General features: G+C 47.4%; 12 protein-coding genes, 2 long non-coding RNA genes and 1 pseudogene across 43 annotated transcripts in view; 8 read left to right on the plus strand and 7 right to left on the minus strand.

Annotated features, from left to right (window-relative positions):
* Nucleotides 1-6,511: 6,511 nt before the first annotated feature.
* LOC120605723 (40S ribosomal protein S26-like) lies at nucleotides 6,512-6,870 on the minus strand (annotated as a pseudogene).
* A 1,485-nt stretch (nucleotides 6,871-8,355) lies between these two features.
* HYOU1 (hypoxia up-regulated 1) lies at nucleotides 8,356-19,871 on the minus strand. Of its 4 annotated transcripts, none has more exons than XM_039866604.1 (27): nucleotides 19,776-19,868; nucleotides 19,117-19,238; nucleotides 18,710-18,807; nucleotides 18,373-18,466; nucleotides 18,112-18,190; nucleotides 17,805-17,959; nucleotides 17,650-17,726; nucleotides 17,189-17,370; nucleotides 16,848-16,963; nucleotides 15,557-15,749; nucleotides 15,210-15,344; nucleotides 14,966-15,048; nucleotides 14,724-14,856; nucleotides 14,376-14,563; nucleotides 13,993-14,131; nucleotides 13,412-13,472; nucleotides 13,151-13,230; nucleotides 12,596-12,781; nucleotides 12,286-12,458; nucleotides 12,045-12,132; nucleotides 11,807-11,929; nucleotides 11,506-11,639; nucleotides 11,287-11,371; nucleotides 10,410-10,644; nucleotides 10,268-10,315; nucleotides 9,952-10,002; nucleotides 8,356-9,822 (listed from the first exon to the last, which is right to left on the minus strand). In XM_039866604.1, the coding sequence occupies exons 3-27, from the start codon at nucleotides 18,798-18,800 to the stop codon at nucleotides 9,761-9,763; spliced, it is 2,991 nt and encodes a 996-aa protein (XP_039722538.1). In that variant the 5' UTR covers nucleotides 18,801-18,807; nucleotides 19,117-19,238; nucleotides 19,776-19,868; the 3' UTR covers nucleotides 8,356-9,760. The 4 variants fall into 4 exon arrangements, with proteins under 4 accessions (XP_039722538.1, XP_039722537.1, XP_039722535.1 ...); XM_039866603.1 differs by having other exon boundaries at nucleotides 19,639-19,778; XM_039866601.1 differs by lacking the exon at nucleotides 19,117-19,238 and having other exon boundaries at nucleotides 19,776-19,871.
* Nucleotides 19,872-20,004: 133 nt separating this feature from the next.
* LOC120605698 (uncharacterized) lies at nucleotides 20,005-26,580 on the minus strand. Its single transcript, XR_005653683.1, has 3 exons — nucleotides 26,458-26,580; nucleotides 22,520-22,676; nucleotides 20,005-20,254 (listed from the first exon to the last, which is right to left on the minus strand). It is a non-coding gene; the product is annotated as an uncharacterized LOC120605698 (long non-coding RNA).
* On the plus strand, nucleotides 26,553-35,580 carry VPS11 (VPS11 core subunit of CORVET and HOPS complexes). 2 transcript variants are annotated; one of them, XM_039866607.1, is made up of 16 exons: nucleotides 26,554-26,780; nucleotides 27,376-27,524; nucleotides 27,622-27,757; nucleotides 28,072-28,235; nucleotides 28,808-29,055; nucleotides 29,771-29,972; nucleotides 30,369-30,520; nucleotides 31,150-31,336; nucleotides 31,802-31,948; nucleotides 32,069-32,257; nucleotides 32,365-32,526; nucleotides 32,989-33,128; nucleotides 33,218-33,420; nucleotides 33,547-33,718; nucleotides 34,708-34,930; nucleotides 35,052-35,580. In XM_039866607.1, exons 1-16 carry the CDS (start codon nucleotides 26,594-26,596, stop codon nucleotides 35,214-35,216), a joined length of 2,826 nt encoding a protein of 941 aa, XP_039722541.1. In that variant the 5' UTR covers nucleotides 26,554-26,593; the 3' UTR covers nucleotides 35,217-35,580. The 2 variants fall into 2 exon arrangements, with proteins under 2 accessions (XP_039722540.1, XP_039722541.1); XM_039866606.1 differs by having other exon boundaries at nucleotides 26,553-26,780; nucleotides 33,218-33,718.
* Nucleotides 35,581-37,107: 1,527 nt separating this feature from the next.
* HMBS (hydroxymethylbilane synthase) lies at nucleotides 37,108-43,977 on the plus strand. Of its 5 annotated transcripts, none has more exons than XM_039866610.1 (14): nucleotides 37,108-37,320; nucleotides 39,501-39,554; nucleotides 39,910-39,982; nucleotides 40,360-40,409; nucleotides 40,496-40,551; nucleotides 40,936-41,013; nucleotides 41,239-41,316; nucleotides 41,437-41,512; nucleotides 42,306-42,419; nucleotides 42,659-42,697; nucleotides 42,892-43,011; nucleotides 43,255-43,308; nucleotides 43,417-43,503; nucleotides 43,595-43,977. In XM_039866610.1, the coding sequence occupies exons 1-14, from the start codon at nucleotides 37,288-37,290 to the stop codon at nucleotides 43,766-43,768; spliced, it is 1,086 nt and encodes a 361-aa protein (XP_039722544.1). In that variant the 5' UTR covers nucleotides 37,108-37,287; the 3' UTR covers nucleotides 43,769-43,977. The 5 variants fall into 5 exon arrangements, with proteins under 5 accessions (XP_039722544.1, XP_039722549.1, XP_039722548.1 ...); XM_039866612.1 differs by having other exon boundaries at nucleotides 37,182-37,388; XM_039866613.1 differs by lacking the exon at nucleotides 37,108-37,320 and adding an exon at nucleotides 37,847-38,067.
* Nucleotides 43,978-44,280: 303 nt separating this feature from the next.
* On the minus strand, nucleotides 44,281-45,772 carry H2AX (H2A.X variant histone). The gene has a single exon (XM_039866616.1). The coding sequence runs from the start codon at nucleotides 45,684-45,686 to the stop codon at nucleotides 45,255-45,257; it is 432 nt and encodes a 143-aa protein (XP_039722550.1). The 5' UTR covers nucleotides 45,687-45,772; the 3' UTR covers nucleotides 44,281-45,254.
* A 687-nt stretch (nucleotides 45,773-46,459) lies between these two features.
* On the minus strand, nucleotides 46,460-51,123 carry DPAGT1 (dolichyl-phosphate N-acetylglucosaminephosphotransferase 1). Of its 2 annotated transcripts, none has more exons than XM_039866609.1 (9): nucleotides 50,744-51,123; nucleotides 50,311-50,431; nucleotides 49,959-50,172; nucleotides 49,558-49,635; nucleotides 48,383-48,467; nucleotides 47,824-48,012; nucleotides 47,409-47,496; nucleotides 47,087-47,242; nucleotides 46,460-47,005 (listed from the first exon to the last, which is right to left on the minus strand). In XM_039866609.1, exons 1-9 carry the CDS (start codon nucleotides 50,902-50,904, stop codon nucleotides 46,940-46,942), a joined length of 1,158 nt encoding a protein of 385 aa, XP_039722543.1. In that variant the 5' UTR covers nucleotides 50,905-51,123; the 3' UTR covers nucleotides 46,460-46,939. The 2 variants fall into 2 exon arrangements, with proteins under 2 accessions (XP_039722543.1, XP_039722542.1); XM_039866608.1 differs by having other exon boundaries at nucleotides 49,558-49,704.
* A 4,358-nt stretch (nucleotides 51,124-55,481) lies between these two features.
* C2CD2L (C2CD2 like) lies at nucleotides 55,482-65,372 on the plus strand. 5 transcript variants are annotated; one of them, XM_039866626.1, is made up of 15 exons: nucleotides 55,484-55,778; nucleotides 55,840-56,253; nucleotides 58,247-58,342; nucleotides 58,699-58,818; nucleotides 58,987-59,097; nucleotides 59,194-59,310; nucleotides 59,405-59,516; nucleotides 59,659-59,767; nucleotides 60,474-60,538; nucleotides 60,628-60,755; nucleotides 60,846-61,020; nucleotides 61,700-61,801; nucleotides 61,941-62,077; nucleotides 62,167-62,452; nucleotides 63,486-64,574. In XM_039866626.1, the coding sequence occupies exons 2-15, from the start codon at nucleotides 55,900-55,902 to the stop codon at nucleotides 63,695-63,697; spliced, it is 2,124 nt and encodes a 707-aa protein (XP_039722560.1). In that variant the 5' UTR covers nucleotides 55,484-55,778; nucleotides 55,840-55,899; the 3' UTR covers nucleotides 63,698-64,574. The 5 variants fall into 5 exon arrangements, with proteins under 5 accessions (XP_039722563.1, XP_039722562.1, XP_039722560.1 ...); XM_039866629.1 differs by having other exon boundaries at nucleotides 55,482-56,253; nucleotides 61,944-62,077; nucleotides 63,466-64,565; XM_039866628.1 differs by having other exon boundaries at nucleotides 55,482-56,253; nucleotides 63,466-63,598.
* A 318-nt stretch (nucleotides 65,373-65,690) lies between these two features.
* LOC120605711 (uncharacterized) lies at nucleotides 65,691-67,997 on the minus strand. The gene is made up of 2 exons (XR_005653687.1): nucleotides 67,824-67,997; nucleotides 65,691-67,638 (listed from the first exon to the last, which is right to left on the minus strand). It is a non-coding gene; the product is annotated as an uncharacterized LOC120605711 (long non-coding RNA).
* On the plus strand, nucleotides 66,939-77,824 carry HINFP (histone H4 transcription factor). 8 transcript variants are annotated; one of them, XM_039866646.1, is made up of 10 exons: nucleotides 66,939-67,083; nucleotides 72,597-72,778; nucleotides 74,150-74,379; nucleotides 74,624-74,735; nucleotides 74,916-75,068; nucleotides 75,589-75,666; nucleotides 75,748-75,868; nucleotides 75,952-76,014; nucleotides 76,184-76,308; nucleotides 76,851-77,140. In XM_039866646.1, coding segments are annotated over exons 1-10 (1,125 nt in total). In that variant the 5' UTR covers nucleotides 66,939-67,081; the 3' UTR covers nucleotides 76,910-77,140. The 8 variants fall into 8 exon arrangements, with proteins under 8 accessions (XP_039722580.1, XP_039722577.1, XP_039722579.1 ...); XM_039866638.1 differs by having other exon boundaries at nucleotides 66,943-67,083; nucleotides 75,952-76,090; nucleotides 76,851-77,824; XM_039866641.1 differs by lacking the exon at nucleotides 66,939-67,083 and adding an exon at nucleotides 67,596-67,734 and having other exon boundaries at nucleotides 75,952-76,090; nucleotides 76,851-77,820.
* Nucleotides 77,825-77,949: 125 nt separating this feature from the next.
* ABCG4 (ATP binding cassette subfamily G member 4) lies at nucleotides 77,950-97,695 on the plus strand. 2 transcript variants are annotated; one of them, XM_039866631.1, is made up of 16 exons: nucleotides 77,950-84,641; nucleotides 85,232-85,481; nucleotides 89,904-90,021; nucleotides 90,138-90,270; nucleotides 90,405-90,455; nucleotides 90,673-90,818; nucleotides 91,968-92,091; nucleotides 92,215-92,329; nucleotides 92,524-92,666; nucleotides 93,318-93,383; nucleotides 93,531-93,629; nucleotides 93,855-94,023; nucleotides 94,120-94,220; nucleotides 95,342-95,500; nucleotides 95,655-95,773; nucleotides 95,911-97,695. In XM_039866631.1, exons 2-16 carry the CDS (start codon nucleotides 85,244-85,246, stop codon nucleotides 96,134-96,136), a joined length of 2,007 nt encoding a protein of 668 aa, XP_039722565.1. In that variant the 5' UTR covers nucleotides 77,950-84,641; nucleotides 85,232-85,243; the 3' UTR covers nucleotides 96,137-97,695. The 2 variants fall into 2 exon arrangements, with proteins under 2 accessions (XP_039722565.1, XP_039722566.1); XM_039866632.1 differs by lacking the exon at nucleotides 93,318-93,383.
* Nucleotides 97,696-100,657: 2,962 nt separating this feature from the next.
* On the plus strand, nucleotides 100,658-112,079 carry NLRX1 (NLR family member X1). 2 transcript variants are annotated; one of them, XM_039866617.1, is made up of 10 exons: nucleotides 100,658-100,921; nucleotides 102,528-102,655; nucleotides 103,214-103,283; nucleotides 103,725-103,813; nucleotides 104,374-104,993; nucleotides 105,387-106,208; nucleotides 108,779-109,374; nucleotides 109,646-109,732; nucleotides 110,507-110,758; nucleotides 111,220-112,079. In XM_039866617.1, exons 2-10 carry the CDS (start codon nucleotides 102,586-102,588, stop codon nucleotides 111,539-111,541), a joined length of 2,928 nt encoding a protein of 975 aa, XP_039722551.1. In that variant the 5' UTR covers nucleotides 100,658-100,921; nucleotides 102,528-102,585; the 3' UTR covers nucleotides 111,542-112,079. The 2 variants fall into 2 exon arrangements, with proteins under 2 accessions (XP_039722551.1, XP_039722552.1); XM_039866618.1 differs by having other exon boundaries at nucleotides 110,507-110,694; nucleotides 111,220-111,373.
* On the plus strand, nucleotides 111,365-117,072 carry NHERF4 (NHERF family PDZ scaffold protein 4). Of its 4 annotated transcripts, XM_039866647.1 has the most exons (11): nucleotides 112,232-112,567; nucleotides 112,935-112,962; nucleotides 113,072-113,145; nucleotides 113,464-113,675; nucleotides 113,934-114,123; nucleotides 114,217-114,353; nucleotides 114,619-114,823; nucleotides 115,067-115,263; nucleotides 115,362-115,589; nucleotides 115,756-115,956; nucleotides 116,205-117,072. In XM_039866647.1, exons 1-11 carry the CDS (start codon nucleotides 112,552-112,554, stop codon nucleotides 116,232-116,234), a joined length of 1,518 nt encoding a protein of 505 aa, XP_039722581.1. In that variant the 5' UTR covers nucleotides 112,232-112,551; the 3' UTR covers nucleotides 116,235-117,072. The 4 variants fall into 4 exon arrangements, 1 of the variants encoding a protein (XP_039722581.1); XR_005653686.1 differs by lacking the exon at nucleotides 112,232-112,567 and adding an exon at nucleotides 111,365-111,499 and having other exon boundaries at nucleotides 115,362-115,956; XR_005653684.1 differs by having other exon boundaries at nucleotides 112,932-112,962; nucleotides 115,362-115,956.
* Nucleotides 117,073-117,720: 648 nt separating this feature from the next.
* DRC12 (dynein regulatory complex subunit 12 homolog) lies at nucleotides 117,721-121,587 on the minus strand. Its single transcript, XM_039866651.1, is given in 8 exon segments — nucleotides 117,721-117,869; nucleotides 117,872-117,980; nucleotides 118,251-118,381; nucleotides 119,506-119,598; nucleotides 120,122-120,241; nucleotides 120,638-120,703; nucleotides 121,132-121,208; nucleotides 121,513-121,587. Coding segments are annotated over 7 exon segments (615 nt in total). The 5' UTR covers nucleotides 121,202-121,208; nucleotides 121,513-121,587; the 3' UTR covers nucleotides 117,721-117,843.
* Nucleotides 121,588-125,176: 3,589 nt separating this feature from the next.
* CBL (Cbl proto-oncogene) overlaps nucleotides 125,177-125,724 on the plus strand; it is a 94,673-nt gene continuing 94,125 nt past the window's right edge. For 3 of the 5 annotated variants that reach the window (XM_039866619.1, XM_039866622.1, XM_039866621.1), the window contains exon 1: nucleotides 125,177-125,651. In XM_039866619.1, coding sequence (XP_039722553.1) covers nucleotides 125,454-125,651 — 198 coding nt within the window. In that variant the 5' untranslated portion in view covers nucleotides 125,177-125,453. The remainder of the gene's footprint in view (nucleotides 125,652-125,724) is intronic. The other 2 variants (XM_039866623.1, XM_039866624.1) reach the window with 2 other exon arrangements.

The raw sequence follows: 125,724 nt of genomic DNA on the forward strand, positions 1-125,724 counted from the left end.
CATGGAGGGTTTTACCCCTTTCATTTTGGGACAGCTTCTGCAAGTCCTGGAAGATGGCAGCCGGACTGGTTTTGTATCTTCGAGAGATTCTCAGTGTCCTTTCACCTCTCACAGAAGTGGCCTACACCCTCCAGAGTCACACCATTGTTCTAGAAATAGAAGTCAAAAGAAGGGTAGGCATCGGAGGCTGGCAGATGCAGGTTGACCAAGTCAGTTGACAGTGGCCTTCATCTCGATGGAATATTTCTGATGAATCTGGGAACTCACAGTTGGTCAGCAACAAGGGTCTAACCACAAACGCAGTGTTGTCTGGTCCCAGAGGCCCAGGATAGCTGAGAAGATGGTCCTAGAGGTTGCAACTGGTGAGGAGACTGGAAGATGGGGAGTCGCCTGGTCTTTTCCGTTCAAACACTGTTGAAGTAAGAGACAGACCTGCCAGGAATACTAGGTGGGCTCTGAAAAAGAAATTAAGAAAAGACTCCCTTTTATAATCGCACCAAAAATAATACAATAATTTAGAATATATTTAACCAGGTAGGTGAAAGATCTGTACACTGAAAACTATAAAACATTGACAAAAGAAATGGAAGAAGACACCAGTAAATGGAAAGATATTCTGTGTTATGGATGGGAAGAATTAATATCGTTTAAATGTCCACACTACCCAAAGCTATCTACAGATTCAATGCAATTCCTATCAAAATCCAATGGCATTTTTTAACAGAAATAGAAAAACAATCCTAAAATTCATATGGAACCACAAAAGACCCTGAATAGCTAAAGCAATCTTGAGCGAGAAGAGCAAAGCTGGAGGCATCACATTTTCTGATTTCAAACTATATTACAAAGCTATAATTGGAGTATGGTATTGGCATAAAAACAGACATATAGATGAATGGAACAGAATAGAGGACACAAAATTATAAATCCACGCATATGTAGTCAACTAATTTTCGAGAAAGATGCCAGGAATACTCAACAGGGAAAGTCCCTTCAATAAACGGTGTTGGGAAAATAGGATATCCACATGAAAAGAATAAAATTGGATTCTTTTCTTAAACCATATTGGATTAAAGTCGCCAGAATGAAAGAAAGCTCTATACAAGATAAAAAATGGATTAAAGACTTAAACATAAGACCTGAAACTATAAAACTCCTAGAAAAAATTATAGGGGAAAAGCTCCTTGACATTTGTCTTGGCGATGATTTTTTGGATTTGACACCGAAAGCAACAAAAGTAAAAATGAACAAGTGGGACTGAATCAAACTAAAAATTCCTTCACAGCAAAGGAAACAGGCAACAAAATGAAAAAGACAATGTACAGAATGGGAGAAAATACTTGCATATTACAAATCTAATAAGGAGTTAATATCCAAAATACATAAGGAATTTATACAACTCAATAGCAAAAAAAAAGAAAAGAAAACAAGCAAAAAACAAGAAACAAAACCAATTTTAGAAATGGGCAAAGGACCTGAAAAGAAATTTTTTTCGAAAGAAGATATACAAATGGCTAAGATGTGTACTAAAAGATTCTCACATCGCTAATTATTAGGGAAATGCAAATCAAAACCACAATGAGATAGTGCCTCCCACCTCTTAGGATGTCGATTATCAAAAAGACAAGAAATAACAAATAATGGTGAGGATGCGGAGTAAAGAGAATGTTTGTACACTTATGGTGGCAATGTAAATTGGTACAGCCATTATGGAAAACAGTATGGAGGTTCCTCAAAAAATTAAAAATAGAACTACCATATGATCCAGCAATCCCACTTCTGGGTATATATCCAAAGAAAATAAAGTCATATCTTGAAGAAATATCTATACTCTTGTATTTATTGCAGGATTGTTCACAATAGCCAAGAAACAATCTAAGTGTCAAATGACAGATCATGAATAAAGAAAATGTGAATATAAATATATACATATATATGTGTATGTGTGTGTATGTAATGGAATAACGTTTAGCCATAAAAAAGAAGAAAATCCTACCATTTGTGACAACATGGATTTATCTTGAGGGCATTATGCTAAGTGAAATACGCCAGACAGAGAAAGACAAATCCTGTATGATATCAGTTACACGAGGAATCTAAAAAAAAAAAAAAGTCAAACTCAGAAACAGAGAGTAGAATGGTATAGTTGTCAGGGTCTTGAGGGATAGGTGAAATGGGAAGAGGTTGGTCAAATGGTAAAAACTTTCAGTTGTAAGATGAATCAGTTCTGAGGATCTAATGATGCACAGCATGGTAACTATAGTTAATAATAAATAATACATTGTATACATGACATTTGCTAAGACAGTAGATCTTGTTTTCACATATACGAAAAAGAGTAACTGTGAGGTGATGGACGTGTTAATTAACATGATTGTGGGAATCATTTCACAAAGTATATATATATCAAATCATCACTTTGTACACTTTAAATATATTACAATTGTTTTTGTCAGTTACACCTTAATAAAGCCAAGGGAAATCTTTTTTTTTTTTTAAGATGATTTTTCTTTACCCTAACTGCCTACCGTAAGAAAAAGCAATGTCTCTCTGAAGGAAGATAACATCATCCAAAGGTCAAATTATCTCTACAATTCTAGATAAGCGCAGAAGTTAATGAAATAGAAAACAAACTACCATATAGTGTATCAAAGGCAGACTAAAAAGCTAAAAATAGAAAATACTCTGAAAATACTGATTAAAAATGGAAATAAATTGCTACTCTGCCCCACAAACTTATGTATATTAGTGTCCCCCTTTATCATATGACCATAGCTATAAACATAGAACAAATTTTAAAAATAAGAATACTATACACACTTTTTAAAAATTGAGATATAGTTCACATAGCATTACAGCTCAGTGGTTTTAGTATATTTACAAGGTTGTACAATCATCACTGCTATTTAAATCAAGAACATTTGCAGGGACCCAAAACACCCAGATAAGTAAGTCTTCCATAAGAAAACTACACTGGTCATTACTCAAGACTCCTGAGACCCAGGCACAGGGTTTCCTGCCAGAGAAAGTCGAGACCCCTTTCCTCCCTCATCCTCTGGGGGGGAAAAAAAATGCCCCACAGCATGGAACTTGTCTTTATCTCCACTCTCCCATCCCTCTATACAGATGCTCACTGCAGGTGTTCTTTATGTACTCTGGATACTAAACTCTTATTAGATGTATGATTTGTAAATATTTTCTCCCATTCCATGGGTTGCCTTTTCACTCTCTTGATAGTATGCTTTGACACCTTAAAGTTTTAATTTTGGTGAAGTCTAGTTTATCTATTTTTCTTTTATTGCTTGTGCTTGCGGTGGAATATTTATGAAACTATTGCCAAATCCAAATTCTCCTATGTTTTCCTCCATGTGTTTTATAATTTTAGCTCTTAAATTTAGGTTTTTGATCTATTTTGAGTTAATTTTGTATATGGCATAAGGTAACGTTCCAATTTTATTCTTTCGCATATGGCTATCCAGCACCTTTTGTTGAAAAGACTGTTCTTTTCCTATTGAATGCTCTTGACACCTTTGTCAAAACTCAATTGACTATATTTGAGGTTTATTTCTGAGTTCTCAATTCTATTCCATTATTCTATATGTGTATCCATATACCAGTATTACACTGTTTTGATTACTGTAGCTTTGTAGTAAGTTTTAAAACTGGAAAGTGTTGGTCCTCCAACTTTGTTCTTTTTGAAGACTGCTTTGGTTATTTGTAGCTTCTTGGATTCCCATACGAATTTTAAGATTATATTATCAATTTCTGCAAAGAAACCTAATGTGATTTTGATAGGTATTGCATTGAATATCAAGATCACATTGGGGAGTATTGTCATTTTAGCATTATTAAGTCTTGCAATTCATGAGCATGGATGTCTTTCCATTTATGTAGGTCTTCTCTAATTTCCTTCAGCAGTGTTTTGTAGTTTTCAGTACATAAGTCTTGTGTTTCCTCAGTTAAATTTTTTCCTAAGTATTTTATTCTTTTCGATGCTATTGTAAATGGAATTGTTGATTTCCTTTTTGGTTTGTTCGTTGTCAGTATATAGAAATACAACTGATCTTCGAGTGTTGATTTTGTATTTTGCAACTTTGCTGAATTTGTTTATTAGCTCTAACAGATTTTCTGTGGATACTTTAGGGTTTCTACATATAAGATCAAGTCATCTGAGAACAGAGGTAATTTTATTTCTTCCTTTCAAATCTGAATGCCTTTTTTTCCCCTTGCCTTATTGCTCTGGATAGAATTTCTACTGCTGTTAAATAGAAATGGTAAAAATAAACATCGTGTTATCTTCCCAATCTTAGAGAAAAGTCTTTCAATCTTTTATCATTGAGTATAATGTTTGCGGTGTGTTTTTCATATATGGCCTTTATCAAAATGAGATAATTTCTTCTATTTTTTGAGTGCTTTTATCATGTAAGAGTGATTAATTTTTTCAGGTGCTTTTTCTGCATCAATTGAGAAGATCATGGTTTTTTCCCTTCATCTTATTAATGTGGTGTATCGATTGACTTTCATGTATTAAATCACCTTTGCACTCCTGAGATAAGTCTCATTTGGTTATGGTATATAATTCTTTTAATATGCTGCTTAATTCAGTTTGCTGGTTTGGTTTTGTTTTTTAGACTTTTGCCTCTTTATTCAAAAGGGATTTTTAACTATAGTTTTCTCTTCTTGTAATGTCTTGTTCTGGCTTCTGTATTAGGCTAATGCTCACTTCATATAATGTGTTAAGAAGTATTCCCTCCTGTTAAGTTTTTGGGAAGAGTTTGAGAAGAATTGGTGTTAATTCTTGTTAAAGTGTTTGATAGAATTCACTAGTGAAGACATCTGGTCCCAAGGTTTTCTTCGTTAGAGGTTTTTGATTACTAATTAAGTCTCCTTATGTCTATTAATATGTCTATTAAGATTTTCTGTTTCTTATTGAGTCAGTTTTGGTAGTTTTTGTATTTTTAGTAATTTGTCCTTTTATCTAGATTATCCACTTTGTTGGCCTACAGTTATTTGTGGTATTCTCTTACACTACTTTTTGTTTTTATAAAGTTAGCAATGATGTCCCCACCTCTTTCGTTTCTGATTTTAGTAATTTCAGTCTTCTCTCTCTTCTATTTTAGTCAGTTTATCTAAAGATTTGTCAATTTTGTTGATCTTTTCAAAGAACTAATTTTTGTTTCATTGATTCTCTCAATTTTTCAATTTTCTATTTTATTTAACTCTGCTTTAATCTTTATAATTTCCTTCCATCTGTTACATTTGGGCTTAGTTTGCTTTTGTTTTTCTACTTCCTTAAGATGTGAGTTAGATAGTTGACTTGAGATATTTCTTCTTTTTATATGTAGGCATTTACTGCTATAAATTTCCCTCTGTGCACTGTTTTCACTGAATCCCACAAGTTTTGATATACTGTGTGTTTGTGCATGTGTGTGTTTAATAGCTTTTATTTATTACAGCACCTTTTCGTTCACAGAAAAATTGAGTGGAAAGTACAGAGAGTTCTCATATATCCCCCAGCCTCACACATGCACAGCCTCCCCCACTATCAACATCCCACATCAGAGTGGTATAGTTGTTACAACTGATAAACCTACATTGACAATATTATTATCATCTAAAGTCTACAGTTTAAATTAGGGTTCACTCTTGGCATACATTTTTGGAGTTTTGACAAATGTATAAGGACATGTATCCACCATTATAATATCATACAGAATAGTTCCACTGGCCTGAAAAACCCTGTCCTAATTATTCATCCCTCCCTGACCACCACCCTGATCCTTTTACTGCTTCCATTTTTATTTTAATTTGTCTCAAGGTATTTTCTAATTTCCCTTGTGATTTCTTCTTTGATCCACTGGTTATTTAAGAGTGCATTATTTAATTTTCATATATTTGTGAATTTTCCAGTCTTCCTTCTTCTATTTCTAGCTTCCTTCCGTTGTGTCAGTGAAGATACTTTGCATGATTTCAGTCTTTTAAAACTTATTGAGACTTGTTTTGTGGCCTAAAATATGGTCTATCCTAGAAAATGTTCTGTGAATACTAGAGAAGAATGTATATTCTACTGCAGTTATGTGGAATGTTCGATTATTGGGTGAGTCTGTTAGGCCTAATAGATTTATAGTAGTTTAAGTTCTTGATTTCCTCATCAATCTTTTATCTAGATGTTTTATCTATATTGAAAGTGGGTATTGAAGTCTCAACTGTTATTATGGAGTTGTCTATTTTTCCCTTCAATCTGTCATTGTATGCTTTATACATTTGAGGTCTCTTTTGTTTGATGCATATAGCTGGTTTATAATTGGTTGCATACTTGGTTTATAATTGTTGATTCTTCTTGATTAATCGACTCTTTTATTAATGTATAATGTTTTTCTTTATTATAACAGCTTTGACTTAGTCTGTTTCATCTGAAATTGGTAGAGCCACCAGCTCTCTTTTGGGTTACTATTTTTTTTTAAGTATAATTTCCATTTTATTTTTTCCCAGAGAATATTTTTTTCAGCCCCTAAGGATTTAGTTCCTTAGGTGGAGGTCGTGGGGCAGCATGCACAAGTCTAAATTGGTGTGGGGTGTTAGGTGCTTCCGGGCTTCAGGAGAGTGATTCCTGACTACTTTGCTGTGCATGGCACAACTCTCACAGTAATATAGTTTCATACACAGCTTGGGAAGCACATAGGTGTCAAAGACACTTGCTTCAGAAATATCCTTGATGGCTGTGGCCTCTACTATGTTTCAAATGACGAAATTCTTAATGGCCTTGCCTTGTCCTTGGACACACATCAGGTGCAGGCGGTACAGTCAATAGGCTTGCACATGGTCATGGCCCTTTTTGGCATGACAATTGTTCCTTCTTTTCTTGGTCATTTTGGAAGCGAGGACCCAAGAGAGCTCTTTTGGCTATTATTTACATGGGATATCATTTTCCATATTTTCACTTTCAATCTATTTTTGTCTTTTATCTGAATTGAGTCTCTTGCAGGCAGCATATCCTTATTAAGAGCCATACTTGTTTATTTTTTTCTCTATCAATTCCTTAAGCTTTTCAAAATTGATATCATCCCCTTAACGAAATAAATTCCTTAGTCTTAATTCCTCTACTTGTCATCCTCATATTCTATCATCTATAATTTTGTTTCAGGATTCTTAAACTGGTTAATAATAGTAAACATTTAGATAGTGTTAATTATGCTCCTGGCATTGTCCTAAGAGTTTTTCTATATCATTTCAGTTAATTCTTACAACAACTCTGTCAGGTAGGTACAATTTTTATGAGAAAATTGAGGCACAGAGGTTAAGGAACTTGCCCAAGTTATAGGGCTAACAAGCGGCAGTCAGGGTTTAAGTCCAGGTAGTCTTGCTACCTCTCAGATAAGCCAATTCTAGAGTCATCAGGTAAAAATAATCAAGAACACCTAAGAAAATTTCTTAAAGATAATAAAGCTATTAAAAGTTATAAAACTACAGAGAATTTTTAGGGAAGTGAAAGTACTCTTATGACGTCTAATGATGAATACATCACTAAACATTTGTCCAAATTCAAAGAATGTACAATATCTAGAGTGAACCCCAATGTAAACTATGGACTTCAGGTAATAATGACATATAGGTTCATCAATTTTAAATGTCCCACTCTCAGTGGATGATGATAGTGGGAGGCTGTGGGTATGGAATCAGAGGGCATATTCTCTGTACTGTCTGCTCAATTTTGCTGTGAACCTAAAACTGCTCTAAAAGTGTTACCAAAAAAAAAAAAAAAAAAAAAAAGCTTTCAGGTTCAAAACTTGTCTGACCTGTTCAACCTTTATAGAAAAATATGACCTTAATAATAATCATTACTCAACTGCTTAGACACATAAATGACTAGTGATCTTCCTTTGGTAAAATATGGCTCCATCACTACTGATGGAAAATCCAAATTAATTGTGCTATGAATGGTGACTCTCTGGCAACATATTCTCTGTCAGAGTAGTAGCAGCAAGAGCTAATGAGTCAGAATTAAAGTCAAACCTAGCTGAGACACTTAATATCTAATTCCTTGGACAAATTACTGAACCTTTATGGGCTATTGATTTATTTGTAAAATGGGGTTGTTACTTTAAAAATGGAAGTTACCTAAAAATAACATAGGGGTCCAAATAATGTTGGGAGAAAAATAAAACCGCAATTTTGTTTTCATGAAAAAAATGTCCATATATGATTCTCAACTAAGTCAAGAATGTTAATAATGTATTGGTGATAATACTATAGGTAATTTTAATTTATTATTCAAACTTCTATTTTCCAAACTTTCTACAATAAACATCCATTATTTATATTCAGAAAATAAAGTTTTTAAAGCCACATCACAGAAACTGTAGAAAATAATATTTTATTGAAAGTTTTTCAATTAACCATGGAACAAAGTACAATTTGACTCAAATTTGTCCAACCAGCCTCAACTGCTAATGAAAGAAATTCTAATACATACAGGACAGGGTGGGTCCCTTAGGTCTCATTTCTGCCAATATGGCAAAAAAAAAAAAAAAAAAAAAAAAGGTGGGGAAAGGGAATAAAAGATGGACATAACCAGGTTCCTCCTTGCCCTGCCCTGGCTCCTGCTACAGACACGTACTGGAGAACACACTCCCCAACATCAGCATAGTGGGTAAAAGGGCCCCATCTTAGCAGAGCAATGCATAGAAAGCCAGCCTCTTCCTTTACCCACAAGGCCTCAGAGAGCTAGGTGGCGTTTTTTACATTCATACCATGTTCTTTCCTTCCCCCAGGGTCTTAGGCTAGGGGCTCACAGTAGAAAGCACATTTTGGTCAGCCTAAGGGACCAGGGGGTGAGGGAAAGGCTATGTCTGGGAAGGCAGAACAGCAGGAGAGAAAGTGGGGTAGACAGCTGAAGGGACATGGAATATCAGGCTACTGGGAAGATGCAGATTTTGAGAAGGCTTACAGGATGCTGGCATCCCATGCCAGCCACTCCACATGAAATTCCTGGGCCGAAGAGTCCACAAGTGAGAGCTACAGGGTTTTCACATGGCTTACTCCCTGGAAAGGTGGCTGGATTCCCTTGTTCACTTTCTCCCTGTCTACTCCAGCCACTACGGGTTGTACATGTGGGTGGGAATCCACCCATATTTACTTCAGCCAGTCTAGATGGAAGGGCTCTGGGCAAGAGGCTGCCTTCTTGCAATAAGAAGTCAAGGAAACCCATAGGAAGAGGAGTCAATGGGGAGAGAGAGCTTTTTAGGAAAAGAGAAGAACTTAGAGGAGAAAAGAACATGGATAGGCACTCAGTAACCAAACCTGGTAACCAAGGCTCTGTAGACACTGGCTCCATGTGACACTAATTTTGTGGTAGAAGAGAAAAGAAAGGAAGATGACCAGAGAAGACTGGAGACTCTAATAACCCAGGACATCCTTTCCACTATCAGGTCTGCCAACCACTGACAGCTATTCTCTCACCTACCCACAGGCAAAGAATTAAGACATAATAGTGATTTTTCCCAAATTAGGGCCTGGATAGGTAGGGAACCAGAGAGGGGATTGAAGAATAGAACAATTTCAGTTTTAACCACAGAACTACTCTGGAAGGAACTGGTGAGCTGTCCCTTCCTTCCCCTTCTCCACACCTCCAATCACAGGTGAGAGAAAAGGAACTTAAACCTCTGAGGGCTGGACCAACCCCTCCCCCAACCCTCAATGTTTAATAAATAGAGGTGGTAGAGAAGGGGATGGGGATGAATGGGAAGCTGGAAGGCGGGGGTTATAGTTCATCATTCTTCAAAGTTCGCTTCTGTTCTGTTGGCTGTTCCTTCTGTTCAGATTCTGTTAGGAGTTGGGGAAACAAAGGAATGACAACATGAAGTGAAATGGAGATAACTAGCTCCAGTTCTGTGCAGATATTTCCCCCAGACCCTGCCAGGCTTCCCGGCATACCCCCGGCTCCACCCTCACCTGCTCCAGGACCTTCTAACTCCAGAGGTTCAGTGTCTGCTGGTTCAGATCCTGCTTTGGGGAAGGAATAGTTTAGTGTCTGTAGAAGGGAGGAATGGGCTAATGGAGGGGTGGGCAAATTTCTTCTGTAAAGAGCTAGATAGTAAATATTTTAGGATTTGAGGGCCACACTCAGTCTCTTTGCATTTTTTTTTTTTTTAATATCCTTAAAAAAGATCATTCACAGCTTATGGGCTGTCCAGAAAACAGGCTATGCCTGCCAGTTTGCCAACCACTAGGCTAAGCAATATCCATGTTCCCAGTTTCCCCAACTCACGAGTCTCTTTCTCAGGTTCTGAAGTGGGCTTTGCATCTTCAGTATGGCCTGGAAGAAAACCAGGAATAAAATGTAATCCCAGGAGGGAAATGAAGCCTTTTTCTTGCCTAGTAGCACCTGGTGCCTGGCACCTTGCCCTTACCTGGTGGACGGATGACCTTCTCTCCCTGCTCACTGGCATTGAGTGGAGGTTCTGCCCGGGTCCCATTCTTGTCCTTGGGCCGGGGCCGCGGCTTAGTAAACTTGGCCTTATTGAGCAGATACTGCACCTCACGGTCCAAGGCCATCATCTTGGCCTCGATGTCTTTTGAGAGTAACACAGGCTTCTCTGTGGCAGAAAGCTTGGCCTGCTCGGCCATTGTTGCATTCTTCCAGGCCTGTGGGTGAGGCCAGCACAGGCTCAGTTAACCATGGAAATAGCAGACATCTCTGTCCCACATAAAATACACCCCAACCAGCCTCAGAGTCTTCCCTTGGACCTCGGATCACTCTGCCACCTCTGTCCGTCAGCCTCACAGGGGTACACAGTGCTCAGAATGGCAATCAAGGCTTTCCACAAGGGAGTCTCAAACTATACATTTCTGGCTTACATCTTATTACTTTGGACTAACTACAGTTGAACTTCCTGGTTATTCCCTTCTTGTCTCTCTACTTCTGAGCTCTGGTTCAAAAAAAGTCCCCACACAACCAAAAGTTTCTATTTCACATGACAAACCATTCTCAACTATCTAAACCCTGGCCTACTTTCTGAGTCCAGCTCAAGTCCCAGCTCCTCAAAGCAGCTTTCTCTAACCTCACAGGGAATGGTTCTGTTGTTCCTCCAGTCTGATCACTAATGGCTCTGACCCTTAATTGGGACTAAATGAGGCCTCAAATGCAAACATCTTTTGCCACCCAAGTTAGCTGCTAAGCTAGGAGGCAGAAGCTGCTGAGTACCTACTTCTCTGTATCTCCCGTGCTGCTTAAGATGGCACACTTTGCCAGGTAAGTATCTAGTTAAGTATTTACACAGGGATTACCCAGGTCTCATTGATGACTTTCTCTAACGTTGTCATCTCCACCTCAGTGAAGATCTGGTCCATCTCTGGGATAAGCCGGGCCCCCCTGGAAGCCAGAGGGGAGACAATTAGCCCAGGAGTAAGTAATGTGTGGATGTCGGGAATGGGAAGATAATGGGAATGAGGGTCAGTGGGCTTGGCAGGACTCAATAAGGAAGAAAGGGCAAAGGGTCTGCTCACTTGAGAAACATGCTGGAATGGTTGAGGAGACTGTCGAGGGCAGATAGCCGTTCAGGCCACTTTTTACGTTCTTCCACCCGAAAAAACAACCCTTGGCACAGCTTCCTCAGCTCGGCCAGCTTCTCCTTCAACATCTGATGGATGTGCAATAGGAGTGGGTAGAGGGGTTGAAAGAACAGTATAGCCCTGGAGGCAGCCCTGCAACCTTCTTTATGGTCTTATACCCCAATTTTCTCACTTTCTTTGACCCTGGAAGGAGAGAGTTCCCATCCCATCTGTCGTATCCCAAGAGGCCCCTCACCACTGTGGTAGCCCCAAAGCCCTCATCCTCCAGCCAGGTGGAAGCAGTGCTGAGTCTCCCAGAGATCTCTTCACGCTGTTCCTCGGTGGACACTTCCTGGTATTCAGGCTGGTACAGCTTGTCCTAGGGAGGTGCACATAAGCGCAGGCATGCAGCGAGCTCCTAAGGGCAAGGCTCGCAGAGCCAGGGCCTCCACAGACATAGGTCCCAGGACAAGTGTGCCTCCCAGCCTACCAACCTGGGTCTCAAAGATGAAAGCTTCCAAGCTGTTGGCAGCTTTCTCCCGTTCCTGTTTCTCTAGGTCTCGGACTGTCAAGTCCTGAAGTCTGTGGGACAAAAGGGAAAACAGGCATGAGAAAGACAGCATGTTGAACTTGAGCCTTGATCAGACAACCGGTCCTCCCAGAGGCACCATTGCACACCCTGACCACCATACACGTACACACGTTCTGTCTCTGTCTCTCTCAGTCTTTACTCACTTCTGTGCTGATTGGGCCAGTTCATCCTCAGACAAGTCAGGCAGGTCGAGAACAACCAGTTCTACCCCGACCTCCTCTATCATTCTCTGCTTCCGGGCAGGCTTCTGTTTCTTTTCTTCCTCCGGGGCTGGAGGGACACCCTCAGACCCTGCCTCCCCCTTCTCATTTGGTTTCTATGGGGGAAAGAGATAAAGATGTCAGGAAAAGCTTAGGCCCTTCTATTCTCCACAGGCAGGGCTTGAGAAATAAGGCAGGCATCTGTTCCCTTAGTCTCTGGGTCCAGCGTGGCCTTACACTGCCTGCAGCTTACCTGGGCCTCAGACTTTCCTCCATTTTCTTTGTCTGTGGCTTTTTCTCCGTCAGGGGCGGCATCCCCCTTAGGCTCAGGGGGTGAGGGCTGAGAGGTGTCCTCCACTGGGGCCTCAGTTTCCTCCTTGAGCTCCACTTGCTCTCCAGGCTCATCCTTGCTCCCCTCAGCAGGGTTTTCCTCTTCCTCCTGAGACACAATCACAGACACACCACAGAGGACAGTCGAGATCCATGAAGCAGGACCAGCTCAGCAATACCAGGTCCCCCCGCTCTACTCTGAAAGAGCTCACAGCTTGGGGATAGACAGAGGACAACTTCATGGAAATGGGCAGTGGGCTGTTTGGACTGCAGCAGTCTAGACAAAGAAGGACCTGGAGATGAGGGGAATGGTCTTGGATTTCAAGCATAGCTCAGAGTGCAGAGAAGGGTATGGTTACTCAGCATAGGCTAAGAGGAAGGAGAGAGCTATTAAATCCTAGGCAGCTGAAATGCCCACCCCAACTCCCTTCCCCCACACACCATCTTTCATGCTCTCCTGGCTCCATCCTAGCCTTACCTGGATTGTATCGGTACCATTCTCTTTGGTGTCTGGTGTGGTGCCACCTCCAAACAAGCTGGAGATGGTGTTGCCAAGTTCTAGAGGGAAGAAAGCCCAGACTCAAAGGGAACCACAACAGTGACTCTACCTCTTAACCCAAGGGCAAGGCCTGCCCACCTCCCCAAAACACAAGTATATTCTCTCTCATATTCTGTGTCTGTGTCTGTGTCTGTGTCTGTCTGTCTCGGTCTCTGTCTCATGTGCACACGCGCCTCTTACTGGTCAGAGTCGATTCTTCTTCTGGGCTGTCCTCCACCAGAGTCTCAAACACAGACTCCACCTGAAAATAGGAATTCAAGATAAAAAAATGCACACATGAACCCACCATGTCTCCGCAAAGCTCCTGCCATGGTGGGGGTCTGCTTATGCACATCCATACAACTCCCAGCTGTGTTGGTCTATTCTCTCACCTGTGTTCTTCTAAAGCTCTTGGATCAAGTCACCCTCCCCACTCTGATTATGAGCTGTCGAAGACAGGATTACAGATCCTTTTTGGCCCCAGAGCCTTGTATTTCTCCACTCAACAGAATGAATCATTATTTCTCACAGTATGTTTGCCCTCAGATATTAACCCTCAAAATCATTCTTTGAAAATGAACAAAATTTCAGAATTGTAGATTCTAAAATTTATAATGCCCATAAGTATTTATACACTACATGAAGGCCCACATCAGATCACTACTTAGCTTCATTTCAAGTCAACATTTACCCAATCTCAAAATCCTTTTTGTTTCTCATGTTCTAAAAGGCTGGTGGGGCTGGGCCCTGACCCTGTACACAGGGTCTCCCTCTGAGCTCACCCTGTCTAGGCTGAGCACACCACTCTCATCCAGGTTGAAGTGAGCCTTGATGCCCTTGGACTCGTAGTCGGGATACTTCTTGAAGCTCTCACCCACACCTTTTAGCTTTACCATGGTCAGATTCTGGGAGCCAAATACCCTGGTTGGGAGGAGAGAGCAATTTAGCAGAACCCACCTGATCTGCCTCCAGCCCTAGATTATACAGCCTCCTGGAACAAAATGCTGAGGCCCTCCCCAAGGACATACTTAGGAGGAAGGCAGCACTCTCCAGAGGAGACACTTGACCTAACCCCAATACCACAATCTGCTTCCCATGGGTTAGCCCTTAGACTCCAAGTCCTCCCTCCCTGGAGCTCCCATCCTACCCCACCCTACCCTCTCACCGAAGATCCTTGGGCCCCAGGAAGCCCAGGTCACCATAGTTGACGTGGAAGTTGAAATCATGGCTATAGCGGTTAAAAGTGATGACTTTGCGTTGAGGGTAGGGCCCCATCCGGGAGAAGAGAACACGCTTATTGTGCTTCAGGCTGTGAACCCCAGGTTCCTCCTCCACCTCCCTTGTGAACTCCACCTACACAGCAGGCAGAGGAGGCACACTGGGGAACCAGAGCAGGTTCTGGGGTAAGGGTGGGTGGCAGGAAGACAGAGGGACAAGCTAGAACAGATAAAAGAAGAGATCATATTTGAAGAGGTAAAGAGAGCTTGTCACTTGATCACACAGGCTAACTCACCAGGATGGGATAGATGACCGCATCTCGAACTACAAATGGCTTCACCTTGAAGGCTTTGCTGAGCGCAGCTGCCTGGTACACAGCCCCCATAGCAGCTGCTTCATCTGCATTGATGTTCTTCCCCAGCTCCTCCCTGTCAAAGTCCCAAGCTTCAGCACTATCTATTCTGCAGCTCCCAGCCTGGCCTCCCTCCCCTCAGCCCTCCAGCTGCTCAGTTCTGGAGTCTTAACCCCCAAACTCACTTGCCCACAGCCTTCAGCAGAGCCTCCTGAACTTTGGGGACCCGAGTGGCGCCCCCCACCAGGATCACCTGCTCAATCTCATCCTGCAGAGAGAGAAAGAATATGAGATTATGACAGCACGTTGTTGACCCTCCTCCTCAGCATCGACTCCTACCTTAACGTTCCTGCTCCCGTCTCCCCGCATCTAATCACTTTCTATCTCACTTGTCTCCTAGCCCAGGCCCACCTCTGACTACCCCCTCACCAAGTTCATTTCAGCACTCTGGAGGGCCTGCTGCACAGGCCTAGGCACCCGCTCAAATAAGTCAGCACACAACTCTTCGAACTCCACTCGAGTCACTTTTGCCTTGAAGTCCACGTCATCCATGAGGCCCTCGATCTGGGGGAGGATAAGGAGTGTCAGAGGTCTCACCCAGGTCTTACTTTCTGAGTGGACATGCCAGAAACAATGGGAACAGGACTTTGGAATGACGGCAGAAGGCATGAGAAGAACAGATGGGCCACACCAGGCACAAGCAGCCTAGCTCAGGATAGGGGGGTCCTCTACCCTCTGGGTGAGGAATACTGCCCTCAACCAGCCAATGTGGACACCTGTGCCATGTGGTCAGCATTGGCACTCAGGACAGTTTTGAGTCGATTGGCCTCACGTAGCAGCTTGGCCATGGCGCGGGGGTTCTCTCGCACGTCCTTCACTCTCTGACCCTTGCGCTGCTCGTTGAAAAGCCCAGCCAGGTGCTCACGCAGCCGAAGCTCCATTTCCAGGCCCCCAAGGGTACGGTCAAACCTGTTCAAGAAAAAGAACAGAGAAAAGTGTGAATAACATGTGGGGTCCCTTCATCTACATAGGAACCTGACTCTCATCCCACATGGTGACACCCCATAGTGACAATTCATTCATTCATTCAACCACAGCATCAACTATGTATTTGTCTTTGGGAGTGCAATTATGAGAAGAAAAAAAAAGACAGGGTTCCCACTGTCAAGAAATTTACAAACTAGCAATCAAATAAGCATATAAATGTGAAATTTATATGACACATACCATGTGTTATAAAGGAAAGGCAAATAATGCTATTAGAACACATACATGAGAAATCTCAGCTATTTAGAAGTGTCAAAGAAAGTTTTGTGAAGACGCTTGAGCCGAAACCTAAAGGATGAGTTGGGGTTAACTACATGAAAATGAGAGAAAATAATATTTTAGATAGAAGGAACAATATGCATAAACACCCTGAGGTGAGAGAGGGTATGATAAATTCCAAAAGAGGGAAAGTATGGCTGAAGCTCAAAGAGCAAGAGGCTCAGGGTTAGAGACAGGCATAGCCTTACAGGACAAGGTAATAGTTCAGAGGTCCTGAAGAGTTTTTAAAGAAACAGGTTATAATCACGTTGGCATTTTGAAAACAACCCTCCAGTTGCAACTTAGAGAGAAAGAACTGGAAGGAACCCACACTGAGAGCAGGAGATGTCTGGAATTCTTCAGGTAAGAAGCGATGGTAGCATGAATTATGGTGGCAGTGATAGAGATGGATGGAAAAGGGTAGGTTCAAAAAATAAGACAATGTCAGTGATAAGTTATTTAAGTAAACTGGAAACGATAAGAGCAAAAAAGAGACTGAATCTGAGATCCTACATATGGCCTATAGCATCATGTATTTTCTTAGAAGTAGTTCAGTAAGTTCCCTGCCTTTCAATCTTCTCAAACCATCCTCCCCTTCTACATCTTTCCCTTGCTCTTTGGGAGAGGTATCTCACGATGACTGACACTTTAAGCAGTAGAACATTCCTGCAGGGAGCAGGAGTGAGGCAGCTGCCCCTCCAAGAAGATACTCCCAACCTGAGGGTCTTTCAGCAAGCAGCCCTTCTCCTAGCACCCACTTACCCCACTCCCCGGATTTGCAGCTGTGGCTGCATCCCCGCTTCCTTAGTCTTCACTGTCTGGTAGGTCACGATGGTGCACACAGTGCTGCCTGAGCCCATGTCATAGAACATGATATTCTGTAGAGACATCAAGGCAACTGTTACAGAAACCTTATCCAAGTCCAAGGTCCCTGCCTGCTTCCAAGTTGTTGCATCAACTCTCAATTGAAAGCCCAACAGTTCTAGCGGAGGCCCAGAGGAGACTGTCTCTGCCAACAAGATAGATGCAAAACAAGCCAAGTGGCCTCCATCCTCAGAACAAGCCACCCTGCAAGTCTGGTCAGAAGTTCCTCCTTGGCTCACCTGAGCAGTGGTGTTGATATCTTTCCGGCGGAAGACACCATAGCTGAGGGCAGTGGCAGTGTTGTCATTGATGAGCTGCAGCACTTTGAGGCCAGCCATGCGAGCAGCTTGCAGCACAGCTCTGCGCTCAGCCTGATTGAAGAAGGCTGGCACAGTGATCACCGCATCCTTGATGGGCTGTTCTACAGAGAATAACAGAACAGAGTTAGATGAGGGTTTCCCAGTCTTGGCACTACTGACATTTTGGGTCAGATAATTCTTTGTCGTGGGGGCTGTCTTGTGCATTGTAGGATGTTTGACAGCATATATGGCCTCTACTCACTAAGTGCCAGTAGCAGCTCCTCACTTGTGACAACCAAAAATGTCTTCAGACACTGCCAAACATTTCTTGGGAGGCAAAGCTGCCCCCATTTGAGACCCTAGGGAACCTGGCCACCACTGGCCCCACTCTGGTCACTCACCTGCAAAATCTTCAGCCAGGGAACGGGAGTAATTGAGAACCATACCCAGTACTTCTTCAGGTGAGAACTGCAGCTGCCTAGAGGGACAGGGGAGTAGTTAGATGCAAGGAAAGCCAGGCATTAAGGCAAGGCCACTTCTCTGGTAGAGCACTCACGGGCTAATTTGGAAGTACACAGTCTGTCTCTGTGGGTCGAAGCCTAACTCATGCTCTGGGAAACGGGCTCTGTAAAGGGCCACATGGGGGTTGTCCTCCTGCTTCCCCAGGAGATGCTGAAAGTAACGCAGTGTAGCCTTTGGACTCTTGATGGCCTGAGAGGAGGGAAGGAACAGAATGTTAGGCTCCCAAGCCCACCATATCCTATCTCTTACATCAAGAGATTGATAAGGTAACAGACTCTGGGGTCTGTCACCTCCTCTCCTCTGCTCACCACTTCTGGAAAGGGGGTGGGCTGCTAGCTCACCATGCTTGCTGCACTGTCTCCAAAGAATCTTTCATTTTCTTTCAGGGTCACAATCACTGGAGTTTTCCTCCGGGATTCCCTGAGGAAAAGAGACATTGGGACTAGGTGCCTATACCAGGGTGTGGACCCAGGAGCCTGAACACCACACATACAATCATTCACCCAGACACTAAAGTCTGTCATGGGCACTTCAAAGAACACACAGTGGCTTAGAACCCAGACTCCCTCTCTCCCCACTCCTGGCACTGGGGCTGCCCTCACTTGTTCAAGACAATTTCCATGGGCACTCCAGGTTTGACGATGGCCACTTTCATGGACTCACTGCCCAGGTCCACAGACATCACTGCCAGCATGTCTAAAGGAGAAACAGATTTGCCAGTTAGTCCCTCTTCCCCCACTTTCCTGAGGCTCCTCTAATCAAAACACACCATCTTCCATGGAGAAGGTAAGATAGCAAAAAACATAAAGGAAAGGCCTGGGTTCAGCAACTCAAGAGTCTGGAGGCTTTCGACCAAGAGCCTCATGGCCCCTTCTCACCATATATCATTCATCATTCACTCATTTATTCCTCCCTTCATCCTTCTACTGGGGTACCCACCACTTAGTGCCAACAGGTCTGCCAAGAGCACAGCCATCAATGCCCAACAGGCTAGCCTCCTTGGCCTCTGCCTCCTGACAGTGACTGTCATTGTGCCCCTGGGGAGGAGAAAAACAACACTTGTAACTGGATGCCCTAAGTGAAAGAAACAGAACCTCATCCTAGAACAGGGAAGCTTTAAGATTCATACCTACTCCATTCTCACCCAAGGCAGAACAGCCTACATCCCCTACCCTGCCTCCTGACAGAGGACCAAACACTCTAATCATCCCCGGAAGTGCCCACAAAGGCCAAGGTGAAATAGCATGAGTCCTAGGCTCCACCCTCCACATCCCTAAACAAGGAAGATAACTGGACAGCAGAAAGGGACCACAACCTTCCTATTCCATAGGCAGTAACTGGCGCACCTTAGCACTGGTCCTGCTGTCAGACACCTGGGGTGCGGCCTGGCTCGCCCAGGGTCCAACCACCTCCCCAGACCTGGAGCTCCCCGGCCAGCGCAGAAAGCCAGGCCGGGCCTGGAGAGGAACTGAGAGGTGGTGACGTTGGGGTAGGCTGGGATGGGAAAAGGGCCCGTCTTCTCCTCCGTATCCCTTCGGGTTGTTCCCCGCGCCCGACACACACACACCACCACCCCCTTTCTCCATTCCACTTCCCGGCCCCGCTACCTATACAGACGCTGTGCCCGGAACGTAAGGTTCCTCGAGTACCGAGTGCCCCAAGTTCACATAAGCTTCATCTGAGTAAGGCGACAGTTCCCACTCCCGGAAACAAGTCCCAGCCCACCCGTATGGCGTGGGGCGCCCTAGGTCCAAGCGCCCGGGTGACCGTGCGGCCCTCACTCCCGCTACCGACCCGCCCCCAGAGCTAGCACATTGCCTCCTCTAGAAGGGGTGGCGGGTCCCCATTGCCATCCCTACTCCCTCTACCTCTAGCCTCCGATCCTGTGGCCCCAGTTCTAGGACAAACGCAGCGTCAGACGGACCCACGAGACCAGCAGCGTGTCCCCCAGCCCGCGCCCTTCACAACTACCCTCGGTTTGCAAACTGTTACATTAGCCACCAACCTCTCAGCGGCTTCTCGCGCACTAGCCGGCCCCGGACGCGGCGCGCGCTCATTGGAGCCTCTGCCTTCCGACCCTGCGCCGCACGGATGGCCCCGCCCCTGCCGCCCAGCGCGCGCTTCCATTGGGCCACGTCGTAGGCCCGCCCCTCCTCCGTCTACGGCTGAACTCGAGAGGGTCTGTCTACCAGTTGGGGGAAAACCGAAGGCACAAGCCACGGATTGGACCGCATCATGGGGCCAAGTGCCCGCCCTGGGGCGCTCGCGGGACCTTTACGGCCTCAGCGCTGGATACCTAATTGCTGGGGTCGGGAGTGACGAGTACCTGGAGCGCGTGGGCGCCCTCTTCTTCCGGTTACCTAGGGAGCCCCTGGCGAGGAGTGGGAGTGACCAGCATCCTTTCCGCCTCCGCGCCATAGAGGTGCTCCCTTGCTGGTTGATATTGAACTGCCCCGGGCTTTGGATAGAAATCAGAGTTGTTCGCTGACGGGTCGGAGATAACACTTGTATTAGTGACAGAATTAGGCCTGGACTCCTTACTCTAGCCCCATTTGTATGAGAGAATATTCCAAACTGCAAAGTGCTACACACAAAAGACACTTTTATTTGGAAGGCTGTAACTGGTTGGGCATATATATACACCACCTCATGTTTTATTAAATCTTGTACGTTAAAGGACGTCGGACAGGTATTTCGCCCTCCTTACTCCCTTCTCTGTACCATACAACCCCATCGAAATGTGCATTCCCTGGCCAGTGCACTTTTATCCATTTTTTCTTTTTTCCAGTTTTATTGAGATGAACGCGCTTTTCTTAAATGTAGAAATGAGTCTCCCCATTCCTCTACCCCCCAACCCACCGCCCCCCCCTCCGCCCCGCTTGACACCTGGCTTCCTTCAAAGAAGGCTCTCTTGAAAATCCCAGTTGTGACAGCCAGAGCTTTCTAAAGGTACTCTTCTGTTCCTTTCCCTACGTTTTTTATGATGTTTAGAGAGAGAGAGAGTAGTCTGGTGTCTATGCTTAGATAAACCTGGCAGTACTAGAGAGAGGTCTATTTTTCTCCCTTTAAAAATAGTTCAGTCTTAGTCTACAGCCATGCTACCCTGAACAAGCCCCATCCGTCTGATCTCAGAAGCTGAGCAGGGTCGGGCCTGGTTAGCACTTGGATGGGAGACCACCTAGGAAGACCAGGTGCTGTATGCATAAAAAAAAGTTTTTTTAAAAAAAATAAGGGATTGTAAACTGACAAGGTCCTTGCAATCTGTGAAGTCAACCAAGGGTTGTTTGCCTCTCGTAAGAAAAAAAAAATAGTTCAGTCTTCATGTCTTAGACAAATTGGTAGAAATAAAATTTGCTTAATTTTTAACACAGTTTAGAACTAATGACTTACAGCCACTGAATAAGCTATGAAGTTTTGTTTTATTTTAAGTAGTTTTCCTTTAAATTATATAGTAAGTAGATAATACAAGATATAGTTCTGCTTTCACACAGCGGATCCTAACCTTCCAACGGAGAATCCCACCATCACAGATAAGCTCTTGTATTAGTTTCTTGTTTAACGTTCTAAAGTATTTTTAAATAACAAACATTTATGTTTGTTATTTAAAGCATAAAACAGTATACCCTTTGTTGGACATATTGCTTTTTTCACTTAACATATTTTGGTGGTCTTTACCTATCTGTACCATAAGAGCCTCCTTAATCTTCACATATTTGTGTATTTGTATTTAATGTTTTAAAAATTATTTGATTTTAAAGATGTGGTACAATTTATTTAACAGGTACCTACTGGTGTGCATTTAAGTTGATTCCAGGATTTAATTATTTTGAACAATAGTGTGATGAATAAACGTGTCCATTGGTCATTTCAAAAAAAAATTAACAGTTTAATTATACAAATAAAACACGAATGTAATCTTCAAAAAATTCAAATATTCTAGATAAAGCTAAATGCCTTTTATACGATCTGCAACCTCATTCTCTCCTCTGGAGGTATGTACCTGTTATCAGTGTAGTGTGTAACCTTCCAGGCCTTTTCCTTTGCTTTTACATACATATATGTCTCTTGAAACATGTAGCTATTGTCTTTTTATAAATGATAAAATGTTATACAATTAGATTGTTTGCAATTTGCTATTTTTTGGTAGATAATTATATATCCGTGTAAAGATTCACTTTGTTTATTGCTGTAGAACATACTAAAGCATGGGGCTGTTTAGCTATAATGATGGACATATAAATTGTCATTTCATTTCCACAGAGAAAGATTTTGCTTCTCAATAATTGACTTCTTTTGGCCAACTATCCTGTAGGGTAGATTCTTTCCATCCATTTCAAACAGTGTATGCATTTTAACATTTATTGGGTCTCTGTCATATGTAAGCACTGAGCTAGGTGCTGGGTTTCCAAAGGTGGGAATGGCCTTGTCCATTCTTTTAGTCAGTCTGTTGAGAAATGAATACTGTATGTTTATGGTTTCATGCACTTATTAAAAACTTACTGAAGGGCTGCAAATTGGGAGGCTAAGAAAGTCTCCCCTGCTCCTAAGTGAGCTCTCACCCCAGAATACCCTTGGTGGGAGCACAGTCTTGCTGCAGCTACCGTTTTCAAACTGCATATCTGTCCCCCGGGAGGTGCAGCAGGTGCAAGTACTCCGGGGAGTCACCTGTTTTGTTCTCTGACCAGAGAGGAGAATAGTGTTTCACAAGAACAAGTTGTACAACAATGGTAAATTTTTAATGTAAAACACCTGATTTAGATTGACCAAGGCAGCTGAATCCACTAGTCCTTGTCCAGAATAACTTAGTAACATTAGTAACTAAGTAACATTTGAGGACTACATTCCTTCCCCGACACTGCAGAAATCCAAGGGAAGAACGTTGCTGTCTTGCAGGCCATGCGCCAAACTGACAGAAGAATAAAATGAACTCATTAGTAAAAGCATGTACATTCATTATTAACCATGAACATTATGTCATGGGCTGAAAGCAATGTTGATCAGGGCAAACATCCTGGTCCAGGAGAACTTTAAAAATTAGTTATCACATGGCAACCTCATTCTTAGGTTTATATCTAACAAATGTATACGTATGTCCACCGAGAGACTATAACGGCTCTATTCATAATGATCCCAAACTGAATACTAACCTAATGCCCATCAATAGCTGAATGGATAGTTTCACACAATGTAATTCTATACAGCAATGTAATTCTATACAGCAATGTAATTCTATATTACATTCGACAACTTAAATGAATCTCACAAACATAATAATGAATGAAAGAAACCAGAAACCAAAGAGTACATACTTTATGTTTCACTTATAAAAAGTTTAAAAACAGGCAAAATGAAGCTGTAGTGATAGAAGTTGAGATGGTGCTTACCTTTGCCCTCCAGAAAGGTATAGCAACCAACATGCACTCCCCAAAAGCAGTAAATGACAGCCCCTGTATCCTTATCACTAGAGTATTTTAGAACATTTTAAAAGTCTTGGTATTATGAATTTGAATAGGATACGGGGCGGGGGTGAGTAGACAAAGGATTGGAACATTTCCCAGCTTGCATTGGGATAGGGATTATTTTGTTTCAAGAAGAGAAAGCAAGACTTGGTGTTCTTAAATTCTGTGACTTCATGATCACATAGAAAATCATTCAGACTTATGAACAAACTTATGGACCTGAGTGTTCTAAAATAAATGGAGCACCCAGAATATGGGGCTTTGGAATTTGACATACCTGGATTTGTCTGTGAACTTCACCACTTCCTACCTATGTGACTCCAGGCAAGTTTAGCTTTCCTGAGCCTGTTTCAACATTATGAAAAGAGGCATGCTGGTACTTCACAGGGTTGGTGTAAAAATTAAAGAAGGGTAATAGGCTTAGCACAGTGCTTGAGACAGCCTAAGCACCAAATGCATGTTAGTTATACTTTTTGATATTAGCCTAGAGAAATAAAACTAAAAGGGGCCTATTGTAGTGTTAAAAGCTTGGTTAAATGCTTTCCCAAGTTCATGGAGAATTTCATTTCCCTTTTGTAGTCCATATTTTCACAATCAAAAACCAGCGAATTGCTTCTTTCTCCTTTTTTCACTGTAGCTTTGGAGCCTTGGGCTGTCTTGCACTATAAGACCTCTGGGTTTATTTTAGGTTGACTTTCTTGCTCCTAAAGTGGAAACTGCTGTAGCCTTTTTAGGAGCTAAAAGGAAAAAACCCAGACTTTTCAGTCATTCAGAAAATCATTTCTACCCAGAGAGCCAAATGAGAAAAAAAAAAAAAAAACTGATAGAAAATAAAAGTTTACAGCTGGAACAAGAATGGAACAAGAAGTGTTCCTGTTTTGCTCCAGTGGATAAGACTGTTGTACATCGTGGGGGACTAGTTTGCTGAAGGGGAAAAGGGGATTACTAGGCAATTCTTGATTCTGAGTTGTGATCTCTTTAATTTCAAATTAGACTTGAATTGCTTCTTTATTTTCAGTCCCTTCAGAATTCAAGTTCTCAGTGTACAGAACTTTACGTGAATTTGTATACATAATCGTTTTCTGTGCAGTCTGCCTGCTTATCTTCCTTTCCTAAAGTTCCTAGATTCAGACAAATATAACTAAAAGACAAACCCTGGTGTATGTTCTGACAAGTATAGCTTAGCTTCACATCCCAGCAAAACCATCTAATTAAAGGTTAGGGAACTGAAGAACTTTTTATTTCCAAAGAACTTCAGTTTTTTTGCCCAGCGAGAGTCCCTTGAACCTCTTGAGACACCATTTCTCATCAGAGAGAATGATCTTTCTGCAAATGATTGCTATGAAGAGTACATGAAAAGTGAAAGCACTTTGTTAGGTATAATTCACTACATGAAATTAAGGGCCTATTACTGTCAGTCCATTTTATGTCTTTCCCCTACAGTGGTTGCCAAGCTCCTAAAGGGCAAGAACCATGTCTTGTTCACATTTATAGTCTCAACATTTACTACAGTTCCAGCAATAGTGAATACTCAGCACATATTTGTCAAAGGAGGAAAGGAAGGAAGGCAGTAAGTCTGAAGAGAAGTTATAGGTCACACTTGCAGGTCAATCTCTGCCTTTATACCTTCATCAATAAGAAGACCCAACTGGCATAGTCCTAACCAGGTTCAGATACCAGAGGAAGACTCTTGGCCTCTGCCATTGGACAGTAGGGGGGGAGCACTGAAGTCAACAAAGATGCCATTCTGTCTGCTGTTCACATTTCTCGGTTTTCATACTGCTTCTTTTAACATATTCAAAGTCTTAAAAACTGAGAGACTACCTAAGAATTCTAATGAGTAGTACAGAATAGGCTCAGCAGGTGAAAGTGGGTCCAATCAACTTCCCATTTGTACTTCTGCCCATGGGTTGATGCCCTGAAACAATTCCAATACCTGTGTGACAAGGAGGGAGAAATCTGAGCTGGCTCTTTAGACAAATGAGCACTACCTTTCCCATCAACCAGATTGAGGAGAGGAGGGGATAAGAGGAAAATCATCCAAATTCATTCCTTCAGCCAAACATAGAGCATCTACCAGGCTCTGTTAGGCCTGGTTCATGGTAAACAAGATATAACCCCTGCTCTCTGAAACTAAGGCTGGTGGGAACAAAGAGTAAAATGTTCTGAAACTAAAAAACAGTGTGTGGAGGTGGGGCGGGGGAGAGTATAAAAATAAACTTCACAAATACTAGCCACATGGCCACTTTTTTGGATGTAAATATTCTCTAAAAATGACTGTCACTCCTGTACATAGCTCTTTGTGATACACAAACACCTAGTTTTCCACGTGGACAGTTGGTTTAGCCAGAGTTGGAACTGCGTGTGGCCATGGGATATCTCAGATACTTGCCACTTGTTAAATCACTCAGCTCTCCAGGTGAAATCATCAAAGAATTGGGTCACCATGTTACCAATTTGTATAAGATAGGGTCTCCCAGAATATGGCATGGCAGGGCATCTCTTTGACAAGCTTACTCTGGGAGACAGTGATGAGAGCTAAGTCTTTGGCTGGCTTCCAGTAGCCAACGGGGTGACTGCCCTGGTCACCAAAGGAATACATGCAGGTTGGGTTTACCTTTACCTTTTCTATAAGTTGCACCAAACCATCTACTTATGTTCTTTTATTTGTACCATTCCTTCAAATAATTTGGTACCCCTCCCCTCACAAAAAATCACTCAGCTCTCAGAGCTTTCACTTCCAGACTTTTTGCTGTTCTCCTTATGGGAGTTCTCACCCTATCAGTATTTATCAACTTAGATAAGAAACATGTTTTAAGTGTCTTTTACAAGCCACACACTCTGACAGAGAGACACAGAAAACGAACATGAGACACTATGGTTCAGTCTCTCTGTGGTGGCAGACCCAAACTTCTAATTTTATTTCTCCTCTCCTACAGCTGGAAAACCAGTTTCATACCATTAGTTTATTTAAGCATCAAAACAGTGCTGTGCTATCAGAACATAGCTCACTTAGGCACAGTAGGTTACAATTCACAAAGCGCGTGACATTCCTCATCTTGATCCCTCAATGCCCGCGCATTTAATAAAGGATGAAACCGATACTCAAAGAGGTGAAGGGCCCAGCTCTTAAAAGCATTTTAACCAGCGCAGTTACAAAACCGGCAAAATCGCAAACCGCGGAGCAAGCGGCGGGCGAGGGAACCCACTTCACGAGGCCTCACTTACTCTCCCAGCAGCCGGAAGAAGCCACCCTCACTCAAGAGCGCCTGTGCACCCAGGCACCAGGAAATCGCCAGGTCACATGACCCACAGGCTCTTCTCACGTGACCTCTGTCCCAGAGGCTCGGGGCCTTTGGCCAAGATGGCAGCCTACCTGCAGTGGCGGCGCTTCGTTTTCTTCGACAAGGAGCTGGTGAAGGAACCGTTGGGCAACGATGGGGCCACTCCCGGGGCCACGCCTACCTCTGGACCCGCTGCTTCCAAGTTCCTTTGTCTCCCTCCTGGCATCACTGTTTGCGACTCAGGCCGAGGGAGCGTAGTCTTTGGCGATATCCTTCCTCTGGAGCTGTCTCTTCCCTCCCTGGATCCCTGAAGAGACCCAGCTGGGATAGAATCAGTCCGTCAGAGGGGTTGGTGTTACGTGCCACTTTTCTTTAGATGGGCGCCTAGTGTTCCTTCTGTCTGAGGGGAGAAAGAAGGAAGTCAGTTCTCTAACTTGTTGCCAATTGAGTAATCCTGGGCAAGTCATTTAACCTCTCCGGGCTTCAAATTTTTTTTTTTTTAAATCTGTAAATGGGGTATAAAATACCAATTTGGCAGGGCTATTTTAAGATCTTTTAAGATCAAAAGAAAGAATGCAAGTTGGCTTTAAAAGAAGACTATATAAGGTAAGGTCTCATTATCTTCCCTGCCCAATACTATGGGTGAGGAGGTAAATGAGACCAGGAGTTTGTTGCATTGTTCTTATTACTGCCACTAATCTCTGGCCTTTTCACTCTTTATAAGATGGGGAGTTCCAGGAGATAATATGTGGGAAAATCCTTGAAAAATTTAAAGAGCTGTCTGTATGTTAGTTGTTATCTGGGTTCTGGTCTAAATGCAAGTATCTCTCCTTGGAAAAGAGGCTCCTTGACTACTCTGCACATATGGAAGGCCAAATCTGGTTCTTGCCCCGCTCTCTGCAGCTTACAGGCTTCCAAGCCTACAAGCTACGGGTGACACACCTGTACCAACTGAAGCAGCACAATATTCTGGCATCTGTTGGTGAGGATGAAGAGGGCATCAACCCTCTGGTGAGTTCTAGAAAGGAAACAGGAAAGACCCAGAAGCTTGAGAATGGTTGTTTGTTGGAGGGTGACTAGCATTCACACATTTGAGGTATGCCCACAGGTAAAGATCTGGAACCTGGAGAAGAGAGATGGTGGCAATCCACTCTGTACTCGAATCTTTCCTGCTATTCCAGGAACGGAGCCAACTGTTGTGTCTTGTTTGACTGTCCACGAAAATCTCAATTTTATGGCCATTGGTAAGCAGAAAGAAGGCAAAGCTAAAACTCCAAGATTCTTTCTAGATATTCTTCATAGTTGCTTCTGCAGCTCGTCTTCATTGTTTTAATGAGACCACTTTATTCTGAGATAGTAAAAGTTTGGAATGGGAAAGCATTTAGTATTTTTCTTTGAATATGAGTCATGAATACTTGTCTTCATGTTAACCATCAGAGAAGTTAGATGTGAAAAGAAAGCTTGTCACTTCTAATGAGTGCTTCAAATGGTCTTTTTCTCCCTCCGTGCTTCCTGACCTTCCATCCTCAATGAAGTGCTATTTTCTGCTGTCCTACAGGTTTCACAGATGGCAGCGTTACATTGAACAAAGGAGACATCACTCGGGACCGGCATAGCAAGACCCAGATTTTACACAAGGGCAACTATCCTATTACTGGACTGGCCTTTCGCCAAGCCGGAAAGACCACTCACTTGTTTGTTGTGACAACAGAGAACGTTCAGGTATGACCAGAGCCTCCACTGTTAGGGGCAAACAGAAGAGGCTTCTCTATTGCTCAGAGGGCTAGGGTAAGGAACTAACTGACGAGAGAAGTAGGATTCTTACATTTTTCATCATAAAGGCTTGAATCATTTGCTCAGCTTAATACTTTATTTCTTCACTTAAGAGACTGAGTTAGAGTTATGAAAGGGACTCTGGCTTGTAGTAAAAGATTTGAATTTTTTTCCCAGCTAACTTGTTAAATGACATTGGACAAGTTGCTTTACTTCTCTGGGTCCTGGTGATCCTAATTTATAACAGCCTACTCTCAGGAACAAACAGTAAAAGGTTATTGCATTTCTCGTACTTGGAGAATTCCTGTAGTAGGTAGTATGTACAGAGGAGGGAAATGTGGTCCTTGCTTTTATATTTAGTAGATGGGTGATGATTAATGGAGAAGGCAAACAGCCAGGGAAACTCTTGAGAGTGCTAAGAGTTAAAAAGAAAGTTAGTGTGAGAATGAGAATATCTTTGGGAAAGTTTAAATGCCACCTCTTCAAAGGGAGCCTGTTAACCCCTTTCTTACTTCTTACAGTCCTATATAGTTTCTGGAAAGGACTACCCTCGTGTGGAGTTGGATACCCATGGTTGTGGCCTGCGTTGCTCAGCCCTAAGCGACCCTTCTCAAGACCTGCAGTTCATAGTGGCGGGGGATGAGTGTGTCTACTTGTACCAGCCTGATGAACGTGGGCCCTGCTTTGCCTTCGAGGGCCATAAACTTATTGCTCACTGGTTTAGAGGATACCTTGTCATTGTGTCCCGTGACCGGAAGCTTTCTCCCAAGTAAGGACTCCAGGGAGAAGGGAAAAGGAGAGGGCTGGACTTGTTCCCTAGAATTAACCTGATTTTAAAACCCTAATGTCTGGATCCTGTCGATTTCCTACTTTGGTTTTATGTAAATTGTGCTTACATCTAGACTCAGTTATAATGTTTTTACTGAAAAATGTGTTTTTGCTGGAGACATTTACTGAGCAGCACTGGTACACTAGAATGCTCCAGGAAATTTTGGACCTGGTATTGGTTTTGTACCCTTCAGTCAAAAATAACTGGGGCATAAGAACAAAGGAGTGAGTAGTAGAGAAATTGGGACATGCAGGACCCAGCATTTTTACTCTGAGCCACCTGAGAGGGGCTGCAGGGTCTTCTGCATAATGGAATTAATTCCTGTTAGATGTTAGCTTATTTTCATTTAGTACTAAGCATAGTGATTTATATATACCAGAAGCTAATTATTTGTTAAACGAGTGGATGTTTGAACTTAATTTTCTAATCTGTTGCCTGTGTTAAGTATAGGATCTTAAAGAGTAAGATCAGCTCTATATGTTCTCTTCCTACAACTGCCAGCACAATGCTGCATGTTATGGGATGAGCTGCTAGAGATGCCAAAGAGGTAATTTGTTCTGGGTGGAATGGGCAGCACCAAAGTTGTCATGAGAAAGGAAAGGGGAGCTTAGGCAGTGGGGGTACAAATATCGGGTGCTTTTTCTTTCCCACACAGGTCAGAGTTTACCAGCAGGGACTCACAGAGCTCCGACAAGCAGATTCTCAACATCTATGACCTATGCAACAAGTTCATAGCCTATAGTGCTGTCTTTGAGGATGTAGTGGATGTGCTTGCTGAGTGGGGCTCTCTGTACGTGCTGACGCGGGATGGGCGGGTCCACGCACTGCAGGAGAAGGACACACAGACCAAATTGGAGGCAAGGCCACCAGGTTCCCAGAGCTGGCCACAGCATGCAGATATAGCTATAAACAGGCTCCCCAAGTCACCTTGGCTAGAGTGTTTCCTTCCCTTTGGGTCATAGCGTTACTCAGCTCCCTTAGGGTAGAATTACAAGATAAATGGCTTGGGATGAGGCTTTAGAGGGAAGTAATGTCAGGAAGCCTGAGCCCACTTTCAGTTCCCTGTCTGTCTGCAGAGAACCTTATGAGGTGAGGTGATGTTGATCTTGGGGGTATCTGAGAGGTCTTACCCTGTCTAGGATCTAGGCAATCGAAACTTCAGGACTGTCTGGCTTTTGTGTTGTGGGTGCATTCTGGGAAGTTGTCTACTTAGGACTACTTCTCCCAACTTTCTAATCTCTCTTCCTTTCCAGATGCTGTTTAGGAAGAACCTATTTGAGATGGCGATTAACCTGGCCAAGAGCCAGCATCTGGACAGTGATGGGTTGGCCCAGATCTTCATGCAGTACGGGGACCATCTCTACAGCAAGGGCAACCATGATGGGGCTGTCCAGCAGTATATTCGGTCAGTCTGGAGGCACTGTAAGATGTAGCTCTGAATGCAGGGACAGGCAGCCAGATAGCTTAAAATCTGTGCTTGGGGGACAGGGTAGACTCCACCAGGAACCATCCTTTTTATTTGTAGAAACTGTGATGCCTTGAGTGAGAAGGCAATATACCTTACTGGAAAGGGAATGTTTAGGGTCAAATATTACATAACTAGTATTCGATTGAGGATGAATACCTATTATTTTAAACTTTAGCTTGATCTTTGTTAACATTCATTTTGAACTGTCTTTAAAGGGAAAGGTATTCATCTCTTGCTTCCACTTTTTTTTCCTTGGTATTAATTCTTGGGATTTTCTGCCCTAATAAAGGATTATAGGAACCTGTCTACCTTCTTTCTCAACCTCTCTCGAATTCCCGTGTTCAACTAGCTTTAAGAACCAGTGCTCTGGAGCCTTGATATTCATGTGGTCCACAGTCTAGTAACATAAGTATCACCTGGGACTTTGTTAGACATGCAGACTCTCAGGCCTCACTCCAGACCTACTGAAACAGTTTCCATTTTAAGATCTGCAAGTGATTCCTACATATGTTAAAGTTTGAGAAGTACACTGATCCAGATGCTACTTGATACATGTGTCTCCCTAGAACCATTGGAAAGTTGGAGCCATCATATGTGATCCGCAAGTTTCTGGATGCCCAGCGTATCCACAACCTGACTGCCTACTTGCAGACCTTGCACCGGCAATCCCTGGCCAATGCTGACCACACCACCCTGCTACTCAACTGCTATACCAAGCTCAAGGACAGCTCGAAGCTAGAGGAGTTCATCAAGGTGCAGCGTGGTGTTGGTAGTAGGGGATTTCTTGAGGGCCCCACTGAGCATGAGGTGGCTCTACTAGGGCTTGCCCTTCTTCATTCAGCAGGATGTAGAGAGAGGAAAGAGCTGACCTTACCTGGGACTAGGACCCTCTGGTCTATAAACTGAGAAAGATGAGTAGCCTTTCCCACTAGTTCTCTCCTGTCTCCCCTCTTGTTTTATGATGCCAGAACTTCCCATGGTATCTAAGCTCAAGGAAGTAACATTGGGGGAGCCATTTGTCCCAGAGGAATCCCTCTAATAGTAGGGGCAAAGGAAGACTTTGGTTCTTAGAAACTTTCTGAGAGACAGGATAACATATTTTAAAAGCATGGACTTTATTATTATCTTAAGAATCTAGTCTTAGAATTAGATGCATGTTTCCTTTCTCTTCCCCAACCACAGCCTCTCTGAATAATTCTATCTAATGTTCCCTGGCAGACAAAGAGTGAGAGTGAAGTCCACTTTGATGTGGAGATAGCCATCAAGGTCCTCCGGCAAGCTGGCTACTACTCTCATGCCCTCTATTTGGCCGAGAACCATGCACATCATGAGTGGTACTTGAAGATTCAGCTAGAAGATATCAAGGTAAGGGAGACTCTTGACTCAGAGTTCTGTTCTTTTTCTAGGACACCTCAGAATGATGACAGTGCTTCCTAGTGGGCGAGTCAGGAGCATGTGCTTAATCTACCCTTTACCTCCTCACAGAATTATCAGGAAGCCCTTAGATACATTGGCAAGCTGCCTTTTGAGCAGGCAGAGAGCAACATGAAACGCTATGGCAAGATCCTCATGCACCATATACCAGAGCAGATGACCCAGTTGCTGAAGGGACTTTGTACCGACTATCAACCCAGCCTCGAAGGCCGAGGTGACAGAGAGGCTTCAGGCTGCAGGGTGAGGCCTCAGGGAGAATGGCTATAGGACAGCAGGGATCACCTTAGGGGTCTTATGGGTATCAAGCCCACTTACTTGGCCTCCTCTCTCATCCCTTGCTAAGTTAGGCCAACTCGGAGGAGTTCATCCCCATCTTTGCCAACAACCCTCGAGAGTTGAAAGCTTTCCTAGAGCACATGAGTGAAGTACAGCCTGACTCACCACAGGGCATCTATGATACGCTCCTTGAGCTACGACTTCAGAACTGGGCCCATGAGAAGGATCCACAGGTGAGGCCTGGCAAAAACTGTAGGAGGTGCTGGAGAAAAAACAGTTCTTCCATCTTTTGTGGTTACTTTTTGCTGCATTCTTTACCAGTGGTCCCCAACATTTTTGGCACCAGGGACAGGTGCTCCTATGAGAATCCAATAGCTGTTGATCTGAGATGGAGCTGAGGATGTGATGCTAGTGCTGGGGAGTGGCTGCAAATACAGATGAAGCTTCGCTCCCTCCCCCACCACTCATCTCCTGCTATGTGACCCATTTCCTAACAGGCCATGAACCGGTACTGGTCTGTGGTTCAGGGGTTGGGGACCCCTGCTTTATACCATTAACACCTCACTGTTGGGGGCTAAATGGTCCTTAATGAAGAGGCATTTGGACTGAGGGGAAGAGACAGCTGACTTGCCTTGTCCCAAGAGGCCTTGTGACTTTTTCCCCTTATGTCCAACAGCTCTACTCTCCTTCCCTAGGTAAAAGAGAAACTTCATGCAGAGGCCATCTCCCTGCTGAAGAGTGGCCGCTTCTGCGACGTCTTTGACAAGGCCTTGGTCCTTTGCCAGATGCACGACTTCCAGGATGGGGTCCTTTACCTCTATGAGCAGGGGAAGCTGTAAGAGTTTGGGGAATTTCAGGGAAGGGGGAAAAATCCAAGTATTTTTCCAGGGACAGCCACTGAGTTGTGCCTTTCCTTGGCCGCAGGTATCAGCAGATTATGCACTACCACATGCAGCATGAGCAGTATCGGCAGGTGATCGCTGTGTGTGAGCGCCATGGGGAGCAGGAGCCCTCCCTGTGGGAACAAGCACTCAGCTACTTTGCCCGCAAGGAAGAGGACTGCAAGGAGTATGTGGCAGCTGTGCTCAAGCATATTGAGAACAAGAACCTCATGCCACCCCTTCTAGGTGCTTGGGAGGACAGGGTGGGTAGGCGGGTGCCAGCCGCTGACAGTCAGGGGCCCTGGGATGGGCCCTTCGACTGTGTCCAGAGGATGGTTCATTGTTTTGTTTCCTCTTGGCTCCCAATCTCAGTGGTGCAGACCCTGGCCCACAACTCCACAGCCACTTTGTCTGTTATCCGAGACTACCTGGTCCAAAAACTGCAGAAACAGAGCCAGCAGATTGCACAGGATGAGCTCCGGGTGCGGCGGTACCGAGAGGAGACCACCCGCATCCGCCAGGAGATCCAGGAGCTCAAGGAGAGGTACTTGGCGTCTTGATATGTGGAGGGGTCCAAGGGCTAACTCTGTTCTTCACAGGATGTCATTAAATACTTTTTATAGACAAAAGATAATATGGAGTATGTTTGAGCATTTCATGCTTAAAGATCTGTTTTAATGGAGGAATTCCAAAGAATGATTTATTACATTGATCATTATTTATTAGGCTTTGGAGGATATTGTAGCAGGTACTTTTCTTTCTGTACATGCCTATGTTTTAAATTTTCTAAATACATCTAAGTTGTGGTTAGAAACTATTCAGAAGTAAAAACTTTGCTTTAGAAAATACAGAAAGTGGGTACTTTATAAGTATGTATGTAGACATTAATGCCTGCTCTTAAGTCTTATCTGCCCTTAACATTGTAAAATACTTTAATTAAAGAACAGTTCATTCCACAAATATTTACTGAGCCCCTATTATGTCCCAAGCACTATTCTTAACAACACAAAGAGCCCTGCCTTCATGGAGCTTACATTGTAAAGGTAGATAAAGACAGTGAACACATTAAATGGGCAAAATATTGTAGTATGTTAGATGGTGGTAAGTTCTCAGGAGAAAATTGAGGAAGGGGAGTAGGATGAGTGTGTGTGTGTGAGAGAGAGAGAGACAGACAGACAGACAGATAGATAGATAGACAGAGACACAGAATATTTATAAGGTATTCCGGAAAGGCTTCAATGAAAGGGTCATATCTGAGTAAAAATCTGAAAGACAATTTTGTGGCAATTGTAAAAGCTGAAAGAGAAAAATATCCCCTTGGGTTAATTGGACTTACAGTGAGCATAATGAGACTTACTGCAGGCCTAATGCTGTTGTCCTCATTTGACCCCTTGTAGGTAGGAAGAAGAGCAGGGCCTTATAGTCCCTTAAGAGGGACTTCTCTCTCCTTATTGACACCCAACCCTTTCTCCACTTTGCTCTTGGCCCTGCCCTCACTGTTTGCCACTCTTTTCTGGTCTCCCTTGCCTGTAGTCCGAAGATTTTCCAGAAGACCAAGTGCAGCATCTGTAATAGTGCCTTGGAGTTGCCCTCAGTCCACTTTCTCTGTGGCCACTCCTTTCACCAACACTGCTTTGAAAGTTACTCAGAAAGTGATGCCGACTGCCCCACCTGTCTCCCTGAAAACAGAAAGGTCATGGATATGATCCGAGCCCAGGAACAGAAACGAGATCTCCATGATCAGTTCCAGCACCAGGTGGGAAAGACTGGGGTAGATGACTACCCACTCACAGAGAGTACTGCAGGGCTTTTCTGTTTTCATTTGAGGAAATGAGCACTTCAGTTCTAATTCCTACTTCTCTCCTCTTTTCCTGCAGCTCAAGTGCTCCAATGACAGCTTCTCTGTGATTGCTGACTATTTTGGCCGAGGTGTTTTCAACAAATTAACTCTGCTGACTGACCCTCCCACAGCCCGACTGTCTGCGAGCCTGGAGTCTGGGCTGCAGCGGGACCTGCTCATGCACTCCAGGAGGGGCACTTAAGCAGCTTGTGGAAGGGGTGCAATAGTAGAGGCACAGCAGTAGGGATACAGGAGGACAGAGGCAGGGCTGTTGCACAGGAATCAGGCAGACATGCCCAGGACTCCACTCTCATCTGATGCCATAGCCTTTGGGACAAAAGAGGACTTTCTTTTCCTGCCTCCTCCTTTGGCCAGCCTGCTATTCTTCCTGTTGACTTTTTGAGCAGTGTGGATCATTTCAGACCATCGGGGGAGGGCACCTCAGCAATCTCTTGAGTTTGGACAGTAGCTGCTCTATTCTCTATCCAAGAGCACCAGGCTGTGCTTGGGTCCTTGCTCCCAGAGTCTATAAATAAAAGAATATAATTTCAGGGTTGAAGGATTTACTCTGGGGACTTCTTGGTGATTTGTAACTGTAAAAAAAATGTATTTCTCTTCCTCTGCGCTCTTAGAGTTCCATGTAACCTCCTTACAAAGCTTCTTAAAAGTCGTATTGATCTGACTTCATTCCAGTAGTGGGTAGAGCCTGTGGCATCTAGTAGAGTTCACTCTACTGAAGAACCTTAAAAGACCTAATGCCTGAGCTCCAAGAGCAGCCTGGACTGAGGCCCTCAGACAGTTCCTGCTCTTTAGTCTGGCTAGTCTCTGTGGCTCTCATTTGTACAAAGTATTCAGGCAGAAGGCAGCTTCTGATGGGGAGCCTTGGGCTTAACTCTGCCTTCGTAATGGGTAGGCTGGCGTCTTGCTGTATTCAGTACCAGATGATAAGTGGGATAAAAGGGCATTTATTGAAACATTTTTTTCCCTCTTTCAAGTTGCTGGTGGCTGCATGTAGTTTGGGTTATATTGCCTGTCAGAAAGTGCTCCTATGGGGTTAATTGAAGAAAGCAACTTGGACGTTGTGGTTTAGATAATATTTAGAAGAGGCAAAGTACACTAGTTTGGTAGTGGCTAAGAGTGCAAACTTTGGATCAGCTGACCTGAATTTGAATCCTTGACTTAGAACAACTCTTACCTTCTCAGAAACTCAGTTTATCTATATATTAGGAATTATGACACCTTTCTTCTATGGCTATTATGAAGGCCTAAGGAACCAATGGGTGTCCAGTTCTTTGTATAGTGATTAGTCCACAAGTGCTCAATACATGGTTATTAGTAGTGTTAGTGGGTAAAGCACTTTTTCCATGTGTTTGGCACTCCTGCTCATAGTTATGTTTTTAGGCATGACCTTTAATCTCTGAACCAGTTAACACATTTTAAAAATAGAAATATTGCCTACTTCAGGTTTGTAGCAGAGCTAAATTCGAACTAGCTTGTGCCACAGCTAAGGAGGTAAAGATGTAGAATTCTGGATGATTAGCTTCCTGAGCACTCATTTGTTGATGTTGATTCCAGCCTAGGGGGCATGGTAAGTTGTTTAAGGATCATTTACTTTCAACGCAGCATTTTAGGGTTAATGTGTTTTTCCTTCTTGAGGCTAACTTTAGCTTAATGACCATCTCTTTTGGATCAGCTGACCTGAATTTGAATCCCTGACTTAAAACAACTCTTACCTTCTCAGAACCTCAGTTTATCTATCTGTACATTAGGAATTATGACACCTTTCTTCTATGGCTATTATGAAGGCATAAGGAACCAATGGGTGTCCAGTTCTTTGTATAGGGGACTGCAAAGTTTACTTTGCGAGTTAATTTGGGGACCATGTTTTAGCCACTGATAAGATCAGTATTCCTGGCTCAGAACTAGGTGTAGGTGAAAGTAGAGATGAGTAGGTAATAAGTCTGGGTCTCAAACCAGAAAGACAAGGACAAGCATTGCCATCTCCGACAATGGCCTGATGGAGTAGGGGCGGTAATCCAAGGGCTACATCTCTGTCGCGATCTAATTCCTGGCGGGAGAGAGGCACCTCCCCTGTGGGGGCGTGCACCGGAAGTGACGAAGGGCCCAACCCCGAGTCGGGAGTCTGAAGCCGCTGCAGGAGCTCAATCTCGCGTGGCCCTGGTGCCCGCCAGCGGGTGCCCCCGGCTTCCCCAGATCCTGGGGCCTTGGCGGCAGCCGCCCCCGCTCCCCAATCCCTGGATTTCCAAACAGCCATGTCTAGTAACGACAACGCGGCCGCAGCGGCGGTGAGTCCTGCGCTGGTGACCCTCGCAATTTCGGTTTTCCGGACTAGCGGTACAACAATTGGCCCCAGGTTACCACCTTCTGTTGTCTATTGGTCAGAGAGCGACTGTCCGTCTTTTTATTATTTATTTATTTATTTACTTACTTACTAACTTACTTGTTTGTTTGTGTCCGAACAGTTTTTAAAGGGCCAGTATCAGGGTTGCTCTTAGGAAGGACAGGGTACATCACCTCTCATGGGTGAGGACAGGGTTAAGAGTGGAGGGATTGTCTTGAACGGAGCCCCCACCCTTGCGGGAATCTGGGTGGGATACCGCCAAAACTGGCGTCCACAGCTCTAGATTTAGTGACCCAGCCCAGGAAAGTTGTCTACAGAAGTCAGGGTGCTATTCCCCGGGATCTTTTCACACGAGGCAGGATTCAGCCAGCTTGGGAAGATGTTCCACTTCAGATCCAGAGAGCTTGCCAAGTCTCTGAACTATACGCAAACATCTTAGAAGGGCTCCTTCTCCCCTTTTTTCATTTTAGCGGTCATCCAGCCCCAGCCTACTCTCGAAATCCCGTCCCCAGCTGAAGCACAACACTGGGTTACTACTGTGGGGGTGGGACCACCCTTGAGTCTTCCTAGTCCTAGCCTGCCACCGGGCTCTGGGCTTGTGCAGTTGCAAATTACAGAGCCGTTGGAGGCCACTGCCAGCCTGAGATAAAGAGATGTGGCAGCTGCTTATCTCCCCTTGTCCAGCCTGCTGGTAAGAAGAGAGATTCTTTGCCATTGTAGACATTCCTGAATACTAGACTAGCAGTAGGAAGATCTGGATTCTAGCTCCAGCTCTATGCCTATTATTAGCTGTATCACCCCTCAGAGCCAGCCTTTGCTTCTAGGACGTATCCCAGAGATGCCTGCTCTGTCTACCTACTACGTGGTTATGAAGATTAAAAGCAATACCTTTAGCATATACATGCTCAATAAATAATTTTTTGATGGAACAATTTGACTTGAATATGCTGTGCAGAATCAATGTAATTAAGGGATTGTTTGAACCTAGCAGTTTCTGGGACCTTAGATTCCTTTCTGTGTGCTCCCTGTAGCCCAGAATTTTGGTGGCTATGTTTAGCATTGTAAGCCTAGCCTAATTTGTTCAAAGTCCCCCAGGGTTTGTTTACTAGGAAAGTGATAGCAATGGAATAAACCAAGCGCAACCCACTGTCACCTCCTCCTCAGATGCCTGCCTGCAAAAGAGCTCCATGGGATAAAGATCCCAGAACAGGGAAAGTCGACATTATCTACAGTGACTACTGTCAGATCTAGAAAGAAATAGGACCTCAGACTGAAGAACCCAGTTCTACCTGTTTGGTACTGAACACCTTTGTCCAAGTTATCCTGGCAGGAGGAAGAGTCCTCAAAGTTCTTGACTTGGTCCCTTTGAGGTCTTGATCTCTGACATCCCAATATTTTCTCGTTGGTGAAACCAGAGGCAGAACTCTAAGTGAATGGACGTTAGACAGCTCAGCCTCTTAGTCTTATAGAACATCAAAGGCAGAAGATACTTCAATTTAAACCTCTTCATTTTATAGACGAATAAGTATGTACTGATGGGATGCTGTGCTCAAGGTCACAGCCAAGAGGCTGAGCAGTATTATCCATCTGATCTGTTGACCCCAGTCCTTTATGTATCATTCCAGCCAGATTAGGGGATTCATAGAGTGGCAGCTGTTCGGTATCTCTTAGCATGTAGGTGGCACTGAAGCTTTCTTGAGTGCCTGCTGTGTTGTGGATGCTGAACTTGTCCTCAGTGACTCAGCGTAAGTTCCCCTCTGTGGCCCCAGTTGCCTTGCCCCTGCCTGCTGCAGGCCCCACCCTTTCTGTGGCTAGGCTGATGGGCCTTATCTCTTTACCCACCTGGCTAGGGCGGGCTTCAGGACTCAGTGTCCTGGTTATTGCAGCAACAGCAACAGCAGGTCCTATTATTGCTTTCCTTTGGTCTCTGCTTTTCTGAATCTGTGAGGAGGGCAGAAAGTACCGAGGAAAGTAAAGGGATCCGTCTTGGAATATTTCCCTACTCCAGGGCTCAACTGTGATTCTGGTTCTTGAAAAAGAGGAACCCAAGTTCCTCTTTTTCCTCTGGTTCTTGAGGAACCCAAGGAACAGAGGGGACTGTGACCTGGGGACATCTTTTTGCAGGAAGAAAACAGCCCAAAGATGAGAGTGATTCGTGTGGGTACCCGCAAGAGCCAGGTGAGTGCAGGTACTAGAAGGATGAGGTTTGTCGGAAGAGTTCTGTGCTCACAGTATTACAAGTTAGGGGGCTCAAAAGGTTAGTTCCCAGCAGCTTGGGGTTGGAGGAAGTGGGGCAGGGTGTTAAATTCATGCAGAATAGCAGATTGCATTCTGTAGTGAGATAGTCCCTAGGCCTGGGAAAAGTCATTGGGGTGCAAAGGACTTCTAGGCCAGACCCCTCTCTCCTTCCTAGGTGAGCGTTCAACCCCCTCTCTGAATTCTAATACCTTCAGGATTGCCTTGACCTTATGAGAGCCTGAGCTCAAGGCAGTGGCCAGGAAAGGACAGGACTAATCTGAATTTCTGCCTTCAGCTGGCTCGCATACAGACGGACAGTGTGGTAGCAACGCTGAAAGCATTATACCCAGGCCTGCAGTTTGATATCAGTGAGTATTCTGGACAGGAATGGAAGCTAAGGGGAAGCTCTTACCCACTGGAGGGGAGTACACAACTTTTCTGGCTTTGCCTAGGACCAAAACCTGGTCCCATCACCTCCGAGAGTTCTTAGCTGTCTCCAGTTCGGAGGGCCCTTTCCACCTTTGCATACCTCCAGCTCTGATTACGTGGGCTAGCCTGGCATTAACATCTGCTTTGGGTCTTTTTATGAGGGTGTCTGGTCTTCCTGCTAGATCATACATTCCCAAAGGGTAGGGACTAGAGCTTATGTGCCTCCGTCTACTTTGAATCTTATCACAGTGCTGGGTTCAGTAAGGGATCAATAAATTCTTTTTATGAGCACCTGACTGATTGACTCTCTCCTCAGTTGCTATGTCCACCACAGGGGACAAGATTCTTGATACTGCACTCTCTAAGGTAACAATATTTCCCCCACAGTCCTTGGCCCCCTCCTCTTTCCTTCCCCCAAGAGATTCATTCTGAGGCTCTTTTTTGCCTGGCAGATTGGAGAAAAGAGCCTATTTACCAAAGAGCTGGAACATGCACTGGAGAAGAATGAGTAAGTGAAAGACAGGAAAGGGTGGGCCTTCCCAGCCTCTTGCTAGGACCCCGGTATACATCAGACTTCAATATCAGCTAGGCTGCTGGTCTTAAACCCTTGTACAGGCTAGAGAGGGAGTCATATGTGTGTTTTTCAGGCATCAGAAAAAGAGAGTGACCTAGTTCTGAGCCATCTGGCTGCCTATAGTGCAAGATTGACTGGGGGAAGGGATAGGAGGTTGGGGAGAAAGGGAGCAGGTCTCAGGGTTCTGAGGTCTCTCAGAGAGGCCTACTTCCCGAACTGTTCCAGACTCTACCACTTTGGTAGAGGCAAGGATAGGTGCAAAAGGGGTGGGGGCCATCTGCCCAGACCCCCTCTCCTTAACCCCATCCCAATCTCTAGAGTAGATCTGGTCGTTCACTCCCTGAAGGACCTGCCCACTGTGCTTCCTCCGGGCTTCACCATTGGAGCCATCTGCAAGTAAGTGTCCTGTGAGTCAGGGCCAAGGGGTGGGTAGGCAGCATAGTAACTTTGGCTTTTCTCTTTGAGACTTGGCCCTCCACCTCTAGGGCTGTCTTCCCTGCCCTGAGGAGTATCAGGCATGGCAGAAAACTCAGAAAATGTCAGTTAGTTGGCTGTTAAGAGACTGGAAGTGACCTGAACTGAGATCTCTCCCTCATTCTCTTACCTTCCCTCCATCCCCAGACGAGAGAACCCCTGCGATGCTGTTGTCTTTCACCCCAGATTTGTTGGAAAGACCCTAGAAACCTTGCCAGAGAAGAGGTGAGTAGGGCCTGGATATGCATCTTGGTGGTATGTGCACAGAAGATGGAGGGTTGGAAGGAGGAAAAAAGGAATGGTGCCTGCCTAGTGTTAAATCTCATTTTAAACCTCTCTGAGCAGTGTGGTGGGAACCAGCTCCCTGCGGAGAGCAGCCCAGCTGCAGAGAAAATTCCCACATCTGGAGTTCAAGAGTATTGTATCCTTTTAGAGGAGGGAGAGGGCAGGAGCCCAGGAAGAAGATGAGGTCCAGGGGGCCCTGGGAGTCTTGAGAGTGGAAGGGGCTTCTCGAGGCAGTGGTCCATGGGGGCAGTAAGTGGGGTATCTATCCTCCCAGTCATCTACTCATTCATCCATTCATATTGCTTCATGTTTTCTCAGCTCTAGGTTAAGTGCCTGGCACTGGGGATAATGGTGAGCAAGATCAACATTGTTCCTGCTTACACAGAGTTTACATTTTGGTTTGGGAGATAAGACAAACAGGCATTGATAATACAAAGTGATACTCAACATTGATTACTTTAGGGGGGTGGAGGGGAGGTTGGAGAGTGCTTCCATTTTAATTTTATATTCTATATTTGACTTTTTACAATGAATATGTAGTATGTTTTGTAAAATGAAAATAGTATGTGTTAAGTGCTCCAATGAGCAAAGTAGAGATTTCTCTGGAAGCTTCAACTGGACCATCTAAACACAGATTTGGGGGCCAAGGAAGGCTTCTTAGAGATCTTGTAACCTTGGGCAAGTTTTTTAACCTCTCTGCATCATTTTCATCATCTGTAAAGTGGAGATAATAAAACCTACCTCAGTTTCTGTGAAAATTAAATGAGTTAACATATGTAAAACACTTTAGAATAGTATCTGGCATGTAGTAAGTATGCGGTGTTAGCTGTTACTGTTAAGCTGAGAACTGAAAGATGAGAAGTTATCCAGCTAGGAGAATGTTTCAGGCAGAAGGAACAATGCTCATGGTCCTTAGCATCTCTTCACAGCGGGGAAACCTCAACACAAGGCTTCGAAAGCTGGATGAGCAACAGGAGTTCAGTGCCATCATCTTGGCTGCAGCTGGCCTGCAGCGCATGGGCTGGCAGAACCGGGTGGGGCAGGTAAGGGCTGCCCCTGTTCCCTCCCCAATGAATTTTTATCCCCTTCCTGCTATATGCTCTTGTCGAACACCTTGCCTCCAACTCTACAAGCTGGAAACAAGTCCCAGGCTAGGAAGATTGGGGATCAGAGGCCAGACTCCCTCTGTGCAGGCTTTCTATGTGATAATGAAGCCCCATTTCACTGCTGTGTGCTTTTAGGTATCCCCATCTCCACCCTTCTGCCTCTTCTGCTCCCACAGATCCTGCACCCTGAGGAATGCATGTATGCTGTAGGTCAGGTATGCTTGACCAGGGAAGCCATATTGATATGCCCCTTTGTTCTCAACCAAGAAGCTGGTCATACTTTCTGCATCTGCTTACCGCAGCATAAATGTTCCTAGGGAGGGGCCTTGGGAAGCTTTTGTACCAAAAGGCCTTAGCTCCATTGGTCAGAGAAAATTTAGACCTGATGTCTTAGGCTGTTTTTCATTAGGGGGCCCTGGGTGTGGAAGTCCGAGCCAAGGACCAGGATATCTTGGATCTGGTGGGTATATTGCATGATCCTGAGACTCTGCTCTGCTGCATTGCTGAACGGGCCTTCCTGAGGCACCTGGTAGGTCTTGTGTTCCAACTGTGGAAGGGTGGGGAGTTGGGAAGGATAGTGGGGAGATTTCTCAAATTAATGCTTTGTATTTAGTGACAACTCAGTTTTGAAAGTTGTGTATAGAGGACCCAGGTCTGAGTCTCTAGCCTCCTTTTCAGTTATGTCCTCACAAGCCTATGGATTTCTGAGGGCTCTGGTCACAAGGTAATATTAAGGGTCTCTGGCCCTCACAGGGAGAACTTTTCATTGCAGGAAGGAGGCTGCAGTGTGCCAGTAGCAGTGCATACAGCTATGAAGGATGGGCAAGTAAGCAGGGAAGATAGATGGGAGGGCATCCCTAGTTGCCAGCAAAAAGAGCCCAGGTTTCTGAGCAGTTCCCTCAGAATATGCTGAGGCAACTGTTTTCTTTCCCAGCTGTACCTGACTGGAGGAGTCTGGAGTCTGGATGGATCAGATAGCATGCAAGAGACCATGCAGGCCACCATTGCTGTCCCTGCCCAGGTGCCAAGGCTGGAGGGTGGGGGAGAGGGTAAGAAACAAGTCTGCCTTACCTCCCCGTTTTGTACTTACCAAATCTTATGTTCTTACCCAGCATGAAGATGGCCCTGAAGATGATCCACAGCTGGTGGGCATCACTGCCCAGAACATTCCACGAGTAGCCCAGCTGGCTGCTGAGAACCTGGGCATCAGCCTGGCCAACTTGTTGCTGAACAAAGGAGCCAAGAACATCTTGGACGTTGCACGGCAGCTTAATGATGCCCACTAACTGGTCTATGAGGCACAGAGTTGCTGCTGTCCAGTACCTACATCCCAACTCTTATTGCTCCATTCTCACAGTTAACCGGGGAGTAATTACCCCAGAGGATTGAACTGCAGAGTCAGAGACTTCCAGGGACTGCCTTTGCTTCTCAGTAGGTGGGGGCTTCATCTTAAGAGTCTAAGCCTCCTTTGAATGTAACCAGCTCTACTAATAAACCAACTCTTAAGATTTTTTTTGGCGGGGGGGTGGTAGGGTTTCAGTAAAGATAAGAATATAAAACCCTTTACTCCTTATTTTGGAGGCTGGGACCTCTGTCCAAAGTTCTTCTGGAACACTCCTGTTTTCTGGCTCAGTAGTTCTCACTTCACTTCTAATAGAGCAAATTGTCTCCCAGGGAACACCGAGTGAGCCATAACCTTAAAATCTTATAGCTTGCCCCTCTCCAGTTAACCAGAGGCTTTTATCATAGTCCCCCTAACCCCCACTACCTCAGGAGTTGACAAAGTCATCTATCCCACATTTTCGGCAAAATGAAAACAGCGACTCATTTTTAAAAAACAATCTTTTAATAAACAAAATTAGTCCATCTGAAACTACCCAATACCCAAGGTACTAGTCTTAGATGGGTTAGCTGCTAAATTCCAGTTCAGTTCAGAAGCCAGCGGAGGCTAGGTCCAGACGGGGGCTGCCGGATTGTGCTGGTATCTATACAGGTGCTGGGTTGGCTGGAGGGGCAGTGGGCGGATTGGTGAGGCCCGGCTGCGCGTCAGCTGCAGGGGCACGCACGCACAAGCCCCGCGGTCCGCACCGCCCGTCCGAACCCCCAAGGAGGCCTTGGCGCCCCCTCTCCCGCCCCACCATCTTCCCGGGAGGCACGCATCTGCGGGGAAAGGTCTGCACGTTACAGTGTGTCCTGGCGGCGCCGCACAGGCCCAGAATGAAGATGGAGGGAGCGGATGGGAAAGGCCTGGGGTCTGGCAGCAAAGGGGGCACCCGAACGAGTTTAAGAATTAATGTCTTCCCCCACCAAAGCCTGGAAGTCAACAGTCATGTCTGAGGTCGCGGCCTAAGCACCGAGCTGGAGAAGCAGCAGACGCGCGGGGCGCGCTGAGGGGCTCCGCCGGCGACTCACCTTCCGGGCCGCGGCCGCTCACCTCAGCCCTACGTCAGAGCGGCAGGTCTGGCCTTCCAGAAGGTGCCGCGGCCTTACCACAGCCCGTCAGCCATTCGGAGGGCAGGGCGGCTGAGTCACAGAGCCGGAGACTACTGGGACCAGGCCGAGCGGCGTCCATCGGCCGCTCACTGACGGAGGACAGGAGCCAGGACCCGCGAGCCCGCGCGGGGGAGGGGCGGCCAGTGGCGGCGGGCTGAGGGGAGGGAGACGGCCGACCGCCGCGGCTCAGCTCTTTCCGTGAGGGCTGTGGTGGCCCTTAAAAGGGCCTTTGTGGTGGCACGGGGAGGGCTCGGCGGCCGGGGGCAGTACGGGCACCCCTCAGTACTCCTGAGAGGCCTGGGTGGCCTTCTTGCCGCCCGCCGGCGCCTTCGGCCCCACGGTGGCGCTGGTTTTCTTGGGCAGCAGGACGGCCTGGATGTTAGGCAGGACGCCTCCCTGGGCGATCGTCACGCCGCCCAGCAGCTTGTTGAGCTCCTCGTCGTTGCGGATGGCCAGTTGCAGGTGGCGGGGGATGATGCGCGTCTTCTTGTTGTCGCGGGCCGCGTTGCCCGCCAGCTCCAGGATCTCTGCGGTGAGGTACTCGAGTACCGCCGCCAGATAGACCGGCGCGCCGGCGCCCACCCGCTCGGCGTAGTGGCCCTTCCGCAGCAGCCGGTGTACGCGGCCTACTGGGAACTGCAGGCCGGCGCGTGACGAGCGCGACTTTGCCTTGGCGCGGGCCTTGCCGCCAGTCTTGCCGCGGCCCGACATGCTGCGCGAGGTAGAAAAACCGCGAGGAGCACTTAAAAAGGAACCAAAACACAGCCGCTCGCTGCAGTCCGACAGTGCCGCGCGCGCCCAGGGGTCGCCCTTATAAGCCCCCAGGGCACACCTCCGCGCCCTTTTGATTGGCTCTTTTCTCTAAAGCCGCCTCTGGTTGGTTAAAGTTAACCCTTTGGTGACGCGCCTCGGCTGGAAAAGCGCGCCCGCCGATTGGCTGAATTTGAAAACCTTTTGCCCGGGGAAAATAGTGAGGAGGAGTGGTGGCATACAGCCAGCCAACCCTTCCCTCATGTAGCCAATCCACGTGAAGCGCGCGAGATTTAAACCCTACAGCCGGCGACCTAAACCAGAAAACAGAGTAGTAAAAGAAGCCACCTCAAGAGCCTCTGGGAAATCCGTGTCGGCCTGAAATTTTTAAAGGAAGAGGGTCAACACTACAACTACCTCTGACTCCCCTTCCAGGTCTGGTCACTCCTGTCCGACAAAAGGAGCGTGAAAAAGGGAAGAAATGAGACCCCCTGAAATTTTGATTCCATACTCCAATCTTATGGCCCTCCATGCCACCTGAAGTATCAGGATTTCAATATTTTTTCAACATGGTCTGTCTGGTCTGTTCTTCCTGCTCACTTCTTGCTAGAAGGGGCTTGATGTACTAAAAGGAAAAGGATGGGTCAGAGAGATAGGCATCTTCTTGAAGGAGGTGCCTCCACTAACCCTCCCAATCTACCCTAAAATGCCCATATAGGAAACATACCTACAGAAACAAGAAAAAGACAACACTTTATTGTCACCACTGGGAGCACCTGCGGCACCCCCCCACACACACACACATACACACACGCACACACACACACCTTTTCTGCTTTTACTAATTAGAATACTTAATTTATAGTCAAATTCAAGTCATCTTTGAGCCTGTGTCCCTATCACCAGGCCCAACCTAGTCCTTGAAAGTCAGAGTTGTGGAAAACTGCATAACAGATGCAGTATCCCACCTTAGGCTCCAAAGACAGGATGGATAGGGAGAGTGGCAAGTTGAAGAAAATCATAGGCAAAGTCCAATCAACAGTCATTCGAGGGCAAGAAAGGCCCAGTATGTCAATAATCACAGGGGAATGGAAATTCTATGGAGAATGGAGGGTGAGAGAGGCCTGGGCTGAGAGGCAGTCTTAGTCTAGAATGAGGTTGTCCTGAGTCAGAAACCCTGGAGACTATGAAGAAAAGGGCAATGATCCAGGAACTCAGACATCATAGAAGAGTCGGACAAGCTGGTATCGAATGGAGAAGGTGACAGCACTGCCCAAGATCTGCAAAATTAAAAAAGAGACTAGAGTAAAAACCATGGAGAAAGAGAGACAAAGAGTGATAAACCTCATCCCCAACCGCACCTGTAGCAGCAGCAGGAGCAGTGTGAGGTTTCTCTCGTGCATGGGCCCAAACACTTTAAGTAGCAAGTTGATGAGGGTCATGTTGTTACATTCAGTGAAGGCACCATCCTCATTCTCATTCTGGTGCACTGTCACTAGTTGGAAGCTCTCTGCTACCTGGAAGGGCCGGAGGTGGAGAGAACTTCAGTTAATACCTATGCTTCAGGAACGGGAATCTGCTTAATGCTTTCAGAATCCCCTTGAATCTGATGTAGGCCTAGGTTCCCCATTTCCTGAATTCAGGATGGTGACCTAGAGCCTTACCTCCTTGTTCCCCTGTTACCTTTAGAATAAAGGTGCCCAAGAAAGACAGGCTCTTGGTCTTGAACTTGGAATAGCTCATCTCCAGTTTGCCTGTGTTGGTATTGAGTCTGCAGGAGGAAGAGAGCTTTATGTGACTGGGCTACTACTTAAAGAACTCTCCTCAGAGTAGTTATTTAATAGGAAGAGCACCAAATGTGGAGTCCAACAACTTGAGATCTATTTCTGGCTCTGCTGCTTACTACTGTGTGATCAGAGTTGTTGTGAACATTAAATGAAATTATGTAAGTAAATGTGCTCTTAATTTATAAAGGGCTTACCAAAGGGAAACAGCCCTTCTTTGGGTCCACTCCCTTTGCAGAGCAAGTGTGTAAGGCTGGCTTTATGAATCCCAAATGAAAAAGCTATAATTTCCCTTTAAATCCCAAAGCAGCTACCTGGGCACACGGTGACGAGGGCAAGGAATGATGTGCAGGAGCTGAGGCAGTGAGTAGAGGAAGTTGAACACCTGGGGCATGAAGAAGAGTAGCATGGTCTTGCTGAAATGTCCCAAGATGCCCACCACGGCAAAGGTCATGCCAGCAAAGTAACAGAAGGTATCTCCCACAAACACCCGTGATGGGTACCTGCGTGGGGGAGAGGATCTGAGCCAATGGCAAGAAGCATTACCAATCTTTTCTCTCACATAACACACCCTGGGCACTGGACTACCCCTGACTCTAGTTCTGGCTCAGAGGAGACTCCCTCCAATTCTCCCAGTAGTTCTTCAGAACCCAAGGTCCTGAATTCATCTATTCCTGGGGCTCCGTAGTACTTGTCACCAACCACTGATGGGTAGAGAGCAATTTAAGAATACTGCCAACCAAAGACTCAGAAAACACTCAACATGAGTATGCACAGGTTTAGGTTAGCTTCTCCATCAGGAGTTGGGTCATGATCAGGACCATACTTGCCACATGTTCAAATAGCTGTCCTCCTATCCACAGGCCTACTTACCAGTTATGGTAGAGCAATCCCAAGGTGGTGAAAAAAAAGGGTATCATGAAGTAGAGGGAAAAGACATGGTCATCCCGATAATCACCTTTGGAAGAAGGAGGAAAAACAAAGAAGGAAAAATTGAATAGCCACTTCCTCTGCATACCCTGGTCCTATCTTTGTTTGCCTCTAAGTTATATCCCAAGCTGTACTGTCTACCTCTTCCAAATCATTCAGGAACTCACTACCCCTTTTATGTCACCCAAGCAATTGTCAACATTCCACCTCTTTCATGAATGCTTCCCAAACTAGTTATTGTTTTAAAATGGTTTAGATTGGTCAGATGTAGGTTTGAATACGAGCTTTACTTCCTATGTGACCTTGATCATGACACAATACTTCTCTAAGCCTGAGTTTCCTCATCTGTAAAATATAGCTGATAATATCTGATATATAGAACTGTTACAAAGTTTAAATGAAAATGTTTGAAAAGTGCTTAGCTTTAATAAACACTTATTGATGTCCATCAACCAAAGACCACCAGAACACACCTGTAATGAAAGCTGGATTTACTAACTTGCAACAAGGGAGACTTTGGAAATCACATACCATGGGGAACCTTGGGATGCCTCAGTAAGGGGGTGTTAGGAGGACTTGTTATAAGATTTGTTTTAAACAATTCTGGGGATGATGCAAGGAGGCAGAGTTTTGCCCTAGACTGTCAACAGGAATAATTCTATGACTCAGCATCTTAAGTTTTATCTATGAAGTGGGAGGAACTGAGTTGTTAGAAGGAAGCAGCAATCACTCATGTTAACCAAAAGAGGGGGATCTTGGTCATTTTTGTGGGGTACACAGTGTTGTAGTTTTGTCTGTGCTCAGATATCATTATAGAGGGGTCTGGTTTTTGTCTTTATCAATGTCAGAGAGTGATTTAGGGATTCTGTGAAACTGTTTATGTTCAATAGGAGAAGACCATGACCTATCTATTAGTGCCGATCTAGCTATAAATGACAGGACTTGTGTTTTTCTTTCTCATATTTAATAAATCTTAGTTGTTATTTGCAAAATAAATACCTTCCCTATCTTCTATAATTAACATATTGCTTTTTTCCCCCTAATTCCCCAAAGCCAGATATCAGGCAACTCCCTTAACACTCAGACTTCTTTCTCGACCTACCCTCAATCCCACATACCTTCCAGCTCCACCAGGTTGAAGATGATGATGGAAGCAGAAATGATTAGTGATTGGCCAGCCTCAAGGCCATTAATTCCTGCTAGGATATTGATAGCATTGGTACAGAACACTGCCAGCAACCCCATGTAGACATAGTACAGGATCCCTGAGAGAAAACAGTAAGAAAAGAAGTAATGCCACCTACAGAATGAGGATTTAAGGATATTCTTCCAAGAAAAGTGGTGATGACGGAGGATAGGATGAAGGGCCAACAGAAAGGATCTGAGAAGACACAAGGTCAAAACAGAGACACTTGGAGGAGAAAATGGAGCACCAGGAAGGATGCTCTGCTGGATATCTCAGCGAGTAAGGGTGCCCTGAAGTAGAGAACATAGGGGCAGTAGTAGCGGGGCTACTCACCCAAGTCCAAATGCAGGCCAAGAATTGGCCGGAAAGGCTTGGGTACCACAATGGTCGTGTTGCCAAAGTTGGTGAAATAGACCATGAGGAGAGGTAGTGAGGCAGCTGTGGGAAGCAGCAGCTTATGGCGCCAGCGTAGATTCAGTACATCATCCGCAAAGCCCAGGAAAATCATGCAGCAGATGGCAAGGAGAGCACCTATCAGGGCCACGAACTGGGAGAGGATCGGGCAAATCAGGACTCAAAACCTACTTCCACTTCATTATTCCTTTCAGGAATTCCTGTCTTTCTTCGATTCTTAGCCCCTCCCCGCAAACCCAAAAGACCCCAACTCTCTCAGGTAGCTACTTACTTCATGGTGGGGGAAGGCTTTACACTGCTCCTCCACAAAGCAGTTCAGGAAAGGGAAAGGGATGAAGCAGAAGAGGATGATAAGGAAAACAGCACCGCTGATCACTCCCTGGGACTCTGGGCTGTGGCCCAGCAGCAAGAGGGGTGGAAGGGAAAGAGGAAAGGGGGCGTGGTCACTCACTAGTGTAAGCATTATAGTAATCTTATTTGGGGTGGAGGGAGGGCACCACTGCTGGAGTCCCTAATACACGCCAAAGTTCTCTCTCTCCCCCCACCTAACCCTTCCCCAATTCTGCCCTTCACCTCCCAAGGGTCTGTCTGCTGGGTTGGCGCTGCATGTCCGCGCGCAGTCAAGCATCCCAGTCCAGCCCCTGCCGTGCCCAGCCCTGCCTCAGCCCTTGTCCCCTGCCCGGGACCCGTGTGCCACCGCTCACATCTGCTGCCGTCCGGATTTGTTGAGGTCTTGGCCACAGAGGCGCGCTGCAATGAAGTGGCCACGGAAGGCGGGGATGAGAGTAAGTGTGGCCACAAATCCCAGCACCGAGCCCATCAAATTCACCAGCAGAGGCATCGTCAACTCCGGGAAGGCCCACATGGTGACAAGCCAGGGGGGCCCGCTCTGCCGCCTCCTGAGCGAACGCTCAAGCAGGACACAAAGTCCTGAAGCCTCTGCACTAAGGAGTGGCCGCTCCCCACAGGCTGGGTGTCCCCACACTAATCAGAGCAAACCCCAACAACTCAAACTTGAGCCACCTTCGGAACTCCGGTGACCCTATATGAAGCAACCTCTGCTCCGCCCCCACTGCATTTTCCTACCCACTGTTTCCGCACGAATCTTGTTCGCAAAGCATCTATCGTTGCGGAAGGCGGCGGCGGCCATTTTTAATATGGGCAGAAGCGTGCGGACAAGTGTTATTTTAAACTACATCCGTCGTTCCAGAGTTGAGCCATCCCGAGGATGTTGGAAAGCAATTAAAGACAAAAGCAGATACTTTCCTATCATCATATTACACGTATACAGCCCCAAACGGAAAAACTCCTTGCCCGGTTCCAAGATGAACGCCTCCTTCTACCATGGGTTTGACGCCACTTACTCTTGGTTCCACGTCAGTTTTAGCTCTGTCGGCCTCTGGCGTTTAAAGGGCCAGTACCCTGAGTTTACTCTGAGTTGCTTCAGGATCGGGGAAGACGGCTAAGGGAAGCAAGGGGGAGGGCAGGAGGGACGCGCCTGCTGCGTGTAGAAAATGTTCCCAATGTAGTCGGAAGCCAAGATAAATACAACACTGTTCCTGGAAACGCAGCCACAGTTTGAAAGATGATGTAAATTATAAAGCGCAGACAAAAAGACCCTCCCACTGTATGTTTTTCTTGTCCTCGACCCTGGTACTTTTTCTTAATCATCCCACGCACCCATCTGCCCCTCAGTAGCATTTAGTTGCCGGGCAACCCCGCGGAGCACTTGACCACTGAAGGGGCTGGGAGTGCCCTCAGGTCTTGGATTTAACCCGGTACTTGACTTTTCTGGCCCTGGATCACAGCTTTGTGATAAGCTCCCAAATGGAGTCAGTGATGCTGAGGCGTTGTAAAGAGTAAGGAAGCAGGAGAACCAGACCCACACGTGGCTTCCTGTGAAGCTGAGGAACTCCCAGCCGGTTTCTTTCTCCAGGTTCCCGTGCCTTTGCTTAGCGCCTGTTTCCTTGCAAAAAAAAAAAAAAAATGATTCTTGGAGATCTTCATTCTCTTTCATTCACCCACAGGCTCCTAGTTGGCAAATTATTTCTATTCTTCAGAGACGAAATCACCACCGGGGAGTTGGGAAGACAACTCAAGTATCCTGGCATTTTGTCCACTCTTTTGAATATGATATGCTCTAGTGGTAAGTGTTGACTCTTTTCAGGCCAAAGATAGCCTCACCTGCCTATCAAAACCGGGTGTGAAATGTCCCTTCTCTTGAAGGTGGCTCTAATTAACAATGAAATAATTTACTTGATAGTATTTCACCAAATTTTCAGAACTTATCCCACTGGTATTGTTTTTCTGTGTGTGCTGCACATACGTGTGTGTCAGTGCCTTTTAGTCTGGAAACTCCCTAGAGGCAAGTGTTTTCTCTTCCAAAGGGTGTCCCCAAGGGACTAAGGACACACAGATATCTGTATACAAAGCATCACCAAACAGAATGAGTCTGTGTCTGAAAGAGGTACAGGGCAATTGGAGCACACGGAGAGAGCAATTAGTTGTGACCAAGTGACAGGACCTTGAGGAAGAGTAGCATCTAGAAAGATTTCAGTAAGTGACAAGAGTGGAAAGGCCTTCCAAACAGAGAAAGTGAGCTGCCTAGAGCAGGTGGAAAGGAGGAGCTTATGGGATCCCCAGAGGAGGCAGCATTCAGTTATCTTGTTGATCAGGAGGAGCAGGCTGAGACTCCCTAGACGTCTGAGAAACAGTCTCTATCTATTTCCCTTATTAGGAGGCCAATCCTAATAAATCTTCCTCCTCAGCGGTGCATTGGGAACTTTTTTGTCTTTCTTCTCCAGAGGTCATTATTTCTTTCCCCCTGCCCCTTTCAACCTCTACTGGAAGAGGGTATGGGGACTTGTTCAAAGACTAGGAATTCATCATTCAGTATACATGTTACCATCAGAACATAGTTACTTGGATACTTGTCATATGATCTGAATATTTTTGTTCTCAAGATGGTAAATGCCCAGTTGATTATCATACTGATCAGGAGAAACAAATAAACACATGACTTGGCCACCCTTGCAATTTTGTGCCTTTCCTGATAAGAGTTCAAAGAATTTGCCTGAAAGCTGAAGCTGGTCCTAGGACTCACAAATCAGGTGAGCTGTTGATAGCTTCAGCTGATTTCTTGGGCTGAGCAATGTCTGAGATGTGCTTCTCCTCCTAGGAAGCTCTGAGTGTTTCCCAGTGAGCAAAGCCAATCCACCATTAAGTGTGATTGCCTGACAAGATCTGTCCCAAAAGTGTTTCACAGTGCCTAAAAAGTCCATGAGACAGCTTTGGATAGTCTGGGGGGCTATGACACTTGAGGACCAGATCCGTGGCTCTTTCCATACAGCTGAGTTAGTCTTTTTTTTTTTTCCTTCCTACTTCTCCCCTATCAGTTTATCAAAAGCTGTTAGCTGAAACCAAGCCACAGATCTCCCATTCCACTGGGATAACATGAATGAGTTTTCAAAAGAAAGAAACGATTTAAAAAATTTTAGTGTTTTACATGTATATTAGAATATTTTCTGTTAGACTTCTAAAAATTACAAAGAATTTGCTAATCTCTACTATGTGAATGGAAAACTCTTAAGTACTGTGGGGGCACAAAGAGATATAAATGCAGTTGTTTGCATCAAGGAGTCTACTTCAGCATATTAAAGTACCTTGGATGAATATGAGGGAAGAGAGATGAGTAAGCCATGGTCCTCACTCTTAAGCAGCTTCCTGGTGAGTGGGAAAAGCAGACATATAAACAACCAGCTAGACTATAAGGCAAATGAAATAAGTGCTACAGGTCTAAGCAACAAGTGGAAGGAAGAGTAGAAGGACTAATTGGGGACACTCATAGAAGACTGAAATGTGAAGCAGCCGTATCTGGCAGCAGAGAACCAAGTGCTCAGCGAAGGAGTTGAGAAAGTAAATTCAAGAACTCAGAGAACTGAGACCCCTGGGAGGTCAGAGGGTTTCAAAGAAGGGTTCGTGGGGAAGAGAGTCTTTATAGTGAAACTTTGCACCAGACAACTTCCCATGGAACCTGCTCCCCTCTCTCTAGCTGCTCTGCCTACTGACAGCTTCCTCCTTTGTCCCTGGGTTCTGGCACTGAGTTCTCTCTTTCCTTCATTTCATGTCTTCTTCCTTCAAGATTAAAGACCTACACTCTAGGAATCTTCCATTGTTTGCAGAGACCAAAAGTGATGCATAGGCAGGGCAACAGCAAGGTTACCTCCTCTCCTACCCCCGCTACCCCTGCCCCCATCATTCCTTACAGTGAAATCTAAGGATGCCTCAGGCTCCCCCACCACTCACCACCTCCTCTGGCTCAGGCACTCTTATGCTTACTAGTCAGGTTCTGCCAAGCTCTGAAACTCCATACTTTAGGGGGCATTGCTTACTCCCAGGTACTTATTCCTCAGACTATCTAGTGGATTTAGGAGAGAGATATTTTCTGTTTACCTCTCTAAAGAAGGCACTATGTGCCAAATCTTGCCATATGTATGTAGAGAAGAAGGACCTCTTGGAAAATAAAGATTCCTTTGAATCGTTTTGTAAAATTGTTCTTCCCCTGACTCCAGAAAGCAATGACAAGTCCTTGTCCTATAGAGATAAAATCGATTCTTTTAAGTCTAGGAAAAGGTGTACCTATAACATCAGTTTGGAGGTGCTTGTTGGGATAGAAGATATTTGGATGGCAGGGTCTTCTGGCTGAATCTATTGATAGTCCAGCACTACATTGCCAGCTCCCTCCTTATTACCACTCACTCTACACGTGCTTCAAAGGAGCTGTTACTATGGAAATATATTATTTTTAAAAACAGAAGCAGCCCCAGCTTGGGAAATATCTCCAGAACAAACCTACACCAGCAGGAGTCTAATAGGTTGTTCCTGTGTCCTAGCTCCAAAAGCAAGGAGGGAGGGTAGTAAAAGGGTGGGCAGGGGGGTGGTGGGTGGTGGTGGAATATTCCGTGTTCCATTCTCAACTTCTACCAGGTTCAGGGTCTGTTTTTCTCTGGTCGGTATCAGCTGGCCCTCTGCCAGACACTTCTATCTAGGAGGGCGCTCTATTTACCCAGGGCCTAACTTCGGCCAGGAAATGGGAACCAAGAAGCTGCTGAGCCTGGGGGTGTTGGGAAAAGGGGCAATGCTGTCCACAGGGGTCACCACCTTCTTAGCCCCACAGGTGTTCAAACTAAAACAATCTAAGGAACATAGGGAAAGCAAAAGCGGCATCTCAGGTGAGTGGTTACTCCTGCGGTGAGCTCGGGGAAGAAGGAAGTACCCCCATTCTAGAATGGGGCGGGGTGGTCAAAGATCCCGCCTATTTTCAACTCCGGAACCTCCTCCGCTCCCGCCTTGTCCTCCAGTACTCCTCAAGCTCTCTAGTGCAGGGCTCCCCAAGCCCCGCCCCGCGCGGGTGCGGCCCCTTTAAGGGAGGGTGGGGGCGGGGTGCTGGCCGTGTTGTCAGTGTCAGCTCTGCGCACGCATCGCTCCCGGAGCCGGCGCTGGCCGGCGAGCCCCCGCGTTTCTGCAGACTAGTCCCAGCCTGGGTCCCGCCGGGCCCGCGCGGTGGGTGGGAGGAGTCCGGCGCCCGCCGGCGACTAACGTGGGTCGGTCTGCCAGACCAATCGAGGAGCGACTCGGATTACGGAGAGACGGACTCCGGCATCACGACCCCCAAGACCACCTCTTATTGATCTGTGGCACCTTCTAGTCCAGAGCACCAAGCCCCGGAGAGCCCCCGAGCCCGCGCGCCCAGCCCCGGGGGAGCCCGCCCCCGCTCCGCGGCCTGTCCGGGCCATGCTCCCCCGGGGCAGCGGCTGAGCGGGAGCCGGGACTGGGGTTAGGACTGGAGCCCGCACGGAGCATGGATCTGGGCTGGGAGCAGTGGGACGTGGGCTGGGCGGCCCTGCTGATCCTTTTCGCCGCCTCGCTGCTCACGGTGCTCGGCTGGCTGCTTCAGTATGCTCGGGGGTTGTGGCTGGTGCGGGCCCGCGGGTCCCGGGGCCCAGGACCCGCCTTAGCTGACGAGCCTGGGGGCTCCCTGCGGGAGCTGGGCGTATGGCGTTCGCTGCTGCGGCTGCGGGCTACTCAGGCTGGCGCCCGGGAGGAGCCAGGAGTCCGGGGCCTCCTGGCGTCACTCTTCGCCTTCAAGTCTTTCCGGGAGAACTGGCAGCGGGCTTGGGTGCGAGCGCTCAACGAGCAGGCCTGCAGGGACGGGGTGAGTTGAACAGGAGCACCTAGGTGGTCTCCTCACTCAGCCTTTCCTTCCAGGGGAAGAACTGCTCGTACCAGGAGGGTCGGATGAGGGTGGGGATCAACTGGGGAACCCTATGTCATCTCTTCCTTTACGGAATCAGAGAAAAGGGTGCAGGTGAGGCTGGAGGTTGTAGAAATCTGGCTGTGTCCCAAATTTGCTATTCTTGTGGTCTAGGTACTCTGGCACCAAACCCATGCACAAGTTACTGTTCTCTTAGCAACGCTAATCCCCGTGCCTGAGGGCACTTCCCCCTAGCCTGTGTGCCAGTTGTGTTGGGAAGAGGGGCGGGGGGAGAGCGGGGGGGATAGAAGAGAGACAGGTGCACCTGCGGAAGGAATTTGCCTGGTCCTCATGCCACAACACCGACTTAACATTTTGTATCCCAAATCCCTGGTGTGATCAGGCAGATTCCCAAAAAGAGTGAATTACCCCTACCCCCACCCCGCAGTGATTTCCCTGCTGCAGTCTAACACATCCTTTTCCATGCTAATCTGCAGTGTATGTGTTGAGGGAAAAGTGTTCAGGTGGAGAGCAGGTTGACAATTCACACCCTTTCCATAGAGGAGCCTGGAGCTGCCCCTCCAGGGTCAGTCACAAACCAGCCCAGCCTACTTCCTCCCATTGCACCATGGGCATCTGGCCTCCCAGGAAGTGGGGCAGGAAGCATGATCATAAGCCTGAGAGGTGGGGTGTTAGGTGAGGCCTTCCTCTCATGGGGCCCCTTCCCATCCTGTACTATAATCTATCCTTGCCCTCACATCTATCAGGTCCTTCTCAGAGGGTTCTCCATTTCCAGCCACCACTAGTGTAAGGGCTTTAACTTTACTAGCTCCCCAGATGCCCAGAAACAGAAGAGACCACACAAGAAGTTGCTTTTCTCCTCTGCCCAGCAGAAAGCCAGATGGCTTCTGTCAGTCTATACTTCAGACTCACTTCTCCACCCAGCTCTCCCTGTACCTTGTCCCTGGGTCAGAAGTGACTCCCTAAGGCAGCTGACTCAGCTGGACATTGGCCTCCCTTGCAGGGGGTGGGAGTTGGGGTTCCAAGCATCCATCTCCCCATCTCCCTGGGCCTGTCTTTCAAACAAGACAACTGCAGGAGCAGAGAAATCGGCTTCCCCTGGTTGCCAGGCAAATGAGCCCAGTGGATTTGTTTCTTTCCATCCCAAGACCCAAGGAAGAGCTGCTAGCTTGGTCTGTGCCCCCTCCTCAATTCTTCCCATTCAGCTCTCCAGATGGGGTTGCAGTAGGTTGCTTTCTCCGCTGTGGAAGAATTAGAAAGTTCTTTCAAGACCTAAGCTAAGCAGCTTTCTGTTCACTAATACCACCCTGCCTTCTGCCTAGAGGAATTAGCCAGGCCCCTGGACCTTGAGCCCTTTGAGATTAGTTTTCTTTCTAGTCTCTGGTAAAGTTCCCCAAGGCCATGCTGAGCTGTCTTCATCTCCAGGAATATGAATAGAGTCATACTCTTGCACCTCCGCATCCTATTTAACTAGAAGAAGGCTTAGCTCATATCTCTAGCTCTTGTCTTGAATAAGTGGTGGTACTGCTTTCACCTTTAGCTCAGCTGTGTCTCTCTCAGTCCAACTATTATATATAGGTGGCAACCAACACCTTTATTATTTTTTTCTATGCATCCCTTTCTTCGGGGTGACGGTGGGGGATGAAAGGGAAGAAGGGAGGAGAAGAGGGAGGCTTCTGGTATTCTAGAAGGAATATAGAGTCTTCAGCTCAAGGTGATCTGGTCTCTGAGGTTCTCCCTAGCAGCTGCAAGCCCCAGAGAGGTGGGTCTGAGAAAAACACTTCCTGTCGTATAACCCTTAGCCAACAAGGGGCCAGAAGCCAGCCTGCAGTTGAGTCTTGGGCAGTGCCAGGGCCCAATCAGCAATTGAGCAGGCTAGCTCTGCTGGAGGCATCTCCAGAGACCTGACCGTCTGTCTACATTACTCCCTCAGAGCTCCATCCAAATCGCCTTTGAGGAGGTACCCCAACTCCCACCCAGAGCCAGCATTAGTCATGTGACCTGCATAGACCAATCAGAGCGCGCCATGGTAAGGATCTGCTGGGCACTGACTTCTTTAGGGTCTGAGAGTGGGGCTGATCCCAAGAGTTCCCTTTATTCCAAGGGTTCTTAACTTGAAGTCTATGAATGTCTTAGGGATCCAAGGATTGGCTTCAGGAGGTCTGAGAATCCCACTGAAGTTACATGCAAAATATAGTACATCTTTTTATATTTGCATTTTTCTGGAGAGAGAAGTCTTTGGCTTTTATCTGATTTTTTATAGGCTTGTGACCCCAAAAAGGTGAAGTCTCAAGGAAAACTGAAGTGGGGAGGGGTCTGCTGACCCATTATGAGGCAGGGCATAGCAGGATGAGGCATCCTTTCTCCATTCCTCTTTTGTCTCAGGTGCTGCATTGCCAGCTCTCTGCTGAGGAGGTGATGTTCCCAGTTTCTGTGACCCAGCAGTCCCCCGCTGCTGTCTCCATGGAGACTTACCACGTCACTCTGACACTGCCACCAACACAGGTAGAGTGGGGTGTAGGAAACGGAGCTGGGCAGGGGGTGGTTTAATTGCCTCATCCTTTTCAATTTGGTTCCTCTCTTGGATAGAATTTGGGCAGGGAGGGTCCTGGGGAATGGAAGTAGTCCAAGGAGTGGGGCAAGTTAACCTAATTCCTTTGTCCCTGTCCCCAGTTGGAAGTCAACCTGGAGGAAATCCCTGGTGAGGGGCTGCTCATATCCTGGGCCTTCAGTGATCGCCCAGATATCAGCCTGACAGTGGTTCCCAAGCTCCAGGCCAGAGAGGTAAGGGGGTATGGCTAGGGGGAAAGAGGCAGAACAGGGATGGGAAGCCAGAGCTGGGGGCCCCACCTTTTTGTTCTCCTCTTCTTCTCTCTGCAGAGAGGTGAGGAGCAAGTAGTGCTCTCCACTATTGAGGAATTGATTGAAGATGCCATAGTCAGCACCCAGCCAGCCATGATGGTCAACCTCAGGGCTTGTTCTGCCCCTGGAGGTCTGGTAAGTAGGCACTCAAAGCAAATAGTTTGCAGGCATACTGTCCCCAGGGTACTATATCAGAGTTCTCACTCTTTTTACCTCTTTCTGGTTTTAGGTACCCAGCGAGAAGCCACCCATGGTACCCCAGGCCCACCCAGTTATCCCCAGACCTACCCGGTTATTCCTACGCCAGCTTCAAGCATCACATCTGGGAAGTGAGCTGGAAGGTGAGACCTAGAAGTGGCTAGGGGATTGTCAAGGCTATAATTGCAGGTGCTTCCTGCCCCTCTGCCAAGGGTATAGCCTCTCTATTCTTCAATGGCTTCCCATCTTTGATCTGAGCATCTTCTAATTTCTGTTTCCTCATAGGCACTGGGGACCTGTGCTGTGTAGCTGAACTCGACAACCCCATGCAACAGAAGTGGACCAAGCCCATGAGGGCTGGTCCCGAGGTGGAGTGGACAGAAGATCTGGCACTGTAAGGAGTGACTCCTCCCCCATCCCCTCATTCTCATGGGCAGACTGAGAATCACCCCAGTCAACATAGCCCTTGCCTGAACCAACTCTATTTTCAGTAAACTTTCGTGTGAGCCCCTTATTGTGAGCCCTTAGATCCCAACCTGGGTCCTGGGGATACAGACATGACCAAGATATACTCCCAATCCCTGAGTTGATTTCAGGCTCGAGGCAGAGATAGATGCACATAAAAAGATAGTATAAGTGTTCCATCTGAGGCTTACAAAAAGTGCATGAGAATGCTTAGGTGAGGGAGATTAATTCTTGTAGGGGAATAAAGATCAGAGTTGGCTTCATGGAGGAGGTGACATTTAAACCACACCTTAGAGTAAGAGTAGGATTTTAACAGAGTGTGAAAGAAAAGTGTTTTTGGCAGAGGGAACAGTTTGCACAAAGGAAAGAGAGTAGTTTGACACAGAGACTTGGGAAGCAGGGTAGGACAGAACAAGGGAGAGTTTGAATGCCCAGCTGAGGAGTATGGTCTCCACTGGAGCCCTGTCCCATTCTCTTGGGAAGAGAAAGTATTTGGAGGGCAAGAATTAATCTGCTTGGAGTACTTGTATCATCTTATTTATGTGCATTTCTCTGCTTCTGGTCTGTGATCAGCTCAAGGGTGGATTCTGTTTGCTAACCTTCCCCCTACCTGCTATTCCTCCTCTTGGCCACAGAGATCTGGGCCCCCAGAGCCGGGAGCTGGCCCTCAAAGTGCTGAGGAGCAGCAGCTGTGGAGACAGTGAGTATGGGGCAGGAAGGAGCACCTCTGGGTGAGCGCTGAGTGGAGCCTGGTCATGGGACCAGCTCACAGTGCTACCCTTTCCTCAGCTGAATTCCTGGGCCAGGCCACACTGCCTGTGGGCTCCTCTTCCAGACCACTGTCCCGAAGACAGGTGTGCCCACTCACCCCTGGTCCAGGGAAAACCCTGGGACCAGCAGCCACCATGGCAGTAGAGGTGAGAAGCTGACCCCTGGGGGAAGATGGGAGGAGGCAGGGGAGGGCAGTCTTTGAGGCCCAGCCTCTTTGCTCTTCCACCCCTTGACAGCTTCAGTATGAGGAGGGCTCCCCCCGGAACCTGGGCACTCCCACTCCCTCCACTCCACACCCCAGCATCACACCTACCAAGAAGATTGAGCTGGACCGGACCATCATGCCCGATGGCACCATTGTCACCACGGTCACCACTGTCCAGTCCCGGCCCCGTGTAGATGGCAAATTAGGTAAAGAGGAGGAGCCTGAAAGCCCAGCTCTAGCCAGGGGCCCCTGGATTGCAGATCCATGGAAGGACAGGGAAAGGGCAAAGAAAGCCCTAGTTCCAATTCCCTCTGGTTTCCGACCACGTCTTTCTCATTTCCCCTACTATTTTCCTCTCTCCCCCATCCTGGACCCACCAGCTCCTCATATGGGACTTTTGCACTTCTACCTCCCCAAGTTTCTTCTGTCTTTTCACAAGTTTCCCCTCCCTTTCCCCAGCCCCAGCTTCTAATTGTCCCTGCCTCTACGCTCAACCTTCCAGCACCTGGTGGAATCCTCCAACATACCCAGTGGGCTCTGGTATTCCTCCCACTCCCAGAAACCCTTCATGACATTTCTTCTATCTCTAGGGGTCCCACAGAATTCTCCCTACCTTCAGTGGACCCCTGTGCCATCTCTACACCTCTCAATATTTTTATGGTTTCTCCCCATACCCTCAGTAGGCCCCATGGCACTTTCTCACATTCCTATTGGTTTCTGTAGTGTCTTTTTGTCCACATGGCATCTTCTTAATCACCCCTGGGATTAATAATCTCTTAGTCACCCCTGCCCTCTGAGTCACCAAAGTCTGCATCTCAACAAAGATAGGGGTGAGGAGGTACTCTAAAGCACCTCCCAGCTCACTGACCCTCCCCCACCCACCAGACTCCCCCTCCCGCTCCCCGTCCAAGGTGGAGGTGACTGAGAAGACAACAACTGTGCTGAGTGAGAGCAGTGGTCCCAGCAGTACCTCCCACAGCAGCAGCCGTGAGTAGGGAAATGGGAAGTGTGAGTGTTGGTTGGCACTAGGGCTCCAGAGTCAAAAACCACTTTGGGTAGGGCACAGGAGTTCAGGTCGAAGAAGAAACTGGGGAGGAGTCAAGTTGTCTACTCTCTGTACCTCCAGCAGGGGAGAGCCACCTTTCCAACGGCTTGGACCCTGTAGCAGAGACAGCGATTCGCCAGCTGACTGAGCCCAGTGGGCGGGCAGCCAAGAAGACACCCACCAAACGTAGCACTCTGATCATCTCTGGTGTTACCAAGGTAACAGGATTCAAAGGAAAGGAGCCGGGAGGAGAGGGAGAAAGCCCTAATGGGTCACTCCTGCCCATTAAAACTATCCCTCTTGCCAGGTGCCCATTGCTCAGGACGAGTTGGCACTGTCTCTGGGTTATGCAGCATCTCTGGAAGCCTCAATGCAGGATGATGCAGGGAGCAGCGGAGGTCCCTCTTCACCTCCCTCAGATCCACCAGCCGTGTCCCCAGGACCCCTAGATGCCCTCTCCAGTCCCACAAGTGTCCAGGAAGCAGATGAGACAACACGTTCAGACATTTCTGAGAGGCCATCTGTGGATGATGTTGAGTCAGAAACAGGATCTACTGGTGCCCTGGAGACTCGCAGCCTCAAGGATCACAAAGGTGGGGAGATTTTGGAAGGTCTTCCCATTTTTTATACCCAGTATCATGACCTGGGTCCTATTAGACCCTTAGGGACATGGAATCCCCAAGCCAATTTGCCTTCTTTTTCCTCTCCTTAAGGATCACCAGAGTTCCCAGTCTGTTTCAGCCAAGCTAGAGTAGAGAAGGAGAACTTGATGCTTTGGGTCCTGTGGCATCATTTACCACCATTGTTCTTTCTTCCTAGGTCTAAGTGTACATCTTCCTTTCCTCATTCTTTTTTCCTCCCTCCCTCCTTTTCTCCCTCTTTCCCTTCCTTTTTCCCTTCCTTTCTTAACTTTCATTCTGTTTTCTCTCCCCTATGATTATAAGAAATCCTACCCTGGGCTAACCCTCTAGCAGTGCTATAGCCTGTGGGTAGCTGCGATACTTCTAAGTTCTAAGGATGAAAGATTTGCCCCCAAACATCTTCATCTCTCTACCAGTGAGTCTATCAACCACAGATGTATTTAACTGTTTATGATTTAAGCCTGCATCATTTTTCGGGATATTGAAATTTCTAAGTCCAAAGCCTGCTGTGTAAGCAGCTTCCTCAATATATTGGTCTGATTTACTTCTTTGAAGTTTTCCAGATGCACCGCTTCCTGTTCACATCCTGGATGTGACAAGTCACCAACTCACCTTGTCCCTTCATGATCTTATAGGCCTTTAGAAACACCCTTTGCTTGGCTTTTGTCTTTCCATAGTAAAGAGCCCCAGTTTGTTTTCAGTCAGTCCTCACAGAGGAGCTGGCCCCATGACAGTCCTCCTCAGGGCCATTTTAGTCAGGAGTGCATGCAAAATCCCATGAGCACCACATTTTTTTCCTTAAGAAGGATGAAGGGCATGTTTTGTCCTTACTTTCTTTCCTAAGGAAGCCTGGCTTTTCTAGGCCAAGGGCCTGGTTCTGTTCTAAATCTTCGACCCCTCCATGCTTGGTCTTTTTCTGATCCCCAGTTCACCACACCTCCGTTGTGCCCCTTTCTCTGCCACAGCTTCCCTTCTTCTCCCACAGTGAGTTTCCTGCGCAGTGGCACTAAGCTCATCTTCCGCCGGAGACCTCGGCAGAAGGAAGCTGGTCTGAGCCAATCACACGATGACCTCTCCAACACGACAGCCACATCAAGTGTCCGAAAGAAGGCTGGCAGCTTTTCTCGCCGCCTTATTAAGCGCTTTTCCTTCAAATCCAAACCCAAGGCCAATGGCAACCCCAGCCCCCAGCTCTGAGGGCCTTCCTTACCTCCTGAGCTAAAAGAGGGCAGGAGTCCTCTCAGCCCAATCCCCATGTCTCCTTCCATTCCCCTTCCTGGATTCCCAATAGCCTGGGCCAGGGAAGCTCTCTGGGTTCCAGGAAGCCCTGTCTACCTGGGGCCGTGGGGCCAGTTGGAAGGGTACTTGCAATAGGAAGCATGTGAGAGGTGAGCACCATTGCTGAGGACATAGAAGAAGAAGTGGTGGCTGGGAGTAAGAGGAGAGCTCTATCCTGGCATGTATGGGCATTCCTCAGAAACATTTGCCTGCTGTTGACGCTGGCCCCTCAGAGGAGTCCCAGGGCGCTCGGCGTCTCAGCTGATCCTTCCTCCCTTATTTATTCTCTTTTCTATTTATATGTGTGGTCCAAGACCCTCAGTGAACAGATGATAGAGGGCATCTCTCCCAGGTGACCCTTCTTTCCTGTTTTAGGAGGGTAGGCAATTCCCTTTGGGATGGGGCTCCTATACCTCCCTCAGGTTCCCACTCTGACCAGCACCAATGTCTGCCTCTGAGGACATTGGCAGCTCATAGAAAGTCGGGCCGGTGCCCAGGATGGGGGGCAGGTACTCCCCACCTCCCTGCCTCCCCTTCCGTTCCTCATCCCTCCTTCCCCCTTTATTACCATTTTTGTACTTGACGCCTTCTCCATGAGCAGTGGCTCTGTTGGAAGGAGGGATCCAGGAGCTTGGTGGGAAGCCTTCCCTGGAGAGATGGCTTTAGGGGCTTTATTTAAAGACTATGTGATGATGGAGCAAGAGCAGGGCTGCACCTCTGTATTGGGAGATGTCCATTGCTGTGTGATGGCTTGGAATTTAATTTATTAAAGTCAAACTGGAGTTTATAAACTGGACAACTGGTTATCTTTTAAAAGGCAAAGGTAAGGCTGTTGTGTTGATGAAGTAGGAGGAACAGAGATGGGAATCTGATAGGTGGAGTAGGCGACACATGTGCTGGGTCTCCTGAGAAGTTCCTGTACTGAGGAAGGGACATTTAGAAAGAGGATGGGAGAACAAGAGTCTTTGAAGGATGAAGTTGTAACAAAAAGAAGTCGATTGGCTAGTACAGGCATCTTCATTCCCCTTTCTTGAACAAGCTGCTCCTTCTAGGATATAATAGTCCAGAATACAAACTCTGGATCTTGACTGCCTGGATCTGACTTCCAGCTTTACTAATTACCTGTGTGACCTCAGCAAGTTATGTAATGTCAGAGTGCCTCAGTTTTCTTATCTGTAAAATGGGAACTGTGATAATAGTAACTATCATTTGTAGATGAGAAGTAAATGAAGTGCTTAGTACTTTACTGGCATATAGTCAGTGATGAAAAAGTGTTAACTGTTGCCTCAGAAGAGACAGTTTGGGAGGGGGAAGTCTTAAAGGGTTTCATCATAATAAAAATTCTTGTATTCCTAAATGTTGGCTAGTTTCAGGGAGTTATGGATACTAGCAAGCTCTATGTCCCTGGTTCCTGTTCTCTGGGACCTTACACAGGACTTGAACCAGGTAAACTGCTATAGGATGGCAGAGTATTGGACAAGGGACGGAAAACCTGAGTGTGCCACAGACACATCAAGTGACCTTGAGCGGACTACTTCTCCTTTCTGGACCTCAACTTCCTTGTCTCTAAAATAAAGGCTGGCCTAGATAATCATTCAGGTTACTCCCATACTTGCCATTTGACTTATCTACATCACAGGGGGTTCAGGGTATGTGTCTTTGGATAAGCAGCATGGAGTTTTTAATATTCTCCGTGATCCTGTCCATACTAGTCATAGAATGTGTGACACTTAAGAGTCACAGACTATGGATATTTGGTTTGTAAATAATATGCTCAACTCTAGGTCATGTAAACTCAAGATTTATCAAGTTACTTCCACTGATCTAAGGAATGCAAATCTTTGTGGTTCAAATCTTAGAGGAGCAGTTTATTTGTTTACCAGTATGACAAAACAGCCAAACACACTGACCCTGAAATTTCACAAGAAACTTTTATTGATGAGAGGACAGGTATTTATTAAAACAAACAAAAAACAGTTTTATTGAGCTTAATTAGCATACCCTAAAATTCACTATTTAAAAGAGTTCAATTCACGAAGTTGTGCAATCATCACCATTAAATTCAGAACCTTTTTATGAAACCCCATACCCACTAGGAATCATGCCCTATTCTCCTCTCTCCCAGCTCCTGATAACCACGTATCTACTTTCTATTCTCTGGATTTGCCTATTCCAGAGGGCAAGTATTTACATTCCCATTTGACCTATGAATTAAGTGGATGGTAACTAGAAATTGTATTCTGCTTTCAGTGCTGAGCTGCCCAGAGCTCAGTGGAACCACATATTTTGTAATGAAGAAGAGTCTGATCATGTTCAAAATAGGGATTTTAAAAATGAATGCAAAAGAGCCACAAACATAATTTAATCAATGTTATCCATTTTATACTCTCAAAAGGGATCCACAGCTTTTGATGTGTATGAATTATGCTTTAAGTTTTTGTGGCAGCTTTTAAAGAACAAATCTTAAGATGTGTATGAATTATCCAGCCAGAATTGTAGCCTATTTTCAAGAGAAGCAGATTGAAGTGGAAGGAAACTATGCTACACAGCAAGACAGTGCCTCAAATTTTGGAAATGTTGTGGATCCTGGAATGGGATTATATCCAGAGCTACTCTGAAAGTTTTGCTCTGTAAAAATCATTTGACCCTACTCAGCTCTTTGAATGAAATTTTCCTCCATGAAATTGCTAAATTAAAGCCAATAGACACCTTCAGTGGTATAAATTTGAATTAAAATAAGATTAGCAATTCATGAGGTATTACTATATGCTTCTGAAAGAAAAAGTGATAAAATGTTTTACTGTTCAATTATATTTTAAAAACTTAAAACAAGGACAAAGCTATAATTCACTGTTGTTAATAAATTTCATGTCTAAATTCCTGTTTTTTTACTATGACGTTGCTATTTTTAATGGCATCTTTAAGTTATTTATATTGAACATTTAATGTGTTTTCTGATTATATAAATTATATAGGCTTATTTTTAGGATTAAATAATATAACACAACAAAATAAGTATCAATCTCAATGAACTTTAGTAAGGTACAGATTTTTTTTACCAATATCTCTTGAACCTTTACTGAGTTTCAGCCGCTAGGCTAGGTGACGTAGTTGAAGAACATATACAATCCCTGCCCTCCCTCACTGAGCTGAATCTGGTGCGGAATGCAGAAAATTAAACAGGCAAATACAATACAAAGTGATAGAGCTGTGATGAGGAAATACAGGAAAGAGATGTCAAGGATGACTTCTTGGAAAAAGCAGCATCTTCATTAAGACCAGAAGAATGAGTAGGAATCGGTCATGTCAGTGTGGGAGGGGGAAAAGAGGAAGATGTTTCAGGCAGAGGAAACAGCAAGTACAAGGCAGGAGAGGAAAAAGGCAGCTAGGTGTGATAGAAAAACTGCAACAAATTTGGGGCTGGAGAGTAGGAAGTGAGGTCCAGGACTCGACACAGCTGGAGAGGTATGCAGGACACATGCTGACGGGTCTAGAAAGCCTCAGTATGGTTTTAGGGTTTTGCCCTGAGGGCAACAGAATGCCTTTGAGGGTTCGAAGTAGGGCGGTGGTTTGATCAGACCTGCTTACTGTAAACATCACTTTGCCCCACCGAGAATTGTTTGAGGGAAGCAAGGTGCACGCAGTGGAACCAGTTAGATTAGTGTAGACATCTACACTGGACATAGTTGATGGACTAGAGATGGGGCGGAGATTAAGAATAGAGAATGAATCTGAGATCCTGTGTTTAAGCAGGTAGAACTCACAGGACTTGGCAGTGGATTGCACGTGACGGGTGAGGGAGGAATCAAAGATGACTGCCCGCTTTCTGACTTGAAGGAGTGGCTGGATGTTCACTGAGCCTGATAACACAAGAGGCAGAGTTGTGGTGACACAGAAATGATGGCACGGGAATACCGATATTTAAGAGATAAGATTAAAGAGGATGACGAATGAAGGTAGGACCCCAGTTTGGGCCGAAGAGGGCCGGCAGCGCTGGGTATCGAGCCGCCTCATCACTGCCAACGCGGCCAGTTAACGTACTAACCTAATTCTGTAGGAACGACCCCAGTCGGCGCCCAGCTCAAGCCCTGCGCAGGCCCAGTTGGGGGCCGTACGCCGAGCCTGCGCAGTTGGGGTAATTCCGGCCTTTGGGATCGCTGTCAGAGGTTTTTCTGCAGCCCCGCCGCGCGGGACCACGCTACCTTTCCCGGCAGCCCGCCTCCCCTCACTCCCGCCCCTTCCGTGTTTTAGCGCGCACCGGTTCCGTCTATCGCAGGGGCCATTGGCTGTTAGAGGGATCCGAGAGCAGCGATTGGCTATCGTTGGCCGTCTTTCAAGCGCCCTTCCGGATATGGTTCGAGGAGGGAGGAGAGCTGAAGAGACCCGGGAGCTGAGGGACCGTAAGATGAGGCTTTGTTTTGGCGGGGTAGCGTCGGTGGGTGCGCTGTGGGCGGGCTTCGAGGCCAGACTCTAACCCCAGTCGCCTCAGCAAAGCTTCCTCTTGCAGCTCGGCCTCGCTGGTCGTCCTGGCGCCTGAAGCGCCCCCGGCCTCTAACCCGGACTCTAACCCTCTTGCTTTCTCGTCTCTGGCTCAGCTGGTGCTGAGACACGGTCTGGTACCGCCACGCTTTAGGGGAAGGACTCCGGGAAGCCTGAGGGGCTGCGAGGGAGAGGTGTTACCCGCTGAGACGGTCTCCTTCTTTCTCTTCGAATTCTACCCGCCTTTCCAGCAGCCACATGCCCACTGCTTAGGGCAAGCCTTTTTGTCTTCGCTTGCCCACTGGGATTTCTCTCTGTCCCGATCTCCCTCCTCGGGCGCTTTGTTTTGGTCATTGTCTTCACACGTAGTCTTATCTTTTCGGCCAAATTGTGAGTCCTTAGGAGGTTCAGAACCTGGGGCCCTCTTTTTCTTGAGTACTGTTAAAGTTCATTCGGTACCTTGCATTACAATATGTACTTTTAAATATTTGCTCATTGCTTTTTACTGTGATTCCTGATGAAACGAAGTGTTAAGGATCCCTCGGGTTGTCTTTTTGGTGACCTTTTTGTAGAATTAGTGCTTGGATCTTACGCTCATTAGCAAGGGTACAAATAACACTTGTTGAGTTCTACCTGTGTTTTATGCTACACAGTTAAATATCTTGTGCCTAGTTTAGACCATAAATCAGTTCATTGAGACAGGCATAATTATCCCCATGCCGCATTCGGAAACAGGCTTAAGTAACTTGCCGAAGGTCACTGAGCTAGTAAATGTTGGAGCTTTCTAACAAGATCTATTGAATCCATTACGTGTTGCTGCGATATTAGTATCCCATTTTACATGTAAGGAAATAGGTTTAGAGAAGTTAAGTGATTTGTCCAAAAGTAAAGTAATAAGTCGTAGATTTATTTAAACATTAAAAGAGCCCCAGTAGGTATGTGTGGCCTTGCAGTTAGACTTGAACAGGGTAGGAGGCAGTCTTTCTAGTAGCTCACAGCTTATTGGAGTAAACTGACAAAATAAATACTTAATAAAATGTTTGGGGTAGTGTGTATACAGATACCAAATCTATAGAGAGGAGAGAATCAGACAAGGATAGGTAAGACAGGCAAATATAGAAGGAAAATGGAGCTAAACTCCCTGGCTTTAAATTCCGTTTCCATCACTTCCTAACTTTGTGACCTTGAGTAAATTACTTAACCTGTCTGGACCCATTTACTCATCAGTGAAGTAGGAGAATAATGGAACCTATATTCATGAGTTTGTGTACATATAAGATGCTTTGAACAGTACTTGACAGTTGTCATATTATTCTAGGCAGAGCAAAGTCACTGAGACAAGAAACTTGAACCCAGGTTTTCCGACAGCTGGTCCAGTGTCCCCTGTAGCACACAGGTTGCCTCATTTTCATTTCTTGCCCACAGAAAGCATGGTGATCAGATAGTCACTCTTTCCTACAGCTCCCCCGGGTAGAAATAAGCAGGGCACAGAGAGAGAGAGAGAGTAAAGAAGGCTGGGGACAGTGAAAGAGGGATTCAGGGTGCTTTGCTAAGCTTCAAGATATTCTAGATATCTGAATAGCCAGACTTCTGGGCCTTACCCACCAGTCTAACAACAGCTATGAGTTTAAAATATTTGGACACAGTATAGGGGCACAGGTGGGTGTGAAATGGTTTCTGCTCTGAAGTAGCGATTACTGTTCAGTTGGGTAAATGAGAATAGAAAACATACTCATAACCACGAGTGACCGACCATGAACAGCATAAAAATAGGGTTGAGATTTTCTGTTGTTAGCTATACCAGCCATAGAACCAAGAGGCAAAAGTAATCTGAGGGGTGGGATAGTTTAGGAAGGCTTCCTGGAATGGGATCATTTCCGGAGAGTACAAAGCTGTGTGCAGATTCTGGGCATAAGAAATGAAGAAGTGATCGTCTCTACCTTGAGAAGCTCTTAGTCTAGGGGAGACAGACATTCCATTCTATTCCATTGTAACAAGAGCCGTAATGAAGGTGTGTACAAAGTACTGGTGTGGACAGAGTGTATGTAGAATAATCTAGGTATATGTACCTAAATAGATTGAGAAAGGGCCTGCCAAAGAGGGGACATTGGGGCTTGAAGGGTGAGTAGAGTTGCTTAGATAGAGGATTTTAAGGGAATGTAGTGTGTTTATAGATGAATATGATTGAATCAGAAAGGAAGAGAGAAAAATGACAGGAGAGGAAGCTAGAAAACCAGCATGGTATGCGGGGGAAGAGCACGATCTTTGGATGAGAATCAGGGTACTTTACACCAAATGAAATAAAGTTTAGAGAGGGCTCACCACAGGGCTGACACATGGTGGGCCTTGAATATGTGTTAGTTTCCTTACCCGGCTTCTGGAGAAGAAAATTGATGCCAGTTGGAGAAGAGCCTTGCATGATGTTCTAAGTGGACTTAATCCTGCATGTAGTAGAGTCAAAGGAGGTTTGGGCTGTTATGTCTGACTTAGGAAGGCTTTCCCTACTTTTCCTACCACAACATTATAGAAGTAGTTGACATTTTCTCCCAATAGGGCTTCACTGTTAATCTGTGAGCAGCCCAGCAAACCCATATATACCCCAGAGTGTTAAAAGTGACTGGATTCTTCTTGGGGGAGGGGCAGAGGGGTTTCTCTGGTAAGCAAAATACTTAGATTAAAAAGTGGTTTCTCTGGTAAGCAAAATACTATACTATATAGTTTAGTAGGTTCCTGTTCTTGTAAGCATGAAGGATTTTATGCATTCTCACTTTTTCTTCTCAGTTTATAGCAGAGGCCTTTTTCAGAGGTCCCACCTGTCTCATATAGGCCAGAGGGAGCAATGCCCCACTCCCTTCCAGGGTCTACCATGGTGGGGGCAGAGAGAATCCTCAAGGAGGAGGTGACGCTTGGGACAGAGTTAGGGCTTCTTACTGCCCTCTCTTCCCTCAGAACTTTTGCTTGCAGTATGATCCTCTGCTGTTCTGTGTTTTGTTTTCATGAGGGAAAGTATTGTTCCTCATACTCTGCTCCTAGAACTGCCTGCATCAGACTGGGGTGCTGAGTTATAAGTGCAGATTTCTAAGCTTAACCCCAGTCTTCCCAAATCTAAACCTCTAGGGGAGGGGCTGAAGAACTCTGCATTTGTGTTCATTATTAAAGATTGAGAACCGTTAGTTTTTTATTCAGCTTTCTTCAAATATTTATTACATGGCTAAGCATGGCTAGCATTATACCTGAGGTACAGTATCTACTAGACAGATGTGGGATCTACATTATAGTTCAGAGGATGTTAGGGGTTTGGTGGAGTAAACCACTGGATAGGCTAGGCACAGGCAGCTTGTATGCCACTTTTAAAGTCTGGCAGGGGACGTATGACATGATGTAGTAAGAAATAAGGAGCTTCTGGGCTCATTTGTAGACTGTGTGGATTAGAAAGAATGTGGACTTTAGAGTCAGCCCATCCTGACCCTACCATACTAGTGTGTGGCCTTGAGCAAACCATTCGACCTCTCTGAACCAGTGCTCCTTCTCTATAAATAAAGTTAAAAATAGTGCTTACTTTATAGGATAGTTAAATGACAATTAAATGACAATATAAAATGCTTAGTATGATGCTTGGCATATAGTAAGTGTGAAGTTAAGAAAGGTTTTGTTACCCTGTTTTGAAGCTGACCATGTTCAGGAGTAGAAGAGTTAAGTTACTTGGCTAAAGTCATATAGCTTGGTGGGCCTAGGAGCCTGAATTTGAATTCTGGTTCTCCAAAGCCATCTCTTTGAACCTGAGCATTGTTCTGCCTCCCATAGGAATAATTCCTTCTTGGCGGGTTGCTCTGAAGCTTCATGAGAAAATGTCTGTTAAAGCAGCGGTCCCCAGCCTTTTTGTCACCAGGGACCAATTCTCCGATGAGAATCTAGTACCTGATGATCTGAGGTGGAGCTGAGGCAGTGCTGCTAGTGCTGGAGAGCAGCTGCAAATACAGATGAAGCTTCGCTCCTTGCCTGCCACTTGGCTCCTGCTGTGTGGCCCAGGTCCTAACAGACTACAGACTGGTACCAGTCCACAGCCCGGGGTTTGGGGACTCCTATGTTAAAGTTCTTAACTCAGTGCCTGGCACATGCTCAGTAATGTTAGTTTGTGCTCTCCCTTCCTGAGAACATCAGACAGCTTCCAGGAGTTTGAGGAACTTCTTGCTACTCCATCCTTATTGAAAAAGCTCAGGGTTTCTCACAGGTCACTGGAAAAATGCCTGCTGGCTCTAGGCAGGCTGCCCGCCCAGCTGTTTATCTTCATCTACACTTAGGTAGAATCCTTGCAGCTATGGATTTCTTCCTCCTCTAGGGTGAAGGCCATGCCGCCCCCTGGGAAGGTTCCCCGAAAGGAGAACCTGGGGCTGCAGTGCGAGTGGGGGTCCTGTTCCTTTGTATGCTCAGCCATGGAGGAGTTCTGCGAGCATGTCACTCAACACCTGCAGAAGTACCTGCACAGCTCTGAGGAGGAAGAGGAGGAGGAAGACCTGCTGGGTAAGGGAGCAGGATATGGGAAGGGCTCAAGGGAAAGTGGAAAATCTGACTTTCCTTTCTGCAGAGGGAGAAGGCAGTCTGGAATAATGGTGATTTACTTCCCTAATTGCTTTTTTTGTTTATAAAAACATTGTAGACTTCTTACAGAAGACTCATCAACAAGGATTTTCAAAATCAGTCTGCCATCTTCCCATCAGAAGGCAATTACAGACAGTACTTTAGTGAACATTCTTTTTGACCTCTCTATACATAAATTAGATAACTATTATTTTATTTTTTAAAAAAAAGATTATATTGTTCAAGCTGTTGGCAACCTGCTTTTTTTTTCATTCTCTGATAGTGTTTCACTTTTTTTCTTTTTTTTACTATAACCACCAGTTAGGAATACATTTTACATCACAACCTTGTACACAAAAGTTAAAAAATACTTGAAACAATATTTGCCTTTATTAAATGCTCTCTGAAGTGTGCTATCTTATTCTCTTTCATTAAAAGAAAAAGTATGGTTTGTAATCCCCTAAATTGATTTCACCACCCACTAATAGGTCACAATACTGTTTGAAGAACTTGTTCTGTAGGAAGTGCAGAGTCAGCTCTCCTTACCCCACCTCAAATTCTGTTTGAAATCTAGTGACTGTGAACTATAATAATTTCAAAAGTTAAGTAATATACAAAAGAGAGGATTATTATATTTTTAAATATAAAGTAAACCCCTAAAAAGCATTGAAAATATGGTGCTTAGAAATGCTAGAGAGATAGGAAGTGGGTTGGAATAGTTTGATGGACCTTCCTGGAGAAGATAGATCTTGAGCAGAATATGGGGGGAAGGAGGACTTGTCGTTTGACAGGAAGGAGTGGGAGGTGTCCCTCATCAGGAAGCATCTTCAGGAAACAGCAGAAACTCAGAGCCAGGGTAGTTACAGACACCTGCTGCCTCTGAGTTTCTGGCACTGGGCTGTGCACACACCATCCCTTCTGCCTAGACCGCACTTCTCCAGCAAGTTTACAGATACCTTTAAGATCACAACACAGGGACACTTTCAAGACATCTCTGTCTCCCTTAAATTAGCTCCCTCCCCTCTTAATAGTTCTTATGACTGGTTGCAATTTAATATTTATACATGTGATTATTTGATTAATGTTTTTTTCTCCCTGACTGAAAGCTGTGTAAATGCAAGGACTGGGACTTTTTACTGCTTATATCCCCAGCACTTGGTACACGATTAATGGTGATTAAATACTGGTATTTGCTGAATGAACTGGTAATTTGGTCAGAGTCTGGCCTTTTGACTTGCTGCTAAGTGCCACAGGTGGAAGGAGAGCTGAGCTTTGGAAAGTATCAGACTCTTCTTTCTAAAATCCTTTCTGCAGAGGAAGAATTCTCCTGCTTATGGCAGGAGTGTGGCTTTTGTTCTCTGGACAATTCTGCTGATCTCATCCGCCATGTCTACTTCCACTGCTACCACACCAAGCTGAAACAGTGGGGGCTGCAGGCCCTGCAGAGCCAGGCCGACCTCAGCCCCTGCATCCTGGACTTCCATAGCCGCAACATCATTCCTGACATCCCTGACCACTTCCTGTGTCTGTGGGAGCACTGTGAGGTCAGCAGGCAGTGCTGGTAATAGGGGTGGAAGGAAGTTTTGGATCTTAACTCAAGATGCCTTGACCCTTTCAGCGATTCCCTATATTCCCGAGATTCCTTCATTTCTTGGTAGCTCCCTTGGTTAAAAGTTTCTGTCCCCACCAAGTAAATTTGGGAGAGAGCCAAGAAGTCCTGTTTGGACACATAGGGGTATGAGTCCCTCCACCCACCTCAGTCCTTACCCCAAGTTGCTCCTGGCACAGAGTTCCTTCGACAATCCTGAGTGGTTCTATCGGCACGTGGAAGCACACAGCCTGTGCTGTGAATACAAAGCAGTCGGCAAGGACAACCACATGGTGCTGTGTGGCTGGAAAGGTAGGGCTATTCCTTAACTTCTGGCCTCTAAAGAAACCCTGGGGTTGCCAAGGGACCAGGGTAACTAGGGATGGGACCGATCCGTCAGGGCAAGAGTGGCAGCTCTCTGGAGAGACTTGGGGGTACCAGAGCCTACCCTGCGGGTTTGCAGCTGGAGACTGACCAGGCCTTCCTTCCCAGGCTGTACCTGCACCTTCAAGGACCACTGTAAGCTTCGTGAGCACCTCCGCAGCCATACCCAGGAGAAGGTGGTGGCCTGCCCCACCTGCGGGGGCATGTTCGCCAACAACACCAAGTTCTTAGATCACATCCGTCGCCAAACCTCCTTGGATCGTAAGCAATCAGAGAAGAAGAGTGGGAGTGGGTGTAGGCTGTCTTGATTATGATGGGGATTGGCATATTCTCAGGAGAGGAGGCCACCGAAGGTATCTGCAACTTGGCTACATTTACTTTTAGAGCTCAGTCACCTGACACAGTCTCTGTTGACTCAGATTCGTTAGACATTGTTATTTAGGGTTTACTGTGTGCCCTGTCAGTTATCTCAAGGAATCTTCACAATGGCCCCATGAGGTAGGTATCTTATTCCCCTTTTTGTAGATGAGGAAACTGAGGCTCAGAGAGGTTAAATCACTTACCTGAGATCACACAGCTAGTAAGTGGTCAAGGTGGGATTCTAATTCAGGTTTTCGACTTCAAGTCACATGCTCTGTTCTATCCATAGTTCCCTAAGCTCCCCTTATCTCCTTAGGTTGTTCCCTCTGTCTGGGATGGTTCCCCTCTCTGGGACTCGTTCTCTCTGTGCCTCTCCGCCATCCCTCACAAACTACCCTTTCTTCTGCCTGCCCCACCCCAGAGCAGCGCTTCCAGTGCTCTCACTGTTCCAAGAGATTTGCCACTGAACGCCTGTTGCGAGACCACATGCGTAACCACGGTGAGTAGTTGGCCTCCCCCAACCTCCCTGCCTACTACCCATGGATCCACTGGCCCTCACCCCCTTCTCTGCTCCTCTCAGTGAATCACTATAAGTGCCCTCTGTGTGACATGACCTGTCCGCTGCCATCCTCCCTCCGCAACCATATGCGCTTTCGCCACAGCGAGGACCGGCCCTTTAAATGTGACTGTTGTGACTACAGGTAAGGGGAATCAGGGGCCAGAAAAAGAACTTGTGTTCCAGAGTCCCCCATGCCCTCCAACCCCTCCTGACCTCTCCTGGCAGTTGTAAGAATCTGATCGACCTCCGGAAGCACCTGGATACCCATAGCAAGGAGCCAGCTTACAGGTGTGATTTTGAGAACTGCAGCTTCAGTGCCCGATCCCTCTGCTCTATCAAGTCCCATTACCGAAAAGTACATGAAGTGAGTGGGGCTGGTGGTGGGAGAGGGCTAGCAGAAGTGTCAGTGGTACCCATAGTGAAGAGCTGGCTTCACTCTTCCTCCCCTCTCCATTAGGGATACTCAGAGCCAAGGTACAAATGTCATGTGTGTGACAAATGCTTCACAAGAGGCAACAACCTCACCGTGCACCTTCGCAAAAAGCACCAGTTCAAGTGGCCCTCAGGGCACCCTCGTTTTCGGTATGTCTCAATCTACCCTAGATTCACACATTTTTTCCCATACCATTTCAACAAATTCCTTGAATTTGACAGTTCTTTGATGTCTACCAATTCCATTAGGCTCAAGGAACCTTGAGAATGGTGGAGCAAAGATTATTTTCTGATTTTTGAGTCCAAGCTACAGTGCCAGACCCAATAAATGGGCCCAAAGGCCTTCAGCCAAAACTAGAACTAAAGCCTAGGGGTCCTGATCCAGAGCTCCATGGTCACCTCATAAATCCTTTGACACTTACACCTTCCAATACAATTTCATTTTTCCTCCCTCTCTCACCTACCCCCTCTCTGGTTTCTACATAAAATTTTCCATTTTGAGTAGTGATCCTTCCCTCTTGTCTTTTCTTCTACATATTCCAATAAAGACCTTTTTGTCTTCAATGCCTATCATGTAGAGCCCTAGGGCTTCTTCCACCCCTCATATTTGTCCCTTACCTCGCCAAGCTCCAGGACATTTCTGTAGCCCCCTGCCCATGTTTGCTGCCTACTTTGTGCTCCTACTTCCCTAGGTACAAGGAACATGAAGATGGCTACATGCGGCTGCAGCTGGTTCGCTATGAGAGTGTAGAGCTGACACAGCAACTGCTGCGGCAACCACAGGAGGGATCAGGCCTGGGAGCCTCACTAAATGAGAGTAGCCTGCAGGGCATCATTCTAGAAACAGTGCCAGGGGAGCCAGGACCCCAAGAAGAGATTGAAGAGGAAGTAGAAGGCAGGAGTGTTGAGGGGACAGCCCTCTCAGCCTCTCAGGACACCCCCAGTCCCGTCATCCACGTGGTGAATCAGACCAATGCCCAAGGCGAGCAAGAGATTGTCTACTATGTGCTGTCTGAAGCCCCAGGAGAGCCACCCCCAGCTCTTGAGCCTTCCTCAGGGAGCATCATGGAAAAGCTTCAAGGAATAGCTGAGGGGCCAGAAGTCCAGATGGTGTGAAGGATGCAGAGCCTGACCATTCCTACCCCAGGCCCTAGGGTTTGAGCCAGGCTGGTGGCAGTGCCCTTACGGGCAGCCCTTGCCAATGTATGACTTTAGGAGTGGTGCTGAGAGTAGTGTGATTCACTCCGGATCTAGCTTGAAATCATTCAGCAGACTTTAAGGACTTGCCAGACCACATTTTGTCAGATCCTGAGGAATTTGGATTCATTGAGGGGACACCCTGGTTGTGTGTGTTCTTGTAGAGGAAGCTAGTATCGGGCTTAACCATAACCCCTAGACATGCTGGAACAGTGATTAAAAACCCTTAGTCAACTTGCATTTATTCCTATCTTTAGGGTTTCTTAGGCCCAGGGATGTCGTGTAACTGGTCCTTGCAGGGGACCATAACCAGCCAAGGCATTATGAACCAGGTAGCCATTTCCCTCTAAAGGGTTCCTCCTACAACCCAAGGACTTCCATGTTATCCTCAGGGCTGGGGCTGGAGGCACTGAATGTGTGTGTAGCAATTGTTTTTGGTAATAAAAGAATCACTTAGGCTGTTAACTCATTTCTTCTTTGTGTTTGGTGGCAGTTAACTAGGTGATAAGATAGAGCTACCCAGAGAGGACTGAGTATGATTACAATTTCAAAAATATATGTATATCAAATTCTGGTCTTAATTTTCTTTCAATTTTGGTACCCTTTTCTTGCTAGTGCTCTAAGCACTGGCTTAGGCTGCCCCTTGAGTAATCCAGCATTACTGATGGCCATCCATTCTTCGAATTTTGCTCAAGATCTGAAGGTTGAGCAGCACCTTCACTGATAGTGAAGAGGGCCTTCTCTATCAGTCTTATCAGTCATGCCCACACCCAATCTATCTGGACTGTGAGAACATCAGAAGAGATTCTGGCTTGCTACTATGTGTGATTCCAGTTCAGGAGGAGGGAATCTAGGGCTCAGCATGCATGGGTTAGCTAGCACTGAGCGAGGAATGAGGGATTATTAAGTCTAAGCAACCAGAGACCTGTGGAAGGATATTAGAGGCTGGGGGTGGGTGGGAGCAGACCCCTGGAGCGGGGAAGGAAACTACTAATTTGACTGCCTTAGAGTTTCATCAGGAGTCAGGCCATGAATCAGATCAGACATCATGGTATCTAAAGATTAAGGAGATACTCTATCTTACTCTTTCTCATAGAAGTGAGAATAGAATATAGGTGGCCCAGGAATGTGGAAGCTCATGCTCCTTAGGGCAAGTCCACAACTTCAGAGAGGAGCACAGAATTGCTGAGTGGGTATAAAAGAATTCTCTGAAATGAGAAATGGGAGGAATTGGTGTAGGGAATAAAATCATTTCTGTAAGATGATGTAGGGAATAAAATCATTTCTGTAAGATGATGACCTAGTGAATATAGGTATTCAGTGAAAGGTGAATGAATTTTGCTCAAGATCTGAAATTCCATGGTGTGCTTTAGGAATGAAGAGCATACGCATTTCATGTACAGTAGCAAAGGGATTTGAGACAGGGGAGGTTGGCGGAGACAAATCTTTTTCATACGTTGCTAAATAGCTTGAATTTCTTGACTGGGCAAGGAATATATAGGGTAGGTAGATGAAACTTGGAAAGGAATAGAGACACATTTTAGTGGAGAAAAGGGATGGATGGGAGTGGATGTGGATTTAGTTTATGGGAAGTGAGACATGAGAAGGATTTCATGCCTGCTGGTAGGAATTAAGGTTGCTGAGGGGTAATTTTCTGGATTAAGGAGATTTATAAGAATTGTCAAGTTTTAAAAATGCCATTAATAGATTTAGGAGTGAGATATGTCACCTTATGACTCAACTGAGGTTGAAGATCAAGATCAGGCAGTGGTAACTAACATCCAGATACATTTTTTTTTAGCAGATACCAGCACCACTGGGTTGATCCACATCCAAGGCCTGATAGCCAAGATGAGGATTGCTTAAGGCTAAGGAGCTGGGTAATTAGAGCAGCTGGAGAAGGATCATGAGATCCATGCTGGACAGGGAGGCCTTAAGAGACTGGAAGGTAGTAGTTAGAATCAAAGCATTGAAAGTTCCAGCGAGGCTTCTGAAAATTGAAGGGCAGAAGGGAAAAGTTGTGGTCATAAAGGAGACATTTTTTAATGGAGCTATTCAGAGTCCAGAGTATGTCCACAGAAAAGTAGGCTACTGAGTGGAGACAGAGATCGGAGTAGAGAGACCAAAGGAAATAAAGCATTTTGAACACCTACCAGCAGAGGCCTTTCTATCCTACTCTCCAGTAAAGTATGCCCTGTAGTAAGAGGAGAGTAAATGGGCCCCAGAAAAAAGCTGAGCAGATTCCTGGTTTGAGGCTGGTGCAACGGAAAGGATACAGCTAAGGAGTTTGGTGGGAGTTCAACTTCTAGAGGAAGGAAGGCAGCAAGCTGAGACTGGAAGGAGAGGAGTGTATGGATTCTTAAGAAGGGAGATTCTTGGCCAGAGAGCCTTGGCATTCTGCAGCTTTGGAGTACCCATCACTTATTAAAAGAAGATGGCGCTATATAGCAGGAGAGGGATAGAGAAGAATTACACTTTTAAAATACACTTTCATATTGCTTGATTTTGTTATATGTTATGCTCTTATTTTAAAAACTTTTTTAAAAAGCAACAACAGGGACTCTGAGTTGTAGTTTCCCCTCTGCTGCTTGGTCTCAGTGCCTATGCCCAACTTCACTGCCAGCCTCTGGAGGGAGAGGGCTCCGTCAGGCTCCTCCTCTGTCTACCCTTCCCAGTTCTGGGCTGCATTTCTCCAGGTGGCCAGAAGAGGGTCCTTCCATGGACAAGGACACTAAAACCATTCCTTCCCAAGGTGAAAGACTTAACGGTGGGCAAGGGAGGTATGGTAGATGAGTGACCTGGGTGGTGGAAGTGGAACTACACTACATTAGTTCCAAAGTCCTCAGTCCAATTTCTTTTCAGCTCCCATAGAACCCTGACACTCTCCTTTTCCCATAGGTTCATAAATCTTACTAACTGCTCCCACAAATCCTCACCTAGAGCAGCCTGTATCAGATTAGCTCCTGTCACTAAGCTGAGATGGGAATTTCTGCTTCTGTTTCTCTCTTAAGCCAATTATCGTCAGCCCTTACCTGTCTGGGTCTATGGAACCTTCCCTGAAAGGAGGCTCTGTTTTGGTGGTTGAAGGAGAAGGTCTGGGTGGAATTGGGGAGAATCCTAGAGAAAGAAAAGGATCAATCTCAGAGAATGGAGGAGGTCTCTTTGGGGAAAAGGGAGAGGGTCCATCTGGGCATTGATGGAAAGTCCGTGGTGGAAAATAGGTTTGTTCTGGAGATAAGGAGGTCTAGACAAAGGAATGAAGGTTCTTGAGCAATGGTTCTCAAACTGGTCCTCAGACTGGCAGTATCGGTATTACCCAGGGGCTTATTAGAGATGTAAAGAGTCTGGCCCCACTCCAGACCTACTGAATCAGAAACTCTGGGAGCAGGGGCCAGCAATCAGTTTTAACAAGCCTTCCAGTTAATTCTGATGTGTGCTAAAGTTTTAGAACCAGTGCTTTTGAGTTACGAGGTCTCTTTTAGGAGTTAGAGGTGTGTGTTCTAGAGATTCAAAGGTCTGTCTGGGGGATATGTGGTGGGAGTGGGGGAATATCTCTTAGAATGGGGAGGGTGTGTCCTAGGGGACCTCTAGAAGGTTGGAAAGGTTTCTATCCTAGAATGAGAAGAGGTCTATTTAGAGGAATGGAGATGGATCTGCTTTATAAAATGAGAAGGTGACAATATTAGGGAATGAGGAAGTTTGACATAAAGTCATGATTTAGAATCACTAAGACTTGGATTTAGATCCCTGGATCTGTCATAGTAGCTGTGTGACTTCATACTTGTACTTAACACTTCTGAGTCTCAGTTTCCTTCTTTGAAACCTGGGAAGAAAATATTGACCTCATAAAGTCATGAGGACTGGTTAGACCATTCAGTCAACAGATAGCTACTGAGTGTGTTTTCTGTGTACAAGTTCTGAGAATACGAGGAGGAAGAGACAGCCCTTTCCTCAGAGATCATATCTCTATGGTGGCTGCCTAGCATGTGGTGGGCATTCAGTAAATATAGTTTCTCCTCCTTTGCCAAGGAAATGGGAGTTTCTTCTTGGGGAAAAGAAACAATCATGAACCATAGCAAGTCTGACCTGGAGAGTAAGAATGTGTATGAATAAAAAAAAAAATCATCTATTACTAAGTATTTGTATTTGAACCTCATAAAAATCTTTTGAGGCAGATACACAGGATTTTTATTTATCGTCACCATTATACAAATGAGGATCAAGAAGGTGGAAAGATTTGCTGAAGAGTATAAAACTAGTAAGAGAACCAGAGAAGAAGGAGGAAGAGGGAGGTAGACGGAATAACAGGGGTCAAATATATGGTGACAGAAAGAAATATAACTATGGGAGGTGAACACACAATATAAATATATATATGCCTTACTGTTAAAATGTACAGCTGAAACTTATTGGATTTCATTAATGTCACCATAAAAAATAAATTAAAAAAAAAAACTAGTAAGAGATAATGCCAAGGTTAGAATGTAAATCTTCTGACACAGAAGAAGATCTGTTCACAAAATGGGGAGAGAGTGTCTTAGAGAATGAGAAGGCCTGTTCCAGGAAAGAGAGAGGACTTTAATGGGTGCATGATGGGAGTTCTAACCTAAGATATTTTGGTAGTGGCTCTCAACTTTGCCTACCCAGTGGGATCAGCTGGAGAGCTTTTAAAAATACTAACGCTTTCATCCTACCTTAGAGATCAGCATTAACTGGTAAAGTGTTATCCAGACATCTTTTAAAAAAAAGTCCCCCAAGTAAAGCTAATTCTCAGCCAAGGCTGAGGACCACTGCTTTGGTGCATGGAGTGTGAATTCCAGAGTGTGAAAAACTATTATAAGACTTGGAAATGTTGATCTCTGAAGATGGGGAAGTCTGCCTTCAGGTGGGGGACAGTGTGTTCCTAAGAAATGGGAGGAAATTTTCCTGAGAATTGGAAAGTTGTAGATCAAGGAATGGAGGTGGGTGTCATTAGATATGGAGGTTATCTTGGGAGAATGAAAAGCCTTTCTAGAAAATGGAGAGAGATGGTTGATTTGGGAATAAGGTTCTGAGATGCCTATAGAAAAATGGGTAAAAACAAGGACTTTAGGGTTCAGGCCTATAGAAAAATGGGTAAAAACAAGGACTTTAGGGTTCAGGCCCTGCTCTGCTATCAACTAGATGTGTCCCCTTGGGCACATTGCTTAAATTCCCTATGCCTCAGTTTCTTTATCTCTAAAGTGAGATTGTAATACCTGCCTCATAAGGATATTGTGAGGGTTAAACGAGATAATGCCTGGTCCATAGTAGTTGCTCAATAAATGCAACTGTCGGGGCATCTGTAGTAGAGCACTGGAGGTGTGGGGGGAGGAAGACATTTTACTTCCAAGGTTCTTTCAGATGGTCTAATAATCAAATAGACATGAGGCAGTTTAGCAAGAGAAAATGACCACGTAAATACATACATATGTATGAGAACTCTACATATGTGAGAGAATCAGAGACTCCACATACATGAGAGATTCAAAGACAGAATGGGGAAATATATATGACATCCTGAGTTAGGGATGAGGGAAGGTGCCTTGGGGGTCATTGCAGGATGATAAGAGCAGATGTTTGGAAATTAGAAGTTTGCTTTGTCCTATAGATAGGTTAAATATATAGATATAGATATAGATATAGATATAGAGATATATCTGATAATCTGTTATTATGGGAAGGTCTCCAATTCAAATTCCTCTAGATAGTTAAGGGGGGTGTGTGTGTGTGTTTCTCTTAAGTCTACAGGGTCTTTGTTGCCTTTAGCTCAGAAAAATTCACATACAATTCACAGAGGCACATCTTGGCGTAAGTCATTCTGAATTCCTACAGAGGTTACCTTGGAGAATCAAGGGTCCATCTAGAGAAGGAAAAGGTGGTACTTTGGGGTATAAGGTGAGGGGAAGTTAGGGAGGGCTAGCTCCAAAACCCACCTAAACCTCACAGTTATGAGGTAGAACCTGGAGATGTCCTACAGGGGCCGACAGCCTCCAGGCTGTGGAGAGGCTGGAGGGGGAGGGGAGGTGAGCAGGAGAGGTTTGACTGCTAGTAACCTCTCAACTGCTGCAGTGAGGAGAAGCCTCCATGGTGGTGGCAGCAGCAGCCTCCCTTTCCATCTGTCTCTGCTGTGTGACAGGTGGGAATTTAAAAGCTCAGGTCACGGTATCTCAGCTGACCTACTTGCCTCTTGAAGACTGGGGCTGGTGCAGACAGGAGCCAAGAGGAATTGCCCAAGAAACAGAGCAGGGGAAAGCCTTAGGAGTGCTCTGGGGACCTATGAAGGCTTATGGGATGAGGAGAATGAACACGTGATGAGAAGATGCCACAGGCATGTGCCTGTCTTAAAGGCCTGTGTTTACCTGGGAGAATAAAGATTTCTACAGTTGGAGCAGGCTGAACTGTGGGTACCAGTTTAACCTTGGAGCTGCCTGCAAGCTCTCCTAAAGCAGCCACCCTCTGTCCCTTCTTAACTAGTTTCCTTGTTCTTAGGACAAGGTGGGGGAGAGGGGGGAGGAGGATGTCCAATACTTGCTTTAAAAGCCTTTTTATGTAATTTGGGGATTCTCTCGGGGAGAAGCCTGAGCTCAAGGGCAGGAACTGAGGGAAATTGATTGGGAGACGGGGTGCAGACCTGCAGACAGCTTTACAATCCCTTGAGAGTGATGGAATCTTCATTCCAATCCTCCCTACTACCACCACCGCTATTGTCTAGTCTGTAATCCAAGGACTTCAGTTCTCCTTTCCTCACTGCCTCTAAATCAGCCCTTTGCTGCCAACTCCTAGTCCTGGGTCCAGAACTGCGCCCTTTGGGGCCCTCACGTCACCAGCGCTGCTCTCCTGTTCGCCATCCTCGCGCCCGGCAGGCTGCGGGCGAACGCGGGCCCTTTAAGAACAGCGGTACCAGCGATCGGTAGCTTAGTGGAGAGCGCAGTCGCCCGGCGGGCTCAGGAGGACAAGGCACCGAGGACCAGGCTCGGGGACCCAGTGTGCACAGCCCAGGCGAGTCAGCGCGCGCCCCATCCGCCCATCACCACCTGTCATCTCTCCTCTGACCTGAGGCCGGGGCCCTCCACTGCAGCCCTCCCCGCCCCGGCCCCGCCCCAGCCCGGGCTGCCGGGACCGGGAGCCGGGACGCGGGTGCTGCAGCCAGAGTCAAGTAAGGAGGGATCGGAGTCACCACCCCTGGCCCGTGACAGCGCTAAGCATCTCGGCTCCACACCGGCCCCGGGGCACGTCAAGGTGACTAGGCGTGCAGAAGATAGGAGGTGGGTAAACTCTCCAGGAGGGGCTTAGTTGGCTGTGGGGGTTTTAAATCCCAGCTGAGCGCCTGTCTTTGGGGAGCGTGCGGGACCAGGGACGCAAGTATAGGAGCTGGCCAGAGAATCGCGCCCAAGGATGCGGAGAGGCCCAGAACCTCCTCTTCCTCCGCCTTCCCCTGGTCGATCCTGCGCTCACTTTATCCTGATCTCTCAGCAGTCGGCCTCCCCCGGCTGGCCCTTCTTCCGCCCCGCCCCCTAACCATCCAGTCCCCCGGGGCTGCTGGCCCGCGGGGTAAGGAGATTAGAGTCGCCGCCGGGGGGAGGGAGCTGGTGACGGCTTCGAGGGGCCGGGCTGGGACCAGGCTGGGGTTTGGGCTGCCTGGGACCGAGGAGAGGTCGGGACTGAACGTTGCTGCGCCGCGTGTGGGGGGCGGGGAGAGGGCAGATGCTCAGGCAGTGGGAAGTGGGGTGCTCCCAGTAGCCGACCTGCCCTGAGAAGAAGGCGGGGAGTGGGAGGGAGGGCAGCATTAGAAAATAAGGGAGCTTTGAGCCGGGGCTTGGGGTCTGCTGGAACTGAGCAGGCCCTCTCCCTGCAGGCTAGTGGCGTGATGGCGGAGAAGGCGCTGGAGGCCGTGGGCTGTGGACTAGGACCCGGGGCTGTGGCCATGGCCGTAGCGCTGGAGGACGGAGCGGAGCCCCCTGTACTGACCACACACCTGAAGAAGGTGGAGAATCACATCACCGAAGCCCAGCGCTTCTCCCACCTACCCAAGCGCTCAGCGGTGGACATAGAGTTCGTGGAGCTGTCCTATTCCGTGCGGGAGGGGCCCTGCTGGCGCAAACGCGGTAGGGAGCAGCCTGGTGGGGAGCTGTGGCCACCCTCTTCCCCCAGTGAGTTGCTTTTTCCAGAGCACAAGGCCTGGGTGTCCCCTGTTCTGCAAGTCCTGCACCAGTGGGCCTTGTGGGAACACTAAAATCTTAGGCTCTCACTTGTGAATGCAATTGAGGTACCAGAGTCCACCTTCCCCCCACACCTGTGAGCACTTGAGACACTAGGTTTAATTGGTTATTGAAGCTTTCGTCTTCTAAGTTGACACCATGACCTCTGGTCCTTGAGTTTTTCTTATTTACTTTTAGATTGGATTCCTGCTTTTGAGTGCTGGCATGAGAAAGTGTGAGGGTGGGGTGTTGCAGGGGTTCTCAGTGTTTAGCAATATCCTTTTACCTACAGAACACTGCTAATTTTTAAAGATGTTCTTAGTCCTATATCTTACGTCATTCTTGCCTAAGTTCTCTGAAGCAGGGAGGGTGAAGTTTTGGCAGGATAGATGACATCCCACGTTACTAATCAGGAAACTGAGGCTCAGGGAAGTTGAGGAACTTGACCCATGTCACATAGCTAATAAGTGGCAGTGCTGGGACCAGAAGCCAGGTTTTACAGCTCTCCTTTCATTGTTCTGTCAACATAAGAATGTCCAGGCCTATAGAAAAAAATTTATGAGTTTTTTTAGAGTTTATTTGAGCTAAACTGAGGACACGCCCAGAAGCAAGACCTCAACAGATCGAGAAAATGCTCCAGAAAATGGCAGTTTGCAGTTCTTTTTATACATTTAGAATCAAAGGAAAGAACATAATTAATTGCTAGTATAGTAGGGAGGCGGAAGAAAGCAAAGTGGGGAAATCTCTGGAATATAACATTTACAGTAAATAGAAAACATCAAGGACTTTTGGTTCATGTGCTCTCATGAGGGTGGTTAAAGCTTCCAGGGTCTGGAAAGGATTACTTTGGCATTTCAAAGGTGTGTTAACGTAGATGCACAGAAAAAATGGACAGGGCTCGCTTAAGGCAAAAACTGACCTTTTACTAAGGAAGCTATAGGTAGGCCTGGGGTGTGACTACCCACCAAGACCTGCTCAGTTAGGAATTTATGACCAGATCACCCTGAGCGATCACTTTTGTTTACCTGAGCTTGTCAGGCTTGCACAGTGGCCCCCTGAGCTTGTCAGATTTACTACATAGCCCCCTCTTTCGTTCACAGTTCATTTCTTTCTCTTAACTTTCCTGGTATAGCATTCCCATCTCCTCCTCTTTTCCCCCATCAGGATATATGGGTAAGGTATGGGGCTCTGAGTTCCTTCGAACCCTGACCATCCCCTGCATCTCATGCCCTGGGCAGCTTGAGCTAGGAATAAAGAAGCTGTTTTTTGTTTGTTTGTTTGTTTTTTGTTTTGTTTTGTTTTGTTTTTTCCCAGAACCTGGGTATGGGGCCAGGGTGGATCTGGGACATTGTTCTTTGAGGTTTAAGAAATAGATCTGGGGTACTTCCGAGCAGGGCTGAGCTTGAGCTGTCTTACATTCCCCACCCTTACTCCAATGAGTGACCAAAAGCTCACAAGACCCAAGCTAACGGAAACTGAGGCATCTGGACTTCTTGCCCAGCACCCTATCCCTAAGTAGCCTCTCTCAGTCCTGAGATCAGCTCTGGGCAAAATGGGGAGGTAGCTGTTAATTTCTTAGCCCTCATTTCCTCTCAGTTTTAAGGAGAATGAAGATTAAAAAGAAACGCGGCTAGATGGGCCAGCTGATTGCTTCAACCCACAAGCTACAAAATTGGCACCCCTGACCTGGCTCTACCCTCCTTTTGGCCTTACCAGCTCCATTTTGCTCTACTGTCTATTTTGCTGACTCTTCCGTCCCTTACCCCTTCCCCTTTTTCTGCCCTCTGTCTTCCTCTCTCTAACTTCTCTTTTCACTTGAATCCCTCTCTCCTTCTGTGGAGAGCAAAAACAATTGCAGGTAAGCAGAAAGGGAAAAGAGAAAGGGGTGTGGAGAGAGGGAGATGTCTGTCTTTTCCAGGTAAGGATTCGTCACCAGTCTCCCCTAATTATTTGTGATGCTTCTTGTTTTCCATAACACTTTCCTATTAATTATTAATTACTCACTTAATATTCACAATAACCCTATATATCCTTGGGAGGAGATATTACTATTTTTATGTTATAGATGAAGAAATGGAGGCACTGAAAGATTAAGTGACTTAAAATTACAAAGAGAGTTATTGACTGAGGCGGGGCTAGAGCTCTGGTGTTTCTCTGCTTGAAGGCCTGCCTGGTAGGCCCCTTCCACGCTAAGCAGTTATGGTATAGCAGAAATCCGAAGACATGGGCCACTTGTAAGCTGTGTGACCTTGGGCAGACTGCTTACCCTCTCTTGGCCTCGCTTTCCACATCTATAAACTGAGATGATAAGAATACCCACTGCTTAGGCTTGTTTTGAGGCTTAGTTGAGATTTTATCTGTAAAAATGCTTTGCGAAAGGCAAAATGATATATTAGGCATCATTGTTTAATCTAGTGCTTGGCTGTGATTAAATGAGGGGAGGTTTATCATTGCCAGTTTCTTCCCCTGCGAAAGAAATCACTTCCTAAGAGTGGCTCTGAAAGGCATATGCTGAGGTACACAAGCACACATCTTTCTGACTGATGATGATGATGACTGAGGCACAGGGCTGGAACCCATGACTTCCCTCAGTAAGAAACTTGCTGTGTGACCTTGGGTGAGTCACTGGATGTCCCTAGGCCCCAGTTGCCTCATTGATGTTGCTATTGCAGCAACTGAGGTAATGAGCTTTGTAGATTGTAAAGCACCATTCGGGCAGTTGGTATGATCAGGACTCCACAGTGGGCAGCAAATCCCCTTCTGACAGGATGTCCCAGAGTGCTGTGGTAGGAGGGTGAAAGATCACATCCCTTCAGTGTGTCTGCTAAGGAGGTAGAATGGAGAGGGAATTGGGTTCTATGGGGGTCAGAGAGGGTGGTAGTGAACAAAGTACATGGTAGGGAATTGGTGTTTCAGCCTCACTGAGGCAGGTCTGCAAGCATATTAGGCATGGCTGGCCTCATTGGCTTCATCCTTCTTTTCCACTCCCTTGTCTCACCAGGTAACCCATGTTGTCTCTGCTCTCTGCTCCCTGGATTGTACTACGTATATGTTCTTACATGGCAGAGCTTTTCCTCTCAAAGCCTGGAGAACCTCTGCCTTCCCTTCCAATTTTGGAATGCTTCTCATTCTTTAAGACTTAGTGCAAATGCCACCTCTTCCATGAAGCCATTCCTGATTTTTCCCTTGCTCCTCTACCCTCGTCAATTCACATTGTCTGCATCCTCATTATGCATTATTTATACTTTTGTTATAACCTTTATTTTATCTTTTCTTAGATCCATAGATGTTTTCCATCTTTTTCACATAAATTATGACCTTCTTGAGTGCAAGAGCTATGTCCTAATTTTTTTGTCCAGTGTCTGTTACAGAGCTTGGAATGTAGTAGATATCAATAAGCATTAGTCAAATAGAATTAATAATAAAATGTCACTTTTTTTAATAGTGTATTCTATGTGCCAAGCACTGTTATATGCTTTATATATTATCTCATTGAATCTTTATAAAAGCCCTATGAGATAGGTACTATCATCCTCATTTTACAGATGAGGGGCCTGGAGCTCAGAGAGGTTAAGCACTTGCCTGAGGTCATACAACTGGTAAGTGTGGAGCCAGAATTTGAACCTAGATCCACCTGACTAGGTGAATGAAAGATGAGATTTTCCTGGGCCAAGTTAGGGGCTGCAGAGTCAAGCATGGTGGGCAGAGAGAACACAAAAAAGAAGGCCTTTTGAGAAAGAGGCCAAAGCTCTGAGAACACATATTCATAGAACAAACACTTAATGAGCATCTAGTACACACCAGACAGTCTGCTGAGGTTACAAAGATGAGTAAGACACAGACCCTGCTCCCAAGGAGATCACTGGCTAAGAGGCTAGCAGAGGTGGGGAAGAACAGGCACAGCAAGTAACAAGCATGCTGGCATATGAGAAGTGAACACAGAGGACACTCAGCCAGCATGGGATGGATCATTGGGAAAGTCACTTCCTGAGAGAGTGACTGCTGTGTTTATAGGAGATGAACAGGGTCTTCTATAACCTTGATTCCCCTCTCCATGTCCATTCATGAAATGTAGGGTTTTTTCTCCCTTGGCCTTCAGAAGATATTGTCACCTCTGATACTTTGATATTAGTAGTAGTCATTTCTACGGGAACAGGATGAGAGGGTTTGGATTATTGTAGGAGCTCTGAGGGGTTGCTCCTCCATCCTAACCAATTCACACTGAGTAGGGAATGCCTATTTCACTGATAGTCATGGTTGCTTCTAAAAGTTTGGAATGCCTCCGTTCACTGTAGCCATTGTCAAAAGTTCTTTCCTCCCTCACTTCAGGTTATAAGACCCTCCTCAAGTGCCTATCAGGTAAATTCTGCCGCCGGGAGCTGATTGGCATCATGGGACCCTCAGGGGCTGGCAAGTCCACATTCATGAACATCTTGGCAGGATACAGGTAAGGACTAGGCTTGAGTGGAATGGGTGCAGGACTCAGGAAGAACGATCCCCTGGGGAGCACAGAAGGTGTTCTGAAGTATCCTTGACTCCCATCCCCAACTGATGTTCTTGCAGGGAGTCTGGAATGAAGGGACAGATCTTAGTCAACGGGAGGCCTAGGGAACTGAGGACCTTCCGCAAGATGTCTTGTTACATCATGCAGGATGACATGCTGCTGCCACATCTCACAGTGTTGGAGGCCATGATGGTGAGGGCTGGATTGCCATCTCATCTTCCCAGTTGCCACTTCTGTCTACTGTTCCCGTTCTCCTCATTGGCTAAGGGGTCAAGGCAGAGCCCCCCTACTATACATATCTGACCCATCTATTCTCCGGGCCCCAGGTCTCTGCTAACCTGAAGCTGAGTGAGAAGCAAGAAGTAAAGAAGGAGCTGGTGAGTGGGGAAGGGGAAGGAGAAGGGGAAGGGAAGGGAATGGGAAAGCCATCCATTTTGGTGTTACTGAATTCTGGGCCCAGAGTTGGGGGATGTGACAGTGGTGGCCAAGGCTGGCACATTGGACTTAAGGGAGGTGTTTATTTAAACTGGGGTGATGCCCAGGGAAGCAGAGACTCTGAAGCTGATCTGGGGTGGGTGGGGTGGGCTGGGCTAGGTGACAGAGATCCTGACAGCACTGGGCCTGATGTCCTGCTCCCACACGAGGACAGCCCTGCTCTCCGGAGGCCAGAGGAAGCGCCTGGCCATCGCCCTGGAGCTGGTCAACAACCCACCTGTCATGTTCTTTGATGAGCCCACCAGGTAGTTCTCCCCCTCATCTCCCACTTGGATGCCCCCTCTCCTCAGCCCTGAGCCTAGGTTGGAGGCTGCATCTGCTCCACTGCTGGAGACTAGAGCTTGTGTTTGCAGCCTCCTGGTGGCCGGATAAGGGCTTATTCTGCATCTTCATCCCTACCAATCCTGTTGCCATAACGGCCCTATCCTTCACCCAGGCAGAAATCCCAATGTCCTTGACTGATGCTTCCCTCTTCTCTCCCTGACAGCCAATCAGTCACCAAGTCCTGTTGATTCTCCCTTCTTTTGCCATCTCTCAGATTCGCCCCATCTCTATCCCTAGTGCCAGTGCTCAAGTTCAGGACATCAACTCTTGTCTGCATTTCTGCAACAGACTCTTATTTCCTCATCTCCAGTTTCTCCAAGCCAATCTTTTCTCCAAGCTGCAGGCAGAGTGAACTTTCTAAAAGACAAGTCTGATGATTCTCACTCCCCTGCTTAAAAACATGCAATGATGCCCATTTGCCCTCAAAATAAAGTCAGAGGATTTAAAAGGTTCTGCTCTGAACCAACTTCTCTGGCCTCACGTCTTGCTTCATGCTGTCTTGTATTTTATGCTCTAGTAATATTGAATTGCTCATAATTCCTTATTCAAGCCATGTATTTCATGCCTCTAAGCTTTGCACATGCTGTCTTCTGCCTGGAATGCCCATTACCACCATGCCTGCCTTTCCACCTTCACCTGGCTTAGTTCTGTCTTATTACAGACTCACTCAGGAACCTTCTTTGACTACCCTGCAACACCTTTGTACAGCATAGCTGAATTCTCTCTCTTTCACTCCATGTTTCCATAGCATGTTCCACATTATCTCAAATGATCTGTGTATTTATCTCTCCTTCTTGACCAGAGTCTATGTCTTACTTATTCATCATTGTAATGCCAGTGCCTGGCATTCAACATGTGCTCAGTATAAGCTTGTTAAACTGCACAATGCTTTGGGCTTCTCAGTACCTCCAAATGCCTGAATCTTACAGTATGTACACGGTATAGGGGTAGCCAGAGTAACCCCTTCCTGCCAGCTCCATCCTCTTTATAGTAGCTGCCCAACCCTAAACATTCCTTTCTTTTGCTTCTGCCCATCTCACCCCACTCCCTGGTGGCCTCTCTCTGGACAGTGGTCTGGACAGTGCCTCCTGTTTCCAAGTGGTATCCCTCATGAAATCTCTGGCCCAGGGGGGCCGTACCATCATCTGTACCATCCACCAGCCCAGTGCCAAGCTCTTTGAGATGTTTGACAAGGTGAGTGTCTCTGGTCCTCAAAAATGATTGGTGTGTGATAGGAAGAGTGAAGAGCTTCAAGAGAAGTGTGGTGGGGCCTACCTGGCCCATTGGTCTTGTTTTCTTCACCTCTTTCCGACTCAGCTCTACATCCTGAGCCAAGGTCAGTGCATCTTCAAGGGCATGGTCACCAACCTGATCCCCTATCTGAAGGGGCTTGGCTTGCACTGCCCCACCTACCACAACCCGGCTGACTTCAGTAAGTGGGAGACTGTTGGTAGGGGATGGGATATGATGCTGGGGCCAAACCACGTGACTTGGGTCAGGCACTCAGGCCTCCTGGGGTCAAAGATCTTACTATCACCTGCTTTCCCCACACATCCAAGGAGGGGCTAGCTTGACCTTGGGAACCAAGGGTAGAGCTCAGCTGAGCACTCCCTTTTTGTCCCCCAGTCATTGAAGTAGCCTCTGGTGAGTACGGAGACCTGAACCCCATGCTGTTTAGGGCTGTGCAAAATGGGCTGTGTGCCATGGCTGAGAAGAAGAGCAGCCCTGAGAAGAATGAGGTCGCTGCCCCCTGCCCCACTTGCCCTCCGGTAAGTAGGGGTGAAGAAGGCAGAGTGTAGAGTGGGGGCAGGGAGAGGGGACCATGACAATGGTCCTGCCAAAAGGCTATCCCCCAGAGGCATCACAACCATTGGGTATTAGAATAGACCTACTATTAACAGCTGTGTGACTTTGGGCACCTTACTTAAACCTCTTTGAGCTTCTGCTTTTTTGTTCATTTATTCTTTCAGCAAATTCTTACTGAGGATATATAGTGTGTCATCCCCAGTGTAGGCACAGTACCACCTGGTAAACAAGACTGATGCTGTCTCTGGCCTCATGGCCACTGTAGATTGCTGTCATCTCTAATCTGGAGGTGATGATACTTACCTCACAGAGTTATTGGGATGACTAAGATCACCACGTAAAGCTCTTTGCACTGTAGCTGGTTACAGCTGGCATTTGTTTAATGCCAGTTTTCTTTCTTAAATGAGATACTATAAGCCTCAAAAAACCAGAAGTGTTATCTTATTGTTGTCATCGTTATTATCGTGTTAAAAAATATTGTGAAACTGGTGGCATAAAGATACTATACCCTTAAGGTAAATGTTTTTCAATAAATTAAAAAGAAGAAAAGTTACTGATTTACTAGTTGCCCCTGTGGGCATCCCTGACTCCCTTTCTCTCTCCTCCCTCCCAAGTTTTTACCCCTTATCATGTGTCCCTCTGAATCTCACTCTGATTCACATCCTGAGGCCAGCTTCCAGGTACAGAACTCAATGGTGGAGACTTCTCCTTCAGTACATCTGGAGGACCCTTTGCCTTGGGGAAGGGCTCAGGGGTTTTCCCATTCACTGGGCTGGGTACGCAGTGGGTGGATATGTAGGCTTACCAATCCAATTTTCTCTCCCCAGGAAGTGGATGCCATTGAAAGCCACACATTTGCCACTAGTACCTTCACACAGTTCTGCATTCTCTTCAAGAGGACTTTCTTGTCCATCCTCAGGGACACGGTGAGGCTTCAAGTTGGAGGAGAGGAGGCTGGCAAAGATCTAGCCTTTGGGGGCATAAGATCTCAACAGCTGGGATGGGAGTGGGGTCCCTCCCCCAGCAGCACCCCCCAGTACACCTATAAGTCTATGTGCCTGTGAGGGTGGCTCCGAGTTCCTGCTCCAGTGTGGCTGCCCATCCCTGGCCTGTGACCCATCCCCTCTCCTAGTGATGACCCAATCACACAGGTCCTGACCCACCTGCGGTTCATGTCCCATGTGGTGATTGGCGTGCTCATTGGTCTCCTCTACCTGCACATTGGTGACGATGCCAGCAAAGTCTTCAACAACACCGGCTGCCTCTTCTTCTCCATGCTGTTCCTCATGTTTGCTGCCCTTATGCCAACTGTGCTCACCTGTGAGCTGAGCTGCCCTGGGCAGGGGTGGGGATGCTGGGGCATGGGATAGGAACCAGGGTGTCAGCCAGCTATGTTTAATCTACCTGTGTCCTTAGTCCCCTTAGAGATGGCGGTCTTTATGAGAGAGCATCTCAACTACTGGTATAGCCTCAAAGCATATTACCTGGCCAAGACCATGGCCGATGTGCCCTTTCAGGTGAGTCTCTTCCTCCTACCTGCCTGCTGCCTCCCTCCTGTCTTGCTCCTTCTGTCCTTGCTCACTGGCCTCCCTCAACCTTGTCATCTGTCATCTTTTCTTTACTTCTACTCACTTAGCAGATAAGTGGTGAGTACCTACCATGCACCAAGTTCTATGCCGGGCACTAGGATCACAGCAGCGAACAAGACAGATATAGTCTTAACCTTGTGGAACTTATGTTCTAATGGTAATGGATGACAAATTGAAAATGGTGAAAATAGTAACACTACAAATGACTCTGTAAAGCTTATTTGAAGCAGTAGAGAATAGCGTTGACTCTGGAGCCTTACTGCTACTTGTTAGCTGTGAGATGTTGGGCAAGTCATCTACTTTCTTTGCTTCAGTGTCCCATCTATAAAACGGAATGACAGTAGTATCTACCTTGGAATGTTTGTGAGAATTGAATGCATTAATACAAGTAAAGTACTTAGAATGGTGCTTGGCACATACTAATGTGCCCATTAAGTGTTAGCTGTTTTGGGTTGTTGTTATAGCACCCTGTTTCAAGCACTAGGGCCCTGTAGGGGGCGCCTTTTTACACATTAGAAAAAAGCACCCCTTCTTCAGGGTGGATGTTGCACTGTGCCACAGTACATGGCTTAGTGAAAAGAGCACAGCAGGATCCCAGCCTCTGGCTGCCTCTTGGTTGGGTATCCTTGTGTAGGGAAAAACCTGCATGACTGTATGCAGTAGGCTTGCTCCCTGCCCTCCAGGAGTTGATAGCTCATAGAGGGACAAAACTCATCTGTAGAGTTAATTAACAATACAAGGAATAAGCTGGTCCAGATGGGAAGGACTTCAGGAGCTCGGAGGATGGAGAAGTCACCATGCTTGAACTGATTGGAGTGGGCCTAATGAAAGAAGTGAGACTGGAAGATGAATGAGGTTCAGATGGCCCAGGAAGAAGGGGACATATGAACCTGAGGTGGGGGCAGCATGAACAAGAGTGTGGAGGCAGGACTAAGCATGGGCACTCTAGGAGTAGCTGTTGTACATGCTCCTGCCCAGGTAGAGTGGAGGGTCTTGGTTGCTGGGCCTCTGGTTTACAGCCCACTGCCTAGCCCTATGGCACTCTCCAGGTGGTGTGCCCGGTGGTATACTGCAGCATTGTATACTGGATGACAGGCCAGCCAGCCGAGACCAGCCGCTTCCTGCTCTTCTCAGCCTTGGCCACTGCCACAGCCTTGGTGGCCCAGTCTTTGGGGCTGCTGATTGGAGCTGCCTCCAACTCTCTACAGGTGGGAAGGCTGACAGGTGGAGACCCTTGAGAGGGGAGGAAGCAGGGATGACATAAGGAGTGGGAGAGATCTACAGGAAACTCTGGGGCCACTCCAGTCCTGGGTCTGTCCTAGTCACCCTTGTGATGGCCTGGTCCCCTTGCCTCCCCTCCAGGTGGCCACGTTTGTGGGCCCAGTTACCGCCATCCCTGTCCTCTTGTTCTCCGGTTTCTTTGTCAGCTTCAAGACTATCCCCACTTACCTGCAATGGAGCTCCTACCTCTCCTATGTCAGGTTAGTGCATCTGCCCCTGCTCCTTCTTGTAGGAGGCCATGCCCCAAGGATGAGAAAGTTGCATCTGGGCTCTGGCAGTTTGCTTAGGGAGCAGTGACCCTACTCTATATCCTGCTCTGATGCTCCTGCTTGCCTAGGTATGGCTTTGAAGGTGTGATTCTGACTATCTACGGCATGGAACGAGGAGACCTGACCTGCTCGGAGGAGCGATGCCCTTTCCAGGAGCCACAGAGTATCCTCCGAGCACTGGATGTGGAGGATGCTAAGCTCTACATGGACTTCCTGGTCTTGGGCATCTTTTTCCTGGCCCTGAGGCTGCTGGCATACCTTGTGCTCCGGTATCGGGTCAAGTCGGAGAGATAGAGCCTTGCTCTGGCCTGCACCCCAACCCCCCACGGCAGGAAGCCCCCAGCCCTTGGGGACTGTTTTAACCTTGTAGACTTGGGTACTGGTTGCTGGCACAGCCGTCCTCTACAAGCTGGCTGTTGGACTGTGCTCCCAGCCGCAGCGCTGGGAGTGGGGGCTCCAGCCCTTCTTGCTGTGCTCAGGAGTCTTCTCAAGTTGATATGGTTTGTAGTTTCCCCCCTTCTCTCTCCAACATCTGCATGCAAAGACCACTAGGAGGCTACCACCCTTCTTCCTGCCCTTGGCACCCTCCTCTGTTGTCTGCATAGGAGCCTCAGGCTCCCCAGGCCCCCACTTATAACTGACCAAAGTGGCCCAACCCGGGCGTCCTCACCACACAAGTGTTTGTAAATTGAGTTGTTACAAGGTTGGAGTTCCAGGGCTGGGCCCTGGTGGGGTCCCCTGGAAGTCCCATTTGGACGTTGGAATGGAGCAGGGAAGGACTCTGGAAGTCTCTCCCTCCTTCTCCCCACTCCCCATTTCCAGACCCTGGCTGATTTGGACAGTCTACAGGGACAGAAGCTGGGTTTTCTGTCTGGGTCATTCCTTCTCAATCCTGGGGATTGGAGAGGCCTGGGGCCATAGGATGCTGCTTCCTCTTTCCCATCACCTTTGGTGGGGGTAGGGCCTGGTAGCGCCTCTGCAATAATGTCTGTGTTTCTCTCCCATCTGCCACTGGAAGTAGAGAATGCACTTTATTCTAGGGAGTGAGTGGGAGAAGACCCAAGCCTCCTTTCTCACTGCTCTTGCCTCATGGTCCTCCAGTGCTTCCTTCCTTCTCCAAAGTTATAGGCACATACATGCGAACAGGCAATCTTAGCCCTACATACCCTCACTGTCCCCTATGGCTCAGAGGAAGAGTGATAGTGGTGTGGTGATGGTGATGGTGATGATGGTGGTGGTGGTGGTGGTGGTGGATGCTGTGGGGAGGGCAGTGCTAACCTCCTCCTGGGGGTCCTGCTTTGACTGTAAGGATGAGGCTGGTGCTGCCCAGGGCATCTTCTGAATCTGCAGATGTCTACCCCGCAGTCTTCCCTCCCTACCAACAAGGGATGGCACAAGACACTAGCTCCCTGGAGTTCAGGACCTAACACAAGCACAAGCATAGGCATAAGTTGGCCTTGGCCACTGCAACCCCATGGCCCTTCTTTCGTGCGTCAAGCTGGCATTCTTACTCCTCCACCCCTTCCCCAGCCACTTGCTGCTCATTCAAACTCCTGTCCATGTCTCTCTACCCGCTTCCCATCAGCCAAGGTGGCCCATGGGTATTCCCTAGGCAGCATGCCCTGGCCATCAGGGTGACAGACGTACCTGGAGCATGTCTGGCTTTCCTAGTGGGTCCAGGCTCATTCTACTTCTGATTTTTCCTTCCCCCAGGGCTCTTTTCAATCCTTATTCCTGGGTGCATACCTCTCTACTTTCCCTTTCCCTGCCATGGATTCTCGCCATCACACAGAGATGCCAGTTGTATTTGTGGGATTTCACCCATTATTAATAAAACCTATATTTATACAGTATACAGTGTGTAAAAGTGTATGGGTCTGGCAGTTGGCACCGTGGGCTGTGAGGGGGTCTTCAAAGCACTTGGCAAAAAGTCTGTGAGCTTTAGGGAGCCTGTGGTAGGGGAGGGTAAGTCCTAGGTATATGTCAAGTTACTGAATGTGTATTTTATGAAATACCTGTATTATGCTTTACATCTTACAAATACTTCATGTTTATTATCTCAAGAAAGTCTCATGTCAACCCTGCATTATCCCTCATGACAACCTACTTTGCAGATGAGAGAATTGAGACTTGGGTTAAGTCACTTGTCCAAGGACCCTTACCTAATAGAGGTAGAACCAGGCCTGGGAATCAGGTCTTCTGCCCCCAGACTCTTCATTCTTGATATTTGCCAATGACACTGTTTATGGTGGATCTGCAGGTGGATCTGCACTGTTTATGGGCGTGTTCTTAAGGGAGTGATACATGACTTTCTCTTCAGAACTCACTGAGCCCTGATTGTGCCTATGAGGAGGTGGGTGAGGGCTGGGGTTAGCAGTACTGAAGGGCAATGAGAAGTAGGAAAACCCCTGCAACCTAAGCTCTAGGTCGAGAGTGGCAGGGAACTCACTGACTCACCCGAGCTTTCCTCTTCTCTTTCTCTCTTCTTACCTGTTGGGCCACATTTATCAGGGCCAAGCCATCAGCCACCAGGACTGCAGATAGGTCTGGTAGCCTGAGGTTTAGAGTAGGCAATTGTTCAGAAGTCCTTGAGGGACCCAAGAAGCAGCATATTGTCTCATCCTCTTCTGTTCTGACCCTGAAGCCCAGGGACTGAAGAAAGGGACTGGTGTCAACCTTGTCAGCTGCCTGGAACACTTTAATTGTGCCATGTGTGGAGCTAAGCGCTCCAAACTAGATTTGAGTCCATTCTCTGATTAGGTGCTTTTCTGGAGATGAGCTGAGTTTGTTTCTTATGGGGGTTGGGAGTAGGAGTAGGAAATGGAAAGAAGTCTAACTCCTGAGATTCTAGCTAGCTTTAGGGGGCATTCTGGGTGCCATCTTCTCCCAGCAGTAATGCCAGTATATGGCTCCTTATGGTGGCACAAAATTCTTAAGACTCTTCATCTTTACTCTTTCTCTTTTAAAATGCAAACACTCCTGGAAGACTAAAACATTTATAAATTCACACATTTGTAAGTTCCCCTGGGAACTAAGGAAATGAACAGCTAATCTGGAGCCAGCAAAGGCCATTCAGGCACAGAGAATAGTTGTAGAGTGACTCACATATTTTCGAAGAAAGCTCTTTTGATTCTTACAGCAACCCCAAGAGGCTACTAGGATGGGTATTATCATTTCGTCCTTTTACAGAGAAGGAAACCCAAGGCTTGGATAAGTGACTTGAGCAAACTCTCAAGATATGGTGCTTTCGCCACTATGAAGCACCTGTAATTTGTCCCACTAGTGCCAGCAACCTGCACAGGTGGGGTATAAATACTTCCTGCCCAACCAGGCAGGTTTTGAAATGGACCCATTTACCTTGAGTACCAACCTTCCTGGACTTGGAGATCATCTTAAATGTAGTCACCTCTGTATCAGAGCCTGTGCAAGGTGTTGAAGAGCAGAAATGACCAAGACTATTCTCCATGTGATGGCTGTACAGCACCTGGCATCCTATCTTGAGGTCAGATGATAGAACACATGCTCACAGCATGACTCACAGTACTTCAGTCTGCAAGAGGCTAGTCAAATTAAATGTTATTAATAAAGCCTACAAGACTGTCATAACGGCTAAGAGTTGGGGGAGAGGAACAGCTTGCTCTGAGCTGTGCCCAGTAACTGCAGCTGGGGGCTTGTCTGCTTCTCATGACTAGATAAGTAAAGTGAAGCTAAATGAGACCTCAGGCCCAAAATGGGCCTCTGGTCACCCCTGAGACCATATTCATAGGGTTGCTCTACTTCCCCCAATTCCTTTCTACTCCCCTTTCAGAACTTCTCTTGAAAGGCAAATTTGCCATTTTCCCTGCTGCTTGGAATGCCCTTCTCTTCCCTAACTTATTTTTTATGATCCAGTTCAAATGTTACCTCCTCTGCCAGAGGCAGTTAGTAACTTCCTCTCCCAGGTTCTCCTAAGCCTTCTGTCTCTGAAGTGCTATCATTTGGGCCTCGTGGAGGGGAGCTGCTATGGGCTGGTTCCTGAATGCCTTGTTCTAGTTGTTCAGTAGTACCCCAATACCATGTGTTCAGTGAATGAACAAATGTATAAATGACATATCAACAGTCTTCAGTTTGGTTGGAGAGTAGAGATCACATAGCCCTCTTCCCAACCCGGTGGAACTCTATGCGTTCCCTGTTGCACAGCTCTGTTCAGTGCACATTGCACACCATGTTTGCATGTGGAGGCATGCCCTGGCTGTGGGTGGTGGGTGGCTCCTCCATCAGCTACATTGGAAGCAGAGGGATGGGGGTGGAGGCTTTGAGGACCAGGAAGCCCAGGGCTAGGCCCTGATTGAGCGCCAGACAAGAAGAGCAGGTTGGGGTGGGAACTGTTTCTCAGGCCCCATTCTTTCTGCTTCCTTGACTAAAGAAGTGACCAGAAGCTGTACACAGAGGTCTGGAGTCTGAAGAGAGCCAGGTACGGAAGAAAGGACCCAAGAAGGCCCTGACTCAGATCTCTGCCAGGAGGTTGGCTGAGGAGTTAAAGAGGCAAGCAGAGGGAATAATAATCTGGGAATGGGTAGGTGCCTCAGGGAAGCCCAGGGGTGAGGTAGGAAGATCCAGGCCCGGGATTCCAGTTCTGGCTCTGTCGCTTCCAAATTGGATCATCCTGCGCGAGTCGCTTCACCTTTCCAAACTGCAGTTCCTCCTTCTGTAAAATGGGCATTACAACAACCCTCGACTGAGAGGTGGTCAGTGAGGTAATTGGAAAGGACTGGCGTTTGGTAACCTGCAGAGGGCAGTCCTAGAGGCGGGGCCCGCCGGGATTGAACGCTGTACTCACGGAAGGCGGGAGCGACGCAGGAACAGATGGGGAAGAAGTAAGTCTCCGCCCCGAGCCTGCTCTCCCGGGCACTCGGCCCCTCTCTCTGTCCCCCTTCTCCCAGGACCCCGAGGACCCCGAGCGCCTGGGTTCGTTCTCTCCCGTACCCGCTGCCGGGGCCGGATGCCAGGGCGGGCAGGCAAGAAGCGCCGCGCTGGGGCCTCTGGGAGCAAGCGGGAGACGCCGGCAGTCAACCGACTCCTGGGCCTGGGCAGCCTTGGGTAAAAAAGCCTAGTCAGCTGGATCTCCCCTCGCCCTGGGCGGGACTGCAGCGCGGAGCCTGGCAGGGCCGGGACGCGGCGGGGCGGAGGTTGGGGGGTGGGGCGGTGCTACGCAAGTAAGGCGGGGAGTTCGCGACCCGGACGAGTAGGACGCAGCTGGTGCGCTGAGTGGTGGGCTTTCTGGCACGCTCCCCCGTGGGTTCTGAAGCCAACTGGAACTAGAAGAGCTGTTTGGGACTTAGTTTGGGGGGAGGAGCACTGGGCTTGTGGGAGCACAGCCCTTGTACTTTTCCTGCTGTGCCTTCTTTTTTACTGCCGCGTTGACCTGGGGTGATCTTGGAAGCGTTGGCCTCACCACCACCCCATTCCCTCCGTGAGTCCTTTCTTGGGCTAGTGGCCCTGGATATGATTTAATTGCACTGAGCTGGTTTCCCCAAGCTTCATCAGCTTTCCAGGGCTCTCTCTTAATCCTCCAGTCCTTGGGACTCCTGCTCAGAGTGCCAGCTTGCCCTTTCACTGGTTGGCCCTGCTAGCAGGTGAGCCCAGCAGACCCAGTTCTCCCTAAGTGTGCCCTGCCCAGTAAGGAGCCACATCTCTAGAGACCAGGTGCCAAGTAGCACACTTCACTAAAGGGAGCTCAGAGAGATCAGGAAAGACTTCCCAGGAGAGAGGACCTTAGAGTAGGGTCTTAGGAGGTTGGGTATGATTCTTTCACAGGGAAGAATGGTCATTCCAATCTGAATAAAGCATAGGAACAAAGTTAGGAAACCGAGCAAGAATTCAGTGAGCCTGACTAATGAGATGTGGGTCAGGGCAAACTCATAAAAATTAGCTCGTGTGGGCCAGATGTTTGGACTGTACATGTAACCTAGGATTTTAGGGAGGTGATTGGTGGCTTAAATGAAGGACTGGAATGGGATAAGACTGAAGACAGAGACCAGTGAGGAGAAGAGAGTCCCCGGAAGTCCGCAGAGGGTCTGAGCACAGGGACAGCAGGGACAATGCAATAGGAACAGGCTGCCAAAGCACAGACAGGAGGAATCTGTAGGACTGTTCCATCTCTGAAGGAGGGAGGAAGGATTGAAGACAAAAGTCAGATTTCTAATCCTGTGATTGGGAAGATTGCAGTGAAGTAACTAAAAGGGGAGGGGAATGGTGAGTTCAGTTTTACATGTGAAAAGCTTGAAACCAAGGCAGGATATCCATATGTCAAGTAGGAAGTCCATTCATTTATTTATTACTTATGCCTGCCTCAAAGGCAGCTTACATAAAAGTCACAGAGAAACTAAAATGATAAAACTGTTAAAACTCAGCTAAAAGGACCTGATAGCTAGGGGAAAAAAGCAAAGGGGAGTGGATAATTATTACTGGAAGATGTTGGCTCCAGAAAGCCACTGAAAATGAACGTAGGACTCATCTGAGCTTTCTGGCAGCCAAACAAAAAAAATGGCTATAGGAGAGGAGGTGATCTGAAGGCCAAGCCAGGGCTTTGGCAATGCTGACTTAAGGAAAGTCTGATGCTCTCCCGAGGAGAGCCTTGCATAGGAAGGTAGGTGTGGGGAAGTGTTTGGGTGTGTGTGGTCCATTTATACCATTCTTCTTTCAGAGGAACAGGATAGAAGGTGGTGTGTTATGTCCCCTGGGCTCTGACCTTCTCTCCTACCATGAGGTGGAGCCGCCCTTTGCCCAGGGCCTTTTGGGGCCCTGGTCTGGGAAGAGCACTCCAGCCATCAGGTAAGCGGGAAGCAGGAGTTTCTGTTTCTACCTTTCCCTTCCTCTTCATAGTCCAGATGGTGCCTCCCAAGAGGGCAAGGATCCAGACACCTGATGTGCTAGTCTCAGCTCTATGATTCACTAGCTGTTGGCCTTGGGCAGGTCACCTTATCTCTCTGAACTTTTTTTCCCATCCTAAAATAAGGAAGTCAGACTAGGTGATTTTCGAGAGTCCCTGTAGCTATATAAGTCCAGGAACACTGGTCTGATTTCATTTTGTATTCAACAAATATTTTTGGAGTGCCTGCTATGTGCCAGACCCTGTGCTAAGTTAAGTTCTAAGTATATAATTGTGAATAAAAACAAATGTGATCCTGCACTCACGGTGGGAGAAATGGAAATAAATGTTAATAAAATAATCACATAAAATATAAAATTGCATAATAATGGCTACAAAGGGACAGTATATGATACTATGAAAGCAAATAATGGAAAATTTGATGCAGACATGGGATCTGTGTGTTGATGAGGAAATCTGGACGGGATCTGGATGCTGTTTCTTCTCTTTTCTCTCTGTAGATGAACGCATCCCTTTCCTGATCCACTGGAATTGGGCCCTTAAAGGGGAGTGTCCCCTGGGCCCCCCTAGGTGAGACCTTGGTGTCATACCTTAGAACACATCTGAGCACAGCAGAGTAGCCTGAAAAGAATCAAGACTTGGAGAGAGCTGGATCTCCTGGGGGGGGAGGTTGGTCTCCTGGAGTGGGAAGGGTACAGTCAACTACCAGGCTTAAGAGGAAGTTGGCTTACATCATCTGCAGTATAAGTCATAGTTGTCAGCCAGTGGGAGGATCTATGGGAAGTGGGTAGGGTCTGGCAGTGAGGAGCCTGAGTGCTAGACAGGCAGTGATGGAAGGCCGAAGGGCTACGGATGAGACCTTAGTCCCTGAGAAGGATGTAAGCATCAGAGAGTCTCAACTTGGGTGTTCAGGATTGGGTCTGGATCTCAGCCAGAAGTTCATCAATCCAGAGAGGCTTGGAATCTGAGCCTGTAGCCAAGCCCCAGCTCATCCCTTCTCCTTGCTCCTAGGGCCTTTCTACGCCACCATGGAAGCTCAGTGGGCAGTGGTCCCCCATCAGGGAGGCATAAACAGTTGTTCTGGAGCACCTCTGCAACTGGTAAAGAGATTGGTTCTTCAGTCAGCCTAGGGAGAGGGACTGGCTGGGATCTCAGTGGGAGGTGGGATGGAGAGAGAGGGTCCTGGGGGGAGAAGCAGGCAGGAAGAAGGAGCCACAGAGGACTCACTGCCATCACCCATCAATGGGCTCACCCTCCTTCACCCTATCATCAATATGTCCATATATCCCTTCCTGTAACACTCATGCAATGCACACGTACTGTGTACAAAGTCTTGGGAGAGATTTACTATCCCTACCATCAAAACACTGGGTCTAGAAGTCAAGCGAAGATTGCACGTAGATATAACAGGGAAATCAGTCGACCCAGGCTCAGCATCACTCATCCCATGGTTCCCCACTTTCTGCCTCAGTGGTTCCAAACTTTTGGACACTCTATATTTTCTGAGGGAATCCTGTGTGCCTAGCACCCTTTTGGGCCCCAGCATCTCCTGGTGCTGTCTTGACTCTGCAGCCTGACCCTACTACTACCCTGACTGGCTCTAAGCTCTTACATCTCCTGGCCCCTTTCCCTGACCCATTATCTTTGCCTTCCCATCCAGAAGCCATACAGCGGCATCGCCGGAACCTGGCTGAGTGGTTCAGTCGGCTTCCCAGGGAAGAGCGCCAGTTTGGCCCGACCTTTGCACTAGACACAGTCCATGTGGACCCTGTGATCCGTGAGTGCACCCCCGATGAGCTGCTTCGCCCACCTTCGGTGCTGGCCCTGGAACATCAATTGCCCCCAGCCAGGCTTCCTACCCTGGCCCTGTCTCAACTCTTTGACCCAGATGCCTGTGGGCGCCGGGTGCAGACAGTAGTTCTGTATGGGACGGTGGGCACAGGCAAGAGCACACTGGTGCGAAAGATGGTCTTGGACTGGTGTTATGGGCGGCTGCCAGCCTTCGAGCTGCTCATCCCCTTCTCCTGCGAGGACCTGTCATCCCTGGGCCCTGCCCCTGCCTCCTTGTGCCAACTTGTGGCCCAGCGCTACGTGCCCCTGAAAGAGATTCTGCCCCTGATGGCCGCCACTGGGTCCCGCCTACTCTTTGTGCTCCATGGCTTGGAGCATCTCAATCTCGACTTCCGGCTGGCAGGCACAGGGCTTTGCAGTAACCCTGAACAGCCAGAGGTGCCAGCTGCGATTATAGTCAATCTGCTGCGGAAATACATGCTGCCTGAGGTAGGTTGTCCCCTGCCTCTCCCTGCCACCTCTGCCCCTGATTTGCCACCTAAGGATTTTTGTGTCCTGGGCCCTCATGTTTATTGGGTAGGAGTATAGGCCCTGGGTTAGTTCAAATCGTGACCCCTCCACTTCCCAACTGTGTGTCTTTGAACAAGTCACTAATTTCCCCAAGCTTCTGTTTCTTTCTCTCCTTGAGTTGTAATGATCAAATGAGATAACTGCATACAAACTGCTTGACACAGTGACTTGGCTCATAGTAGGTGCTTAGTGATTGTTAGTTATAATTTTTATCATCTTCATCCTTGAACACTAAATCTTCAGGTTCTCCCTAGGGAGTGAGGCAGTCAGGATATCAAGGTCTTTCTTAACCCTCAAACATGTTCTTCCCAGGCCAGCATTCTGGTGACCACCCGGCCCTCTGCCATTGGCCGTATCCCCAGCAAGTATGTGGGCCGCTATGGTGAGATCTGCGGCTTCTCTGATACCAACCTGCAGAAACTCTATTTCCAGCTCCGCCTCAATCAGCCAGACTGCGGGCACAGTGCTGGGGGTGCAGGTGTTTCAGCCACACCAGCTCAGCGTGACAACCTGGTAGAGATGCTCTCTAGGAACCTGGAAGGGCACCACCAGATCGCTGCTGCTTGCTTCCTGCCCTCTTATTGTTGGCTTGTCTGTGCCACCTTGCACTTCCTGCATGCCCCCACGCCAGCTGGCCAAACCCTCACAAGCATCTATACCAGCTTCCTGCGTCTAAACTTCAGTGGGGAGATGCTAGACAGCACTGACCCCTCCAAGTTGTCCCTGATGGCCTATGCAGCCCGAACCATGGGTAAGTTGGCCTATGAGGGGGTATCTTCTCGTAAGACTTACTTCTCTGAAGAGGATGTCCATGGCTGCCTGGAAGCTGGCATCAGGACAGAAGAGGAGTTTCAGCTGCTACATGTCTTCCGCCGGGATGCCCTGAGATTTTTTCTAGCCCCATGCGTGGAGCCGGGGCACCTGGGCACCTTTGTGTTCACTGTACCTGCCATGCAGGAATACCTGGCTGCCCTCTACATTGTGTTAGGTTTGCGTAAGACAACTCTGCAGCAAGTGGGCAAGGAATTGGCTGAGCTTGTGGGCCGTGTCGGGGAGGACGTCAGCCTGGTCCTGAGCATCGTGGCCAAGTTGCTGCCCCTGCGGGCCTTGCCTCTACTCTTCAACCTGCTTAAGGTAACAGCCCAGGACCCCAGGCTATCAGCCTCCTGCTCCCCATTCACCCCTTCCTCCTCTCCCAGAAGAAAACTGCTACTTCATACATAGCTGTGAATCTTCTTCTTGGTTCTGGTTTTAGATTTGGGCAATCTGGATTTTAGTAGGATTGGTGTATAAGGAAGGGAGAGAGAGAAACCAAAAGGTTGGGGAAGGCTTGGATGCTGTGAATTTGAGGGTTTGGGGACTTTAATAATAATCTTACAACCCTAAAACGGTTTTCTTTTGCAGCTCTCCTAGTCTTTGTTGCTAGGAGGCAGGAGTCACTATAGTTCAGGGTCCATCCTCTGCTTTGCAGGTCCAGACACTCAATTGTATCTGTTCCCCTAGAGGTGATTAGACTCTGGGAGTGATGACTCATCCTAACTGAATCAACAGAGACAGGTTTATAAAGCAGATGCCATTTTATTAATTTATACCAGGAGAATAAATGCACTGGTAATTGGCTTAGGACAGTCTGTCTGGGGTGCAGGTCCACTCCAGAAACCAAATTACAGGCCTGAGAACTGCTATGAGCAGAGTGGCTATGCTAAGTTTTTAAGGAGAAGAAGGATCCAGTCTCTGCTGATGTCTGCCAGGTGCCTTATAAATGAAATACTATTATGATCCTTTTTACAAATGAGGAACCTGAGGCGCACAGAGGCTAAGGAACTTGTCTAAGATCACTTGGATAGTAAATAGAATAGCTGGGATCTGAGTCCAGGTTTCATGATTCTGAATCCTGTGCTTTTTGTGCCAAACTTTACTGATACTTTGTGGATATTACTGTTAAGCTATGGCACCTTGCTAGGTAACCCTTGTCCTCTCTAGGAATGTTTTAGCAACTGGTCTTGAGGAGGCAGAGCCATGGTCGGTGCTGGCAAAATTTCAACAAGTTTTCCTTTTCATAGGTAGCAAAGCATAAGGGTTAAGAATGAGGATTCAGTGATGCAGCTACCTGGGTTCAAATCCAGGCTCTACCACTTAACTAGCTGTGTGACCTTGGACAGGTTGCTTAATCTCTCTGGATTTCAGGCTCCTTATCTCTTAAATAGGAATAATAATAGAATCAATAATCATTGGCCTAATAGGAGGATTAAATGTATTCATCCTCAGGGCCTGGCACCTAGTAAGTGCTATTTAATTGTTAAAAATAAAAATAGGCTCAGGCAGCCCACCCCTTCTCACACTATTGCCTCTGACGGGGAGGTAATGGCCATTGCTTAGGCCACCCCACCCCTTTGAGGATGTGCTTGCCTTATCTGAATTGCAATGAGAGGTTGTGGTCTCCTGATGGGATCCGGAAAGCCCCTCCATTCTTCGATAGTGTACCAGAATTGTTAGCACCATGGACTCCCAAGCCCTCTCCAAGGGAGGGTTGCCTAGCCAAGGACTGGTCCCATCTACTTCTTCCTGCTCCTATTGATGCATCTTCCCAGGGTGACATTTTTCTCACTCCATCCCCAGATGAATGTTGGGGGAGGGGCACTAAAACATCCACAGCAGGAACTTCACCTATAAAAAGAAAAAAACAAAACCAAACATTGGAGGAGGCACCGCAAAACAATCTCGTGGCCTACTGCCAGAGGAAGAGATCCCTCTTTTCTTTTTAGAACCATTGCAAGGACAGGCGATGATGTTGCAAACCTCCCAAACATTCATTTCTTCAACAAATATTTGAGTGCCTGCTGTGAGCCAGGCAGTGTGTTAGATCTTGAGGAAAAAACAACAAAACCCAGGTTTCTGCCTTTTTGTTGGTACAGTCTGAACACAAACATGTCAGGTTAACTTTGTAATTAAAAAGTATGGTAAATGCCTGGAAAGCAAAGTTTCAGGTGCTGAGTGTATAATGTGGCACCTGGGTTGGCGGAATAAGGAAAGCCTCTGTGCAGGAATCGCATTTAGTCTGATTCCTGGAGGATTAGCCAGGAGGAGAATTGGGGGTTAAACACCTCAGGAAAAGTATACAGCTTTGAAGGAGGAGAAACCTTGGCACTGTTATAAAAGAGAAAGAGGGAGCGAGCTGCAAGGACAGAAGCAGAGTGAGGATGAGAGGCCTGTGAAGACACTGTGGTCGGCAGAGACCAAATGTTGCAGGGTCTTGAACTAGTAGGAGTGAATTCAGTCATCATTGTTCAGATAATGATGTGAAGGTGGTGATGTATTTATAACACCTAGCCTGGTTCCAAACTAACTGAATAATATATGCTAATTCCTTCCCACCACCTCCTGGGCTTGAAAATGTATGGGGTGTTTGGGAAAAACAAAGAATTTATGTCTGAAGTTCATGAGACAAGTGTTGAAAGATGACTCTGAAAAGATCAAATCAGGGCCAAATTATGAAGTTTTATATTTTGCACAGGCAGTGGCAAGCCAGAGAAGGTGTTGCAGCAGGGAAATAAATAAATCATGCTGTGAGTTCAAGAGACAATGCAAGGCTGGAGCAGTAGGGGAACATGTACCTTAAGCTGAGCCGAGAAGGCTGAGCAGGCATGTGAAGCTGAGCAGGCACGTGGGAAGCTGCGGTGCCTTTCCCTTGCTTCTTTTCCCAGGTGGTTCCACGAGTGTTTGGGCGCATGGTGGGTAAAAGCCGTGAAGCGGTGGCCCAGGCCATGGTGCTGGAGATGTTCCGAGAGGAGGATTACTACAATGACGACGTCTTGGACCAGATGGGTGCCAGTATCCTGGGTGTGGAGGGCCCCCGGCGCCACCCAGATGAACCCCCTGAGGATGAGGTGTTTGAGCTTTTCCCCATGTTCATGGGAGGGCTTCTCTCTGCTCACAATCGAGCCGTGCTGGCTCAGCTTGGCTGCCCCATCAAGAACCTGGATGCCCTGGAGAATGCCCAGGCTATCAAGAAGAAGCTGGGCAAGCTGGGACGGCAGGTGCTGCCCCCCTCGGAGCTTCTTGACCACCTCTTCTTCCATTACGAGTTCCAGAATCAGCGTTTTTCTGCTGAGGTGCTCAGCTCCCTGCGCCAGCTCAACCTGGCGGGTGTGCGCATGACACCCCTCAAATGCACAGTGGTGGCAGCTGTACTGGGCAGTGGAAGGCATGCTCTGGATGAAGTGAACTTGGCTTCCTGCCAGCTGGACCCTGCTGGGATACGCACACTCATGCCTGTCTTCCTACGTGCCCGGAAGCTGGGGTGAGGACCTCATGCACAGGCATGAAGAAAGGAGAGGGTTGGAGGTGAAGAGGTGAGAAGAGAAGGTGCTAGGGAAACCAAAGGTACTGAGGAAAGACCAAGGGGTGGGATGGAGAAGTCTAGTATGGGTGGAGGTGACAGAGCAACAGAAGGGAGGGCAGTGTGGACTGCAAGAAGCAGGATGGTGAGAAAGGGGCCCAGTGAGTGGGCAAGCTCCATGCTGAACTCCTTCCTTGGTTTCTCACCTTCCCTCTGGCACCTTCTGCTCCAGTTTGCAACTCAACAGCCTGGGCCCTGAGGCCTGCAGAGACCTCCGAGACCTGCTGCTGCATGACCAGTGCCAAATTACCACCCTGCGGTGAGTGCCCTGGGAGTGGGCTGGAAGGAGGCTTTGGGCATTCTGATGGCCAGCTAAGGTCAAGGATGTGCCCCTTGACTCAGTATGCCTGGCACAGGCCCACCCGTGGTGTAGTACAGGGGGTAGGAGTCTTGTCCCGTCCTGCCCCTAGGTCCAGTACAAGCAGTAGGGCGAGGGGGGTGGGGTGAGATGCTACCAGCAACAGGTGCTAAGAAAGCCTCTCATGTGGCTAAAATTAGCCTGGGGGAGGGTTGGGGGTGGAATAATACCCAGCCTGGTTGCCTGGTAACAGTGTCACTTATCTCCTCCCAGGATTTTCCCTATACCTCACAAGGATACCCCTAATGATGGGCACTCAATAGATGCTCCTAAAGTATTGACTGGTTTACTTGGAACTCAAACTTCTGGGTTCCCATTTTCTGGTTAGAATAAGGGAGGTGAATGAGGAGAGAATAAGGGAGGGCGATAAGGATGGGGCGTCAGGGTCTGGGGAGTAGGTGAGACAAGGAGGAAGAAAGGAAATGGTAACAATGAAAAGGAAGAGGAGAAGGGAATCAATAAAGGAGAATGGAAGGAGAGAGATGAGAGGAGAAGCCAGCTTCCACCCCATTTTCCCTCTGCAGTGTACCACACTGCTATTCCTCCATCCTTTTCTCCTAGATCTACATTTCTCTGAGTCCAGGCTGGTTTCTGCCCCAGGCTGTGTACCCTTTTGGCCCAAGCACAGGGTGTCTGCCATGGGCCCTTATAACATTGGGGTGCTTGTGGCCGTAGGCTGTCCAACAATCCACTGACGGCAGCAGGTGTGGCCTTGCTGGTAGAGGGGCTAGCGGGAAACACCTCTCTGACACACCTGTCCCTGCTACACACGGGCCTTGGAGATGAGGGCCTGGTGCTGCTGGCTGCCCAGCTGGAGCGTAACCAACAGCTACAGGAGCTGAACGTGGCCTACAATGGCGCAGGTGACACAGCGGCCCTGGCTCTGGCCAAGGCTGCCCGGGAGCATCCCTCTCTGGAGCTGCTGCAGTGAGTCTTGTCACTCGCTGGTTATTGCCTTTCCCCAGCCTGGCTCTGTTCCGCAGCCTCAGTTTTCCTTCCCTCTCTCCACTGTGCTTTTTCTACTCTAGGGGGCGGGCCTGGGCCTGTCCTGTCTTCCTGGCTTCTGACTTGATGCTTGTCAACCTGCTTCTGTGCCAGCCCACCCTCTGTGATTAGCCCTTACCCTACCCTGATTTTCTACCACCATTTTCTCCTATGGTCCTGGTGGCCCCCACTCCTACTGTCCCTGGTCCCACTAAATTCTAGTGTCATCCCTGTTTCCCATTGGTCACCACCCTCCATCTTTGGCTTATTGCAGACACACCCCATTACATTCCATAACCAGGGTCTGAGTTGTGAAACCCCCTCACTCTTTGTCCACCCACCACCTTCTACCCCTCCTTCTCAGAGCCTTGCTGAATGACACCTACTCTTCTCTCTCCTGCTAGCCTCTACTTCAATGAGCTGAGCTCAGAGGGCCGCCAGGTCCTGCGAGACTTGGGGAGCACTGCTGAAGGCAGTGCCCGAGTAGTGGTATCGCTGACAGAGGGGACAGCAGTGTCCGAGTACTCGTCGGTGATTCTCAATGAAGTCCAGCGGAACCTCAGCAGCTGGGATCGGGGCCGGGTCCAGCGCCACCTTGAGCTACTGCTGCGGGATCTGGAAGATAACCGAGGAGCCACCCTTAATCCTTGGCGCAAGGCCCAGCTGCTTCGAGTGGAGGGCGAGGTCAGGGCCCTCCTGGAACAGTTGGGAGGCCCTGGAAGCTGAGATAGTGGCAGCAGGCACCTAGCTGTGTGACCCCTGGCCCCAAGCCCTTTCCCTCTGTGGCCTCCTGGCTTGTACTGCTACTTCTAGAAAGATCCCTTCGGGGCCGGAGGCAAAAGAATGGGCACAGCTGTGCCAGCGGTCCTCCTGGAACATGTCCAGCCAGTGCTCCCAAGTCAGGAATTTCCAGGGTCATGGAACATGTCTCCTTTCCCTTGGGCTAGAAGGACCAGAGGATATGGCATTTTGGTAGCCAAATTGCCCTGTAGCGCCACCACCAACCTTGCCTCTCTCTCTTCTCAAGGAGCCTCTGTGCCACCAGGGGGTACACTTCTTAGTCTGCCTTGCCAGGGGTGTTACTGTCTAGTTGTGTCGGAGGGCTTCTACCTCCTGCTTTTATGCTTTCTGTGGACCCTGAGTGGCCCGTAGCCACTTGCTCCTCAGCCTCATGCTCCCCTTACCACAATGGTACCCATGCTCAGTGGCCCTGAGAGGCATGTGTGCCAATTGGTGCTATTAAAAAACTGTGTCTTCCACCTAACTGTGGCCTCTTCCTTGCCTGGTGCTTTCAAGAAAGGGTACTTTCTTGGTCATTCTGGTTAAACTACTGACCACTTTTTGTTACAGGTGGTTCTTAGGTACTAGGTTCAGAAACAGTGAGGGCTGGGGGTACCCATGAAGAAGATACTGGTGTATGAGTCTGCCATGCGGGGCTGTAGGACGTCTGTCACCCTGTTCATACGTACTTAGCCCAGGCTTGGACAGTCTACTTTCCTCTGCACATATGGGGCGCTGGGACAGCAGCAGAGTCTCCGGAGGAGTTGGGGCCCAGGGATTGAGGCAGGAGGAACATGCATGCTTCCCCAGGATTAAGACTCTCCTCTGTTAACCATTACCCCACTGCTTCCAGGGCAGCGTCTTCAAGGAGGCGGGACGTGGGGGCGTAAGTGGGAGGGTCAGCTGGTTTAGATGGACCTTGTCCCTATCCTGAGCACTAAGTCCTTGATCCAACTATGGAGTCAGCCGCAGGTAGGAGGCCGGGAGAAATCCCCTGGAGGGAACTTTAGGGCTGTCAGAGGGCAGATTGGGAGGCTGAGGTTTTAGGACCAGGTTTTAGGGCTTGGAGCCTTGATGCAAATAGACTGGAATTCAGGAGAGGAGGTGAGTTGATATGTTAGTTTTCCTGGTCCACGCCCTGTACTGATATGTTCAGATTTCTGCGCCATGACCTGGGGGGAGGGGAAGAAAGGGGAAGGGAAGACCCTTTTGGAGCAAAACAGAGGGGTAAGTCCTGAGTTTGTGGGTTCCCCTAAGTTCTTTGAGTTAATGACCATGGAAGAGGGGTTTGGGGAGGGGTATAATGCACCTCTCTTCCCCTCACCCCCTTGCCCAGCAGATCTCCAGGACATGTCCTCATTAACTCTGTAAGTAGTATACTATGAATGGTTGGGGCAAGGGGAGGAGGGACTTGAGGGTGAGGAAGCTCTTCAGCTGCCATTAGAACCTCAAGTAGAGTTGGGGACCTCCTTGCAGGAAGTTTGAGTTTAACCCGAAGCTGGGCATTGATAATCCTGTCCTGTCCCTGGCTGAAGACCAAGACCCCTCTGGTAACTCCCTCACTGCCTGGGCAACCATTCCCCTTCCCCAGAGGCATCAGGGTTCCATGCACTACTCCCATCTCCTTGGTAACCACTCACTCTGTCTCCCTCTGAAAACAGCCTTGGTTGGTAATAACTATGGGGCAGAGGAGGGGGCCAGGCATTTCCTTCTATCCTAGCCACTCTGCCCACACAGTGTTTGGCTCCACTGCCCAACACCCACATGGTGCTCTATCAAGGGGGCAGGATCTGCCAGGCACAAGTTGACTTGTACTTGGGCCACATTCCTCCTCCTCCACCTTTTGTGCTGCCTACCTCCCCCTCCAGATCTCTGGAGCTTGGAGCGGCCTCGATTCTGTCTGCTAAGCAAAGAGAAGGGCAGGAGTTTTGGCTTCCACATACAGCAGGAGCTGGGCAGGGCCAGGCATGCAGTGTGCAGGGTGGAGCCAGGCACCTCTGCCCAGCGCCAAGGTCTTCGGGAAGGAGACCGGATCCTGGGGGTGAATAACCATATCGTGGAACATGAAGACTCTGAGGTGGTAAGGTTGGGCTGAGACTCCCCGTGGTATAGGAGAATGTTCCATAGCAACTCAGGGAGAGAGAAGCTGGGGTCATCTCCCCAGGTATATGGGGACAGGACCCAAGCCTCAACCTCCCCCACATCCCAGGATTTAAGGGTGTCCAGATTGGAATAGTTTACTGAAGGCATCCAGAGAGCTGATTCGCATGGTGAAAAATGTTGGTTCCATTGGCAAGAGGGGCCGGCTCCAGCCTCACCGGATTTGCCTTCTGTTTAGGTGGTGCGCCGTATCCGGGCCAGTGGTCCTCGGGTGTTGCTGATGGTTTTGGCGAAGCATGTGCATGATATGGTCCGAGTTCAGCGGGGGAATGGTGCCCGTCTCTGTCCTACTCTTGGCCCAGGGGTCCGGCCACGGCTGTGCCACATAGTGAAAGATGAGGGTGGCTTTGGCTTTAGTGTCACCCACAGTAAGCTTAGAGGTTCAGGAGGGAGGTCAAGAGAGGGATCTCAGCCCTGCTTCAGGTGTCCAGCAGACTAATACTTTTTTTTTTGGCTTGCAGAACATCAGGGTTCTTTCTGGTTGGTGCCGAGTACTGGAGGAGCAGCTGAGCGGGCAGGGGTGCCCCCTGGGGCCCGACTCTTAGAAGTGAATGGGGTCAGTGTGGAGAACTTCACCTATAACCAACTCAGCAGGAAGGTATGGCTGCCTGCTTCCCCATTCCTCCTCTACCCTTCTGGGCCTGGGGCCCCTGCCTCAGGAAGCAGACTCCTCCACCAAACACCTAATGCCCTGATCTGAACTTGTACCTCCATCACCATCCTTTTCTTTACAGTTTGTGCTAGGCCCTTCTCTCCCCTACCTTTAATGCCTCATTCCTAGGCCTGGAAAGAGGGGCTGTGAGGAGGTGCCCGCCTCTGCCCTCCCAGGTAGTTGACGCTGAGGCCCTGGTGGGTCCCCACAGCTTTGGCAGAGTGGAGAGCAGGTAACCCTGCTTGTGGCAGGGCCAGAGGTGGAGGAACGGTGTCGCCAGCTGGGAATGCCTCTGGCTGCACCCCTGGCAGAGGGCTGGGCACTTCCCACCAAGCCCCGCTGTCTGCACCTAGAGAAAGGACCCCAGGGCTTCGGGTTCCTGCTCCGGGAAGAGAAGGGCCTTGGAGGTCACCTTGGTGAGTGGGAGCCCTGGGGATGGGAAGGGAAGGTGGGCCCTGGAGTGGGCACGTAACTGTATATATGTGTGTGTGTATACACATACACTTCTCAGTGCACATGAGTGGTGTCCTTGTCTGAGCCTCAGCCCTGGGTCACCTTCCCCTGTGTACCCCCTGGTTAGTCCCCCAGTGTGCACATGATGGCCTGGGCTGGCACTGGGGGTAAGTGGGGGAGGAGCAGTGAGGATGTCTATGTCCCAGGGCAGTTTCTGTGGGAGGTGGACCCAGGACTGCCAGCTGAGAGGGCCGGGATGAAGGCTGGAGACCGGCTGGTGGCTGTGGCTGGGGAGAGTGTGGAGGGGCTGGGCCATGAGGAGACAGTTTCCAGGATCCGGGCACAGGGCTCCCATGTCTCTCTCACTGTCGTCGACCCTGAGGCTGACCGCTTCTTCAGCATGGTGCGAACTGAGGGACAAGGGTTAGGGTGGGGGCAGGAATAGAGCAGGGCTCAGGTGGAGGGAGAAGCAACAGGTTTGTTTGATTTGCCTCCTTCCAGGTTCGCTTGTCCCCGCTCCTCTTCCTCGAGAACACAGAGGCTCCTCACTCTCTCCAGGATACCTGCTTAGTCTCTCTGGTTGAGACCAAGGACCCTCCAGTTGAAGATACAGCTGTGCCTCCTGTCCCATGTGGCTCCCGCCAGTGCTTTCTTTACCCCGGGCCTGGTGGTGGCTATGGCTTCCAACTCAGCTGTGTGGCCAGTGGGCGATGTGTCTTCATCTCCCAGGTGACTGATGCCCCATGGGCCATGGATCCTATCAATATTTGCCTCCTGATGAGTCTTCCTTTCCTTCTCTCACAGAGCCTTAGAGCAACCAGAAAATTTTTCCATGGTGTTCTATGTTCTGTATCCAACCTTTCCACACCCCTCCTCCCACCCCTGATGCTACCAGGTGACCCTAGGAGGCTCAGCTGCCCGGGCAGGGCTGCAAAAGGGAGATGTGATTCTGGAGGTGAACGGGTATTCTGTGGGTGGAGAGAATGACCTGGAGAGGCTTCAGCAACTGTCTGAGGCTGAGCCACCCCTGTGCCTGAAGCTGGCGACCAGGTCTCCACAGGACTTAGAAGCTTGGATTCCCCCAGGGGCTGGAGAGGTGAGAAAGAGACAGAGGGACTGTGAGCAGCCAGAGTAGGGCAGAAGGAAACCAGAGAGGTGGGCAGAGCAGGAGGGCTGCAGGGTGAAGCATGGTGGGGCACGCTGGTTGGGACTTTAGCCATAGTAGATGGGGACAGAAGGACCCATGAAACAAGTTCCATTCCTGGGCGTTCCAGTGCAGGTGGGGGTAGGGAAAAGGAACTCTTCTAGTCCTTGAATGACTTTCTCCTTTCTCTCTCTGCTTAGGACTGTGCTCTAGCTTCAGATCTGCTGTAGCACTCCTCTCCTTGGCACAGACCTACCCATTGGCTTTCCTGTCTTCACTCTCCAGCCTGAGGTGGTAGGAGCTGATCCGCTCTCTTTAAGCCAGAAACTGGACCTCTAGGACTCTGGACAATCAATCACAGGCTTGCCCAGGGTCTCCCTTTTCCCTTCCTTTCATTGGGCCTAACTCTCAGAAGAGGGTATGGTCAGAGGCCTCAGGTGGGTCCAATAGGAAGCCTCCCCTCTGACTTCAGAGGAAGTCATGTGGGAGCTTTGCGAGCTGTGCCTAAGGATGAAATTCTGCCTGAGATGAGTGGTATACTTTTGTGTTTTATAATAAGTGTATATTTGGTCTTCATATGTATTCCTGGCACAGAGTCCCTAAAACCCTTGGAATTTTATAAGTAATAAGAGTCATAAAGGGTTCTTTTGTTATTTGTAAAAAGCTCCTTTAACCACACCTAATTTTGTTGGTGAGGTGACTTTTGGAAGCACCTAAGGATTCGGGGCTGGTTGCCAGGGGAACCAACCATGTGCTTAGAAGGTTGGAACTTTTAGCCCTCCCGCCACCCCGCCCTGGCCTCCTGGGAGGGGAGAGGGGCTGGAGGTTGAATTAATCACTAATGACCAATGGTTTAATTAATATGCTTATATAATTAAGCCTCCATAAAAATCCAAAAGGAGTAGGTTCAGAGAACTTCCAGGTTGCCAAACATGTGGAGATGCTGGGAGGGTGGCACACCTGGAGAGGGTGGAAGCTTCCATGCGCATATCCTGCCCTAGGCATCTCTTCCATCTGGCTGTTCCTGAGTTGTATCCTTTATAATAAACTGGTAATCCAGTATGGAAACTGTTTCTCTGAGTTCTGTGAGCTGCTCTAGCAAATGATAGAACCTGAGCAACCTCTGATCTATAGCCAGTTGGTCAGAAGCACAGGTGACAACCTGGGTTTGGGATTGGTATATTGTGGCACTGAGTCCTTAACCTATGGAATCTCTAGGTAGATAGTGTAAGAATTGAGTTAAATTGTAGGACACCAAGCTGGTGTCCACAGAAGAGTGGGAGAATTGCTAGGTGTGGGGAAAACCCCTACATATTTGGTGGCCAGAAGTAAAGTAATACTGAGAGTATTGTAGTAGAATAGAGAAAAAAGTTTTCCCTTTTTCTGTGAGCTATAGGCTGGTTAGGATCGAAGCCATCTGGAACTTGCCTGAGGCATGACTCCAGGACTCTGGGATGTATTGACAAGGGTTTGGAGACCAGTTACACTTTAGGATTGTGGGGGCTGGTGCCTGGTCACTGTTGGTCCATCACAGAAATGGCCTTTTCCCACAAATCTGGCTGCCTGTATTTGTGTGGGTGGGGGTAGGAGGCAGTAGTTCGAAGGGACCAAAAAGGCCCCAGGCCCAAAGGGCAGGACCTACTTTTCTAGGAAAAGTTGAGACCTCGTCAAATTTCTCTTCTATCATTCAGCCTTCAGGCTAATGGGTCAGCTCAGAACTGAGATGTTCTCATGAGAGGCACTCATCTTTGCCAAAAAGCCACAACCCAAATTTCCATTGACTTCTACATCAAGACAGCTTTATTGCTGGGGCCTCAGAGAGCCCCAGAGACTATATGCTTAAAGCCTCAAAGATCCAGGGGGTTCAGTCCAAACTGGCAGAGCTGCTCCTTGTGCCTGGCGTGGAGTCTCAGCACAGCCTCATCCCACTGAGGCTTGATGGCCCTCAGCTTAGCCAAGAGTTGGTCCAGGCTGCCCTGTAGACACTAAGCTTTAGGCCCCCGGAAGGGTGAAGGGTGAGGGGTGCCCCAGGTTGGTCTGTAAGCTCTCTTTACCAGTGTTTCTTTAAAGTCCTTATCCTTAGTGGGTGGGCATGGTTTCATTCCCTGGCTGTCTGTCCCTCAAGATAGAGCAGAGTTCCCTTTGGAGATGCTTCTTCTCCTCTGTCATTGTCACACTAGTTGGGGTTTATGGTGATGGGGGAGTGATGGGTACTGGGATGATTGGCTTCAGAGAGTGGTGCTTACATGTAAGATTTCTTCATACTTGGCCTCCATGTCTGCTACATGGGTCCGAAGCTGAGCCAGAGTCTGGTCCCGCTCACTGAGGGCCTGCTTAGCCTCTCTCTGTGCAGCCTCAGCCTCCCTCTGGCATGTCTCTGGTGGGGTGGGGTGAAAGCAGATTTGAGGGGGTGGGATGGGAGAACTGAAAGGATGAAAGAGGATAGGATGGTGACACTTTACCCTTGAACAGAGTCTCTAAAGGTACCCAAAGAGTAGAACATGAATGAGATCATTCCAGACTCCCCTAAAATCCTTGTAAAAAATCCTTTCCCAAAATCCTTGTAAAAAATTGAAATACCATTACAGAATAGTAGAGACAGTAGCAGGCTTGGGACAAGAAATCTGGGTCCCAAATCTGGTTGTCACTACCTGTGTAACATAGGGTATGTTTCTCTCTGAGCCTCAGTTTCTTCATCTTTAAAGAGAGAATGTCACATACTTGTAGGCTTGCTGTGTGAGTTAAATGTGATAATGTATGGGAAAGCACCTAATATATAGGAAGTGCTCAATAAGGATTGATTTCATTTAAATTTGAGATAAGGCAAAGATTAGGAAAAGAATTCAGGGTCTGCATGGCAAATAAACAACTCTTGAATAACAATAGCCAGACAAAAGCAAAATATTTTAGAATAAATAAACTTTGAGGCCAAAATAGTGAAAAATCTTGTGTGCCATGCTAAAATATTTCAACTCTGTCCTGAAACCAAGAGGGAAGAAAAAAAAACTTCCTGTTTTTTAATGTTTGCTTATTTGGATATATTTGCTTATTTGCTTATTTTATTATTCATTTATTTAGCAAATAGTTATTTAAGGTCTACCATGCCCTAAGCCTTGAAGATATGGAAGTTAATAAGTTAGATATTTTCCCTTAATTTTGTTTTAAAAATCAGCTAAACTAAGAGGAAATACATTTTGCTTATGAGAGACATGGCAGGGGTGGGGAAGAACTGGATTTGGAGAGACTATTGAGAGGGGGAAATGGGGTGAGAGACTTATGTCTTCTTTACTCAGGACTTTTTAAAAATCTTAATAAGACTTAAGATTTTTGCCATCTTGAACCCTCTGTTCCAATCCTCAGTGGTGGAAGAGTCAATGGGGGAAAATGATACAAGAGCCTAGATTGCAGTTTTCTAGAGAAGGACCTTTAAAGTCCACCCCTTCAGGCGGGACCCCTTCAGTGATCCTTGGAGAGAAAGGGCTTAGAGGGTGGGAAGCCTACCTAGTTGCACCTGAAGGCCCCTCACTTCTTGCTCCAGCTGCCTGCTGCGAGTTTCCATCTCCTCTTGCAGGGCCCGGCACTGACAACTCATCTCTGTGGTGGGGGCAGTGGGCAGCCACAGACCCAGTGGAGATGGAGCAGTGGAGAAAGGAAGGGAAATTGTAGGTGTGTGAGACTCTGCTTGGTCCAATGGGACAGAAGCATAAAGGCCTTCTTGGTTCTCGTGGTGATTCTGAGGAGCTGGGAGACCCTGAAAACCTGGGGAAGAGCTAGGAAACCAGACCCTTTTCCTCCGTGCCAGCTCAGGATGGGGATTGTAGTCCTTCTCCCTACTCATTCCCATGGGATGAATAAGACCAAAGTTATGACTGCATTTTGTAACCCATAAAGCATCAACAGTGTGGCATCAGGCACCATGGAAGGTCCCTGCCTGGAATCTTAGATGCCTTCTTTTCCTTCCTTCAGGTTCCTGCCTGATTTGTGCTGTGCTGGGAAGGCTGAGACTAGGCATGGCAGATGAAAATCCTTCTTGTTTCTCTTCCTTGTATCCTCTGGCCCTCTCGGTTGTCCTCTTCCAGGCCCCTGTCTCTTGCCTACCTGCTTGACTGCCACACACCTGCATATATGGCCTTCCTTTCACTTCGAGCCCCTTCCAGTTCAGCCTCCAGCCCTTGCAACCTTTGCTTCAGTTCTTCTGCAGAAGCCTTGGCTTGGCGGGCCTCATCCCTTCGCAGAGCTGTGAATAGTGCCAAAGCAGCTCTCAGCACCGGCTGGGGACCCTACTTAATAGCCCCCATGGGCTTGATGGGCTCTGCCCACTTCTGGAAACCTGGCAGCAGGCTTCCAGACTCTAATTCTCATTCTGGGTTTATTCCCCCACGCTCCCCACTCCCAAAGAATCCCATGGGCTCTTCATTACTAAAAAGCAAAAACTCCCTCTAGGTTCTGGCTCATTAGCCCTCACTGTCCACCCCTTCCTCATAATCCTAATTCATGACAATCTTTTTCTACTAGGAGATGGTTAGAGGTCAGCTTAGCCCCCCACCATAGCTCCAACCCTCCAAGCCTCCAAGGATACAGAAATGCCCCATTGGCCTACCTCTATCACCCCCAGGGCTTCCATCCTTCTTACCCAAGTGGTCTTGCAGCAACTCCTTTTCCAACACTGTCAGCCTGTGTGTGGATTTGGCTTCCACATCTGCCCTGGCAAGTTGGCAGAGCCTCAGCTTATGTTCTCAGACTTCCTTACTCTCCTCCCATCCTCATCCCACACTTTGGACTTTCTTTCTGCAAGAGATCTGAGGACTCTAAATGAGGTATCTCTGATGGCAGAATCTTCTGAGTTTATCACTGTGTCCTCATTGTCCAGTACATAGTAGGTTCTCAAAATATGTGTAATGAACATATAAGGAAGACAGAGCCAAAGGGTCTCAAGGGAGGGTTGGGTACCAATTTTCCCACTTTCCTAGCTCCTTGGACCCTGCATATGAAGAGATGAAGAGGGAGGGTCAAGAAAGCTTTGTCTTGTCATGCAGAGGGCTGAATTTTCTCTGGAGCAGCTCTGCTTGGTCTCAGAGACAGAGCATGGAGAAGCAGGGGCCCTCACCTCCAACCACCCTGACTCACCAGCACCTGCGTTCTTTTTCTTCTCCTGTGCCCCAGCTTTCATCCTTTTTCCTTTGGTCTTAGGTGGCATCTTCTTGCTGTCCTAGGGGAGGGAGGGGACTTATATTTAGGTCTGGACATGGGGATGCTTTCCTGATCCCTAGACTGAACCAAGAATCCCAGGGGAGTTAGAGTTCTAGTCTCCAAATCTATCTCTTATACTTTCTAGAAGCTTCTATACTTGATCTCCTTGAAACCTTAGGCAAGGCTGAGGTCAAGGGGAGGATGGAGCTGTTCCTCTCTATCAGTCAGGCTCTACGTACAGCAATCACTCTTCTCAACCCTCTTTTGGAAAAAATAAATCTCAGTACTTGGTCCCTTCCCTCTTCCCATCATCCTTACCCTGACTTTTCCTTCCTATAGGAATCTCTTGCCTCTGTTGTGTGTCCCTGTGGAGTGACCCACTCATGGGGAGGGGCAGAGAAAAGGCCAACCAGCTAGGAGTTTGAGGAGGAGCCTGGGTTTCTAGGAACCAATCCAAGGTGGCAAATTTCCTTCAGGGGCAGGACTGAGAACTGGAAGTTTGGGTTTCCAGAGACTACACGTAGTCCAGGCAACTGGGAAACACCGGAGTTCATAGGAAGGTGGAATAGGCTAAGTATAAAGCTTAAAATACCAAGGTTTCAGAGGGCCAATTCTCTCCCAATCCCAAAATCCAAATGTAGTTTGAGGAGAAAGGGCTTTGGAGCCAATTAGCTGTGATTCACTTCCATGTAGCACTCACTGCCTGCAATTGGAGACTTACATATGACATTTACACATCAGAAATAAAGTTGTTGTATTGATACAGAGGAAAAGGACTGATGGTAGCCATTGGGGACAATTTACATCCCTAGATCTCATTAGCAAAATGACGTTATTAGGCTTAAACTGAAGATCTTTTCAGGAAAGCATATTATGGGATGTGCGGGAAAGAAATGCATGAGAAGGTAGATGAGAGAGTTTCCCACTTGAGAGAAATGAGACACAGAGAAGAGGTAGATGCATGGATTCCAGGGTGCTGACCTAGAGGGGTGGATGAATAGAAGCAAGGGCACTAGTTAGAGACAAGAGCTGTGAGTTCTAGTCCCTCCCTCTGGAGATGTAAACTTCGGCAAACCATTTAACTTTGTTCAGCCTCAGTTTCCTGGTCTTTAAATCTTAGATTTTGTAAATCCTGAAAGGCCTAGGTTTTAACTGAGGATTTACAGGGCTATTTTCTCTCATGGTTACTTTATTTATTTCCTCTCTTCTCTTATTCCCTTATGTGGTTGATTTTTAGATTAGCGCTGAGAAACTACTTCAGCTCTGGGCAGTATTGATTTGTTGGGGCTCCCTCTAGTGGACGTGCTTGACCTTCTCTGGAGTCTCTCAAATTTTTCTATTTAAATTATTTATACGATAATGTTGGAGGTGCTCCCTCTTGGGGATACTTCCTAGCATCTTCCTGAAGTCATGGATGGTTGGAAAAACAAATTTGGGAAAGGGAGTATGATGAATGACTTGCCCTTGTTGGGAGCCTTGTCATCTCTCGGCCACCTGGATCTCTGGGCACCTTACTTGCTATAATGAAAACAGTAGAAACTTTAGGACTCTTCCCTTTGTGATTTAAGGGAACCGCAGACTCCTTCTTTAGCTATTTCTATCTCTGTCCCCTGCAACATTTTTGGTCTGTTGTTAGGAGCAGATCTGAAGAAATAGAGATGAAATCTGGGAATAAAAAATCCTTCCTTGGGGAATCAGGCAGATTCAAGCAGAGGCTGATTCATGTTGATTTGTCACCTTCATGACTGCAAGGTATTTCTCTGACCTTTTGGACATTTTACAGAGTAAAGAAAAGAACCAGGGTGGTCCTTTTAGGTGCTTACAGTTCTGATTACCTCAGATAATATTCACTTTTTCCAAATATGGAGAATACATTTTTTTTTCTTGAAGCATGTTTTTCATTTATTCTTCCTTCAAAACTCTCTCTCCCTGCCTAGGAATGCAGTAGAAGATCCTGTCTCAGTTATTCTAAGCTGGAAGCCTGTTTGGAAATGTTTTTCGTGAAATGATTAGTGTCTCCATTTGCTGATGCATGGAATGACAAATTGAGGACAGAGATTACAAAATACAAACAACATATCATACCTCAGAAGAGCATTTACTTTTCAAATATGTTCAGTCAACCGACTTTCAGGTGCAGAATGAGGATGTGGTTTGGGGTGAAGATGAAATAGAATAAGAAAAGTGTCACATGTTATATGATGTGATACAAACTGAGTTAGCTCTAGAATAACCCAGGAATGAGAATGACATTGTAACCAACAATCCAATCCTATACTCCATTAAATCTAGGATTTGACTATGAGGGAAAAAAATACCCTTGTGTACCTACACTGTGCTAGGTACTGTGGAAGACCAAAGCCAATAAGATAGTATAGCATAAATTAATGTGTGGGAGTTGTAAGAAATAAATAGTTATGGAAATTTAGAGGAGGGAAGGATTATTTCTAGCTGGAATGTCTGGGTAGAGTTTTAAAGAGTGGATTGGATTTTAATAATACCCTTTAGGGCAGAGGGAATGCTTTGAGTAATGATTATGAAAAAAAGAATTGTGATATTCTGTGACTTGGTAGTCACTCAGCCTAGGATATATGTATTGGAATAGTGTAAACCTACAAGGTAGTTTGGAATTAGATCATGACTGTTAACTTCAATCAGGAGAAAGGGGGAGTGTAAAGTTTTTTGTGATGCTGTCAAAACTATACTTTAAGAAGCCTAGTCTAGTGGCAGGATGGATTGGAGGCAGCAGGACAACCAGTGAGAAAAAGTTTCAATTGACCAGGGAAGAGAAAAGGAGAGCCTGCAGCTAGAGCAGTAGCACTAGGGATGTTAAGTTTTGACCATAATCTAAGAGCTTTGCCTACATTTTTCCTTGGGAGAGAGTCATAACTCTTTCTAGGTAGGAACTGATTAAAGGAAATTCTACTGATAGGAAATGATAACGTTGACTTAAAGGCCACTGAATTGCAAAACTAGGAGGATGTCTGGCTTGAAGGGCCTTGAGTTCCCAGATATTTCTTCCCCTCTTACAGAAGTACTCGATAATCTTAATTCCCTAATCCGTCAAGGGCTTTGTGGAAGAGCCAAGCAGGAGATTTAAGGCGGAACTGAGCTTATTGACACACTAGGGCTTGCAAACTCCCAAAGCTGAGGCTCAGAATTAGCAAATTAGGGCAGGGCACTTCCTTCTTTGGGAGGGAAGTTCCTTTTTTCAGAGTTCTTCCAGCAGAACTCTTAGATTAGAGAAGTAGAAGTGACTGGGAACTGCATTCTGTTCGAATATTCCTCTGGCTAGGCGGCTCAGTCAGAGCTGTTTTACAGTTTCTGTGGTAAGGGCCTGCTGCTGGTGGCGTCGGCCTGCGGTGCAATGCGCTGAGCAGGGGAATCTTAAGTACATACTCAATTCCCAGAAAAGGAACTAGTGTTCAGAAAGCAAAGAAAGGGAGAAGTGTTTTGTTTTCAGAGGTCAAAAGGCCTGAAAGAAGAGCTCACGGCCTGGGTGTCTCAAGCCTTTCTGGGGTCTAATCAGGTTCGAACAATCTGCAGCATTTACACTCCTGTTCTTGGTCCAGACTTCGTAAGAGTTTAAAACCAGGGGGTAGGGAGGTAACTTTCCATTTTCTCTCACAATATGAAGAAGCAAATAACTTTAAGCTCAGTTTCCTCATTTGTCAGGAGTGGGGAAAAGACTTGATGTTAAGGTTCTCTATGGCTACCTGTCCCAAATAGTTCAATGGCCCACTCTCGGAGCGCCAGCCTACAGCCCACAAGGAATATGGAGAGCTCGGCTTCTGCCTAGTGCGCAAACTCCAGGTTAGACCCCGCCCCTCCCTCGCCCCGCTTCTCCGGCAGAGGGCGCAGGCGCGAAGGTTCCGCATGGCCGTGCCCTGGCCTGCCCCTGGGGGTAGGGACTCAGGGAGGCGGTGCGGAAACTTGGCCGCAGCTTTCCGGGGGTTTGTCGCTCTGGTGGGGGTCGCTCAGGAGGGGTCGCTACCAAGTACGGACGGGGCGGCCCACTTCCCTAAGCTTGGCACGCTTCTCCCGCCCCCGTGCTCGCGCTTTCTGAAGGGGCGCGCCCGCACGGAGCCGCCCTCCCAGCACCGCCCACTCCCCCTCCCCGTAGCTGCCCCTCCCTCCGCCAGGACAGCCGGTGGCGGTGGCGGTGGCTGGGTGAGGCCCCTCCCTCACGCCCTCCTTTCCCTCGCTCGCAGCCTAGTTGAGCCGGCGTACGCGGCTGGGCCCCCAACACTCCCCGGGCCATGGCCGGCAACGTGAAAAAGAGCTCTGGGCCTGGGGGCGGCGGCGGCTCCGGGGGCTCGGGCTCGAGCGGCCTGATCGGGCTCATGAAGGACGCCTTCCAGCCGCACCACCATCACCACCACCACCACCTCAGCCCCCACCCGCCCGGGACCGTGGACAAGAAGATGGTGGAGAAGTGCTGGAAGCTCATGGACAAGGTGAAAGGCCTGCGGACGACCCGCGGGAGCAGGGGTGGGCGTGGGCGGAGGGACCGAGGGAGGGGAAGGAAGG

This window comes from Pteropus medius, unplaced genomic scaffold (genome assembly GCF_902729225.1).
Source record: "Pteropus medius unplaced genomic scaffold, Ma_sr-lr_union100, whole genome shotgun sequence".
Lineage (NCBI taxonomy): Eukaryota > Metazoa > Chordata > Mammalia > Chiroptera > Pteropodidae > Pteropus > Pteropus medius.

Coding starts and splice junctions, on each gene's coding strand:
- HYOU1 (XM_039866601.1), bottom strand. CDS start 18,800: ATGACAGTCACTGTCAGGAGGCAGAGGCCAAGGAGGCTAGCCTGTTGG. Junction 13,231..13,411: donor AGAAGAATCGACTCTGACCA/GTAAGAGGCGCG, acceptor TCTTCCCTCTAG/AACTTGGCAACACCATCTCC. Junction 10,645..11,286: donor AAGTCATCAATGAGACCTGG/GTAATCCCTGTG, acceptor CCTCACCCACAG/GCCTGGAAGAATGCAACAAT.
- VPS11 (XM_039866606.1), top strand. CDS start 26,594: ATGGCAGCCTACCTGCAGTGGCGGCGCTTCGTTTTCTTCGACAAGGAG. Junction 31,949..32,068: donor TTCAGCTAGAAGATATCAAG/GTAAGGGAGACT, acceptor ACCTCCTCACAG/AATTATCAGGAAGCCCTTAG. Junction 33,719..34,707: donor ATCCAGGAGCTCAAGGAGAG/GTACTTGGCGTC, acceptor CCTTGCCTGTAG/TCCGAAGATTTTCCAGAAGA.
- HMBS (XM_039866610.1), top strand. CDS start 37,288: ATGTCTAGTAACGACAACGCGGCCGCAGCGGCG. Junction 39,983..40,359: donor AGGCCTGCAGTTTGATATCA/GTGAGTATTCTG, acceptor CTCTCTCCTCAG/TTGCTATGTCCACCACAGGG. Junction 41,317..41,436: donor GAAACCTTGCCAGAGAAGAG/GTGAGTAGGGCC, acceptor CTCTCTGAGCAG/TGTGGTGGGAACCAGCTCCC.
- H2AX (XM_039866616.1), bottom strand. CDS start 45,686: ATGTCGGGCCGCGGCAAGACTGGCGGCAAGGCCCGCGCCAAGGCAAAG.
- DPAGT1 (XM_039866608.1), bottom strand. CDS start 50,904: ATGTGGGCCTTCCCGGAGTTGACGATGCCTCTGCTGGTGAATTTGATG. Junction 50,173..50,310: donor AAGCCTTCCCCCACCATGAA/GTAAGTAGCTAC, acceptor ATCCTCTCCCAG/TTCGTGGCCCTGATAGGTGC. Junction 47,243..47,408: donor TGGGCACCTTTATTCTAAAG/GTAACAGGGGAA, acceptor CGGCCCTTCCAG/GTAGCAGAGAGCTTCCAACT.
- C2CD2L (XM_039866626.1), top strand. CDS start 55,900: ATGGATCTGGGCTGGGAGCAGTGGGACGTGGGCTGGGCGGCCCTGCTG. Junction 59,517..59,658: donor TCTGGGAAGTGAGCTGGAAG/GTGAGACCTAGA, acceptor GTTTCCTCATAG/GCACTGGGGACCTGTGCTGT. Junction 61,021..61,699: donor CCGTGTAGATGGCAAATTAG/GTAAAGAGGAGG, acceptor CCCACCCACCAG/ACTCCCCCTCCCGCTCCCCG.
- HINFP (XM_039866638.1), top strand. Junction 75,069..75,588: donor TCGCCAAACCTCCTTGGATC/GTAAGCAATCAG, acceptor GCCCCACCCCAG/AGCAGCGCTTCCAGTGCTCT. Junction 75,869..75,951: donor TGTGACTGTTGTGACTACAG/GTAAGGGGAATC, acceptor CTCTCCTGGCAG/TTGTAAGAATCTGATCGACC.
- ABCG4 (XM_039866631.1), top strand. CDS start 85,244: ATGGCGGAGAAGGCGCTGGAGGCCGTGGGCTGTGGACTAGGACCCGGG. Junction 90,271..90,404: donor CAGTGTTGGAGGCCATGATG/GTGAGGGCTGGA, acceptor TCCGGGCCCCAG/GTCTCTGCTAACCTGAAGCT. Junction 93,630..93,854: donor TGTCCATCCTCAGGGACACG/GTGAGGCTTCAA, acceptor CCAATCACACAG/GTCCTGACCCACCTGCGGTT.
- NLRX1 (XM_039866617.1), top strand. CDS start 102,586: ATGAGGTGGAGCCGCCCTTTGCCCAGGGCCTTTTGGGGCCCTGGTCTG. Junction 106,209..108,778: donor TACTCTTCAACCTGCTTAAG/GTAACAGCCCAG, acceptor TTCTTTTCCCAG/GTGGTTCCACGAGTGTTTGG. Junction 110,759..111,219: donor CCCTCTCTGGAGCTGCTGCA/GTGAGTCTTGTC, acceptor CTCTCCTGCTAG/CCTCTACTTCAATGAGCTGA.
- NHERF4 (XM_039866647.1), top strand. Junction 113,676..113,933: donor AACATGAAGACTCTGAGGTG/GTAAGGTTGGGC, acceptor CCTTCTGTTTAG/GTGGTGCGCCGTATCCGGGC. Junction 114,354..114,618: donor ATAACCAACTCAGCAGGAAG/GTATGGCTGCCT, acceptor GGGTCCCCACAG/CTTTGGCAGAGTGGAGAGCA.